This window comes from Argentina anserina, chromosome 6, assembly GCF_933775445.1.
Source record: "Argentina anserina chromosome 6, drPotAnse1.1, whole genome shotgun sequence".
In the NCBI taxonomy this organism is placed as follows: Eukaryota; Viridiplantae; Streptophyta; class Magnoliopsida; order Rosales; family Rosaceae; genus Argentina; species Argentina anserina.
In genome coordinates, this window is record NC_065877.1 from 25,198,042 (window position 1) to 25,330,203 (window position 132,162).

General features: G+C 37.4%; 13 protein-coding genes and 3 pseudogenes across 13 annotated transcripts; 8 read left to right on the forward strand and 8 right to left on the reverse strand.

The window, feature by feature from the left end:
* Nucleotides 1–4,584: 4,584 nt before the first annotated feature.
* LOC126799073 (autophagy-related protein 8C-like) lies at nucleotides 4,585–4,950 on the forward strand (annotated as a pseudogene).
* Nucleotides 4,951–6,647: 1,697 nt separating this feature from the next.
* LOC126797152 (chlorophyll a-b binding protein 40, chloroplastic-like) lies at nucleotides 6,648–7,318 on the forward strand (annotated as a pseudogene).
* Nucleotides 7,319–8,215: 897 nt separating this feature from the next.
* Nucleotides 8,216–9,072, forward strand: LOC126801226 (chlorophyll a-b binding protein of LHCII type 1-like; annotated as a pseudogene).
* A 12,966-nt stretch (nucleotides 9,073–22,038) lies between these two features.
* LOC126800797 (auxin-responsive protein IAA26) lies at nucleotides 22,039–26,325 on the forward strand. The gene is made up of 6 exons (XM_050528212.1): nucleotides 22,039–22,887; nucleotides 23,015–23,586; nucleotides 24,273–24,547; nucleotides 25,308–25,455; nucleotides 25,863–25,927; nucleotides 26,021–26,325. The coding sequence occupies exons 2-6, from the start codon at nucleotides 23,087–23,089 to the stop codon at nucleotides 26,047–26,049; spliced, it is 1,017 nt and encodes a 338-aa protein (XP_050384169.1). The 5' UTR covers nucleotides 22,039–22,887; nucleotides 23,015–23,086; the 3' UTR covers nucleotides 26,050–26,325.
* Nucleotides 26,326–28,187: 1,862 nt separating this feature from the next.
* LOC126797153 (ABC transporter G family member 24-like) lies at nucleotides 28,188–35,062 on the reverse strand. The gene is given in 13 exon segments (XM_050523825.1): nucleotides 28,188–28,344; nucleotides 28,427–28,560; nucleotides 28,658–28,947; nucleotides 30,575–30,831; nucleotides 31,327–31,555; nucleotides 31,558–32,185; nucleotides 32,462–32,535; nucleotides 32,644–32,678; nucleotides 32,841–32,987; nucleotides 33,645–33,708; nucleotides 33,913–34,185; nucleotides 34,420–34,496; nucleotides 34,845–35,062. Coding segments are annotated over 13 exon segments (2,583 nt in total).
* Nucleotides 35,063–50,473: 15,411 nt separating this feature from the next.
* Nucleotides 50,474–55,327, reverse strand: LOC126800785 (hexokinase-1-like). The gene is made up of 9 exons (XM_050528199.1): nucleotides 54,974–55,327; nucleotides 54,291–54,441; nucleotides 54,031–54,213; nucleotides 52,769–52,843; nucleotides 52,468–52,623; nucleotides 52,208–52,306; nucleotides 51,982–52,112; nucleotides 51,732–51,813; nucleotides 50,474–51,201 (listed from the first exon to the last, which is right to left on the reverse strand). Exons 1-9 carry the CDS (start codon nucleotides 55,240–55,242, stop codon nucleotides 50,854–50,856), a joined length of 1,494 nt encoding a protein of 497 aa, XP_050384156.1. The 5' UTR covers nucleotides 55,243–55,327; the 3' UTR covers nucleotides 50,474–50,853.
* Nucleotides 55,328–58,799: 3,472 nt separating this feature from the next.
* LOC126800781 (nuclear poly(A) polymerase 4-like) lies at nucleotides 58,800–63,726 on the reverse strand. The gene is given in 12 exon segments (XM_050528193.1): nucleotides 58,800–59,541; nucleotides 59,868–60,443; nucleotides 60,564–60,728; nucleotides 60,824–61,153; nucleotides 61,246–61,308; nucleotides 61,392–61,505; nucleotides 62,133–62,294; nucleotides 62,391–62,421; nucleotides 62,423–62,451; nucleotides 62,529–62,636; nucleotides 63,288–63,365; nucleotides 63,442–63,726. Coding segments are annotated over 12 exon segments (1,944 nt in total). The 5' UTR covers nucleotides 63,550–63,726; the 3' UTR covers nucleotides 58,800–59,361.
* A 3,842-nt stretch (nucleotides 63,727–67,568) lies between these two features.
* On the forward strand, nucleotides 67,569–69,991 carry LOC126797154 (uncharacterized). The gene is made up of 4 exons (XM_050523826.1): nucleotides 67,569–67,602; nucleotides 67,792–67,921; nucleotides 69,181–69,286; nucleotides 69,686–69,991. The coding sequence occupies exons 1-4, from the start codon at nucleotides 67,569–67,571 to the stop codon at nucleotides 69,989–69,991; spliced, it is 576 nt and encodes a 191-aa protein (XP_050379783.1).
* Nucleotides 69,992–77,782: 7,791 nt separating this feature from the next.
* On the forward strand, nucleotides 77,783–80,659 carry LOC126800789 (protein IQ-domain 26-like). Its single transcript, XM_050528204.1, has 3 exons — nucleotides 77,783–79,192; nucleotides 79,531–79,737; nucleotides 79,822–80,659. Exons 1-3 carry the CDS (start codon nucleotides 78,761–78,763, stop codon nucleotides 80,404–80,406), a joined length of 1,224 nt encoding a protein of 407 aa, XP_050384161.1. The 5' UTR covers nucleotides 77,783–78,760; the 3' UTR covers nucleotides 80,407–80,659.
* Nucleotides 80,660–89,707: 9,048 nt separating this feature from the next.
* On the forward strand, nucleotides 89,708–91,069 carry LOC126800799 (uncharacterized). Its single transcript, XM_050528214.1, has 3 exons — nucleotides 89,708–90,408; nucleotides 90,598–90,672; nucleotides 90,824–91,069. Exons 1-3 carry the CDS (start codon nucleotides 89,737–89,739, stop codon nucleotides 90,911–90,913), a joined length of 837 nt encoding a protein of 278 aa, XP_050384171.1. The 5' UTR covers nucleotides 89,708–89,736; the 3' UTR covers nucleotides 90,914–91,069.
* Nucleotides 91,070–99,693: 8,624 nt separating this feature from the next.
* Nucleotides 99,694–101,342, reverse strand: LOC126800802 (protein OXIDATIVE STRESS 3-like). Its single transcript, XM_050528218.1, has 2 exons — nucleotides 100,844–101,342; nucleotides 99,694–100,606 (listed from the first exon to the last, which is right to left on the reverse strand). The coding sequence occupies exons 1-2, from the start codon at nucleotides 101,236–101,238 to the stop codon at nucleotides 100,312–100,314; spliced, it is 690 nt and encodes a 229-aa protein (XP_050384175.1). The 5' UTR covers nucleotides 101,239–101,342; the 3' UTR covers nucleotides 99,694–100,311.
* Nucleotides 101,343–104,567: 3,225 nt separating this feature from the next.
* Nucleotides 104,568–107,085, reverse strand: LOC126800805 (profilin-like). The gene is made up of 3 exons (XM_050528222.1): nucleotides 106,857–107,085; nucleotides 106,458–106,595; nucleotides 104,568–104,954 (listed from the first exon to the last, which is right to left on the reverse strand). The coding sequence occupies exons 1-3, from the start codon at nucleotides 106,977–106,979 to the stop codon at nucleotides 104,820–104,822; spliced, it is 396 nt and encodes a 131-aa protein (XP_050384179.1). The 5' UTR covers nucleotides 106,980–107,085; the 3' UTR covers nucleotides 104,568–104,819.
* A 3,791-nt stretch (nucleotides 107,086–110,876) lies between these two features.
* On the reverse strand, nucleotides 110,877–112,229 carry LOC126800800 (acid phosphatase 1-like). Its single transcript, XM_050528216.1, has 3 exons — nucleotides 111,768–112,229; nucleotides 111,246–111,455; nucleotides 110,877–111,165 (listed from the first exon to the last, which is right to left on the reverse strand). Exons 1-3 carry the CDS (start codon nucleotides 112,163–112,165, stop codon nucleotides 110,988–110,990), a joined length of 786 nt encoding a protein of 261 aa, XP_050384173.1. The 5' UTR covers nucleotides 112,166–112,229; the 3' UTR covers nucleotides 110,877–110,987.
* Nucleotides 112,230–116,935: 4,706 nt separating this feature from the next.
* On the forward strand, nucleotides 116,936–119,930 carry LOC126800793 (30S ribosomal protein S9, mitochondrial). Its single transcript, XM_050528209.1, has 4 exons — nucleotides 116,936–117,433; nucleotides 117,827–118,267; nucleotides 119,366–119,446; nucleotides 119,552–119,930. The coding sequence occupies exons 1-4, from the start codon at nucleotides 116,977–116,979 to the stop codon at nucleotides 119,641–119,643; spliced, it is 1,071 nt and encodes a 356-aa protein (XP_050384166.1). The 5' UTR covers nucleotides 116,936–116,976; the 3' UTR covers nucleotides 119,644–119,930.
* Nucleotides 119,931–120,021: 91 nt separating this feature from the next.
* Nucleotides 120,022–122,366, reverse strand: LOC126800779 (pentatricopeptide repeat-containing protein At1g51965, mitochondrial). Its single transcript, XM_050528190.1, has 2 exons — nucleotides 121,568–122,366; nucleotides 120,022–121,494 (listed from the first exon to the last, which is right to left on the reverse strand). The coding sequence occupies exons 1-2, from the start codon at nucleotides 122,330–122,332 to the stop codon at nucleotides 120,289–120,291; spliced, it is 1,971 nt and encodes a 656-aa protein (XP_050384147.1). The 5' UTR covers nucleotides 122,333–122,366; the 3' UTR covers nucleotides 120,022–120,288.
* Nucleotides 122,367–123,627: 1,261 nt separating this feature from the next.
* Nucleotides 123,628–128,525, reverse strand: LOC126800784 (mitochondrial-processing peptidase subunit alpha-like). The gene is made up of 13 exons (XM_050528198.1): nucleotides 128,399–128,525; nucleotides 127,694–127,924; nucleotides 127,299–127,595; nucleotides 126,767–126,934; nucleotides 126,495–126,662; nucleotides 126,272–126,355; nucleotides 126,030–126,096; nucleotides 125,250–125,347; nucleotides 124,816–124,888; nucleotides 124,663–124,733; nucleotides 124,413–124,462; nucleotides 124,151–124,263; nucleotides 123,628–124,047 (listed from the first exon to the last, which is right to left on the reverse strand). The coding sequence occupies exons 1-13, from the start codon at nucleotides 128,435–128,437 to the stop codon at nucleotides 123,995–123,997; spliced, it is 1,512 nt and encodes a 503-aa protein (XP_050384155.1). The 5' UTR covers nucleotides 128,438–128,525; the 3' UTR covers nucleotides 123,628–123,994.
* Nucleotides 128,526–132,162: the final 3,637 nt, after the last annotated feature.

Genomic DNA, 132,162 nt, shown 5'->3' on the forward strand with positions numbered 1-132,162 from the left:
GTGAGTCATGCTCTGACCATAAGTCAAGGTGATCCAACTACTTATCAAGAAGCTATAGAAAGCGAAGAAAGGGAAGGTTGGATTGGTGCTATGGCAGAAGAGATGGAATCTCTGCATAAGAATTCCGTGTGGGAGCTGGTTCCTAAACCCAAAGAAAGAAAACTTGTTGGCTGCAAGTGGGTGTTTAGGAAGAAAGAAGGAATACATGATGATAATGCCATAAAGTACAAAGCACGTCTGGTGGCAAAAGGGTATTCGCAGAAAGAGGGAGTGGACTATGACGAGATTTTCTCTCCGGTGGTCAAACATACTTCAATACGGTTGTTGTTGTCTATAGCAGCTCAGTATGATATGGAGATTGAGCAGATGAATGTTAAAACTGCGTTTCTTCATGGGGACCTCGAAGAAGACATTTACATGTCGCAGCCGGAGGGTTTTGTCGAAACAGGGAAAGAGAATCTGGTTTGTCGACTAAAGAAGTCTCTATATGGACTCAAGCAATCGCCAAGGCAGTGGTACAAGCGTTTCGACACATACATGCTGAAGATAGGCTACACAAGGTGTCAATATGACTGCTGCGTTTACTACCATGTATTCGAAGATGGGGAGGTAATTCTACTACTTCTGTATGTAGATGACATGCTGATTGCATGCAAAGATATGTTGAAAATTCAGAAACTTAAGGAAAAGTTGGGGGCTGAATTCGACATGAAGGATCTAGGAGCTGCACAGAAGATCCTTGGAATTGAAATAAGAAGGGATAGAAACACAAGTGAAATATGGCTATCACAAGAGAAGTACATTATGAAGGTACTTGAACGGTTCAACATGGATGAAGCTAAGGTTGTTTCTACCCCATTAGCTGCACACTTTCGGCTGAGTGCAGAGCATAAGCCATCAAATCAAAAGGAGATTGATGCGATGAAGAATGTTCCATATGCTAATGCAGTAGGGTGTCTCATGTATGCAATGATATGCACAAGACCAGATTTAGCTCAAGCATTGAGTGTTGTCTCTAAGTATATGTCAAATCCGGGAAAGCGTCATTGGGAAGTAGTGAAGTGGATTCTGAGGTACTTAAAGAGAACTAGGCAGTTTGGAATCAAGTTTGAAAGAAAACAAGAAGAAGCTTGTGTGGCTGGTTTTGTTGACTCTGATTTTGCAGGAGACTTAGATAGAAGAAGGTCTACAACAGGTTATGTTTTCACTTGTGGTGGAGGGCCTGTGAGCTGGAAAGCAAATCTTCAAGAGGTTACAGCTCTATCTACTACTGAGGCAGAGTATATGGCGTTGACAGAAGCTTCTAAGGAAGCTATTTGGTTGAATGGACTGGCAGGACAGTTTGGTATTCACCAGGAAGGTGTGGTAGTGAAGTGTGACAGCCAAAGTGCCATACATTTGGCGAAGAATCAAGTGTTTCATGCAAGGACAAAGCACATTGATGTTCGCTATCACCGGATCAGAGATTGGATAGAAGCTGGATATATTATTGTGGAGAAAGTTCACACAAATGACAATGCAGCAGATTGTCTAACCAAACCAGTTTCTGTGGAGAAGTTCAAGCACTGCTTGAACTTGCTTAGTGTCACAACATGCTGAGTTGTGGTGGAGCACCTCCTCACTTGAGGTGTGATGAGGCAAGAGGAGTATTGCCAAGGTGAATGATCTTGGAGGTTTGTTCAGGGTTACTTCAAGAGATACAAGACATCCTGAAGGTTGCAACAATCATTTGGTATCAACTCACCAAGGTGGAGATTGTTGTGTTTTTTTGGCTCGTTGATGCATGTTGGAGTTAGGATTCAGTAATCAAATCCAGGTTTAGAAAGGAAATAAGTTAGCACAGCTTTTCTATATGTTTTAAGAGAGTATATCTTCCAATATTCTATTAGGATTTGTGTTAGGTTTAGTAATCCTAGTCCATATTGTATTAAGCAGCCCCTATTGATATAAATAGGGCTGCAGGAAGGTTTTTAGAGACAGAGACAGAAATCCTAAAGAGAGAGCTAAGGGTGATAGAGAGATAGGAGCTAGACAGGGAGGGGTTAAGGTCTGCAATAAGTACTTGTACCTAAATTCTTCAGTACTAGTAAATCTCTCAAGAGAGATCACAGTGGAGGTAGGCTTCAGCTGAACCACTATAACTTTGGTGTGTTTCTGTTTACTCTTCTTTGCTTATATCGCAAATAACTATCAAGATCTAAAGGCGCTTATAACAACACATTTCACAATAATCTAGTCGTTTATTCTGTAATTATCTCTCATATGATAAAGGGATTCTCAACAATCCTGGGAAATGAATTCCGTTCTTTGTGATAAGCAATCAATCATCCAGACTGGCTTCGTGGTACAGAATATGCTAAGGGCTCTTTGCATTTTGATATAGTGAATTGTCTGCCCAAGTCCCCACAACACTTGGATCGTGTCTATGTGTTTGGTCCATGAATAGTTCGCTTAGCTCTTTTACTTGATTCACCTACCCATTAATTTCTTCCTCACTCCATTAGCTAGACGAGAAATTAAACCATCGTCTTGCGGGAAAAATATTGTACAAACTGTAACCGCAATGTTACCTTTAGTTACCATGTTTCTTTTGGTCAATATAATTACTATGTTCAACAAGAAAAAATTCCTCAAGTTGAGCCTGATCGCATAAGGTGGCTTTTGGTTTGTTCAATCATTAAACCATATTCATATATTGCTCGATAAATGATGCTAACATGATCGGTGAACAAACAAAATACCACAGTATAAATTGAACAAAAGCCAGTGCCATACTAAACCGATCACACATCCCCTGGAACAAAAGAACAAAACAGAGCTTCACATGGTTTTGTCATCGAGATGTTGGGGATTTGATTTCTTCTGTATCTGCTTCCCTGTAGAAAACCAAAATTCAAATGAATACAAAAACCAAATTCCTTAGAGTTCAACACTAGTTCTTAGTCCACATTCTCCTCTAGCTTGGCAAGGCAAGCAGCTCTTTATTTTTTGTGGAACTTGATTCTTCTTTCAGTGACATTACTTGTAGCTTTAGGTCTGCAAAAGTCGCGGTCTTCTATTTATACGGAAATAGTATTTTACTTTATTTTTTAACTTTAGTACATATGACTATATGAGTGATACGACCTAGCTAGAAAAACATTCCTTTTATGATTGAATAGCAGCTAACATCTCATTTTGGAAAATAGTATTTTCATTAGTACAACCTCCTTTCAACGAGGAATCCCTTTTTAAAATAATAATAATAAAATAATAATAATAATAATAATAGCTCATTTACAAATTTTTCGATTATATTTTCATATCTCTAGCATTCAACTTTTAGAGTCTAATGTATAATCAATTATGTAAAATTTCAGCCAAAATGGTGATCATTAATGTATCAAACTTGGTGAAAGCAATGATCGCACCAAATCTGTCAAACTTGAACCGTTCATGTTTATAAGTTTAATTTCCAATTTTGAATGTCTTAAACACTTCCATTTTGACTGAAATTTTACATATGTGATCTCACATTAGACTTTAAAAGTTGAACGGTGGAGATGTGAAAATGTAATCGAAAAGTTAGTGAATGAACTATGTTTAAAAAAAAGATCCCTCACTAGAAGAGCCATGTTCATTAATATATGACTGTATATCGATATATTTTAAATTTACTACTCTATATCTAATATGATCACTCCGTCTTTTTTCTCTCAATTCGGATAGTATTAATTAAGTATTGTCTTCCACTAATTAGTTTTTCAGTCAAAATCATCACTTGATTAACCCCATGCCTTTCGATAATCTTGAGGGGCTCATAGAGATTTAGTTAAGGTATTAAAAACGCACCGGATGAACGTCATAAGGCTCAAAATGTGCGAGCCGTTGGCCAAAAGCCTGAGTCTAGATGCCTAGACTCAGAGGCGCCCATGTTGTTGTTGTTGTTAAGGCGTTACACACATAGAAGCAGTACTGCATGTTAGAATTTTCCATAATTTAGGCAGTAATTTCTTAATATCATAAGCAGTATTTACTCTGAGATTCGTATCCAATAATATGTGATAAGAAGATGACAACCTATATGGGTAGTTGAGTCATCCCTATTTTGAGTGTAATAAAATAAGTATGTAAAAAATAATTATATGCAAGCCTTATGCCTCGCTCTCTCGAAAACTCATGGCTACGCGTTAACCTTTTAAAACCTTGGATTTAGTCTCAATCAAATCACATCATTTTAAGGTTCCTTGTGATTCTAGCTAGTATAAAACAGATACGAAAAGAAAATCCTAGTCGAATTAGGATAGAATCTGTGCGGGAGAGCTACTCCGTTGCTTCCGCCTATCAAAAGGAATCTCTGAATTCCTGATCGATGAGCATGGTTGTTGACAAGGTTTGCAAATCTTTGATTTCGTGCGGGAGTGGGAAACGAACCCTAGCGAAGAGAGGCTTCCTTTACGTACCCTAATACTGTACATGTAACTTGAATACTATATAAACACCCAACTCTCTTCTTGTTTGTTACAATTTTTCCCCAAAATCCCAATCGTTTTCTCTCTCACTTTTCGTGTCAATTTGGAGGCAGAGCGTTGTGAAGGTTTAGCCATGGGCAAGTAAGCATATTTGTTTAAGAAAGAACATGCGCTTGATGTGAGGCAGGCAGAAGCTTTGCGAATCAAGAAGAAGTATCCGGATAGAGTACCTGTGATTGTGGAGAAGGCCATGAAGAGTGACATGCCTGAAATTGACAAGCATAAATTCCTTTGTCCTGCTGATTTTACTCTTGGACAATTTGTGTATGTTGTTCGCCAGAATATCAAATTCAGTGCAGACAAGGCTATATTCATATTTGTCAACAACGTTTTACCTCCCTCTGCTGCCTTGATGTCTGCAATCTATGAACGAAACAAGGATGATGATGGATTCCTTTACATGACCTACAGTGGAGAATGCGCTTTTGGATCTCTTTGAGAAGAAAGAGCGAATGTGAATGGAACTTTAAAAAACAATTTAAAAATTTATGGTATTTGAGACTGCTGAGATTGATCTCGTTGGTGTAGTATTTTATTTTTATGACATCTCCAAGGGATTTCAGAGCATGGTTGTTGCTTTTGTTGCCAATATCAATATATCATTAGCTTGTAGAGTTGTAGTTCGTCTGAGATTTTGAGAAGCTAATCTTGGGTACATTTGGGCTTGCATGCAAAAGCTAACCAGTATTGGGCCCATTAACAAAAAAAGTATTGGGCCCAAACATGAACAACGTGTAATGCACGTAACGGCCAATATGAGTTTAATACACGTACTAAAACTCAATTAGTTTTGTCAAATACTAACTTCGGATCTCGAATATAGAAAGACCGGAAATTTACAATGCAATAAGTTTTTTTTTGCTTGATCATGTACCATATCGGTATACCATATACGTAAGGGGGATATGAATGATTAATTAGCATTATCCACATCAAAACCTAGACTACGAGATATTGTTGACAAATGGGAACTTCACATATATGAAATTCCAGATTCATGGATCCTGCATGATGATTTTTTTAGTCTCAAATTATGATGCAAAACATAAATTTAACTTGAAATTAATGTCAGTTGATGCAAGATAAGAATAAGGTAAATTAAATCAGGAAAATATAAAGGCAAGTAAGCTGCGAACAATCAAGAAGAATGATTTGAAGATAAGTAATTCGCACTTTCTAAGGCAACTAGTTGTTGGAATATTTAAGAAGATGATCTCTTTGATTTTTCGGGTTGCTCGTACGAAATTGCAGATTTTAATTTGTGAATCAGATTTCAATAGATTTTGGTCAGAATGTCCGTTTGAGACGCATAATACCTTTCTAGAATGAGAACGACGAGATCTATAAGACTCACTTTAGTGAGCCCTATCAAATTTAAGCCAAATAAAGACGTTTCACTGTTTAGATTCGGTTTTTAGTATTTTAGGCTAGTTTTATACACTATTATTTAGGTTTCTTTGTTCCTTTTTCAATTTGGATTCTTTAGGTTTCAATATTAGATTTTGATTTTGATTTTGTTTAGGTTATTGATGCATGTATATGCATCATCTTTCTTTGTATTGACATAAATTTTATATCAATAAACCTTTGAGTTTTCTCAATTATTTTGGTGAATTCCATAACTTCTCACATATTCGAAAAATTCTAATTTTGTAAATTCAAGGTTGCCGTTGGTGGATTCCAATGGATTAGTTCTGCTACATCATCAGTGAATCACTTGACAAGATGAGAGTAGATACGTGCATCAATCACACCAAGTATAGATCTTGTTAGACGTCTGCACTGCATAATCTAAATTTATGTTAATTAAGAACGGTGAATTTCTGGTGAAGTTCGTTTGTTTGTATTTCCTTGTATTTATTCATATTGTTGCAATATTATCCTACAAAATCTGAAGTTAGCAACTTATCAAGCATTCAAGCATATCAAGCCAGTCCAAGCTAATTTCGATTTTCTTTCTATTGTCTTCCAACACAACAAGTGGAGGACACCAACATACAAATCTTCGAGTTTCATTTCATCAATGAGAAACGAGATGAAGATATCAGAAAGATAAGGACTGCCCGCTACAGATCAATCCGTACTGTATATACTCGGCCTTCCCGATTTGTCCAAGAAACTAGCCTTTTCATTTCTTCTTCATTAATGGCTTCTTCAACAATGGCCCTCTCCTCCCGTTCTCTAGCTGGCCAAGCTGTCAAGCTCTACTCCTCTTCATCTAACCTAATTGGTGAAGGCCGAATCACAATGCGCAAAACCGCATCCAAGTCCAAGACTGTCTCTTCCGGTAGCATGTGGTACGGACCTGACCGTGTCAAGTACTTGGGCCCGTTCTCTGGTGAGGCACTGTCTTACCTAACCGGAGAATTCCCCGGTGACTACGGTTGGGAGTAGGGCACCGCTGGCCTCTCAGCCGATCCCGAGACTTTTGCCAAGAACCGTGAGCTTCAAGTCATCCACTCAAGATGGGCCGTGCTCAGTGCCCTATAGGCTATGTCTTCCCGAAACTCCTATCTCGTAATGGAGTCAAGTTTGGAGAAGCCGTCTGGTTCAAGGCCGGAGCGCAGATATTCAGTGAGGGCGGACTTGATTTCTTGGGAAACCCAAGCTTAGTCCATGAACAGAGCATTTTAGCAATTTGGGCAACACACGTTATCTTGATGGGCAATTTGGGCATCTCGGTGAGGTGGTCGACCCATTGTACCCAGGTGGCAGTTTCGATCCATTATCCATTAGGCCTTGCAGAAGATCCAGAAGCTTTTGCTGAGGTTAAGCTAGTCCTAGTAACTGGAAAATTAAAGGAGTAACAATTTGGAGGGGTAAAACCACATGCAGGAATATTGAGCTACTCCGATCAATCAAGCTGTAAAAATCTGTCAAAAATGGAAACCCTCACAAAACTATCACGAAAAAAATGTTTAAATTTTGAATCAAGTTATCATTTATTATTTACAAACCTAATTAGAATGGATCTGATTAAGTGAAGTTGAAGGTTTAGACGTTTAGCTAGCCGTGGGTTGGGCGACCGATTGATTCTATACATAGATGTATTACTGTAGTTAAACAACAACGTCCAATCTTCCATGAACTAACGTATAAGTTATAACCATACAAGTAGGCTTAAACAAGAATTTAGCTTCATCATCTGGGGCTTCTGGGCATGTGATAGCTTTCTCGTTAGGTTCCATCAAATTAAGAGGAGTTCTGTTTTTCAATGTGGTACAATATATTTACATTTAGTTAAGTAATCTTCGATCTCATCCACTATCAAATAGATAGATTGCATTGGCCACTCATGAGTCATGATCATGAGATAGATATCCAAAAATCCAATATCCACCGAGTGATGGCAGACCAGCTCACATAACTGAACAATCATAACGCGAGGGATACCTAACTAACGGTCGGCAAATTCTGTTGGCTACATATGCTTTCAGAAACAATCCAAAAATCAATTTCACTCCATGGTGTATATCAACTTATCAAGCCAACTGGAAACTTGGACCAATATAGATATGCTTCATATCATGAAAATCTCCAGATTTCACATCACCGATAAGAAAAGAGATGAAGATAGCAGCAGTAAGATAAGGACTACGTACCTCAATCTTGCACCAAACCTATAAATACCCTCCAACGTTTCTACTCAAACATAAACAATCAGTACTCAGCCATCTCAAACTTACATATCCTTTTCTTTTCAAATGGCTTCATCAACTACGATGGCTCTCTCCTCCCCTTCTCTAGCTGGCCAAGCCGTGAAAATCAATCCCTCATCGTCTAACCTAATTGGTGAAGGCCGAGTCACTATGCGCAAAACCGCATCTAAGTCGAAGTCTGTCTCATCTGGCAGCATGTGGTACGGACCCGACCGTGTCAAGTACTTAGGCCCATTCTCTGGTGAGGCCGAGAGGCACCATCTTACCTCACCGGAGAATTCCCTGGTGACTATGGTTGGGACACCGCTGGCCTCTCAGCCGATCCCGAGACTTTTGCCAAGAACCGTGAGCTTGAAGACATCCACTCAAGATGGGCCGTGCTCGGTGCCCTAGGTTGTGTCTTCCCGGAACTCCTATCTCGTAATGGAGTCAAGTTCGGAGAAGCTGTTTGGTTCAAGGCCGGAGCTCAGATATTCAGTGAGAGAGTGGATTAGATTACTTGGGAAACCCAAGCTTAGTTCATACTCAGAGCATTTTGGCAATTTGGGCAACACAAGTTATCTTGATGGGTGCAGTGGAAGGCTACAGAAGTGCCGGAGAACCTCTCGGTGAGGTGGTAGACCCGCCTATACCCAGGTGGCAGTTTCGATCCATTAGGTCTTGCAGAAGACCCAGAGGCGTTTGCTGGGCTTAAGGTGAAGGAGCTCAAGAATGGGAGATTAGCCATGTTTTCTATGTTCGGGTTCTTCGTACAAGCCATTGTTACCGGAAAGGGACCGATAGAAAATTTGGCCGACCACTTAGCCGACCCTGTAAACAACAATGCATGGTCGTTCGCCACCAATTTCTTTCCCGGAAAGTGAAATTTGATATTAGGATTATTTTACAATATATGGCGAGCAATCGTTTTGTAATCTGGGATTTCTGCTGATGTACATTTATTGATGAAACTCGTACGGAAATGTATACGTCAAAAATATGGAAAGTTTCTTCTGGGAGGAACAATCTGAATGTGAGTTATGCGACTATTTCATCTTATAAATTTAGGAACTCAATTTTCTTGCCACTTAATTAAGTGCAAAGCATCACGTACGCAGTGCAAGCATGAACCAAACTTCAGTCTCTCTTTGACGTTTGATTTCAACCACTAATTACTTCTCTCATCTGTTTTGTTGTTGCATTCTATATAGAAAGACGGCAGCCAGGACTAGATTAATTTGGAGGCAAGTAATCAAGAAATTAGACCCAATTAAGTAATCATGCATTTGATCGAGAAGATGAAGACACCAAATCCATCAACCAAATAGTTGCCATGCATGGTCAGTAGATGTATACTTCTGTTCAAACCAATTAATTAAGTTCATTACTTAATTTTATATATCTTTTAAAAATATGAACTTATGAACCAGCTTCTTCGAATTGTTCCACGTACTTTATCATGCATATACATATGAATTGTTGTCTTGTACGTTGTGTTTGAAGCATCTATGCTAGCAAGGGTGTACGTGCGCACGATTATGAATTGCTATAACTCTTCTCGAGGTTTGAGCCCTAGCCTGCTTCTCTTTAAAACACATACGATCCGTCTTTGCTTGGGTTACACTTAAATGACTGAAATTAATTAATCAACCAGCCTTGATTATCACATAAGTCAGTTTTGCCAAATTTAGAGCTACGGTTGTGCAAGTTACCAATCAACATGTCTATAGAAAATATCATAATCTCTGTCGACCACGATGCTGTCAAACGACAACATAATGCATTCTTTGGCGCCTAATTAGAAGTTTAAGTCAAGTAAAATGCCGCATCCTAAGACTCTAAGGAAGTGAAAACTTAAGGAACTGGCCAAACGTTGACGTAAGTGACGAGCTCACGGCGGACCCTGAAACTAACCATAGTGCTTCCAATTCCAACCAAGTGAAGTAGTGAACCAGGATATATTGATATTGTTAAAGGAAAAACACTATTAATGTGCTTTTGTTAAAGCAAACAAAGGAATGAGTTAATGACGTTTATTATCCACTGATGTAACCGATCAATCACCATTATATAGCCTTAATTACCATTGTAATTACCATTTACTTCTATTGTAATCTTGACCCCTATATAAAGGGGATTATCAATGAGATGAATATATCATTCTATTTTCCCTATAACACGTTATCAACACGGTTGCTTTGGATTTAAGTTTTAGCCAAAGAAAATAACATGAAAACCTATAAACCATAGTTTCTGCCGAAAAGAATTTTTGTAGAAGAAGGCAAAAAAGCACTCATATTTCTATTATGGGCACCCACCTCATTCTTTGTTCTCACCGTTAGCACCCTTCCATCGCCGCTAGCCTCCATCTAGTTTTTGCAGATCGATGAACTCGACCTGACCTGGTCCACTGGTTGCCCCGAATCCGACCCAAGAACATAAAGAAATATGTTTACCTCTTTCTAGTATAATTGACAAAGTAATTTAAATTATTACACTCATTGAATCATATTTTCTATTCACTTAATTTAAATGGAAATTATGATTAAGTGTGACCTAATCATTTAATTTACTATTTGACTATTTACTATTATATGTGGTGAATTAGTAAATTAGTATTCGTTATATGATTAAATGTGACCTAATCATATAATTCTAATTGTTTTGTATGTAACGTATCACTTACACTACGATGATTAATGCAAGAAATGCGATGATTCAATCAAACGTGAAAAGCAAACACAGTTACAGGCAGTTATTTGGCAAATTTACAAATCCGACGACGCTTTACTCATATATGCGGTTACAGACCTTGACCCGACGACTCCTAAACCGGATCCGTCGACCCGACCCGACCCATGAAAAAGAGGTTTTTACCTCTGGTTGTTAAAAAAAGTACATCTTATGGTAAACAGTCAAAGGTAATTATTTTATTACTTTTACCGCTTAGTGAATCATATTTACTACTCACTGTTACTGATATCAATTTAAAAACTACTGTGTAAATGGTAAATGTGCAATCCACTTTACTTTTTATATATTATTTATTATCTTTATTGAATAAGGTAAATTAAAATCAAATGCAATTTCATTACATATGATTAAAGTGCCTAATCATGTAAATATTATTGTTGTTTTTTCATGTAATTTATTTATAACCATGTGACGAGCAACATGGAATCATGACATCAAGAATCGCTTAAATATGAAGTTTATTTGGCAAACTGACAAGTAAGATTTAAATTACTATTGTCGGTTTTATTGCATTTCATTCATATAAATGAAATTATATATGTTATGTGAGTAAAGTAGTTTCTGAATATCGTGACATGTTATAGGCTATGCAGATTTAAATTTATTTTTGATTGCTTAACATGTAATTGCATCGTAATGTTATGATTTACGCATTATATTTATACATGGTCTTTGACACGAGTACAATAATTGCCTTAGCCTTGTGTATTATGTAACCATGTTACATGCTATGCTTAATATTAAAATTTAAATACTTAGCATGTCATTAAATCGTGATGCTATGATTTAAATTTTTAAGCATTATATATTTATACATGGTCATTGACATGTATCATGAATACGATAATTGCCTAAGTTTTGTAAATTACTTAACCATGTTAAATGATATGCTCTATTTGTTGCATATGCTATGTTTATATAATTTTTATAATTATGTTATTTAGCATATGATATGAGCATTGTCATGATAACGACATTTCATGATATTTTTATAATTTAAAAACAAAGAGATGACAAACATATTTTTGTGATAAAATATTTTCATGAAACATCGAAAAATATGACTATTTCAATTCTTGGTCTTGCAATCCGATTTGTATTTCTTGGAAATTCATTAAATTGTATATCTTTACTATGATAAAGCAACTTCATAAAGCTCCAAAGTGGCCATAATGTATTTTGGTATGTTTAATTTTCGTGTAAGTCTTTTTGAATTTTAGCCTGCGAAACTAATAAGTCTCGTACTCTATTTATAGTCGGTTAAACCAACACAACATATCTTAGACTCTAAAGAATTTGAGTACCGACCTTCCCTACAAGCCAACCAAGGCTCAACCATGATCGAATTATAAAAACATGTTTTCATGAACATAACTTGAAAGCATATTTACAATCTTGAACGACAAAAATGTCTCTCAAGACAAAAAAAAAAATTTAAAACGAACTATGGATAATAATGAAGAAATAACCCTAAAGCAAAGGGAAAATATTATGAACATGTAGGTTCATACAAACCGATCAATGGCAATCGATAACAATGTACCGTTTGAAAAATACATAGGGGATATGATATGAGCAATGAAATGCCCTCTTATAAAAAGAGTATAGAATAATGAGAGTACGACAATTTGAAAAGGGATATTCAATATCAAACTACGAGGAGAAAGCTCCTCAATTTTCAGAGCGACACAAATCTATATCAATTCAAAATGTTTCAGACTTCGATTATAGTCTGCCACCTTTTTTCCAAGATATAATTGTAATGGCTATTATATATGCCTAAAATTTCGGTATTGAAGTACCTTTGGATTGGACAAGACCTTGATGCAATCGTTGACATACAACCAAGGTTATGAATTTTTCTCAATGAATTGAGAATATTCGAATATTAATCGAGATATAAGCGGTTCGATTTTAGGGTTCGATTTTTAATATTTGATTTTGCGAAGTACTGCATAAAGTAAAGTAACTTCACAAAATATTAGTATGACATGAATAACTGAATGTAAAGAAATGCATCATGTGATCCCTACATTAGTATTACTGAAGAATAATCGTACTATATCCGTGGATATAAATAATAATATTAATAATGATCGCTAATATATAATCCTTCGGGATTCAAAATGTACATGCATTATGAGATAAAGATATCGTTTTACGATTCTATTAAATTACTCTAAAGAATTTGGGTTTATATTACATTTTCATGTCTTACCTATATACTTCATTGGCACTTTATGTAACAAGGGTCAACAAGAGACAATCAAACCCTCATACGTTTTAAATATTTATGTCAACGACTTTCTATGTGAAAAGAATAAGTGAGATTACGACTGACAGTCTTTGCATTATCTCTAATGATTGCGGATGTAACCGCGTATTGCATAAGTTTATATGTCCATTTAGAAAGTATATATGAAATTGCTAACTTGAATCTCACAACATCAAAAGAAAATAAATATCGGGATCTTGACATATTTGGGCTTTGACATATATGTGTATATGTATATTTAAAGAATCATATACTCATATTTTGGATAAATAGAAGTAAAACAAATGAAACAAAAAATTGTAAAAATCTTAGAAATATAATTTATTGAGGAATTGAATAAATTATTTCATCCCCATATTTCATAGCCCTCTGAGGCTGAATCGTGAAATGTTTGATGCACACATATATGCACTAACATCATATTATGCTTCTTATATTCATTGTGATTACGTATGTAAAATTAATCATTCAAATCTTATCAATTTCTTAAAGAAATTTGAATTGAGATCATCTTATGCAAAGGACATGTATTGTCACTATGTTCAAGAATTGAATCCAACAAAAAATTATGTGGATTAATTCAACCAACTTGCGGACACTTTCAATAATTTATGATGTTGGTTGATGTGTCGACACGCTGGTCACGTGTCATCACACCATTCACTACTAAAACTAATGTTACTTATGCTAGTTACAAACCCACTTGGTCTCACGGAACATGTCTAAAGTACTAGTCTTGATATTGCTAAATGGTAATGCGCACTAATCTTTCCGTTTAGGGTAATGTAATTTTTTGCACAAACAACTAATCACTCACTAATCACTAGTTCTTGGTTATCACCTTAATCATTGTAAAATGAATTACAATCGATAACATCGAATGATCGAAATACTTGAGCTCGTCAGGATTGACACGGATCTAGAATCCTTGAGCTCAACTAGATTAACCTACGTGCCAAATTGCGACGCCACATCGCATAATGGTGAAGCCAACTAATGTGAATAAATGTTCTTACTGGAGATGAGCATCTAGATAGTCCGCTATATTGCAACTTTAACAAGCGATCTCCTTTTCTGCTAGATATGTGGAATATCACTTTGATGAGACAGTCTTCCCGTCGTTAGGGGAAGATAAGAACAATGAATGTTCAAGTGGAACGACATGAATTGTCGTGGTTTGTCCCCACTATGTCTCATATTGATCCTCACTATTGCACAAGGTGATGAGATCATAGATATTAGCTGCAAATAGGCTTGCAAGGTTCAATGTCCTAAGAAGAGGACATGACACCACCTAAAAGGAATTGGGCATTGCGTTGCCACCATAAATGGTGGCATGTTGACACCATAAAGTGGCATAAATGGTGTCATAGGTCGTGGCCCTCAAAGGAAGAGGGGGAGACCACCTTATGTTCGATATATACTTGATTAAAGGAAGAAAGCGAGTTTGGCACAATTTGATCAATTTATCCATAATCTCAAATTCGCCTCATGAGAATTCCTGGATTGTGGTTATCACTGGGGGATGCCTCAGATGTTAGAACAAATTCTTGAATATATAGAGATCTCTACCAAATACAAACCACATGAGGATGTATGATATTGAGTCTTCATATCGAACCATACTTCGTTGGGAAATATCAACGTAGTAATTTTGGCCCAATAGAAAGAAGCAATCTAGCATGAACTAAAGTTCACTAACAAAGAGATATGTATTTAGGCAGGTGAAGCCGACACCGCAAGTGTAAACCCTATCATATATCTTTATTAGGACGTGTATGAGAATTAAGAGTATAGACTCACCTTATGGTGCAAGGTCTCTCAGGAACACACTGGAATCGACTACGAGGAGATACTCTTTTGTAATGGACCACAAAGAGATATTCTCGTAATGAATGTAATTGCACTCCACTACCTTATCAGTTTGGTAGTTTCCGAAAAATTGACAAATGCAGCTTATAGTAAAATATGGTATCTCTATGGGGATCAAAATTAAGAGATATACATGAAAGTCATATAACAAACTTTGTCCACCCAAGAAATGGTTCTGGATCACGTAGCGTTACAAAAGGAATTGAAACGTTCACGAAGTAAAATACTCGATCATGAATAGGGATCAGATGTGTTATGTCATTGCGTATTCAATATGGATTTACAGAGTGTTTTGATGAACTAAAAAGATTTCGTCATTACAAATCCTAAGTCAAGAATGAAAAAGATCATTGGCAAGACATAGTCTCAAAATGGATCTTGAAAACTATAATATTGATGATTAAACCATCAATCGGCTTTTAAGTACTCTAAAGGTTAAAAGTGAGGCGTCCATAGCTCCCATGATCAGTCGAAGTCTTTAAAGATAGATATGTTTTTGTCTAATTGAAAGACGACGAATAAGTGTTGGGAAATGAGATTCCCTATACAAATGTAAGGACGCATTATTGCACTTAACACAATATACTTGACTCGATCTCTCATTCGTTATATAGCTTAGCGCCCACGCAACAACAATACCTAAATGTTTAGATTTATAGTCCCTATAAAGAAAAGAGAAAACGAGATGATGAGAATGAATACTATCTACGTCGTTGCATTTTTGGCGTAAAGAAATACGTACCAAATAAAACACATAATTAAATATGCAAAAGTTATCAAAACTCCCATGATTAATGTAAAGATCAGGAGGATGTGCAGACATCAGGAGGAGTCTAGCATATATATTTTAATCTCAAATATCATAGGTGCGTTGTGCTCTTTTCCCTTCGACCAAGGTTTTATTTTCTCCCATTCGGTTTTGTTACTTGGCAATGTTTCTAATGAGGCAACACCTTATCACCATTATATCTTTAAACTCAGCACAATGTGGAGTTTTGAAGGAAAAACACAATTAATGTGCTTTCATTAAAGCAAATAAAGGAATGAGTTAATGACGTTTATTGTCCACTGATGTAACAGATCAATCACCATTATGTAGCCTTAATTACCATTGTAATTACAATTTACTTCTATTGTAATCTTGACCCCTTTATAAATGAGATTATCAATGAGATGAATATATCATTTTATTTTCCCTACAATATATATATATGTATATATATATGCATGTAAAAGATTATATATATATATATACGCATGTAAAATATTTTGCGCATTGGAATTTCTGTGCATATATGCGTACGCACGCATACGTGCATGATGTGAATCACTAATGCAATATCCTTCCTAATGAATAGAAATCATGATATACTTAGCCAGTTAGCTGAAGAGTCGTCAACAATGGTTCTGAAGTATATATATTTGTAGTTCACTAGTCGTAAGTAGTCTCCTCCGATAGGATCTCCTCCTTTAATTTCATTGGGTCTTTTTTTTTGTCCAAAGACAGTAGCTAATTGTGTTGATTAAAGCCATTTAGATCCGATAGTAGACTGTTAATTAGAAGAATTCATGGAGATGGACACACAGCCTACTCACTGTTACCAACTTACATTGTCAAAAAAAATGAAAAACTTTCTCCAAGGAATTGATTCCCAACACGGACTATCTTGTTATTATATCCTACTTAGAAATTACTCAAATTAGAGTTTAGAACCGGAGATGAACCTCCTCTTTTCTGTTTTCTTTGGATAGAGACATTTGAACCTCTTTTTGACTTGAAGTATGGAACGCAAATAATTACCTATATGAATCCCGATATTTGAGCTAATGTATAGTTGAATGCAAGATAAGTCCTACCGTAGATAGATCACACTTGTCAAAGTAGTCGTGAGTGGGATGATTATAAAGTGAAAGAAAACAACAAGATATCCAAGTGATGGAAGCAATCGGTGAAATGAAGAAAACAGAAAAGAGAATGAACAGGGGGGGGGGGTTGTATGATGCTCACTTGCTCACTGTTGAAAATTCGGCTCAAGACAATTAGACAAAGTTAAGTTTTGATGAGATATATAATGTACTGATCGGCATGTAGGGTTTGCTGCAAACAAAGTTGATAATGGATATATCAATAGCTAGTGTCATCTGGTGTCATGGCTGGTGGTAGTTGCTTAAATGGTGGTATGTAGATATATTTTGATGTTAAAAACGTGGAGAAAACTTGGTTTGAAATCTGAGGCGGCAAAGCAGCCCCTTGCAGCAGCACCCACCCAAGCCAACCACTTCTAACAAATGCATAAAAGATAGTGATCTATGAGCAATGGCATCATAATTCATTAGAAGTTATGTACGTAGTTATATATAATTAGCTAGCTAGTTAAATAACTTTAGACGGTGATATCACATATATTGGATTGATTGTTCGTGTAGAATTCTCATAAGCCAAATTAGTAACTACGTACATATCTACTTCTGTATGAGGACAGATCGAGGATGTCTATCACATTGCACTTCGCTTTGTTAAAATTATCGAGATAGATAATTGAAGAAATGAGTGATGATTAAGTACAATTTTTTTTATATCTTTTATCGAATTCACATTAATAGGAGTCAAGTGTAACAAGAATAATACTAGATAGCATGAAAATTTTTGCGTATTAATTAGGAGGACTATATATCTAGCGCTTCCAAGTTGAGATTTGTGCCTTAAGGCCTAAGCTTGATCGAGAGGTTTAGGTTTCATGGCTCAAGCTCGACGTTAGTGCTTGAGGTATAAAGGAAGTGGGATCTACATTAGGGTTAATTAGATTATTAGAGACCAATCTATGTTAATATTAATATTGTACGTACTGGCATGGATATCAGATAGTAGTACTGGAGAAAAGTGCTTGAAGCTCAGGGAAATGGTTTCAATAATGCAGACACTTCTTCATTAATTTGTATCAGTTTCTCCTCAAAGCCGACCGGCTTAGGCTAAACGTCTTGTTTTGCATCAGCACTTAATTAGCTCGATCGCCAGGGTAGGATCAAAACATAGTCTCCGACTCTCCGGGGAGGAGGCTGAAGCTCACACTTTTAATTTCTCTATTTTCTTTCATTACTGAACTAGCTAATGCACCAATTAAAATTCATAGTTATCTCTAATTGTTCTGATGTCTACCATTCAATATATATAAAGGTGATATAAGAAAAGAACAGATTTGAAATATATATATATATATATATATATATCATGGGTATCTTACCTTATTGGTAAATTCAAAAAAATTAAACCAATGGTCGAATGATATATGTAAACACAACAATCTTGAAATTCTCTCATATGATATTCGATTCAAAAGTCGAAATAGTGTTTGTATTCTGAAACTCTAATAGTAACTATATATATAATAAAAGTTTTTCTCAAGGAAATTTTGAAATTAAAATGTCATCAATTTAAAATGATAAAAAATCAATGGAATGACTAAATTAGACATGATTTTAAATAGAAGATAATATTAAGGAAATGAAAAATAATTAAAAGAGTAAAATAGACTTGTTGACAGAGAATTTGAGTATAGATTCAAAAAATATTTAAGTGTGGGTTTAACTTCAAATTAGGCTCAAATGTCGGCTCTATGACTAATTATCTCCTATAAATATATATATATATATATATATATATATATATGCAACATTGGTAGAAATTATCAAGCTCAAAAGCTCAGTCCCGATCATGCCGTTCACTATTTGACCCTACTTCCACTTCCATCATTAACAGTACTCTTCAATTATAATTGCTACCTTCCAAGAGTTGAAGAGTACAATGTACATCCTAGTATAAACCAGGAGAAAAGGCAAGTGAAAATATTGAACATTGACAAGAGCACCATGCAAGTGAAAGTATTCAGCCGTGAAATTCTACTAAGATGAAATTTTGATCATCCTAAGTCGTGTATTCTAGTGGTGAACAAATAACAAATCGATTGTCAATGCAGTCATGCAAACACATACATAACAAATCAGTAAACCAATTTACCAACGAATAATAACCATAAACATGTTACGTTGTTCTAATTTTACCCAAGGGAAACAGTAAATTTGACCTTTATTTACCAGTACGACTACTCTGGTGCGCTCCTAGTCTGATTTCCATCCAATAATCCCTTCATCATCATCAGTACACGATCACTTCGAATATCTAACACCCTGACTGACTTTCACCCCTGCCATCACGAGGTACGGCGACTGCACCCCACGCGCTGCCACCGGGAATGTGTCTTACAGAACCCGATGAAGATCACGAAATCATTACACCATTTATACGACTCCCCGTACGTTATGGCGTTAAACGTCGAACATGTTGGGTTGGTCGGAGGCCAAGCGTGTCACGTGCGCACCCACGCGGCGAGTGGTCGGAAGGTCCCCACCACAGAGAAAGCTGGGAGCAATTAGATGCTTGACGTGGTAGGTTCTGGCCTACGAGACCCTACTTTTTGTTCTACTTTTGTGTGTATGCGTTTTCCGAGTATCCAACCACACCAGCCGACCGTAACGGGTCAACTCGCCGATTTATTACTTGTCTTTTTTTTTTATAAGGGTGTCTTTGTCTCCTTGTGTTTTTCCTTAATTCTGATTTTTTTGACAATTAAATGCGAAAATATGAATAAGTAAAATCTTGGTGAAGTTATTAGCAACAAAGTGAGATGAGCAACCATGTTGTGTTGCTCGGATGTCAACTCAATTAGCCTCCAAATAGGACGGCCGGTGCTTCAATGTTGATAAATAATTGCATTATATTGATACAAATTTCATAGAGAGAGTTGATGCCGGTTCAAAGATTCAAATTTTTTTTTTTGGAATCGAAAAACGTAAAGAGAAAACGAAAAAAAAAAATCTATGGACGTGATGGTAAGGCCAAGAACTAAAATATCAATAATATTTCCGATATTATCGTGATATTTTCATTTTTTTAACTATAGAAACTTTCCCCACATACCAAGTAAACATCGTGTGATATTTAGAAATTTCATCAAATATCGCGAATTTATTGAAATTCTCACGATATTCTCGATATTTTATCAACAAATTGCCTTAAACTCATCTCAAATGTTGAAAATTGAGATAAAATATTGGCGCTCGGAGGGATGTATCAAATCATCCAACCATTCCCACTTGGATGGATTTTGTGTTATATTTATACATAATTATATATAAGTGCTTTGTAATAATTTCAAAATATTTTAATTATTTTGATCGAAATTTTTACTAAAATCGATATTTTTCGATATTTCTTTCAAAATATCTATTTTTCATAAGGTCGATATTTCCAATTTCTCCGATATTTTAGTCCTTGGTGAGACACATGAATACATAATAGTGATGATATGTAAGAATAAATTCACAAAAATATTGGGACAATGGTGAGACACGGGTTACATTGTTAGAAACCATTTTCTCTAACAAGCTTGCGAGCGTTGTCCCTTACAATTTTCTTTTTGAAATCTCATACTAATAACAACTAATCTATGAGATCAAGTTAAGTGTAACTATGTAATAACTCCGGTAAATGGTTGAAGAATAAGTACACAAGAAACCAATATGTTTTGTCAAATGAACAATGACCTTTTGCATATATTTTTGTTTAATCAATTTCAAAAGTCCAAGAGGCTTTTCAAGTTGGTCAGTTTTGGAATGCATGCAATTTCACCAACCCATTTCATGTATTGTAGCTATTTTAATTTGTTAAAAATAACAAGACATGAAATTTGTCCATGCATACATCAAACTTTTGACTTCAATTCACGGAGTAATTGGTCATGTGGTCTTGACCAAAAATTGGGGGCTCTTTATTTTCACGTGCTTTACAAATTTTATATCTTCATGGCAAAACCGAATCGACTAATGTAGTAATATGGTTATAAATATCAATGCATGATGCAATTTCATATTTGTATCTTGTCTAAAATGTCGGCAAAAAAACAAAATGCTCTAGAATATTTGATCACCATCAAACTATTATGAGAACAGTAGCTTGTGATCTACTCATCGACATGTGATAGGGTCTGCCTACAATCACGTTGTCATGTCAAAATGAAGGAACAAAAGGATTTAAGCTTTTTTTCTGGTGAAAGAAGTTAAGATTTTCGTAACATGGCATAAATACAAACCAACTTGCCCAACAAGGAAGACTAAGAATAGTTCATTTTTGTGAATTAAGAACTCCAATCGGACATCATATTTCATGTATATCTGCACTACAATTTGATTGGATAGTTAAGTAGTTTATTCACTTTATTGTGGCTTGTAAATGAATATCACAATTTTTTTTAGTCCTCAAATATAATTTGTGTTGGGAGTCTTATTTCTCATGAGTAAGAAATAAGAATAAATTAAAATTTAATTCCAATTAACGTATGCTGGATTCAAAATTAGGTATGAGGGCTTTTTAAATCATATGCATTCTAAAATATAAAGGAAAATCATAGATCAAAATTATTTCTCTCAACAACATTTTTGAATCAGATGTAAGACAAGAGTCACAAGGCCATGAAGATTTGATCAAATTGAGAAATGATCATAAACTGCATTATGGGGACAAAACACCGGTCTTTGAGCGATCCACACGATTATTTGCCGAGTTTTATCAAACCCTTTCTCCCACGTACGGCCGGAGTATAAAAATGCCGTAGCATACAAAAGCAGCTCTCCTTTATACTTCAGGAGTCAGAGTACCATACACTCTTCTTTACAGCTCTGAACCTTTGCAAGGGTTTTTACCAGTTCAAATCACAAAGCAATGATCACAATCCAACGGCCATGATGAAGGATCCACACACTTGTTGTGGTGTTCTTTTACCACAGAAGAGCATCACTCTCACCCATTTTGGGGAAGTGTGGATGGTAACAATAGAGAGGTGTAGAGCAGAGACAAGATCATGGGATCTGCATGGTTTTATTGCACAGGCTGCCCTGCAAATATGGATCATGCAAATCCTTTCTCAGCTTTTTTCTCTCTTCTCTTGGGAGCATAATTTACAGAAAGAAATTTAAAAGAAAAAAAGATAAAACAGACACACCCAAAAGCATCCCATCCATCAATTTCTTGGCCTGCTAAAAAGCAAACCCAGAAGTAATTAACAATCTCCCTTTGCTTATCCATATTAACACTTGTTTTATGAGCGGCTTTGACACTAAACAAGGGTAGGATGATGTTTGGGGCTGTGTGCTTGGTAGACACATCAAGTGGGAGGGAGAGTATCTTTAGGGAAAAAGAGAAGAAGAGGTCAGCAACTGCACGCTTTGCTTCTTGAGCTGAACAACCTCAGAAGGCCTAGCCTTGGCTAAAGCTATAGCTTAGCTACCTCCACCCTTTCCTTTGTAATAAGAGGGACTCTGGTTGCGTGTGTACTCGTCCATTTCTGTTTCCTGTTTTGGGGTCGGAATCTCTCTCTTTTCTCTCTCTCTCTCTGGTTATTTCTCTTGTGCCGAAAATCACTCTCAACTCTCAAAAACTGTTTCACATCCAAGTCTCAAAAGAGAGAAAGCACAACAGAGAACCCACTCAGAAAGATAAAAGCTTTGGCCTAGAGATATCAATCCCACACCTATTATAGCTTCACATATCCCTTTTGCTTTTGGGTCGGTGCTCTATTTGTTTTCTTCTTCCTTCATCATCTCTGTGGGGTTTTACATTGGCTTCTCTTGTTGTTATAACTATTTCAGTCTTTGAGGTTTTCCTTCAATCAACATTTCTGTCTGAATTTTCTTCTGTGCCTCATAATATTAAGGTCTGAGTTTTGTCTTCCAAGTTTGGCTGCAAAGGTCTGAGCTTTGGTACTTGAAAGATTTCTACAAGGAGGTAAATGATTTGACTTTTTCTGTTTTTCCTTGTTCATGTTTGGTAGTACTTCACGAGTTTGTTGTGTTTGTGTTTTGTTCTTTGTGTCTCCACCTCTAATATCTTCTATATACCTTTCATTTCACAGTGAAGTTTCTCCATATCTATTTTCTGGTGTGGAAAGTGGAGGGGGAAAACAAGATTTTGAATATTTATCATCATGGAAAAGACGGAGGGAGGTCCTCAACTTCTGGATTTGATTCCAAACGAAAGAGAGTGGCTTGTGAACAAAGGTGAGAGCCATGGCTCTTCAGAAGAGAAGAAGTTGGAGCTAAGGCTTGGCCCTCCAGGTCAAGACTGGTCTAATCTGACAGACAACACCTCCAGAGGCCAGAAAGAAAGAGATGAGTCTCTTCTTTCTCTTGGCTACTTCTGCAACAACAGCAACAGCAGCAATGGGAACCAAACCCACCATTTTGCTTGCTCAGAGAGAAAGACTGTTCTTTCCTCTCCATGGTCTTCTTCTTCTTCTCCCTCAGGGTACCCCCAGAACCAGACAAAAGGTCCTTCCTTTCTTCAGTTCTCCCAAAGCTCTCAGAGCCTGCCTGTCACCCAGAAGGCCTCACAGCCCTGTTGCACTAAAGCGGTGGACTTGCAGAGCGCAGAGAAGAAGAAAGCTTCTGCAAATTCAGCTGTGACCAACACCACTTCCCAGAAAAGGTGGGTGGTCTCAGCTTTTCTTTTCCATCTTTCTTGTGTTGTGTTTTTGAGCTTTTCAGAAACAGGATATTCACTCACAAGGTTCACATTGTTAGAGAAGCTATAGACCGTGTGGTCCATGCATCTTTGCTGCACGTCTTTATGTTCCTGTATAAAAAATCTGTTGGCTCTGATATAATTTCACCATCTTTATTTTTTTTTAATTTTACTGCAATGATGCATGTTTGGCCAATCATGCTATGTGTTCTTGCATTTTCGTGCAAGATTTGCTTTAAATTTTGTAGCTCACCTAATCTTCTGGGAATAAGCGAATAAGCTCTACTAATTTCAAGCTTGGTGTCAAATCAGTTCCATTAACATATACTGTAGACTGTAGTACACAGATTTTTCTCACTTTTGGTTATAAATTAATTTGTTTCCCGTATGTCCTAACTATGAGTATATCATTCATTCTTCCATTTGCATGCACACATTATTGGCTTTTCTGTTGGTGTTCATACAGATCTGATTGCAAGTAAAATTTCTCCTTTTTTTTTAGTCCTTCAGTGTACACATGGAAACATAAATTAGTCTGTGCATGCTTATTTTGAATTTTTTATCCACAGGAGCATCTTAATACTACATTGGTATATCTTAAATTGTGCTTGAACTAATTTTTTTTGTCTGGTCTTCCATAATCTCAACAGAACTGCTCCTGCTCCAGTTGTGGGTTGGCCTCCAATTAGATCTTTTCGGAAGAATCTTGCAAGCACCAGCTCTTCAAAACCAGTCCCTGAGTCGCAAAATGTAGCTCCCAGCAAGGTTCCTAATGTTAAAACAGTCGAAACCAGCAGAAAAGGCATGTTTGTGAAAATCAATATGGATGGAGTCCCCATTGGGCGAAAAGTAGACCTCAGCGCTTATACCAGCTATGAAAAGCTCTCCTCTGCTGTTGATGAACTCTTCCGTGGCCTGCTTGCAGGTAATAATCATAGTTCAGTAGTTACTATAGTGATTTACCTATTAGTAGCTCCTTTTCCTAGAAAGAGAATTATATGAGTGTTCATATATATACAACAGTTCACGTTCCAACTATTAATATGTTCAGTGCTTAGGGCCGGATCAATCAGTTTTACCTACGTATCTGTGCATGTATGGCATATTTGTTATTTCAAGTCTAGTTCGTCATTACACATCTGGTTTTCAAAGCATATATGGATGATATGGTCACCCATGGTCTCAGTATTCACATTTTACCAAACAAAAGTTTAATCACATCTATGAAGACTTTACCAAACAAGTGTTGTTCAGATCAAAGATTTCTTATATATTTTCTTCTGTTTTCAGAGGTAGTTGATTTATTATTTGTCTTTGGTATTATGTGTTGACTATCAAATTGATCAGCAGCTTTTCCATATTGTGCACTCATCTTTTCACCAAAGTTATTTGTATGCATAAAGTTACTTCTAATTGCATCAGTCCTCCAGTCTGATCAGATGATTCTCACATTATTTTTGGCCTATAAAATAGATTCTTTGTACTCAAAAGATGTCTTTATATAATCTTGTTGCGTAACAAACCTATTTTTAGCCATAACTTATTTTTTAACTGTAACTATCCTCCAATTTGTTTAGATGGGTTTATTAGATCTTTTTGGCCTTTAATTTTTCCTGAAGTTGAACTCTTAATACTTTAAAGGTGTAATTATTTAATCTTGTTTTGTCGTTTGCTCTTGTGTTTAGCTCAAAGAGATTCTAGTGCTGGTGGAATTAAGAACACCCTCGAAGAAGAGAAAGAAATTACAGGTTTATTGGATGGAAGTGGAGAATATACTTTGGTATATGAGGATAATGAAGGTGATCGGATGCTTGTTGGGGATGTCCCATGGCAGTAAGCATCTATCTTATCACTCTGGATCTGATGCAAAAAAGTTTAGATTAATGTTCTTCCTGATATTATATTCGATTAAACACTTGATCTGATATGTATTTATTGAGCCTATAACACCAAATCCTCAATTTAGAAAATCAACCAAGCATTAGATTCCTAATCTCTTGAAAATCAATATGCTTTCTTACGTACTTTTATTCTTAAAGATCATAGTACAATATCTGTTGTATAGTTATAAATGTAAGGATTGATTCCCCACAACTAGATGAAATGGCATCATAGCATGTCGTTTTCACCTGTACAATTTGTATGATTGCCCCTTTGTCATTGTGTCTTGCAGTTTAGCCAAATGCTTTTTGCATAAACAATCAGTATTCATAATTTGTATCCTTATCTATGATCTGCAGCATGTTTGTGTCTACTGTGAAGAGGTTGCGTGTGCTCAAGAGCTCTGAACTTTCTGCCCTTAGTAGTGAGTTTAATATTTACCATTTAGCTTTTATGTACACTAGTCTTAATTTATTGTTTATGTATTAACAGTAGTTTAATGGTGTTTTGTTTGTAGTTCACACGGGTAAAGATCTGAAGAACTGAGGAGCTCTACTCTGGAGAACTGAAGTCTGTACTTAATTTTAATAGACCTAAGTTTTGGTACTATAATTTCATAATTTCTCAGTGAAGAAAGGGAAAGAGAGACGGGAGAAAGTAGTAGCAGCAACCAGCTAATGTGTATGAGTGGTTTGATTTTGCTGAAAATATTGTATTAATTCCTCTTGGCTCTAGTAGGAAGAAAGTAAAACAGACAGTGTTGTGTTGTGATGGTACATTATTCTAACTTTTAGTCATGTGTAAGAAATCACTTTAGCCCCATTGGTTTTAGTTGTGTGTCATTTTGATTTTGGTTCCCCACAAAAGAAAACTGTCTTGATTGATTGGGCACCCTCGTGAACTCTCTCATCAGTTAGATTGTGACCACTGGAGAGTTGCCTATTTGCAGAAGATAAGAGAAAGAAAAGAAAACATGATCCGATTTGATTTGGCCACATTTATTTCCTTGTGAGTTGTGATTGAGACCATTGCACAATTCCAACAGTGAATGGACACAAAGGGAATCTACCTTCCCATTCCCATTACCGAGAGGGATAGTTCTGTAGGGAAACAAAACATTTGACTATGGTAAGTAACCATCTCTACCTAATTCTTTAACTATCTGCAGACAAAAATGTCCATCTCTGGCTAGGAGACAAAGGATGATTTTGTTTGTTAGTTATGACTTATGACCTTTTAAGTTCTCCTCCCTGATATTTGACTGCAAACACTGTTTAATAACACCATGGAGATTAAGCTGTTATAAATAATGCTACCATAGCATATGTCTAACAACGTATGATTGATTTTATTGTTAGGGACAGTACGTGCGTTTTATACTAGTCAACTATGTTGCAAAAGATAAAAACATAACCCAAAATATCTAAAAGTTACAGAATGTGGGCAATATTTTGATGTTCGCAACCAACATTCGTCTCTCAATTGGTTGCGACATCATGAATCCACCGTTCTGCTGTAGGTTTCATGTGTTTTGTAAGGGTCACTAATCAAATTTAAGGGTGAGAGTCTTTTGGTAACAACCGGTGATACTAACTCATCTTAGGTGCATGGCTAAAGTAGAGAGAACATTTCCACATGTGAGATGTGCGCGAACCCGTGAAAACAGATCTACAGACTTTCCGAACAAATTGATCATGTAGCTTAGGAAAAGCAGGTATTGATACTTGGCATGATCATATCTAGGTTGGGGTATACACACAAACACATCTTTAGTGCAATCACATATGTCATTTTGATATGATAACTACCAAGTAAAGCTCCTACCCATATAATGATGGGCTGTAAAGCTTCTAACCAAGTAATCTTTCATTGTGTTCCTTTTGGCTTGGGACCTTAGTTAGGCAGAAAGTAGATATAGACCACTTGGTTACAATAGGATAGACTCAAAAACCAGGGACAGTCCCTAAAACTATTCTTTGGGTCCCTAAGTGCATCATTCTTCTACTTTCAATTCATGATTCTCATATATGAAGAATTGAACCACCAGATTTGTTACACTTGGTGATGAGCAAGAAAGTGACTCTCCCTCAATATATACATTAAATCACAATCGACATGAGGGAAATGAAGCACTGTCTGGCCGGAGAGAATGGAGAGGAATATTACAGGAGGCTTGGGGAAACTCTGAAGGGTCTTTGTCTGTGATTGAGGGCTGCCTAACTTTCGGACGAAAAACAAGACTGGTCTTTATTCCAAATATGAGTCTTATGGTGGCGAGGATAATGTTCTTTCAAGTTACATTACACCAGTCTTTTTCTGGACCAATGTTGCATCACACAAATCTAAACTTTGTTGGTTTAAGTTCATGCATATTTGATATGAACAATATGCTCTAATTTCCAAATGTGTTAGTCCATTCTCCATTTCCGACCATCTTAATGAGTTTCGTCAATGATAAAATACCAAACTAAGAGAGGCTACTGTCAATTTCTGTTTTCTCTTCCTCTTAATTTTTGGCAGATCATCTTGTAATTTTTGTTTTTCAATATGCAACCAGTTTACTACTACATAGTGCTAACCTCTATGTTGTTCCTTAGGGAACTTGAGGGCAATATGAACCTTTTAAGAACTCTCAGAAGAGTGTTCAGAACTTGGTCTTCTGCTGATTGCTGACCTCTGAATTCTCACTTCTTCTGAAAGATCAGCATACAAACGAATGCGATCACACGACTAACTAGACCAGTTATGATCAAGACAAATATACATATATTCCAATCATGAAGATCGTAGCCGCTTTTCAAAAGTGTCCCGCAACGAGTTATTAGCCATACCCCAGAGTACCTGTAACATTTTGGGGATCAGAAAAACTCACCAAAAATAGTTCAATAAGTTGCAAGCACTTGTTCAGAAAGTTATGAACTACCTTTCAGAATTTGCAATCACAAATGCCTCTAAAGCCCACTTAGGGTAACAAAAATTGGCCAAAATCTTTAGAATTTTACTATCCTGAGGCTGTGTTGCTGTAAGAGTCATGACAACAGGAAGGAGGACTGATAACTGCAAGAATAGCAGCTTCTTCGTTAAAAAAAGCCAATGGAATCTGAAAATGAATGTTCAGATCACATTATTTAAATGCTGCAGTCTTATTACTTACCAGTTGGGCTGCACCTTGGTCAAAGAAGATTGCTAATGCATAGGCTATACCAGTTACACAGTACACAAGAAAGAGTAGAACAATGTAATTATCCGCTAAGCTTGATCTTGGGTTGGTGAAGAAGTAGTAAATGGATAGATACACCAACGGTTTGATCACTGTATTAAAATGATCGACTGTATCTTTGGCGAGAAAATAAGCCAGGCTGCTCATTCCAGATGCAGCTTCTCTCCAATAGTGTATTTTATCCAGAGAAAACGATCTCAAAGCCGCAATTTTGCACAGTAGAGCTGCAAATCAGGAACAAAACTCATGGAATCATAATTTGCATCAGCTATCACATTGGTTGTGGAGTGTTTGAGTTTAGAGTTTCGGTTTGGTGAACTAGGGGTAGTGAGGTTTTGGTTTGTTAAGATTGGTGAGTTAGGCCGAGTGGGTGGCCTTAGTAAATTAGGAAATTGTGTTTTTGGTTATTTTGGGAAGGTTGAGGTAGGAGAGGAAGAACCTAGCTCCTTAGTTCATAAGAGGGTTGTTGGGTTATTTTCCTTACTAACTGAATTTTTTTGTCACTTAGGTGTTTGAGGTGAGACGAGTTTTCATACTCGGTGAACTAGAAGTCGGAGCAAGCTTAAAGGTGAGTAAACCTCACGTGTGTGTCTAGTTACCTTTGACGGTAACTAGACGTGTGAACTTACATTTCGTATTTTTACTTGTTGTGTGATTGAAATATAAATGTGTATATATTTGGTGATTTATGTATGTATATCTAAATGGTATTATGATATGCATATATTTATCACTAAGTATATAACGCTATTATGTTTGTGAAATATATTGTATATTTTTAGTTGGTTTATATTAATTGTGGAGGATGAGACCAAGAGGGAATAAAATATACCTCTCGGTAAATTGTAGGTTTGTGGAGGATAATTGTATAGTTGAAGTGTTGTGTGCTTGTTTGACCGGAAGGAAAGAAAATGTATATGCCGGTATTATTGATAATGTTATCTGTTTTGTGGCAATAAGGGAATAAAATGTACCTTCCGGCATTATTGAATTATATTGTTGTTATGTTGTTACCGGAAGGGAAAAAAATGTACATTCCGGTATGATTATTGCGTGTGTGACTTTGTGGGTTGTAGTCATGTCTTTGTGGCGGCCTTTTGAGACAAAAGACTTGTGTGTGTTGTTCTGCTTTAGTGGTGACCAATTTAGCGAAAGAAAATGAATACATATGATTTAGCCTTAGGCGGCCCAAGTGGCAAAATGTATTTTAATGTTCTATCTTAGTGGAGACTTTAGTGGCGTAGGCATATGTCAGAACCACTCATTGACCTGTTGTGGGGATGATCATCTAGAGCTGTAGTATTACTGTGTCAATCTTCTGGGTGCGATTGAGGGTCGCATTAACTCAGAATGTTCTGCATGTGTTGCGATGTGATTGAGTTGTGATTATGCTTGTGTTGTGATATGTGGCGTTTGTTGTGGCATTGGTTGCGAGTTTGATGTTGTTAGTGTTGTGATGATAATGTTGTTTTTTATATATTTATGAGTTTAGAAACATGTTAAATTATCTTTGAATATTTCTTTTAGTTTACTCATACCAGCTTATAACTGGTGCAGAGAGTAGTACTGCAGATACTGCGAGACAGTAGAGGTGGTGGCCGGTTTTCTGTAACGTGACAGCAAAACGTTGTTTTGCTTATGTTCATTGTAGTCTGTTTTGGTGAGGACTTGTGAGAGTGATTACTGTACAACTTACATTCGTGTAATTACAGTTTGTAATCCAAGTATTTTGTTAAACTTGATAATAATATTTAGCTGTTATAACGTAATTTCATTGATTGAAATTATACTAAAATGTTAGTAAGCATAAATTCAAAATTTTATTATTCTGAATTTAAGAAACTTACATACCCCCTTCAAGAGCTTCCCGTCGAAGTGCTTTAAGAAGTAGCTGAGAAGAGAACCTTGATGTGGGTTCAGCCAAAAGCAAAAGTGAAGGTTCCATAACCATTTCCATGCCAACATTCACACGTTTCCTCTGTCCACCAGAAATTCCGCGCTTCTCAACAGTTCCAACCAAGGAATTGCGTACTGTCTGAAGGCGCAAGGACACGATAACCCTTTCAGTCACTAGAAAGTCATCTGGTTTTGACAAGTCTGCTGACAATCTTCAACATCAGAAGATCGTCATTACAAAGTAGCACTACTACTCGAAGAAGTGACTACAAGTACATTGGCTTTCTAACCATCTATTTGTTCAGGCCATGAACATAAGTAAAACTAATTTTAACCAAAAAAATTAAAATAGTAAAAATTTTGTGATATTGAGCACTTCCTGCTTCTAGGTTATATTAGCCATGTTTTAGTAAATTATAGACTTGCATTCTAGATCATAATTAAGGTTAAGGACCAGCATAATATTTCAGTAAAATTACACATTTTGATTGGTTGTCTGCGCTTCATGCGTTTGCAAACTGCTTTATTGTGTAACCTTGTGGTGACTAGCTAGTGAGCACGCAGGTTGTTATTGGAAAGCCTGATCAGCACAAGCTTCACTATAAAGCAGTGCACAAATATATGAACCGCAGATAAGCTGCAACCCCAAATTTTTCGAATGTAGTAACTATACAAACATGTGAATAAATGAACCAAATGCTGCATACCTGCACTTTGCACTGAACCACAAATTCTCTTCCACTGTCAAGTTTCCATGCACAACATCATCTTGCGGCACAAAACCTATGATTATTTTATAAGAATGGATTGCCTCATTCCTTTCATTTATATGAATTATACCAGTCACCTTGCATCCAATTGCTTTTCCTGCTATAGCAGAAATAAATGTTGTTTTTCCAGCTCCTGACGGACCCATGACTGCAGTAATGTGGCCAGCTTTATTTTACCAGTTATATGTCTATGTTTATTTTTCTGTTTTACAGTAAGTGCAAGGTCTTTAAAAGAAACCTCAATTAGAGGCCTTTTCCTTGTCTTAATTTTATTGTCCATTACAACCTCCCCAGGTAAGGTAAGGTCCTTGCCGTCTTGCTGCAGAGCCTTTTCTTTCTCAAGTTGAGTATAAGCATACTTGAATATCTGGCTATGAGTACGTGTTAGTTTTCCTCTTGACACATTTCCTACAACAGTATCCTCAGGTCCAAATATAAAACCTTCGAAGCTATCTGGATTGTCTTCTGTGTCACTCATCTGGATGAGCTCATTAGATTCCTCTTGCTTTTCTTTTGATGACATAGGTGAGGATTTAGAAGCAGAGAATGCACTTGGATGCAGAGGTGCACCTGGGATGTCAATTTTCCGAGAAAACTTGGGTGATAAATGAGCCGACAATCCACTTGCAAAATCCTTAGCAGCTTCTGTTGCAGATTTCCATCTTTTGCTTGACATTGCCATGTTCCTTGCATTTTTTGCTTCCACTTCCCGGGATTTGGCCAATGTCCTACCCCTAATGGCAAGAACTTGGTAGGAAAAGTTGTAAACAATAAGCAGAAGAGTACATAGAGCTGCCTGCATAAGAAAGTTGATAGGATAAAATTCATTCTGTATTTTCGTTCTTGATTGTATCAACTGCGCACCCGTCATACGTATGTTTCCTGAAGTAGCTAGACTAGTTAAGTTATCTGCCAATTAATGTAGTTGGGATGCCAAAAGAAAGTAAAGGAGAATTTAAGATATAGGAATGTCTGTTAGGATGAGCATTGTGAGCCTCACTTGAATCAATCATGCAGGACTATGTCTGCTGATATCAAGGGTTTTGTTTCTGAAGTAACACAGAGAACTTACAATAAGCATCATTCCGTATGCATAGCTGGTTTTATTTGGAGTGCTTTGATTACATGAAGTCAGCTTAAAGCAGCCTGCAGCATAGTTAACAGGTTCATTTGATCAATGAAGCTACACTACACTGACTGCAGTAAGCCGCCTGATACAATGTTATAAGGAAGCTGAAACAAAAGAAAACTTACTTTTCTCAGAGGTAGAACCCATCTTGCAGTAGTGCCTGCAATTGCATCCAATAATAACGTAATACATAACCAGAAGATTGGTTAAACAAAACAACACAGAACTTGATCATAATCCTTGTCATTTTTGTCCAATCAGACTTATAACATGAAACAACTAACTCAGAATCAAAGCGAGTTTGATAACCTGAACATCTTACCCACTAGTACATGGAAAGTTTTTGACAGTTGTTGGACAGTATGATCCAACTGGGCAGAATACTTCACTACTAGTACCAAGATCAGCACATATGTTTGCTCCTCCACATGTATGGTTAGGTTTCCCAGGAGGTAGTTGGTACTTGTAACTGCAATATGTTGGAGATGAGAGATCTCACATCTAAGAAGTGACAAAGAAAATAAAGCTTATAAGTGGGTGGATAATAACCAATTGGACCGAGGCCTTTTGTGATTAAAACCCAACACCTGTGAGGTGGCTAAGTTGGGACAATATCGGTACAGTTGGTCCACGGGCCACGTTTGTCGCTGTTTAACATGGTATCAGAGCGAGTCCCTGTCCAGTCGCGCCTCCAATCTTTCGTGGGCCCGAGTTGAGTGCCACTTTGTCATGCCATCGGAGGATTTCCGATTGGATGACCACTAAGTGTCGTTGGTTACTGGACCTTAGTTTCTTTCATCACAGTATGTGAGATGTTAATCTGTCACGTGCAGGCCTAAAAATTAGGTTGCACGTGAGGAGGCGTGTTTGAGAGGAGAGATCCTACATCTAAGAAGTGACAAAGAAAATAAAGCTTATAAGTGGGTGAATAATAACCAATTGGACCGAGGCCTTTTGTGATTAAAATCCAACACCTGTGAGATGACTAAGTTAGGACAATATCAGTACAGTTGGTCCACGGGCCACGCTTGTCGCTGTTTAACACAATATATAGCCCACTAATTAATGTATATCTCTTAGACATTAGTTTATTGAAGTGATCACTAAAGCTGAAATCTGAACTTACGGTTCACAAACACCAGTTGTTTTGTCCAGTGTTGCCAGGGGACAATAAGAACCCGATGGACAAGCTTCAAGAACAGAATTTCATTTGGGAGAAATTAAGGGGAAATCCATCAAGGAAACACAGTCACCTTTTAGAGAGAGGGAGATGATGGTAATAATCAAAACTGCAATTATTTTTTCCATTCCTAGAAGCTAAATTCAACTCTTAAGAAAAAAAAAGAATACAGAGAAAAAAAGAAGAAGAAGCAGTGTGAACTTCAGCTACTTACGTATCATGCAAGTAAGACCGTGCGGACAGAAGAATCCATCACAACAAGGCTGGCAGTTGTGAGTTCTTGCAAGAATGCTGTTTGGATTTTGAAGATCAACATCCTGAGTCTGGCTACTGCTACAAGCCCATCCAGGCTCACACCCCGAAATCCATGAGGTAAAGTTACAATTTTTGTTAGGCTTCAAGTAATTTTCGCTCTCAGATTTTTCAAATATACTTCTAAAGTACAGTTTCATCTCTGCTGCTGTACACAAACGCCGTGTGACATCTCCTGTCAAACCGTAAAACCACCAGGATGGAGATGTTAGAAATCACAAAAAGCTCCGATTCACAACTAGATTTCTAGGTAGTCCACATAAGTCCTGGCAGAATGACTGTTACCACAGATAAATTGGTCTAAGACCACAAAATGAAGCATGATATATCTATCTGATTTGCAAGGATCAAAACCATTTGCTTACAATCTTAACTTTTGCCATCCAAAGTGAATCAATACTATTTGTACCTTTAGTCTTTCGAATGCATGAAATTATGAATTCTAGATTAGACGAAAAGTTAAATGCGCGGTTCCAATCAGCTTCCCTGAAACAACAAAATGGGGATCAATTCTGTCAAAATCAAACTAAATTAATAGCTAGTGACTCACTGACTCTAAGAATACAAAATCATTAAAGAGTCTAGTAGAGTACACTATCAAATAATAAGTACTATTGACAAGTGCCTGTAGTGATGTAAGCATGCCAGTGGAACATAGGAACCATTAAACTTTATATATTCAAGGTACAAATTGAACATAATTGAGCTATTCGATCAGTCACACTCTCATTGGGGCATTATATACATCATTTAGCATTCTATTACTTGTTATACTTTTTTTTTGTTATACTTTCTTTCATGTCAAACAGAGAAGTGAACTATCAAAAAACTTACGGGTCTTTCACACAGAAGCTGGAATGGTTGCTAAGATCCTGACTGAGAATTGCTGTGGCATTGGAGATGCGGTCGTAAACAATATGTGTGATGAGTGGAAGAACAGTAGAGTTGTCAAATTGGTTAAAGTCATACCAGTAAGATAAATGTGCAGGAGGCTTTGAAAGCACTGCATGAGGCCAACGTGAAGGGTTGACGTTAAAGGCCGCATACACCATATTTAGGGTTTGATTACATATGAATAAAGCTTCCGCTTTGTTAGAAGAGAGGGAAGTTCAATGCCAAGGAAATCAAGGGATATACAAAGTTTCATTAGGTCGATACAAATCAATAAAAGGCAACTTGATACGTATACCAAAAATAAAAAAAGGTACCAACTACCAACTTCGAAAACCCTTAACTTCGATACAATCTTCTGTTAAGTTCCTAAAGCAACAAGCAAGAAGAGGCGGATTTGGGGCTCCAGAATATAGATCATCATGCCATTCGTCATGAATAAACAAGATAGATCGAAGATGGATCGAATATCCAAGCTTCCGGAACCCCTTAAAGAGAAAATCCTCTTGATCATGTCAACTAAAGAAGCAACCCGTATGAGCTTCTCATCCAAGCATTGGCAGGACTTGTGGAACTCTAGGTGGAACTCGCTACCCGTTACTCGTTTGAATATTTTGGAGGACTCAACTTTTAGGAATGATTACTTTAGGCGCAGACTCCCTGATTGTAACGATCCTGATAATCGTTACCATGAAAAATCATTGATGCAGAAAGAAAAGGAAATGAAAGCTAAAAGAACTAAAGAAAATACTAAAACTCAATATTCATCAATCTCTTACAACCTATTATCTTACCTCTTATATAATAGGAGGATAACCCTAAAACCCGTTTACAATATCACTTGGATCCATCAGCCCATTACATAGCAAAATAGGAGGCCCAAACCGCTAAGTAGCTTGTCAAACATCTAGAATCATAACATTTCCACCCGCTCAAAGAACATGCTTGTCCTCAAGTCTAGAATTTTCATCCAGATATTGTCCAAAAGTCAACAAATGACATTGTACCTTGGCTTGAAATGGAACATACCAGTGAGCTTAGCATTTTCTGTTGAGGGCAGTTCATAGATGTACCTATCAACTTCATTCTCAAGCTGGAATATCAATGAAGCAATCGTAATTGATGATCAAAATTTGATAACAGCACGTTGCTGATAATCAAAATGATGGTAAATGAAAGGGTTTTCCATGCAAAAATATAAGCTTGGGTGGCTACTTCATCAGTTGAGTCATTACCCCTAATGTTAATAGGCAGAGCTTCAAGTGGCTTCTCCATTGTTCCCGCAACAGTGGAATAGTACTTGGTAGTCTGAAACTTCCATAGAACAATGCCACTGGTAATTACCCCTTTAAGCTCAGCCTTGAGCTTGTCAAACACAAAAGCACACTTGAACAAACGCCTTGTTACCTCCTCAAAGTACCCATGAAGAATGCTTGATCTTAACAAAAACCATACATCTTCCCATGTCATGATTAGATTATAAGGTACCCTTTGTGTCCCCGGTGGCACAATAAGAATAAAGGCCTTTCTCTGGAAATCAAGGGCATAATTAATATGGTTTGGCAAAATTGCTCTAACACCAAATTGAAGGCTCAACCCCATGATCAATCTTGCACCATCGGCCAAATCACTTTCTTTATTAGTCTTCCAATCTCTCTGCTCCGAATAGAAATCATTGTTTACTTGAATGATGTCAAAGATGTTCAAATAGTACATTTTCCTTGTCTCCTCCAAATTTCCCACTGATGCACTAGAGCTGACGGCAACTACCTTCAGAGCTTGATCTGGTTTCTCACACCAAAGTGGCATTTCCCTGATAAGTTTGATTACTTTCATATGGTAAGAGAGTTTGTCACTCACAGCCGTCACAAGAGTCAAATTTGAGTACAAGATGTTATCAAACAATTGACAGCCACTTTTTATATCATAAGACTTGACACATGCTGCTAGCAAGTTGATATATGCAACCTCATTTGCTTCATAGTCCCAAGATTGTATTCTTGGTAGATATAACTTATTGAGCCAACTAGCATGACCCAAAAGCTCAACCAAACACCCATAGTGATAATCATTAGGCAGCACTCCAACCCATTTCCTCATGAGATCAGAATTGTCCATTGCTTCATGAACCAACCCACAATGACAGCAAGCTGAAAGAATACCATTAAACATATTTTCATCATATAATACACCCATTCTCTGCATTTCACAAAACGTTTCAACATCATCTCTACGCCCCTTCATTGCAAACACAACAAAGTCTGCCCTCCATGGAACTGCATTTCTAACCCGCACCTTTGTAACCATCGCATCCTAAACACATTCCATATCATCTGGTTCTCAAAGCCTTCCGAAACAAATCCCACTTCATTCATCAAGGCATGTAAAATATTCCAGTCTCCCATTTGATGGTCAATATTATATGCCAAGCTTTCTATTATACTTGCAGCATTTATCTTCAACGCAATATGGATGTATGTATGCAAGAAAGATAAGAATGACATTCCAACACCTTGTATCTTTACATGTTCCTCAGGGGAGTAAATGTTTTTACCATGTAATGCAACAACAATAATGTCCAACATACTAACATTTGAACTCACATGTGTAAGCTAGCACTTCTTATAAGCATTTCAGCAAACACATTCATGTAATCATCAAATAGCTTACCCTTCATTACCATTATACCATATGAATCATCCAAAAGTAAGTTCCCAGCGTAATCGATGAAAGCACCATAACTTCCAACATAGAACATTGCTCCAGTTTGTGCATCAGCAGAACACATCACCGTCTCAATGTCCAGCTTTAGGCCTTCCTTAACAATAGAATGTAGCTCTTTTGCATTGCCTTCACTTGCGAGTTGGACAAGAAATTGTGATTTCCATTTTTCCCATATTTTTTGTAGTGCTAACTTAGAGTTCACTGGCATCTTCCCAAAGCTGTCTCCAACATAAACATTTTTCTCACCACAATTATCATTCAATAAGTTGTTGCCAACATCCATGGAAGTGGGAACCGTTGAACGAAGAACTGAACACCCAACATATAGTCTAGTACCAGTATTAATGACTTGGACATTATGTGATTGACCATCATATTCCCACATTACATTATTCATCCCTTCAGTACCTTGAAACTCAGACTCCCTATTTTCAATGCCAGCATTCATGCTCTTATCCCCAACATTCAATTTGTCAGTCATACCAACATCAATATCATCCTCACAAGTGTTTCCAAATATCACAACAACATACATATTATCATTCAAATAAAAACTCACATCAAGAGACACTTTTGAAATCATAAATAACTTATAATCAGTACCCATTTCACTAGTGAATCCAACAATATCTTCATGGTAAGAAGAGTTCAGCCCAGGACAAACTAAAGTTCTTACCAACTTTTCATTATAAGACAATACAACTAAAGAGGAAGCTTCAGTGGTAGCCGAAATGAGCTTCGGGGTTGACAATTGCTGAGGAGAGTCAGTCCGTAGTGAATTCTCAAATTGGTTTCCCACGGAGTCCCACGAATTCTTTAGCAACTGTAACTCCTCCTTGAATTCTGATATTAAGCTATCCATCCATTTCTTAAAAGATTTTTTCATATCACACAGCTTAGCATTTGTGTGCCCTTTGCGGGAACCTTGTGGTAGTGCCGGTGGCTTCTCACTCCCCTCGAGCTTGACCATAATCTCTGGTTGTTCCATATCTGAGCTATGGAGCTGCAAATTAGTCTTATAATCCAGGGCAATTTCACTGAGCAGTTTCTGAAATTAGGGCTTACGCATCAGGAGAGTATTGCATTTCTGGTACTTGCCAGTCTCGCGGTTTATGACCCTTCCGATCACGCATCTTTGTGGCTTCCTCACTCCCCCAGTGGTCGGAATCGATTTGCTAGAGGGTGCTTGCTTGATGGGCGACGGTGAGTGAATGGGTATTGGGGAATGACGACGTGGAGTGTCTACTAGAGGAGACCGCCTGGCGGTTGGTTGGAACTGCAGTGTGTGAGTCGGTGGAGGAGTCGCAAACGAGCTCTCAGTTCTTGGAGGGTAAATCGAAGGAGCAACCACGTACGAGATATTGGTCTTCGAAGGATGAATTTAGGGGTGTTAATTGAAAACCGAAAACCGAAAAAAAAACGAACCATAACCGAAAAAACCCGAAGAAAAAAAAACCGCACCAAATCGCAAAAAAACCGCACCAAACCGAAAGATTTGGTGTGGTTTTGGTTTGGGATGTTTGGAAACCGAAACCGAACCGAAAAACCGAATATATATATTATAAAGAAATTATATTATTTATAGATATATTTAATATATATAATTAAATATGTTATCGATCGAGACCCAAACTTTATCAAAATTCGGTGAATTTTTTACCATATCTGTATTTATATATGCTGATCACATCCGACGGTCGAAATTTAATAATTTGAATTTTAGATATTGGAATCACAACATGTCTACTAATGTGGTATAACTTGTTTAGTGGTCTTTTTGCAAATGTATGCAGTTGTGAAGCAACTATATCTTATAAATAGAATTTTGTAAATCTGTCCCCATGATGAGTTACGTATAGTGAAATATGGTTATGGTAAAAAAATCACATATTTTCGATAACGTTTGTGTCCCGATCGAGGCGGTCAACCCTTTTTACGCTTATTATCCCCTATGGGTAGCCTTATCCCTGGAACGTAAAATTTTTGAAAATTTTACACGAGCTGCTACATCACCTATATGTGAGAGTGTGTGCATGAAAAAATCCACCAACACCAAAACTAGTCAAGAAGGAGGGGGTAAGAACAAATTCACTTAATTAGATGAAATTAAGTTAATGTTGACCACATCGATCGAGATCCAAATATTATCAATATTAGATGAATTTTTTTACCATATCCTTATTTAAATATGCTGATCACATCTGACGGTCAAAATTTAATATTTTGAATTTTAGACATTGGAACCACAACATGCCTACTAATGTGGTATAACTAGTTTAGTGGCTTTTTGCAAATGTATGCATTTGTGAAGCAACTATATATAATAAATAGAATTTTGCAAATATGTCCGCATGATGCGTTACGTATTGTGAAATATGGTTATGGTAAAAAAATCACATATTTTCGATAACGTTTGTGTCCCGATCGAGGCGGTCAACCCTTTTTACGCTTATTATCCCTTATGGGCCTATGGGTAGCCCTATTCCTGGAAGGTAAAATTTTTGAAAATTTTACACGAGCTGCTACATCACATATATGTGAGAGTGTGTGCGTGAAAGAATCCACCAAAACTAGTCAAGAAGGAGGGGGTAAGAACGAATTCACACTTAATTAGATGAAATTAAGTTAATGTTGACCACATCGATCGAGACCCAAATTTTATCAAAATTAGATGAATTTTTTACCATATCCTTATTTAAATATGCTGATCACATCTGACGGTCAAAATTTAATATTTTGAATTTTAGACATTGGAACCACAACATGCCTACTAATGTGGTATAACTTGTTTAGTGGCTTTTTGCAATTGTATGCATTTGTGAAGCAACTATATCTTGTAAATAGAATTTTTCAAATCTGTTCGCATGTTCTTTTTATTTCGTTAAGAATCAAGTAGATAGACAAGGAAATAAACTCCGATTTTCTTTACAAAATAACCGAAAGAAAAACCGATATAAACCAGAGAAAAACCAAACCGAACTAAACCGAACACAATTGGTTTTTGAAAAAAAAAGTGAAAAACCAAACCGAACCAAACCAAATAAATAGAACGGTTCGGTGTTCGGTATCACCTATAAACCGCACCATTCACACCGATTAACACCCCTAGATGAATTGGTGGTGGAGATGAGGGTTCATTATAGGGGTTTTGTGAAATCGGGTGAGAATGAGGTGAGTTGTAATTAGGAATTGATGGAAAAGTGGTGGTCAGTGGCTGCTGATGAGAAATGGGTTGCGAGTAAGGTGATGGGTGGAGCCAATGTACCTGAGGGGGAGAAATGTATGGAAATTGATGAGGCAACATATGGCCATTGATGAGCGTTGCAGAGTGGTGATGTTGCGGTGGTGGGTAAGGGTTTGGGTGTGTGAAATGTTGCGGTGGTGGGTAGGAGTTTGGTTGGGCGAGATTTATCTGCATATGAACTTGGGTATAGTAGTTAACCGGAAGCTGATAAGCAGAGCCACAGTAATGGCTACCAGTGAAACCACCGCCATAATCCATTGGACTCATTGGAGACAGGCCCAGATGTGGGCTCTGATACCACTTGTAACAATCCTGATAATCGTTACCATGAAAAGCCATTGATGCAGAAGAGAAAGGAAATAAAAGCTAAAAGAACTAAAGAAAATATTAAAACTCAATATTCATCAATTCCTTACAACCTATCATCTTACCCTTATATAGTAGGAGGATAACCCTAAAACCCGTTTACAATATCACTTGGATCCATCAGCCCATTACATAGCAAAATAGGAGGCCCAAACCGCTAAGTAACTTGTCTAGAATCATAACACTGATCATGAAGGTAAAAAAAGATTCGTTCAGTTTTCGCTCGAAGATTCCGTCGTCGTCGAGAAGATGACACACTCTGATGTCGACCGGTGGCTAAAGATGGCCACTCAAGATTATGTGACAGAGTTAAGGCTCTCTGTGGAACCAACGTATTCACAGGGGTGTATGATTAGGTACCAATTTCCTCCTGCTTCTTTTGATGTTGGATCCTTGGTTGTATTGAGCTTAACAAATTGTATGTTGGATCAAGCCTTGATACAAAAGGACACAACTTTCTTTCGCCCAAAATCGCTCAGATTGTGGTACGTTTGTTTGCATGGGGTACTCGAGGAGCTTCTTTTTAGATGCCCTTTGCTGGAGAATTTGGATTTGAAAGGCTGTGAAAAGTTACCACATCTTGAGCTTTGTGATGTTCCACATCTGAGGAATGTTGTAGTCATGCATATAAAAAAATTTCACCTACACACCCTCAAGATTCAAGCACCCAATCTCGAATCTCTTGTTTATATCATGACAGAGAGAATGTTGGTACTGGGACAGAAGACCATTGAAGTATGTTGTAGAAATCTAAAGAAGTTGGAGATAAATCACGAAGGCTCGTTTATTAGATACAAATACATCGAGGAGGTTGTTCGCAGATTCCTAATTCTTGAAGACTTGATCATGGTTGCTAGACGTTTAGAACTGGATTACAGTGATGAGATCAACACTAGAAATCATCTCAAAATATCAAGTCACTCGCTCACTAAATTAAAGTTAGTTGGAGATCTAGACACTTATTATGATGCAGACGGCATCATCATAGATGCTCCAAATCTTGTTTCTTATGAACACCACAGTTGAAATATTCCAACCTTGAGTTCGATCAAATCTGCCAAACTAGAGAAACATATTGTCTGCCTGTCTGGATCATATATGGACACTGTACGGTTTTGCTACTTGCGAACATATTTTGGCAAATTTCCACCACATATAGCACGATCTTCGTCAGTGTTAAAAATTTGTTCTCCAGCAAAAGTAGTAAGTCTTCAACATACAGGCTTTTCTATTTCAAATGTTCATCAAGTGCGTCAAGAAATAACTATGTTTAATTTCTCATCACCGAACTATATTGATTTGTTCATTGGAGGAGGATATACGTATTTCACAAGAGAATCTAAACAAAGCAATTCTTCCACGGCCAAAAGTCAAGGAACTGGCTCTCGATCTGGTAAGTACTGTTACTTATCTTACAGATTATGCAACAATTGTTGAGGGCTTACTATGGAGTTGCCAACCAATGCAAATACGAGTGCAGTTGTCACCTGGCTATGACTCTGTCAACAACTTTATAAAGGTAAAATTTCTATATTGCGTATATTAGTAATACATGTGTTTTTACTTATTTATATAGGAACATACGGCTCTTTATATGTACTAAAGTGCAGAATTGAGCTGATTACCCGTACATGTTTTTGTTGTGATTTTTTCAGTTCGTGCACGAAAGATTAATGGATGGAGAAGCCGAGAAGGAAAGGCACGCTGCTGTCGAAAAACTCACATGAAATGTTGGCGGCATTTCTTAAAGTCAGTTACGCTCGAGAGTTTTATCATCAAAGGACGGGAAAAGACAGTTATAAAATGAATTTTCTACCATGGACTTGATTGATCTTGAGGAAGCTTCAGAGGCAACCTTTGCACTACAATGGTTTGAATAAGATGCAGGCACCGCGACATGCAGTTTGACTGCCGTGATAATTTGAGCTAGACAATGTGAACAACTGGAATGATCAGAGTTTGATTTTTTTGAGAACTGAACTTTTTGGAAATTTCATAGACTTAGTGATTAATATTTTGTTCACCCCTCATAAATAGTGATTGATTTAACAGATATTTAAACTATCTTTTATATTTAAAAGTTAGAAGAATAGATTTCCAAACTTAAACGGCATAAATAGTCTTCATTGGCAGATTTTGTCTTCCTATGTTTCAAGTGATGTAAATCGAAGGGTACTAATAGGTGGTTGTTGGTAATGTATGCAGCTAGCCCCAGCATGTATGTGTAGAACAAGAATCTGAAAACAAACGAGAATGCAGACACATGTACAAATAAAATGTGATTTATTGAATATCAAGCGCGGGGTTACAATCTTTGTGAACTCCTCTGATTCTATCTCCGTATATGACTTGGCTCAAGGGTGACATGCACTTGATCTTGAGAATTTGAGTTTGATTTGGATTTCGATTTGATGAAGAACGAGCGATTTAGCTGCTTGATGATTCTTCATGGACTTGAGTTTGGATTTGGATTTGATGAAGAACGAGCGATTTGGCCGCTTGATGATTCTTCGTGGACTTGAGTTTGAATTTGGATTTGATGAAGAACGAGCGATTTGGTGGCTTGACGATTCTTCCTGGACTTGAGTTTGGATTTGGATTTGATAAAGAACGAGCGATTTGGTGGCTTGACGATTCTTCGTAGATTTGATGATCTTCGTGGACTTGATGATCTTCGTGGACTTGAGAGACTTCGGGATTTGTCGAGAGTGATATTGTTAAAGTGATTTTCTCTCTTCTTCTCCAAGCTTCAAAAAATCTCCCCCTCTCTTTATGTTGAAAGGGGTATTTATAGTGTCAAAGTTTCTATTTTTTAGAATATTTTAATGACACTAAAAATAATAAATTCTTTAATTGTATAATTAAATCAATATTATTTTCTTATTAATTTTAAATTAGTTATCCTCATAACTAAATTAATCAGAAAATAATTGACTTAATTATAACTGTTAAGGAATTTATTAATTTAATCAAATGTCTGATTAACATTTCGAATCGTCATTGACATTCAATTTTCGGAATCACGAGTTTTGATTACGATCATCCGTTTATGTGCTGACACGAGTTTTATTCAGATCCGCACTAACTTTGTTGACTTTTAGCCACGTGTGCAATTTTGTCGGGCTCTTGGTCGATTTAATTTTTTAACGAAAATAATTTATCTCATTAAATTTCATGTGTCTACAGTATGATTTAAATAAAAGAGAACTTCCATGCTTTTACTGCTTTGATCACAAGTATGTATTCCGAAGAAAGGAAGCATCGATCTCAATACTTTTTATTTATTTTGGATCACATGAATATGAAATTACATGAGGGAAAAATGGTGATTAATTACCAGGCTGAAACATTATAGCATTTGCTATAAGCTGCCTTGGTCCTGCCTTTATAAAATCAACTCAGCTCCTACTTTCTGCAAAGCCACAAACTAAAATTCTCCCCAAAAACACCACCACATTCCTATATAATTCAGCATTCTAATATTTTCTTTCATGTCAAACAGAGAAATAACTCTATACCAAAAAAAAAAGAGTACGGAAGGGTGGTTAACACAATTACACAGAAGCTGAGAATTATTGTGGCATTGAAGGCAAGGCCATAGACAATCTGTTTGATGAGTGGAAGAACAGTAGGTTTGTCAATTCTGTAAAATTCGTCTTCTCCCTGCACACAGTGAAGCCAGTCAAAACAGCCAGGAAGTGAGACAATTAAAGGCCTTGAGCACAGTGAATGAGGCCTTTGTGAAGGGTTGATGTCACAGGCCTAGTGTCATCAATCTAGGGTTTGATTACGTACGTTTCAAGCTTGCGCTTTGTTAGGGGCCTAGGGTCACAAATCTCCCATTAGGTCAATTCAAATTAATTAAAGGCAAGTTTGCATATTAACCACAAAAGATAGGGTAGCAACCCTAGCTTCGAAATCGTAACTTTAGCATATAAATAGAGAGTTCTAGTTAGAATTTAGGGCTCCACTAAATACAGTTCACCAGCGTCTTTCGAATTGATCGACAGTCGATTTTCATTCATCAACAAGATGTTATATCCATGTGCCTAGCTAGGTTATAAAGATAGATATCGAAGATATGGATCGAATATCCGAGCTGCTGGAAACCCACAAGGAGATAATCCTCTTTGCCATGCCAACTACAGATGCAATCCGTTTGAGCCTCTCGTCGAAGCATTGGCACGGCGTATGGAACTCTGCTTGGAACTCGCTGCCATTTATTCATATTAATTTAGAGGACTCAACTTTCACGGATGATTTCTTCAGAAGTAGACTCCGTGAACATGAAGATCAAAAGAGAATCGTTCAGCTCTGGCTCGAAGATCCCGTCGTCGTCAACAAGATGACACTCTGATTGTCACAATCCCGAAATTTCAAGTGTTAACTCAAAATCGAAGCCATGAAAAACTCTAAAATAATCTCAATAAATCAAAATCATTTTATAGTCACAGCATATCATTACTGAGATCACAGTACATCTCAGTCGAATTGATTATTATAATTCCAATTTATAATTCAAGCATTATATCAAATGGAAATGTAAAATCCTCTCAATCCTCACCACAAAATAAAATCAAGAAACTTCGAAATCTTCATAGTAGTTCTCTAATTCTGCTAATCCACACTTGCAGAACCCAGTAAGCTTTGCAGCTCGTATGAGTAAGACAACAGTATAACACACATAGTAATACAAGAGAAAAATACTGAAAACATTTAATTATAAATGTACTCATGAGTCACAGAACGGCCCATCTGGTTGTCCAATAATATCTGAAAATATAAGTGCTCATGAGAAATCGGGCAACCCATATGTTTACCCAAATACATTTATAATACGGGTACTCATGAGACCCAGGTACTCATCTGTTACCCCTCATACAGTACGCCGTCAGACATTAGGCAACTTATCTGTCACCCAATATCTAAAAATATGGGTACTCATAAGTAGGTAACCCATCTGTTACCCCTCATGCAGTACACCGGAAGACAGACTAGAGCTCTAACTGAATCGTAACTGTCGCCCGACCAAGGCTAAGTTTCGACATGCCAACACGTCCGAAGACAGAAAAACATTTTAACATAACTCAGGTTAAAACCACGTACAATACATTCCTCACATGTTATTGCACAAAAAGACAAGCGATTCATGCTTAAATAAAATAAATATCAGTGCTATAAATAAACTCATTTGAAATATATGTATGACAATATATAATATAGCAACTCATATATATGTAACGATTTTACCATTTCTACACATACACAACCCACTATATTATATACATATCATAGTTTAATCCTTTAAAATAAAGTGTAATTATGAATCACTGCCAAGGGTAGACTCGTCATAGTGAGATTTACTAACCTTATTTTCCTGGACGTAATTTTCCACAATACCGAAATCAAATCCTTTACTTGTTTTGTCGATCACCTAGATTGGATAAAATGTGGTTAAAAACGTTACGTAAAACCTCAAATGCCGAATCAGTACTATTGTTTTACTATTCAGCAATTTCCGGTTTTTATGTAATTACTATTCATGTAAATACTATTCATGTATTACTGTTCATGTACATACTGTTTACGTATTCATGTACACTAATGTACTATTCCATCATAAATATTGTTCTAGTAAATACTAATCACCGATTTACTTTTCAGAAAATTACTTTTACGATTACTATACATAAATTACTTTTACAATTACTGTACGTAAATTACTTTTACATTTTTACGGTACATAATTATTTTTAACATTTACCGTACAGAAATCACTTTTACAAAAATTTACTGTTCACGCGCCACTTCCAAAACCAGCGCGTAGCTCGCCCGCCGCCGCCCAAAACCCTTCATTTTCTTCCCCTCCACCCTTCCACGGCCTAAGGCCGTCTCTAGCCCATCTCACTCTCCCTCACGCGCCGCCAAGGGCGGCGGTATGTACCTCCCCTCCTCCTCCTCTGAAACTCCTAAAATCAACACAAAATCTACACACAATATGTACAACAATAGAATAAATGCATTTTCACACCTAGATTGGACCTAGGACCGCCGGGAAGTCGCCGAAGGAGCTCGAGATGCCGACAGGGTCAATTTTCGGGGAGGATGTGATGCGGCTTGATTCGAGTCTCAAATCAATCGCAGAAGGCACCGGGGGTGAGGGGTGGTGGAGAGGGACTATCGTCGAGTGCTTGCGTCGCCGGAGACGGAGCTTGGACGACGGCATAACGCAGGAGCTTCCAGTCGTCGATCGAGCTTCGTTGCGGCGAGCGGAGGCGTGACGCGTCCGAGGGTGGCAGCTGGAGACCGTGCGGTGCCTCAGGGACCGGCGGTGAGAGCCACGGAGGCCTGGGTTGTGAGATCGCCGGAGGCGATTTGAGAGAGAGAAGGTCGGGTGAGAGAGAGGGGGAGGATGGGTTTTTGTTTTAGGAAACCCTAATTCCCTAAAAATTCATTTTATACTTTTTCCAAAATCGAAAACTAACTTCCGTCGCTAATAACTTTCACATACGACGTCCGATTAGAACGCGTGATGTGTCCACGAAATTGTATCGACGAGCTCTACAACTTTCGTGAAGGAAGTTTTCGGAAACGAGCAACGGTGTAAAAGTCGACTCCCGCGTCGCGAAAACGTAACGTTTTTCCAATTTAGTTTTCCGAAGACGGTTCTGTTTTCGATTTGACATCGTCGTGAAGCGAAAGAAAATGTGATTTATTAAATTCTCCAAGTTTATTAAATTCTAAGAATTCATCCAAATTGAACCCGAAAAATCGGGTTATTACACTGATGTTGACCGGTGCCTAAAGATGGTCACTCAAGATTATGTGACAGAGTTAAAGCTCTCTATGGAACTAAGGTACCGATCGATTAAGTACCGATTTCTTCCTGCCCCTTTTGATGCTGGCTCCTTGTTTGTGCTGACCTTGAAACATTGTATGTTGGATCAAGCCTTAATCCAAAAGAATACAATCTTCCGTCGCCTGAAATCGCTCAAATTGTGGTATGTTTATTTGCATGGGCTATTCGGAGAGCTCCTTTCTAGATGCCCTTTACTGGAGAATTTGGATTTGAATAGCTGTGAAAAGATAACACATCTAGAGCTTTGTGATATTCCATATCTCAGGAATTTTGTCGTCGTGCATACAGTACACACTTGCAAGATTCAAGCACCCAATCTTGAATCTCTTGTTTATCGTGACCATAATTGAATGGCACAAGTTGAACCTTGAAGGAGTATGCTGCAGAAATCTGAAGAAGTTGGAGATAAATCATGAAGGCTCTTCGATCAGCAACAAATACATAGAGGAAGTTATCTGCAACTTTCCTTTTCTTGAAGACTTAAACTTGGTTGCTAGCATTTTTGAATCGGAATACGACGATGAGATCAAAACTTCAAGTGTCAAGATATCAAGTCGCTCCCTCACAAAATTATCAATTGGTGGAGAAATTGATGATGATGCAAACAACATCATCATCGATGCTCCAAATCTTGTTTCTTTTGAACACTACGGTGATTATATTCCACCCCCGGTTTTGATCAAATCTGCCAAGCTAAAGATACATAGGCTCAGTCTCTGTCTCACTGATTCATCAATAATAATTTCTGAATGCGCTCTCTACTTGCGAGAACATCTTGGCAAAGTTCAACCACATGTAGCAAAATCCTCGGAGTTGATAATATATTCTCCTGACGACGTAGTAAGTTAATTTTCTCTTTGTATCAAGTGCGTCCAGAATTGACTGTATTTTATTTCTTACCTCACTATGTTTCTTCTGTGCAAAAGAGAATTAAATCAAGAAAGCTGCGAAAGAAAAGACTTCCTCCGCGGCCAGAAATCAGAAAACTGTATCTGATAAATCTTCCAAAGTCTCGTATAGATAGTGAAGCTTTCATCGACGGCTTACTATGGAGCTGTAAACCAATGCAAATACGGGTGGAGTTGTCACCTTACCGTTAAATGTGTGTTTTTTGGGTATAAAGGACATTAAAAAGGGTACGGGTGCTATCATTCACCTACTAGAAAGTATTATGTCACTATGGATGTTACTTTATTTGAGGACATGAGCTATTTTACCTCTTCTGATACTGTTCTTCAGGGGAGAATTCATATTTTGAAGAACTGTATCATTGAGAGGGGAAGACAAGTAAGCCAGTATATATGGTGACAGGTTCAATTGAGATTACCAATGTGTCAGCTACACATGCACCACTAGATGATTCCAGTGTAGTCACTCTAGAGATTCATGTACAAGAAGATGACAACACAACGGTCCCTCATGTCTCCCGTACTATTGTTTATACATCTGACAAATACTCTCATGGTACGGAAGATCACTCATCTGAGGTTAGTCATTCTATTTGGGCTAATACTAGTGAGCCTAATAGTAGACAATATTTCTTGCTAAATAGGTCTACTCGGGGTCAGCCAACAAAAAAATATGAACCTACCCTTAAGGCTAAAGCTAAGTATCATGTAACTTTTCATATGCCTCTATTAATAAAGTACGTACTAAACAAGTAAACATCGTGCAGTATGACTGCATAGGATGAGATTCATGAGATGGCTCTTTCAATATCGGTGCAAGATACATGTTTTCATGTATTCATCCATAAATGGATGTTTTTTGTTGCATATTTCAGTTCGTATACAACATGCTAGTGGATGGAGAAGAGGAACCACCCTGCTGTCAAGAATTTCTCATCAAATGTTGGCGGCATTTCTTAAAGTCCGTTACGCTTGAGAGTTTTATTATAACCAAAGATGGGAAGAAACATTGTTATAATAACGAAAATTCCACCATGGATTTGACTGATTTCGAGGAAGCATGGGATGAAACCTTTACACTACAATGGTTTGATCACTTGGAAGCAGCTGCAGGCATTGGTACATGAACTTTGAATGCATGGATAGTTTGAGATGGACATTGTCAGGAGTGTACAAGTATAATGTGGTTTAAATCGATTTTTGGAATTTGCTAGAATTTTTGACAATTATTTGGTTCGCCTTTAACTCATAATCAAGTAGCGATAGAACTAAATTTCCTAACTCGAAGGATGCTAAGATATCATATATGACCTTCATTTATCATGGCAGATTTTGCTCTACAATTTGTGATTGATCATCACAAATTACATCTTTATCATGGCAGATTTTGCTCTACAATCTGTGATTGCTCATCACAAATTACATATTTAATAAATATAAGGGCACATTTCATATTTAATAATGTCTTGCATCACGAGAATGTATGATCTAATTAAAGAACTTTGCTACACTGCTTTGATCACAAGGATGTAGTATTCCGGAAAAAGGAAGCATCTCGATACTTGTATTATTTTGGACATGAAAATGGAATTACATAAGGGAAAATGGTAATTTGCAGGCCGAAGCAGTATAGCATTGGCCGCTTACAGGTCCTGCTTTTATACAATCAACTCAACTCTCTTACTTTCTGCAAAGCCACTAAATAAAACTCACCACAAACACAAGATTCCTGGGGTGAAAGTGGGCAGAGCAGAAAGGTGCAGGAATAAGATGAAAAAATGCGAGTTTTTAGTCGGAACATAAAGAGTAGAGTGCCAAAAAGTTAAAACGCTCGGGTTTCCTGAGAAAATCTCAGGACTCATCATCTTCAAGGTACTGTGAGTGAGAAGCGGCAATAAGGGCAGCTCCAATTCCAGAACCATCATTAGAGTGTTCAATAACTATAGATGCACCGGCTTCCTCTCCAAGCAATTCTCTTAAGGTATTCTCCATGCACTTACTATATTCAGTGTAGTGCTCAAACAATCCACCATCTAATGCTATAACTGTCTTCTGTTTTTCCCCATCCCTGAAGACATCTCTTCCCAGCTTTTTCAGAACCCCCAAGATTCCAGCAGCAGCAAGGCGAGCCCCACGTGTGGCAACAATATTGCACAGCTCAACAATAAGTTTCCTCACTTTAAGAGAAGTATTTGATATCTGAAATAGAATAAAAGATATTTCAAAAACTTTAAATCTACAGACTGAATAAAGTAGTTTGGCGACAACATTTCTGAGTGATCAATGCAGTAAAAAAAGAGTATTGGCAGCAAAATTCAACCTCAGCAGAACACCAAAAATTAATAAAAGATCGCTACAACTTCACTAGATAGAACATACTTTATCATCAAGACATACAGATGATGCAAGTTACATCATGGTGAAAAGGTGAAGTCAATTTAATAAGGTGTAACTCGAGACAGCCTAAAAAAGATATACCTTTAATATCAGTTAACTCCATACAAATGATGCAAAGTACTAATTATGGTTTAAAAAATCAATATAATAAGGTTTGACTTGACACCAATTGAATTTCGATAATGTGAGAAGTTAGATATACTTCCAATATAAATTCACTGGATATTACACATTTAACGATGAAGACAAATGATGCAAAGTATAAATCATGGTTATGTGAATTTATTTCACAACAATTGAAACTCTCTACAGCCTAAGGGGTTAGATTATACCTCCAATACATTCTTCAATATGTCCCGTACAACTTTAAGATCGTATGAAGTGTCATGATGCATTGCGGACATGTCAGGTGTCCTGTGTGATTCACATTTCACAAATTATGTACTGCAAAAAAATAAAAGGACCGGAGGCATAAAATCTAATAATATAAAGGAAGTTTAATGACTTAGATCTGAAGAGAAACAATATGCAGACAAAAGCAACATATACAGCAAAGACTACATAATAAGCTCAAGAGATAACCTCAAAATGAATGGAACTTTTAATTTTGGCGGAACAGTATCACCAAATATGGAAGCCTCTTCAGCGATCCTATGAAGAGCTCGGCGAACGATTTCTCCCAAATACATTCCAGAAATTATCTTCTCAAAAATCTGAGGACTCGAGAAATTAATATACATGCAGTGTCAAGTATTTTCAGAAGGTAGAAGTTGAAGCAAAATTTCAGAAGTCCAAAAAGAACAATCACCTGTTCGCCCGGATTTAAACTTTCAGTGTCCAATGAATGATCATAATCCGTTAATGGAAGATGTGCAGACCTGAAGTTGCCCCACTCCATGTTGATAACCTAAGGTCCATATACATTCATTACTCTACAAAGCTAACTTACTACATATACCTGTACTACCATAATGGTAAAATAGAAAATAAAAAAATAATAGATAATAATAATTATAATACAGAAATATCAGATTGTAAGTAGTCAAAGTGTGTGACGGAACTGCTAACCATGTCTCCAGATTTAGGTAGAAGGCCATGCCATTTTGGTATGGCATGTGCACGTTCAACATATGCTGCATTTGTCCCAGTACCTAATATCACAGCTGCAACAACATCATTATTGTTGTATATACCTCCGGCCAATGTTCCAACCGTGTCATTAACCTGGTGGAAGAAAGTATTCACTATCACCCAACTTTGATGTAAAAAATTAATATGAAAAAGCCCAAGACATAAAACTATTGAATAGGATCAACGTGAAGGTCCTTAATTTTTGGTTTAGTGCCCTTAAATCATCAAAAAAGCTTACCAGAGCGGACACGCGCATATCAAGGCCTTCTTTTTCAATTGCTTTACTCAATTCAGCCACAACATCTCTGCCAACCTAATCATCAAGCGATTAAAGTTAATAAGGATGAAGTAAAGGCAAACAAAGAGGTCTTGTGATTTTAGACCACGTTTTTAGATGATGAACATGGAGAGAAACTTCACTAACTAAGAGTGTCAAGAACAAAACGAGAACTTCACAATTTCTAGTATTTGAGGATGATGAGGCCAGTATATTACAGGAATTCACCAAATTGAATAACCCTACAAGCTCACTTAACTATGTACCACGACTTTTAGCACATAAGAGGATGCCGGCTATCAGGGTGGCATGAGCCCAAAATATAATATGTTGACGATGAACCTCAGACGGAAAAACACCACAGGAACTTTTGATATATCAGACCGATACTGTAGTATGTCTTTTTTATGCCAAAAAGCTATGCAACTCTCAAGTATGCACCAAAAAGAAAACGTCCCCTTTTGGAATTCTAAAGGGCACACTCAAGTAAAAGGATGTGCTTTGAGTCCTATCAAAGCTGCTAAAAGCAATTAATAGATGAAACTACTGTTAAGCAACAATTTCTGAAAACAATACATGGAAAGGAAATATTAAGAAGGATTCTCTCTAGTCTTCCTTCACATACATAAACAATTAGGGAGAAGTATACACAATATCAGAAGAAAAGACCACGTTGTGTTCTTTAAAGTTATGAAAGCAGATCTAATTGCATGAGCAGGAGTATCAGACATCTGTACAGATTTATTTCTTCAGCGTACAAAGGAGATGAAAGACCTAGAAAGGAAAGACAAAGATGAACTCCCACTGTGGGTGTATGGTCCGTGCTCTACCACTAGTGATTTGAGAGGCTCCACTGTAATTTATCAGATTCTGGCCAGCATACTTCATTTTAATCAATTCCATTTCTGATGAACCAAATACAACCGAAGACACAATATGACCAGAAAACTTATGACACAAATTTAAGAGCATCACAAGGACTGACTTATTAGGTACTTCATGCATCCTTTATTTGTAATATAAATTCTATAGTAAAAACAAACTTGATTTTTCAGTCACATATGACAACTAATCACAAAGGAAATGGACCTGACACAATCATATCGTATGACTATGCACTCAGTGCTCTTCTTTTGGATCTTTCCATGAAAGAGTTTACTTCTTTTAATAAGGGAAACAGATATTACAGAATATAAAAGGAGCGAAAGTAATGAGGACTGTACTGTATCATCTATAGAGAAGCCTTTCGTCCACTTAATTAGAGTCCCAGAATTAATTGACGTTTGCTGCACAGGGAATGAGAAGGTAAAACCTAGTTCTCTCTGCCTGCCAGGAGGGAGTTGATATTCTGGACCTTCTTTACCGACAAATTTAGCAAGTTCTGCTGCAATGAATTCAAACAGTGCCTGAAATCACAATCAGCTCTTAGACTTCCCTTATGTAAACCATGAATTACAGTGGTATTAATTACTTCACAACTTACTTCTGAAGTTCCAGTCATCAGACCTTCTGGAATTGACACCTCTGTGAATTCCTGATTAACAAGTCCACGACCCTTTCCCCCCAATTGAACCCGCAGCACACGGAAGTTTGTTCCTCCGAGGTCCAATGCATAAAACAACCCTTTCTCATTCCTGAAATATGCATAAAGAAACGATAGGCATTGAGCGTCGGCGTATCTCAAGGACAACTATTTAACCAAAGTCAAAGTTAAACAAAGCTAAAACGTAAAGCATATAGCGTCAATCACAATTTGGCTGCAGAAAAGTTCAACAAATGGGCACATATGATGCATCTGTCGATTGTCAACAGACAACGGCAAAAATAGGGTTTGCCTATACATTTGCTCCGGCACACTTTCTACAGCAAGATCTCTCGGAAACATCAACATGAGAAAACAAACAAATCCACACATTTTTGGCATTGGTATGATAGCTCAACCCATCTAATCACAAAGAACGAAACCTCATATAAATAAAGACCACCAAAACAGAGTAACAAATCACAAACAATCGGATCAAGAACTGATCTTCCAATCCAAACAGATCAATCCCAAACATAAAACACATCCCGCATCGGAGATCATCACTAATCCGATCGAGCTCATATTCACATTGCAAATCCAAAAGCACTAATTCATTCGAGAGATGCATCAATATATATTACCCAGTGGGGAGATTATCGACGTAGCTGATGATCATCTTGAGCTTGCTGCCACCCTCGGAGGCGAGACCGGCGTGCATCTCGACGGTCATGGCGTCGGCGACCTGTTTCAGCTTTGAAATGGGGGTCCCACACTTCTCCTCCAGCTCCTTGACGATGGCGGTTGCTTTGGACCACTCGCCGCAGCCCCGCATGCGCTGACGCACAAGCACAGCCGCCGCCACCGTCACCACGGCGGCGCCGCACACGATCATTACCGCCTTCTTCCCCATGATACGATGAATCGGTTTGGTTTTGGTTGGGAGTTGTTGTTCGGGGAGAACGAGGAAGGAAGAAAATGATGAGAATGAAAGTCGAGGTTTGTTTGGTTGGGAATTATAAGTGGGAAATTCAGCAAGTTTTAAGTAACCGTTTGAGTAGGACCTTCCATATTTGGAATTTTCACTCAAAATTTCTTTCTTTTTTTTTTTTCTTTTCCTTTTGGCTTTTAGTTACCCCATAGGCTTTTACTCGGCCCAATCTGCGAGAACTCCCGTCAAAACCTGCTTTTGTAGATAGAGGGTCGGGCTTAGTTTAGAAGTTTGAAACCTGGTCCGATCCGCCAAAAGCCCGCAAGGCTCAGTCTGTAAAAATCCGCCAAAAAATAAAATATTATACATGCATATATTATATTATACATATATCAATTATATGTCTTTTTTGGTAATAATTATACATAAAATATCATATATGTTAATAATACTAGATTTAAAATTTTATATATCTTTATATTATAATTGTATACTAAATTTAAAATAAAATTGTAGCATTATGAAGCAATTGTATGAAGTATATGAAGTAAACTTCTTGAAATTAATCGACACCAGCTGATGTTATCGGTACTAATATTTAGGGACTTAGTTAAAACTTCATCTAATTAGGACATCGTCTGACCGTCAGAATTTCTGGTAAACCGAAAACACCACTAATATGCCTTAAGGGATGACTCATTACCAAGAAGGCGTTCGCATCTATGAAATCATCTAATTTTTGTCACCGATCATGCGCGGTCGAACTGAGGAAACACATTTGGCAAAGCCCCGGTCAATAAGGTTTTAATATGTCAAAATGCCTTCTTTTTTTGTTAACCGTAGGTACGGACAGTCAAACTATGTCCAAAATGAACGAAATTTTTACAGGGTCCCTAAAATATATATATATGTATATATATATATATCGATTACATATGCTGGTGTCGATCGACTGTATTTAGAACCGGAGTTGTCGATCGTCAAGGTGTCCACTAATGTATTATAACTTTTTTTATACTAGGTTTAAACTAAAACTATCGCATTATAAAGTGACTATATGAAGGAAAATTTTCGGGATTAATCGACACCAGCTGATGAGATCGGTACTTATATTTAGTGACCCCATAAAAATTTCATCTAATTCGGGCTTTGTTTGACCGTCAGAATTTCCGGTAAACCGAAAACACCACTAATATGCTCTGAGGGATGACCCATTACAAAGATGCAAACGCCGAAAGTTGTTTCCATTTTTGAAATCACCTAATTTTTCTACCTATCGTGCGTGGTCGCACTGAGAAAACCCATTTAGCAAAGCCCCGATCAATGGGGTTTCAATATGTCAAAACGCCTCTTTTTTTGTTCAAACCATGTCCAAAACGGATAAAAATTTTACAGGGTCCCTAAATATATATACCGATCACATCTGCTGATGTCAATCGACCATATTTTAAACTGGAGTTGTCGATCGCCTAAGTGTCCACTAATGTATCATAACTTTTATATTAGGTTTAGAATAAAACTATCGCATTATGAATGAACTATATGAAGGAAACTTCTCGGGATCAATCGACACCATCCGATGTGATCAGTATATATATTTAGTGACCATTTTAAAATTTCATTCAATTCGGACCTCGTTTAACCGTCGGAATTTCCGGTAAACCAAAAACACAACTAATATGTCATAAGAGATGACCCATTACCAAGATGTGAATACCAAAAGTTGTTTACATATTTGAAATCACCTAATTTTTGTCACCAATCGTGCATGGTTGCAACGAGGAAACCCCGGTCAATGGGATTTTATTATGTCAAAACGACTTTTTTTTTATTAACTGTAGGTACAAACGGTCAAACCATGTCCAAAACAGATGAAATTTTTACGAGTTCCCAAAATATATATATCGATCACATATGTTGGTGTCGATCGACCATATTTCGAATTGGAGTTGTTGATCACCGAAGTGTCCACTAATGTATCATAACCTTTATATTATGTTTATTATAAAACTATCGCATTATGAATGGACTATATGAAGAAAACTTTTCGGTATCAATCGACACCATCCGATGTGATCAGTATATATATTTAGTGACCATTTTAAAATTTCATTCAATTCGGACCTCGTTTGACCGTCGGAATTTTCGGAAAACCAAAAACACCACTAATATGTCATAAGAAATGACTCATTACCAAGATGCGAATACCAAAAGTTGTTTACATATTTGAAATCACCTAATTTTTGTCACCAATCGTGCATGGTTGCAACGAGGAAACCCATTTGGCGAAACCCCGGTCAATGGGGTTTTATTATGTTAAAATGCCTTTTTTGGATGATCGTAGGTATGGACAGTCAAACCATGTTCAAAACGGACGAAATTTTTACGAGGTCTCTAAATATATATATCAATCACATTTACTGGTATCGATCGACAATATTTCAAAACTAGAATTTATTAGTAACTTTTTTTTAAGAATGTTTTCTAATAATTCTGTTATTGTTCCAAAAAAAATAAGAGTATTGTGTTTTTTTTTCTAATACTAGTCTGCAAGGCCGGACTCGGCCCGCAAAACTCCTTACCTGCATAGTTTTACATATTGGTGAAAGAAAATGATTAATCGACCAGAGTTTTTACTTTGTAGAGTGGATTACAATGTGTGTAAGATGAAACTTGGGGCAGAGCTTTACAATGTGTTTACATGTCTCTTCGAAGATGCAAATAACATAAACAAGAGATAGCCAAAGCTAAATACATCATATGGTACAAAATCATACAAAATGAACCGCTCATAAAACCATGTTAAAGAGAAGAAAGTGAAAACAATCTGTACTTGTAAGTTAACATAACAATTGTTATCTTATAAACTCACATCTTTATTTTGATCCTAATGCTAGTGAAAATCTGAACTCAGGACCTCCATTCAGTCCATTGTATTCGCTAGACCGCTAAGGCATAACATTTCACATGTGCAGTAATAACGTTGTCCTCTTCCCATGATAATTGGTAGAAAGGAACGGATACATTGGAATTTTGTGTGTAACTTGATTTGTAACTTCTCACTGTTACTTCCCAAAGCATTCTCATCTTCCTGAATCCTTAGATTTGACCCCTTCCAAGTAAGACAGTAATTTCTACACGTATTTTGGTACTAATCAAGGCTCAAATAAACCAGTGTAACACAATTACCAACATTTTGGGGTTCGAATCTCATAAAAAGGTTTGGCATTTGATGGCAGTCATGGCACTAAAGCGAACTTGCACCTCCACCTCCCGAGTCCCTTGCCAACACATCTAATACCATTGGAGCTCCTATCGCCACCGAAAATATCATAAATTGGTGCATCAGATGGTTACAAGGAATAGGTTCTTAACACTTGTATAGCAACACCTGAAATGATTTACTTTTCTAATAGCAACGAGATGATGATAAATTCGAACCATTACTAAAGCTGTAAAAAGGTAATTTGAGCGCAACCAAGTAATGAGAGAGAGATGAAAGAGACTGGAAATATTTAATATTACCATAACAAAGCAGATAATGTACAAAGATGTCATGAGGATATATATATACACCCTCAGCAGTACCCACATTCACACCCTCATACAGAACCTAACCAGCCTACAACATTAAGAGCATTACAGAGCCACACTCACTAGGGTAAACAAGACACTGGGGATTCTTTGTTTTTTCTTTTTTCTTTTTTTTTTCCTTTTTTTTTTCCTTCTGGATCTGGGATTGTCAAGTTAAAACCACCAGATGATGAAAAGTATATTAAAAAAAAAACCTATATCTGTTTGCAGAAGTTGATGAGTTCTGAATCAGTTGTTTAGAGAGAATCCAGAAGCTCGGAACTTAAGCATATCAGAATGATTCCAAAGCCGTAGAAACATTATACAAGAAGCCACCATCCTCAGTTTGAAGTACTTGATTTGAATGCGAAAGTTTGGATGGACGAGCATGCCTGAAAAAGAATGAAATGAAAGCCAGCAATAGAAAGAACACTTACCCAAGCAGCTGGCTTTCTTCCTTTCTCATTTAAGTCCCACATAATTTCACAGCCAAATTAATATAAGACTAACTTGCTCAGCCAATTGAGGTCAAACCCAACCTGCCATAAATTGCACCAAAAAGAGAAGCATAAAAATAATCAATACATTAAAGTATAAAAAGTGGTATATATAAGAGTTGTAGATGACATGCCTCATCACTGCTTTCTGCACACCTTCCGATCTGACTCCCTCGCTAGGATGAAGTACCATCCCAAATGCAGCATTTAACTTCAAATTAAAAAAGGAGGAAAAGAACAAAGAAAGAAAGAAAGAAAGAAATTAGGTAGAATGGTCACTGCAAAGTCTAATAATGTCAAAGAAAGTAAGAGCAGATTGTATCCACAAATGCCCAACGTTTTAAAGCATGCAGCACAAGTGAGGACTCAAACACAGATCCAGTCAGGACGTGCATTATTGTTTATAAATACCTCAGATGTTGCTACTTCTATGCATTGGCGCATTTGGTCATATAAGTTCTGAGTTCATGAGTGAAAAATCTGAATAACAAAAATAATGCAATAAAAGGCAAGTAAATGAAGGAGCTTATTAAAAACCTCTAATCCTTCTTGCGATCCATTTTGCAAACAATTGCCGTTATCACCAGACATCTTTTCATTCGATTCAACTACCTCCAAACTAAGGGATTTGTCCAAAGTCTCTGGAGAAGCACTTCCCTCTTTGTGAGTGATAATTTCAGGGGATACTGAATCATGGGTCTGAGGGCTAATAGATCGCCGTTTCGGTGGTGATCCCCCACCAAGATCATTCTTCCTCTTCAGGGCTCTCTCACCAGAGCCCGTCGGACTAACGTTATTATCATGCTGCAGGGACACAATTCTAGACGGTTTAGCTCGCTTACAACCATCAGGAAACACATAGGATGGTAGTTGCCTTCTATGAACGTGAGAAACGTATATTTTCATCCCTCGTTTCCGAAAATTGTACATCTCAATTGAGTGTCTGAACTCATCAACAGACCCTCGTATATCAAACCGCTGACCCTGAACCTCTTCACCCTGCTTCCTCTGCAAACCCATATAGAAAGCACTATGTGCATGCTGCTTGGTTGTATCAACATACTCATGAGGATATGGGTGGCATTGTAACATCTCCATAGTATCCCGTTCAATCTGTAAGTGTAAACAAACACCAGAGCTTCTCAAATGCATTGTACTATACGAGAAAGTCCTTATTTCAGCAGAAAAAAAGACAAAAAAACAGACAAAAAAAACCTACTATGTTTGTATTACCAATAGAGTCAATTGCCTCAACCGAGATTCCACCCAGCCTTTCCAAGCACGAAGATCATCCACATCAACTGCAACAATGTCGACCTGGAGATAGTTCTTATAGCTTTCAAAGAACAAATATGGTTCAAACAGAGCAGGCCACCTATATTTATTCAGCTCTATTTCCTGGTTTTAGCACACCAAAAAAAAAAGCTCATTCATCAGTTACAAAGTACAGTCACATATATAAGAAAGGAGGGGAAAACAGAACAAGTACACACCCCACAAATCTTGTTCCCATGCTGAAACTGTTCCATCATGACACGGAGGGTACTTTTAGAAACATTGTAGCTAGAGTTCATACAAGGGTATGCAGGAGTTATAATTGGCATATGATGAGTCCGGTCGCGAGGATTTTTCCGTGGATCCCAAACACTAAAACCAAGTTCATCCTTCTCAATGGCACATAACATGACAGGATTTGGCCATCGCCATTGTGTATAGACTCTAAAAAATCGAGATACCAGCATGCTGGGAACTGCATTAGGATAAAGTTGACAAACTCGGGCAACAAGAAGGGCCCAATTCACACCGCCAAGAAATCCAGTAACCTAAACATAAATCAGTTTTACACATCAGATATAGGCCTTGATGTGAAATACTAGAATAGGCCAAAACATTTCTGAAGTGACAAGCTACTCACATTGGAATACACACCACGCCTTTTCGCCCAAAACTTCAAGCATCGAAGAGTTGTACAGAAATGCTACAACAAATATAAGCCTTAGCTTAGATAAAAATAGCAGGCAATTGAAAAAAAAAACTAGAGATGCACAGAAATTGGTCCACCTCCACATTTGGAACAAGCTTAAGAATTTGATCAGCAACCCTGCAGCCATTAAGACTTCGAACAGTAGGTTCGTCGACATCGTACAACAGAGATACGTCAGAAATGTCCAGGTCCTGTATATTACCCAAAGCAATTAAGCGAAATGGTAGATATAGACAAACTAAAAAAAGAAAATAAGAGCAAGACACTGCATAAAAACATACAAACTAAGAGGCCCTGCTCTCTTAATACTTCATTTTTATACAGACTGTAACAAGACCCCCTCAAGTAATCCATAACTTGCAAAACAGAAGAAGTAGCAAACTTTAATGTAGAAGAACAATTTTGAAGTGCATAAGGGAGATGAAATGAAGGCAAATTAATTTAACAGATAGGATTTAGCCTTGTTAACTAACTCTTATGATCAGGACAAAAACTAATTTTATCAGCCCTCCATATATATATATATGTGTACCTTTTTTGTACTTTGGAAGAAATTAAATTTGAACCCTTCCTCTCTCTCTCTCTTTTTTTTTCTTTCAATTTCGTTCTTCCTCCTTTGTTGTTTTCTTCTCCCTTCTCTTCATTTTTACCATAGACATTCATTAGCAATCCCTGGTCATATTTAGAAAGAGATAATCCAAGACTGGACAGCAATCAAGTCCCCAGCCCAATCCGCAAACCAATAATACATTTTTTATTATTTACTTTTTTTTAATCATTTTTGATGTTAAAGTCAAAGGGAAGAGCTCAGCACTTACTTCAGGTACAACAAGCAAAGAAACGCTTGCGTAAAGGAGATCGATTGATATTCCATCAAACTTAAACCTCATTACAGGAACATGAGCATCTGGAACTGGTTGCAGTTCAGTCACTTCTTCCATTTCAGCAAGTATGTCATGCAATACAAAGAAGAAGTCTTCCTGAAAATAACAAAGTTTATTAAACAGATATATACTGAATACTGAATAATTGCAAGATAATAACAATAAATACATGCGACTGCAATCAGTATTTACCTCACGGTTGACATAAGATGGCCCAACACAATGTGTCGATGTCAGCCCCAGGACCATGTACCTATCAAAAAGGACAACTCAAGTGCATGCCTTTGTAAAAGAGAAAACCATAACGCAAACAAGAGAAAGCATACTTACCCCGAGCCTATAGGAACCAAATGTAAAAATAAGAGCATTTGCTTTCTCAACCATCTGATCTGTGTATCCTCTCAACTGAGTAAGTTGCTTCACCCAGTCCTTAACAATCTACAATCAGAAGACAGAAAAGAAAATACTATCACAAATCAGAAAAGCAGATGTACGATTCAGACTCTTCAATTTTGCAGTAGTCAGTAGATATCTTGGTTACCAAAAACATGAATGCAACAAAGAGTCCTAAAATAATGAGCAAGCCATCACTGTACCACAGGCCAAGCTCAAAAGTGCACCGAAACAAGATCTCAGAGACACCTTCAGATAATCACACCCCATTCACATATGCAAAACCAAACAGTTGCATATCCTATTCTACCATACATTCAAGCGTCAAAAGTTAGCTTTAGTACTTCCTAGTCTAAAAGCTACCACAAAAACAGAAATTTAAACTAGACATCTCAATATTGCACATTTGCAAAACAAATAAATTGAGAGAAAGTCTAATTAATCAAATAATTAACATGAGGCCTTATTGATTAAGTCAAAACTAAAAAAAAAGTTAGCCTAAAGTCTTCATGCAAAAATAGGGAGAATCATAATTGCATCACCTACATTATCTTCTAAATACAAGCATAGAACAAATAATCATGAATATAACCTCCTCATCAAGCTCATTCCAATCCAAACCAATAACTCATACCGACCCGACGACACACAATTCAACTACAGCTCCAATTCCAGCCCAATCAATTACACACTAACCTGCTCGATTCGCCGAAGAACCTCCTCTCTCTTGGCAGCTTCCTCTTCACTCTCATACAGCCCGGCTTCAACCAACATCTGCACAAAAACCAAATTCACTATTACACAAACAGAAATCAAACTCTCCCAATTCAAAATCTCAACGGCCACAAACCTTCTCCAACTCCAGAGTCCTCTGAGTATCGGCCTCGGTGGGCCCGGCCGTCGATAACGGCCTCGTCACCCCGAACTGCTTTGCACTCAATCCCTCCGAGCTCACCATCACAGCATCACAAACCGAAGATCGCAGGAGAAATTCGATTCAAAACAAACAGGGATTGAATGAACCCTAGAATTCTATATAAGGGAGAAGATTGGAGAACCACCGAGTCAGTTGAGGAATGGGAAATTCGAAACCCTAAAGCGCGTCGGAGAGAGAGAGTGTGTGTGATTTTAGGTGGCGGTGGGTAGGATTTTTAGGTATGGTCCGGTTTTTTTTTTTTAAATTTTCTTTGGTGGTTATCTTGATTTTTTTATTTTTTATTTTTCTTTTTTTGGGGTAACGGTGTTAGGTGTTAGGTCTTAACGGTGTTCGTTTTGTATGCGTACTGGAAGCTATAACGGATTCCTTGAGCTTGTGACACGTGGCGACGCAGGGAATACTTAATTACCCCGAGAGCTCGATTATTTGATCTTTGGAATTTACTGAGATTGGTGATGGTGGAGAACCTTGGCCGTAGCACAGACCCTGAGATACAACATCATTCTTCTAGAATTTGTTGAACGACAAGAATAAGTTGATCTCATACTGAAAAGGATAATTAGTTTAAAGAAAAATTTGGGTTTGTTTCATGGTCTACACCTAGCTCTCGTAGGTTAAAGATTTCAAGATTAGAAGTTGAGTCTGATTCTTTAGTGCTTATCAATCTTCTTCAATATGATAATGCGAATCCTCTTGGGACCTTGATAATGAATTACAGAAGCCTGATGTGTATCTTTGATTTTATTGATGTGAAGCATGTCCACAGAGAGAGGAATATGGTAGCTGACATCCTTGCTAAACATAATACCTCTAATGATAGAGGAATATGTATCTTACATGACCCTCCGACGCTGATTTCTAATGTTATGTTGAATGACATTATTGGTCTTTCTAGAACTATAGATTATGACTTGTAGCTCTGACTAGTTTTTTTTCCTTTTTTTATTTAGGCTAATGGTCTCATTTGTACCCAAAAAAGAAAAGGATAATTAGTACTAACTTATAGATTCATAGAGCAAAATAGATATAGGTTTGGGTCTAATTAGTAGGAATGTCTAAGTATCGATTTGGTATGTATATGAATAAAAAATCCCAGAAAAAAATTAGCTAGAAATGTCTTCAAATACTCTTTCACTAGCATTAGCTTTGTGCGTGAAAAAATAACTGTTTTTTAGAAAATTAAATGTAGAGTGCAATTATTATATAGAGAAGTTAGATTTGTAAAATAACTTATTTATCCATTTCTTTTTCAAAATTATTTATTATTTATTAATTTAGTTTTTATAACTATATCCTTTATATATTAAAAGCTGAATTTAATTAACTTATAATCTAAGATTATTAACGTATTTTCACAATTTGGCTTTTACGACTATATCCTTCGTACATAAAAAAACTGAATTTAATTATGGGCCAATTACATATAAGGCAAATCCATGACTCTTATTTTTTAAATAAGGACATCCAAACATTTTTACCCATATAAGGGCATCTCCAACAGTGAGAGTTATTTTAGTAGCTAAATATGATTTAAAATGTACTATAGCTAGTTTGTTAATGAGTTATGCTCCAACAGATACCTAGACTCAAATTGAGCTATAAATTGAACGTTAGAAAATTTAATAAAAAATTATTTTCTCTCTCAACCATAGCTAAATTTAGCTACACCTTTTAGCTAAAGCTAAAGTTAGGTACATTTTAGCTAGGAGAGAAAAGTTAGCACAAATCTAGCCAAATTTCAAAATATTTTTGAAATTGCTAGTCTCTTGGAGATGCCATAAGGTCAGTTTACCATAAAAACAAAATTACAAATTGCCACTAGATTTCAAAAAACACTAAAACCACCACTCTCTCATTTTCGGCGAAGTCTCCGACCCATCTCAGGTGAGTTTCGTCATCTCTAGTCAAACTCTGATGAGTTCTGATTAGCTCCGGCAAGGTCCCGGCCAACTCCGACGAGGTCTCCAACGATTATCGTGTGAATCTGACATACTCCGATGATGTTAGAAAAGATATTGTCACAAGCACCAAAAGATATTGTCGCCGATAGTAAAAGATACTACGATGAGATTTCTGGCAACCTTCGATGAGGTCTCAAAAGCTACTACCGAGCCACACAAAAGATACTGTCACAAGGTCCCAAAAGCTACTACCGAGTTACACAAACGATACTGTCACAAGCACCAAAAGATACTATCACCGGCAGTAAAAGATACTACCATGAAATTTTCGGCAACCTTCGATGAGGTCCTAAAAGCTACTACCGAGTCACACAAAAGATACTACTGCGCCAAACTAAAGCTACTATGAATGTCTACCAAAGCTACTATCAATGAAAAAAAAAATACTGCCAAGCAAAGAAAAAGTCATTATCATTGTTCTCAAAAGCTAGTACCCACGTCAAAGAAAGATTATATCGAACAAAACTGTAGCTACTATTACCATCATCACTATCATTGTCAAGCAAAAGCTACTATGAACAATGAACAAAGCTACTGACACAAGCAATGCAAGCAACTATCAACAGCTACAAAAACTATTGCTATGAAATTTTCGGCGACTTCCAGGGAGATCACAAAAGCTACTACCAAACATAATAAAACATATTATCATTGTAATTAAAAAATACTATCAACAACAAATAGTGCTACTGCCAAGTAAAATAAAAACCACATGGTACTACCAAGCATAACAAAAGCTATTGTTACTTGCAATAAAAAGTACTACCAGGCACAACAAAACAACTGCCTGTAGGCAATAAAAACTACTATCAATAATAAACGAATTTAGTATCAATGATAAACAAAGGTACTACCGTACAAAACAAAAGCTACTATTACTGTTATCAAATATTACTATCAACAACAAATAAAACTACAAAACAAAAACTAATATCATTGCCATCAAAAGCTACTATTACAGTCAAACAAAGCTACTACACCCTCAATGACCCTGACCTTCACCTTTATCCACCTCAACTCTCATTTCCTTATATATTTTTTTGTCTTCACCGATCTTCAGATTTGCACATCGAATCAGAGAGATCAAAGCCATTAATCTCTTCGTCTTCTTCCCCTAAACATAGTTAAGAATCCACACCCGACCCGAGCACGTCAGATCATGCACCAAATTCGACGTCAACCACTCCCGCCGATGGACATTGAAGCAAAATAAAGCCGGAGCTACATTTCCAATCAAAATGAAGCAACAAATTAATCATATGCTTTAAATAACAAACAACCTGCATCAAATTCAATTCACTTCTACAATTCCAATCAAACGAAACTACCTTTCCGATGAAAACGTGCCGGATCTACAATCGATGAAAACTTGAAGTCTCCGGTGAAGTAATTGATGATGGAATCGTCCTCACAAGAAACCTCAATGAAACTAAGGTGTTTAGGTTGGACTTCGAAGTTGTGGAGCAAATCAGAATCTTTCATATCCGAGATTAGATCAGAGAGTGTCCTTGCATTGGCTTTATCCGGTCGTTCCCCTCTGATCTATCCTCCGTCCTCGCCAGCACTCCAACGCAATGAAGGAGATATGCTGAGGTGTGGCGGAGGCGAGGCTAAGAGGAAGGAATGGACGACGGTGAAGCGGATGAGATTTGGTCAGGCGCGGCGGAGACGAGGTCCTGATATTAAGAGAAAATGAATCGATATCAATGGTGTATGAGAGAGAAGAGAGAGGAACAAACTTATTTTGCCGAGGGTAATTTGGACACACTAGATAATTATGTTGATGTAATGTTGTCCTTATTTGTGTAAAAAGATTAGCATGTCATTATATGGGAGAGAGTAGTGTAAAATGTCTTTTAGTCGTATTTCTATTTAATTAACTTATTATAGGGTTATTAACGTATTTTCACATGACTTTTGGTTGACAAAGTGTGTTTAAGATCCATAAGCTACTATATCCGACTTTTGAGCAATAGATTATCTTGTTGAAAACTTTCAACATCTCCAACATTGCGTTGTCGTTGCTTTCTTCTCAAACCTGTATCCATTGAATAATTGGGAATTCAATTTTGCTTTGCAATGGCTATTCTTGTCCTCTTTTTTGGGTGTTTTGGTTGGTCGAAGCCACCAGAAAAGTCAAGAGTCTCTTATTCACCCTATTGACTTACATCATGACTTTGATCAGTCTGATGGTAAAAGATGTCATCTTTTTTTCGTTTAGTTTTCATTTTTTTATTGATATAGTTGTATACAACATCTCATGCATAATTGTATGTTGCCAATATACATCTACTTACAACAGGCTTGGTTTTGAAATCAACAACAAATAAACGATCGATTCATCGCACCGTAAAAATATGGTCATTTTCGTTGCTAAGGAAATCGGTGGATAGATATGAAGGAGGGGACTTTGAAGCTGGAGGATACAATTGGTAAAGGAAAAATTTCAAAAATAGTACATAAAGTTTAGTCCACTATTAAGATTTGTACACCAAATTTCAAAACATAAATTTTCATCATTAACTTTCTAGTCTGTCTTAAGATTAGTACACAACGTGAATTGAACTGTTAACTCTATATGAATATTCAACTGTCAAAGGGTAGTTTAGTACTTCTTCCCTTCTCAGTCACCATTCACTGTACGATTTCTCTAACCTTACCAGCACCACACCTTGCCCCCATCTTTTTCCATACAAAGACCCAATCGGCCAATCTCATCTCCTCCACTTTGCATATTCACACAATCACACCCACCATACTATAATTCTAGTTGAATCTCACTAAAACCCTACCCAACCCATCTCAACAACCGATCACTGGTTGTCGATGGTCTATGAGCCAAAATCCACGAAGTATAAGGATCTCAACCAGGTTCGGAACTTGAGTTTGATGTAACCGATTCTAAAAGCATGGGTTACGAGAAACTTGAGATTGAGATTCTCTTGTAGCAACATAGCCACCGCTAGTAAATCTACCTGCGCAAAAGGGAGAAGCTTGATTAAGCAAGCGGTCTCGGTCTCGGTCTCCGCCGCAACAACCTCCGTTGGAGAAGCCCTTGCTTATGGTGGTGTTGTGGTGATCGAGTACGGGTGTAGTTTTTTCATGTCATTGCATTGCTTTCCTTAGAGAGTAAAGTGGGTGTACACCGTGTGGTAGAGATTGGTGGTGACGTTGGGAGCGGATGCCTCTAGAGTGGTGTTGGTCATGAGGAAAAGAGATTGTGATGAAAGGTGAAATCGATGACTCTACTTTTGTGACTGATGACTTTATTTCTATGACCATTTTACCCTAAAAAATACAGCTATCCTCACACACAGCTAACGATGTTAGTAACGTCATGCATGTATATTTGGTTAGTCATATAAATTGATGTACAAAATATATGTTTTTGGACTTGAAAGATAGAAGTTAAGAGTGACCCAAACTTCACGTACATTTATTAAAAAAATTCGATTGGTAAATGGATTGCACTACTGCAATAAATTAAAATTATATAATACTCAATGGAACTCGATTATTTAGCATCATGTGTATCTTTCTCATCTTCAACACATGCATCCTCTCCCTACTTCTGTTTTTGTTTTAACTTTTAAACTGTAATGTAGTATTCCTTTTACTCATCGAAAAAAAAACATATGCATCCATTATTTGGCTAAAAATGACATGTTTGATTGCCAATGAATTCGATCAGGAAACTAGTGCTCTACCCTAACAGAAACAAGGAGAGGAAAGTGGAAGGGCACATCTCTCTCTATTTAGAATTGGCTGAAGAAAAACCAATTAAGCATGGCCAGATTGTAGTGTTTGAATTTAAGTTGTTTTTGCTTAATATTATATTAATAAAGCCATAAGAGAAGTAAAAAAAGTCAAATAGTTAAAATTTTGAATTACCTAATTTGTCCAGAGTTTATAAATCACCACTATATGTAGGTATATTCTCATGAGAGATAAAAGTATAACTTGACAAAAAATAAACCCAAAAATAAAGTTTTTTTTACGGTTGCTGACTTGCTCACCCACAATCTCCATAATTGAAGAGAACTGCCCCAGACAATGATCTCAACACCTTTGACAAATATTAGGCTGGTAAGAAAAAGGGCAATTTCAACTACTATATCATATAAACATACTAAACTACTTATCAACACCCGTTGGATTGTTTTTAACCTAGCTAATTTGTACATGCCCAAAAAAAGGAGAAGAAGTATATCTTTTATAGGACGATTGTTGGTGGTCCGGCTGGTTTCGATCATTTTATTTCTCTTGAAGAATTCACTGATGCCTTCAACGGTTATGTAATTGACGACACTTGTGAATTTGGCGCTGAGGTCTTTGTTTCTGAACAAGCAAGAACAGGGAAAGGAGATTGTCAAATCTCTATGATTGAAGATGTGGCTATGTTCAAGCATACTTGGATGATTTCCAACTTTTCACAGTTGGGGGATAAATGTTGTGCCTCAAAACCGATCGTTTCTGCAAACCACAAATATTGTGCATGGTAAATATATCTGGAATTGATAATTGTTCGACTTGATATTGTGTGTGTGTGTATGAGAGAGAGAGAGAGAGAGAGAGAGATTCTTTTAGGCTAGGGTTAAAGTTTTAACCTATGATATATGTTACATCTATACTTGGTCTTTTTTCTTTTAAAGTTTAAACCTATGGCCTAAATCTATATATGTTCTATTTGTTGGTAATTTTTAGGGAAACAGCTCTATATCCCAGTGTTTACAGTACGATTCCTACATCAAATCAATGGCAATCATCATTTGAAGAAAGGTATATATCATTGTTGGCTTATATCAATTACGTTTATTGTTAGCGTGAGTCAATGTACACCAACCGGATCTCACCAACCAAATCTCTAGCCGTAGTAATTGACAAACAATCTTTGGTTTCATACCTGATAATTGGTAGTCTAGAATCCTATAAATACCTTGTAATTATTCAGATCAATATACAAGCATTCAGTATATTCTACTTGGTATCAGAGCCAATTTTTTCCTCTATTTTTCTGGGTTTATTTTTTGATCGGGAGTCGAGTTACTGCTGCTGCAACAAGCCAGCCAGCCACCGTTGGTGTCTTCTTCTTCGTTTGCCTTGGCGTCTTCTCCTCTGTCTGCCTTCTCCTCCGTCTGCCTTGGCGTCCTTTCCCGTCCGGTGTCTTCTGACGGTTGTCTACCAGCACGGCATACCTCGGCGTCGTCTTCTCCGTCCGGCGTAGGTGCTTTGCTAGACGTGACGGCCCGACCTTTCCCGTCCGACGTCACGCTTCCCATCTCCGTCACCGCTGCCCTCTGACAGACTCCACTTCCGACGTCGCGCTCCCCGTCGCCTCTATCCTCCGACTTCGCGCTCCCTTACGACGTCACCCCTTGTCCAAGAGCTACACTCTGGCGTCATCCTCTGCCTGGCGTCACGCTCATGGTGTCGTCGACCTCGTGATGCATGTGTAGCTGACACATCCGAACCTGTCACCATATCTCTTGGCTGACTTATCTCCCCCTCTCCATGAAATCTCCCCCTGAAGAGCAGTATCAGAAGACGTGAAATAGCTCATGTCCTCAAAGAAAGTAACATCCATAGTGACATAATACTTTCTGGTAGGTGGATGATAGCACCTATACCCTTTCTGATATCCTCTGTATCCAACAAACACACATTTAACTGCTCGGGCATCCAACTTAGACCTCTGATGTTTTGGAAGATGGACAAAAGCAACACAACCGAAAACACGGGCGGAAAAATTATGAAAAGAGGGTAAGGAAACATGGGATGCAAACACCTCATATGAAATTTTGTCTTCAAGGACACGAGATTGAAGACGATTAATGAGGTGAGCAGAAGTTATGACAACATCACCCCAAAAGTATTTAGGCATATGGGCACTAAAGAGAATACACCGAGTCATATCAAGTAAATGACGTTTTTTCTTTCAGAAACGCCATTTTGCTCAGGTGTGTAAGGACACGTTGTTTGATGAACAATTCTGTGTGCGTTAAAGAACTCCTGAAAGACACGATTCACATATTCCCCCCCCATTATCAGAACGAAGAATTTTAATTGTGGCATTATATTGTGTTTGGATAGTGGTATAGAAGGCTTGAAAAGCTGGAAAAACCTCATTTTTGGTTTTCAGAAGAAAAATCCATGAAAGACGTGTGCAATCATCAATAAATGACACATAATACCGCATTCTCGACACAGTAGACTCTTTGGAGGGTCCCCAAACATCAGAATGAATTAATTCAAAAGGAATAATACTTTTATTAGAAGTACTATAGGAATAAGTAGACCGATGACTTTTGCCCAAAACACATGTTTCACAACGAAAAACTGACTCATCCACACCTTAGGCCCCAAAGGCCTAATTATCGTTCTAAGGCAAAAACAACTATTCAACTGGTCCAGGAACCAGATATTTATGGTGTGGTTGGACATGATCATCATACATCAGGAGGAGCAACACCAACAACATCAATAGCTGGTCGTGGTAAGATTGGTATGGCTTTACATATTTCTCACTTTGTTGGTTTTGATACATGGATTATTGATTCTGGTGTGTCCGATCATATGACTTATGACAAATCTTATTTTACTATATTATCTCCTCCACCAGTACCATATGTTACTAATGATAATGGTGAGGCATTCTCCGTATTAAGGAAATGGTCAGTTCGTATTACTCCCACAATAGAGCTTCACAATGTGTTATATGTACCTACTTTATCTCATCATTTGATATCTGTTCCACAATTGAACACTGAAGCTAAGTGCTCTGTGACATTTTTTTCCATGTATGTGATATTTCAGGATCTTCTCACCGGGGAGTTAATTGGTCGGGGGTGCACCACCAGATGATTCTGGTATAGTCACTCCAGAGATTCAGGTACCGCAAGCTGACAGCACAACTGCCCCTCCTGCCTCCCCTACTGTTGTTTATACCCCTGACCAACGTTCCCCTTGTACAGAAGATCACTCATCTGAGGTTAGTCATTCTATTGAGGCTAATACTAGTGAAGCTAATAGTAGACAATATGTCTTGCCAAATAGGTCTACTCGGGGTCAGCCAACAAAAAAATATGAACCTACCCTTCAGGCTAAAGCTAAGTATCATGTGGCAAATTTTATGTCTACCAAAAGATTGTCTAAGTCATATGAATCATTTGTGAATCAAATTTCTGCTGTATCAATACCTAACAAAGTGCATGATGCATTGGGAGATCCAAAATGGAGGAAAGCGATGGAGGAAGAGATGAAAGCATTACAGAAGAACAATACTTGGGAGCTTGTATCTCCACCACATGGCAAGAAGGCAGTGGGATGTCGTTAGGTGTTTACAGTGAAGCATAATCCAGATGGGTCAGTGAGCCGGTATAAAGCACGCCTAGTAGCAAAAGGGTTCACCCAAACATATGACATAGACTATGATTAGACATTTGCACCTGTTGCAAAGATGAACATTATTCGGGTATTGCTCTCTTTTGCTGCTACCTTAAACTGGTCACTTAGACAGTTTGATGTAAAGAATGCATTCCTTCATGGAGAACTTACAGAGGAAGTGTATATGGATCTTCCTCCTAGATATGTGGCAGCTTCTCCAGATAACTTTGTATGCAGATTGAAACAGTCTTTGTATGGTCTTAAACAGTCTCCTCGTGCTTGGTTTGGAAGATTTTCACAATTCATGAGGAAAATTGGCTACATGCAGAGTAATTCAGACCACACATTATTTCTCAGACACCAACAAGGGAAGGTAACAACCCTAATTATATATGTTGACGATATAGTAGTTACTGATAATGATACTATTGAGGTGGATAGATTACAGAAGCAGCTAGCCACAGAGTTTGAGATAAAGGACCTAGGTACACTTAAGTACTTCTTGGGCATTGAGGTAGCCTGAGGAAGTGATGCTATCTATCTGTGTCAGAGGAAGTACATCTTTGATCTACTAATAGAGACATGTATGTTGGATTGCACTCTAATTGATACTCCTATTGAGCAGAACCATCGGTTAGCAGAGTATCCAGATCAGGTGCCTACTGACAAAACTCGTTATCAGAGCCTAGTTGGACGCCTGATTTATTTGTCACATACCAGACCAGATCTTGCGTATGCAGTAAGTGTAGTGAGTCAGTTCATGCATAATCCCAGTGTGGATCACATGGATGCTGTTGTGAGGATTTTGAGGTACTTGAAGTCAGCTCTAGGGAGAGGAGTAATGTTTTCTAATCACAACAATATCATTGAGGTTTGTGGTTTCACAGATGCAGACTGTGCTGTAAATATTACAGATCGGAGGTCCACATCAGGGTACTTTACCTTTGTTGGGGGTAATCTTGTTACTTGGAAGAGTAAGAAACAAAAGGTGATAGCTCGATCTAGTGCTAAAGCAGAATACATAGGTATTGCTTAGGGAGTGTGCAAGTTGTTATGGCTTAGAAATTTGCTACAAGATTTGGATGTTAAGCCTAAGTGTGCTATGCAGCTGTACTGTGACAACAAGGCAGCTGTTGATATTTCACAGAATAATGTACAACATGATCGTACAAAGCATGTGGAGGTTGATCGTCACTTTATAAATGAGAAGCTAGATGCTAAGATAATTAGTTTTCCTTTTGTTCATTCGGAAGAGCAACTTACAGATATACTACAAAATGAGTGTCTAAGAAGGCATTTTATGACTAACTTAGCAAGTTGGGCATGGTCGATGCGTATGCACCAACTTGAAGGGGAGTGTTAGCGTGAGTCAATGTACACCAACCGGATCTCGCCAACCAAATTTCTAGCCGTAGTAATTGACAAACAATCTTTAGTTTCATACATGATTATTGGTAGTCTAAAATCCTATAAATACCTTGTAATTATTCAGATCAATATATAAGCATTCAGTCTATTCTACTTTTATTTCCTTCCAAATGGTAATATTATTCACCAGTTTTATAATTATTAGCCTCGATCATACCCGTGCGATTACGTTCTTTCACTCTGAGTTGTGTATTGTCTTTATTTTTTGGAGTTATGTATTGTTCTTATATGATCATAGCAGAGATATGCATACTTCTCAACGTAACTTTTGTTTTATCTATACCTGTTTTAGCGGGAAAATCCTAGTTCGGAGCGCATTCATCGACTTCGGGTAGGATGTTCGATAAATCCATCGCACTGGACTTGTTCAATAACTCAGAGAAAGGGTTTTTAGTGGATGATAGTTGCATCGTGGAAATTGAAGTGACCATCTATGCAGTAGAATTCTTAGTTGATTAGCCGAGCTGTCTATGCTCGTCGTAACATCAGATAAGATACGAGCTAGTTTTCTTAAAGCTGTTGGCATTATTACATGTCGGTTTTACTAGTTGAACAGATTATGTGGTCTGCTTGTTAGGACTCAGGAGTTTGGTGAGTAGTTTTCATTTCACTTTCTGCAACCAATGTTCAAATAAAGAACTGAATACGGTTTAATTTAGTAGTTGCACTTGTGGTTACAGATCGATTCCCTTTTTTTTTCCTTTTCACTTTGTTTTTAATTGAGTCTTTTGCGCATGTAAATCGTACTTGGTGGGTGACCCTTTCTGCCCATATATTTGGGTCTGTTGCTGGGAACTATATATATATTAGCATCAGTTTCCAAATATAAAGAAGAAATTCAGTGAAGTGAAACTGAAAGACATCTTTATTTCTAGCTAACAATTTTAGTCAAAATCTGTTTGGTAAATCTAACATAACAAGAACCTCACTAGCCATTGGTTTTGCTTGAAGTCAGTCAAGGTCTCATGCATGTTTAAATCCCTCAGTCAATCTTAAGATAACAAGAAATGTTAATAACTGATGAGACGAGTCAGACAAACTATGTTTTCAAGCCATCAAAGCCGGCTATCTTGTAACATGAAGATGACTTTCCGACCACAACAACGCCGCTACGCCGGTCAAAACAAAACCTTATATGAAATCCAGCTTCTACTTGGTTCTAAGAAGTAAGAACTCGATGTCTCGATCTGCAGTATATATATTATGCAAAGAAAGTTGAATATACAGTAGTTTCTGGCTTTCTGCAACGGCTGAACCACACCACGCAGCTGCTCATTGATGCCTCTGTATATAAATTTATTATCCATCATTCTTGTCCGAATAACAAATTTCAAACCTTTCCCTCCAAAAACGCAGACAAAATAAGTAGGAGAAGGCGAGAAGCAATATATACGAGTCACATTGAAATGGAACATTGACTCAATAATAAGTATTGACCAGCTAACTATCATGTCCCCTTCTCTGAAAACCATTAACTCTGAGTGCCTTTCTGACTGGAATACTGATGGCGATGAAGGTATAGTGATATACTGATACTGGTCCCAAATATGGGAGGAAGCTCTGCAAGCAGCCGAATTCCCCAGAAGATTAATGGCGAAGTTCATAACAGGGGTTGCCAGACTAACCTACCATCTTCAATTTTGAAGGGATCTATTTAATAATACGCGAGCTAACTTACCATCTTAAAGGAACGTTGTTACTCATCATGTTTGTCTGTTGCATTTGTAAAATTTCCCTCTGAATTTGAATCTAATGTTGCAAGATATCGCATAATTCAAAATACACAATTGATCGGGTAGGAATACAAAGGTGTAAATGTACGTTGGATCCTTAGGGGCGTGAATTGTGGATGGTTAGGGAAAAAAGAAATATGTAAATGATGCAATTTCAATTATTGTTAACAATATTAGTTGCATTACGTTTTCAATCATATCATGTATATACATAGGTAACGCCTAATATTAAACTATAGATATTACTTTTTGAAACCTAAATGTCTCAAAGAGGTGATGAGCAAATCAATACTTGCATATTCTGATCGTAAGAAAGTTTTTTTTTATTCAGTTTGATCCGGTAGGATAAACAATTATCGTTCGGAGATTGGGCGAGCAAAACCGTTAGCAACAATGAATTTTTTTTAATAGTGACCGTTCAACTAACAAATATGCACGTTTAATTGTTGTTAATTGAGTATAATGTGGCATAATACATGGTATTCAAAATTGGTGATAAATACGAATCAGATTAATACTCCCTGCACCCCACTTCAGATTATTCAAAACTTCTTGCAACTCTTACAAGTTACAATACCCAACATATCGATCTTCAAATTTGTACGTTATAAACATTAATAGCTTTGGCACATTATACGGGAATATGGGATCAAATTTAGCCTCTTACAATACCCACCAAATCACGTCGATCTTCAAATTTGAACGTTAGAATTGATCTTAATCAACATTAATATATTGGCACATTACAAGGGATCAAATTTAGCCTCTAAATTATTAGAATTTAGTGATTAAATTTGATTATGTCATTCCACTTGATCATCTCAATCGCCAACCATACTGATCCGTACAAACAGTTCTGAATACAGAGATTTCAAGTAGGTACGGGAACGTTATTCAAATTAGTATCATATACACTATTTCTTAGCCAGACATTGTACAACAATATAGGATCCCTACTACTTCAGGTTCTTCATCCCCACCATCATGTGACAAGAGAAATAGAAAAAGAAACATTGACACCCACCAAGACCAAGACCAAGACCAAGATTCAAATTTTGTGTTGAAGCTACAAAGTCAATGCCCACATTGCCATATCCATCACCCAAATTCTAGCTCCCCCAACCTAAACCCTCTCTGCTATTTCCCAAATGACCAAATGTCAGTAAAAAAAACAATTCAAAAACAAAAAAAACAATTCAAAAACAAAAAAAACCCAACAACAATGGACTTTCAAATCCCAACATTGCCCCGCAAATGACCCTTCTCTCTCTCTCTCTCCTCTTAATTAGCACTGTATGCATCTCCCAAAAGGATTCAGATCTGCTTGATCAGCGCCTCTGCTCATTTTTGGAGTAGACCCATTTGCAGAAAGAATGGCAGTCTGAGTGAGAGATAGAGAAATCAGAAATCCTATCACACTGTGGAGTAGCGAGGAAGATACGCAGAGAAAAAGATATCTTCTTCCAGTCTTCGTTCTCATCATCCCAAACAGGGAAAGCGAAGTCTCAGCCTTTTTTGGGCTCACTTTTTTTTCTGGTGGACAAAGCGGAAGCTATATATAGAAGCCCTTGTTGAGTACTGGGTTATAGGCTTTATTGGCTTTGCTCAGACTTTCTCAGTGTTCAGCTTAGACTGCGCTGTGTACTGGAAGAAGTAGAAGATTACAGATATATATATATATATATATATATATATATATATCGAGAGAGAGAGTAATGAGAGAAGATTTTGGCTTTAATAAGAGAAGAAAGTTGTGTTCTTGTTGCAGAGCGTAGTAAAGAGAGAGGCTTTTCTATTTTTGTGTTTGCGAGATTGAACGAGAGGAGTTGTGAGTTTTAAAAATTTAGGCTTCACGGGATTGTCAGTGGGTATCTTTCATATTTAGTACACGTAGCTCCAGAAAAGCTCAGTTTTTTTTAGGGAGAGAAGGAAGCGGTGGTGGTGTTTATAGTGCTTTTTGCTTCAGTTTGAGTCAGTGGACAAGGTGGGTTTGTGTGTGTAGAACTCTCATAGGTGCCTTGTTAGAATTTAAGATTGAAGAAGAAGGTGTGGTGCTGGTGAGAGGTGAGTCTGGTCTCTGGTTTGTTTCTATGCTTTGTTTATATGTTTGTTACTGCAATTTTTCATGTAAGATCTTTTGTCTTGTAATCCTTGTTTTGGTTACTTGGGGGTCAGTTTCTGAAGGTTTGTTTTTGAAATTTTTTATAATGATTTTGAACCTCTGCATCTTTCTGTGTCACTTTTTGTCATGTAATGCAGTTCTTCACGAGGTGCTGTCAGGTGTATTTGCAAAGGAAAGGAAAGAAAATAAGAGGGCTTTGGTCATTTTATCCATACTTACATTTTTAAGGTTTTGATGCCCCCTTTGTTTTTGTTAATCTTTTGCTCCACGCTTCTTTGCTTGCAACCTGTCTGAGATCTTGCAGAGCCTTTCTGCTCTGTTCTAGCTCCGCCTTGGCTTTCGGCACTTTTGGATTCTTTCAGTTTTAAATTTCTCAAAACTTGGCTATCCTTGTTATGAAAATGGGGATATAGCTTCATTCACATTCTCTTTCTTTCTCAAGTTTCTCTCTTTATTTTGACCCCCTCCCGCATTTGGTGGTTTCTTAGTGTTTGTTTCTACATAAACTCTTCCTGGGTCTATTTGACTTACCGCTTACTTCAACTTTTGCCTCCTCTTTTGTTTCTCTCTCCAGTCCCTAGCTGTGCATTGTAGAGAGAGAAAGCATGGGGAGAGCTGCAAGATGGTTGAAGGGTCTGTTGGGGATGAAGAAAGAGAAGGACCCTCTTGAGCTTCCGAGTAGTACGACCAATACTACTCGGCCTGGTGATCGTAAAGAGAAGAGGAGGTGGAGTTTCGGCAAGTCATTTAAGGATGCAAGTCCAATTAGTCATGTCCCGGCTAATCTCCCCCCGAATGTTTCCCCTGCTGAATCGGCCTGGCTCAGATCCTATCTCGCAGAGACAGACAAGGAACAGAACAAGCACGCAATTGCGGTGGCTGCTGCCACTGCCGCCGCTGCTGACGCTGCTGTGGCTGCTGCACAGGCTGCCGTGGCGGTTGTGAGGCTGACGAGCAAGGGCTCTGGGGGACAGTTGTTTGGAAAGAGAGAGAGATGGGCGGCAATGAAGATTCAGACTGTTTTCCGAGGCTATTTGGTAAGTTGATTTTTGCAGAATGCTTATATTGATGTCTGATATATCAATTTGCTGATTGGTATGTTTGTTTTGGTTCAGAGAATGTTTTGTGCATGGAAGTAGTTTTCTTAGTTCTTTCTTTTATGTTTGCTCTTGAATAGAAGTGAAGTTGTTTCCAAATCCTAATGAAACAGTACAAACTACTTGGTCATCTTTCTCAAACCTTACTTTTATATCTCTGTTGTGAAGAGCTATTTAGATTGTTACCAAATTCTATGGAACTGTACAATTATATGTTATGCCTCTGTGCTCTTTGGTGTTGAGTAATTCATTGTCTTTTGATTTGGTTTTTTCCACAGGCCAGGAAGGCGCACCGAGCTCTCAGAGGATTGGTTAAGTTGCAGGCTCTTGTTAGAGGCTTTCTTGTCAGGAAACGAGCTGCTGCTACTCTTCATGGTATGCAAGCTCTTTTTAGAGCACAGACAAATGTCCGATACCAGCGAGCACGTCGTTCTTTCAATAAAGAGAACAGGTTTCTCCCCGAGAGCAGGCCTAGGAAGTCCATTGTAAGTTCCACATTCCATTAACATTCACATTTTTCAATTTGTTTCACAGTACTGCCCTGACTGTTTTGCTTAAATCATTTTCAGGAGAGATTTGATGAAGCAAGAAGTGGGTTTTATAGCAAAAGGCTTTCGGCATCTTACGAACCTTTTCTTAATAGCTTTGATGAAAGCCCAAAGATTGTTGAAATTGACACCTTCAGAACCAGATCCAGGTCCCGTCGATTCAACACCATCTTATCTGAATGTGGCGAAGAGGTACCTTACACATCTTCACCACTGCCATGTCCAATTTCAACTCGCATTTCTGTACCCGAAGGCCATCATCTTCAGGATTATGAATGCTATTTCAATCCTGATGAATGCAAGTTCGCTACGGCCCATAGTACCCCGCGCTTAGCCAGCTCTTTTCGGTCTAATGCACCCAGTACACCTGCCAAGAGCGTTTGTGGAGACAGCTTTTTTCAGCCTTACTCAAACTGCCCAAACTATATGTCAAGCACCAAGTCATTCAAGGCCAAATCAAGGTCCCACAGTGCTCCTAAGCAAAGGCCTGAAACCCTTCCTAGGAAGAAGCTCTCCCTTGATGAAATAATGGCAGCAAGAAACAGTATGAGCGGCATTCGAATGCATCGACCCTACAACCAAGTCCAAGAAGAAGTCTTTCATTAATGAGGAAGGAGGTGCGATGTGAAATAGGGTAGAGTACTCCTCTTCCTTAGATCAAAACGGGAATCGCTTGCATAGCAGATGGTAAAGAAACAGAGTTGGAGAGCATAAGAGCTTCTCCAAGCCTCATTTCCAGACTTTAGTAATTTATATCAAATAGGGTAGAACACAGAGTGCTTTGTAAATTCTTCGTTTTCTTGACAGTTTATTTCGAATTTTGTTTTATGAGCAATGAATTAATGAAATGAGAGGAGCTTCAATACCCCTTTCTTGGTAAAGTTTAAACAGTTAAGCCATCACAGTTACAAAAGAAAGGAAGTACCAACATGATTAGAAAAGGGGTTCAAATGCACAATTTTCAAGTTCTGTTTGGATAGTAGTAAAGGACAACAAATCTGAAACTGTTGGTAGATTCATCTTGGGAAAGCAGAGATAAGAATAATAGGGAGGTGTGGTTCAGAACATTATTGGAGCAGGAGCCATTTTGTGCAAGAATTTGAAATCCCATTTGAATCCGTACTTTCCCACCAAAGAGCTATAATAACTAGCTTCCATGAACCTTCTATCCCCTTTCTGATTCAAGAAACTTGGCACTGATTTAGGGCAGTGTTTGATTAGAAACACTAAAATTATGTTCCCTTGATAATGTAGGAAAATTAGTTAAATGCATACACTGGAAATAGCAGTGAAGGACAGTGTGGTCTGTGGTGGATTCAAAACTTGAAATCCCCAATTGAGCTATAATACGAATTGACGAGTCTCATAGCCAAGCCTATTATTATGTAGGAACTTCCTTTATAAGGACAACATAGACAACAACAGATCAATCAAAGCTTACCACATGCTGTCTGAATAGTACTAAAGAAAGGGTAGTGTACCCTAAACGTTATTATTTGCTGATACAATATGGTGAAAAGGTTATACAAGCCATTGATGTTGAGAGGAGGGTACAACATTAATATTTTACAAATCACAATACACTACTACAACTAGCATCCCCCATTTATTTACTACAATAAAGGGAAGTTGGGAATGATTTAATATGTGAATTTTCTTATTCTTGAAAAGTTTACATAATTCAGTAAGTTCTGCAAAAAAGTTGTGTATTGATATATCAAGTTCGATACCGTTATAATGTATTGTCACATTAATGCATCGCGAAATGTATATGATAATATCTCAATTTACTCACACCGTAGTGCGTGGTGGTTATTCACGCTTCATGACTATAATGATGTTGATTTTATCTACTTAACTTATCTCAAAGAATATTGCTAAAAATTCATCTCATCCATTGTATCTAAAACTTAATGGAAAGTTGGAAACATATATGTTGTAAGATCGCTCGTCCATCTAGCAAGCCGTTGTTCAATCCGCCTAGGCAGTGGCAGGTACGTACTGGGGTACTACATCCTCATCAAATTGTTTGGATAGTTAATATTCAATTTTTATCTGTAAATTCTTAACACGAAAATGGAGGGCATAGTAATTCTAATTGGGCATGGTCGGACCTAAATCATAGTTGCACGCACTTAAACAGCACCCGTAAAAGGATATAATCATGAAAGCAGGCTACGGGGGCCTCCCTCCTATATACTCACAGTCGTCTCATAGACCTGCTTGGAGTTTAAAATTTTCTTATCAGAAGCAATGATTAGAGCTTTGATCTGATTGATGGGGCTCCCCATCGGAACTAGTGACTTCTCAATCTTTCCTTGCTTGCATCACCCTTCTCCTATTCTCATCTCTCTCTCTCTCTCTCTCTCTCTCTCTCTCAACATAGACATCATGATGGAGGGCAGTTTGGGAAATTGAGCCTGTCTTTTGACTGAATCTAAATCCTTATCGTTTCTTGGCTGATGGAGGAGTGGAGTATGTTCGTTTCGTGCAGCGTGCTGGTGAGGTGGTCTGACGCTTCTGTCCTCGGCAATGATCATCGTTCCCACGTTTGTCCTTGTGCTGCCTCTCACTGACGTCGGACATTGAGACCAATTAGGTCGTTATGGTGTGTGCGGTGATGAAATTTTCCGGCAGATGATGAGTAGAGGAAGAGAAAAAGAGGATGGCGTCTATGGATTCAAATGGAGCATAATTAAAGCGTAACCCGCTCGGTTGAGAATTTGAAAAATGGAGAGGAGGGATTCGTGCTGGTATTTTGAAATGGGAAAGTGTCCGAGCTGAGTAGGAAAGGGAATTGAATGATTATGAATCATGATCAAACATGCATGTTTGGTTTTGATTGCCAAATGGAATCACATCTATGACAATTGACAAGATGCAAGCGTGTTTGATTCTAAAAAGTAATCACCTTATATTTTGATGTTAAATTAGAGAATGTTACATGCATAATTAGGATCGATCATGCCTAATGTATTCACCTTTCTTATTTAATTAGATTACGAGATTTTTAACATTTCTAATTAGTACTTGTTTTAGACATTTTTGGCCAGGGGCGTCTCATGACCAAATGAGGCATATGGCAAAAACTAAGATGGGCTATAAAAATAAATGACTTCTTTTGATTTCACATTTTGTTCAAAGCAATACGTATTATATGTTACATATATAAAGGATGAAATTAATAACATATAAGAAGCTTGATATAAAAGACATGTTGAAATAATTATATGAGAATAACAGAATAGCCACAAAATTTGAAACTCAAGGCCTTAATAGCTTGTACGAAAATGAATTTTGAACTGAGATATTGCCGTTTGGATTGAAAACTTAGAGCAACGTTTCATTTTCAAATTGGTGAAAGCTTGAGGAAACTATTGAGCTATTAATTCTAGACTGAGAAACTAAAAGTTTCTGGATAGAATGTGACTTATTATTCTCATCTATTTATGATTATTTTGTTAAGTGTCCTAACATTTTTTAAGTAAGTAAGTAAGTATATATATATATATAAATATATATATATATATAAAAGATGCATGAAGAGACATTCCAATTAATTATGTGGCCAAAGTCTTGTGCCTTGTTTACCTTGCTCTTAGGCCGGCCTTGTTTTTGGCATTACCGTGATCAATGTACTAGAGTGCAGTATGGAACTCGCAAGACAATTGTTTGCAAACATATGGAAACAACCCCATTACCCATGTATGAAATTTGATTTGCGAGTTCATCAACATGTATTAGAGTCCCGAGTGCTGATCATTTAGTCAACATTTGAGCACCAGGTGACAGTCAACTGTCGTCTAATCTAATTGTTTGACTAATGTTTAATCAGATCGGACGTCAGTTGAGCGCCACATGGTGTTCAACTACTGACCAGTGGAACATGGCTATTAGAGTCCCATATCTATATCTGGAACTCGCAAGTCAAACATACATCAAGTCAAAGGACTAGACGTGGCATGGGATTTGAAATGTACTTCAGTATAGCGATTCTCATTGCAATACATGTAACTAGTTCATCCTTCTAGGGTTCACCAAACTGAAAAGTTTTCAGTTTTTCGTAAGCAGTAAAATATAAAGTCGAAGGATTATCCTTTTGGACTGTTTTCACCATGCATGCAGGGGCCTTGTACGTATTTGTTTATTCCAACTTTGCATGTAATTATCGAACAAGAAGACAATGTTAACATGACTCTTTAACTCTTTATCATGCAAAGGAACTTGGATTTTATCCTTTTTCATATAATTGACAAGCAAAGCTTGCCAAATACTAGTTCATGCACCTGATGCACGTAGTAAAGGTTCGCGAAGCGCATATTTTAGTGTGTCAAAAGCTAAAGTGTATAGAAATGCTGCAAATTTGTGGCATCTCACGATAGATTTTGCATGTTCTTCTTTTGAGAGAGAGAGAGAGAGAGAGAGAGAGAGAGAGAGAGAGATTCTTTCCTCATTGCCCAAAACAAACAAACAAAAGCGATTCCAATCTCGCAAAAGTTTGCTTAGTCTCATGCATGATAGATTGGCAAGGCTTATACTTTTGCATGAGAAACTTTACGTAAAAAGTAATGTTGGCCAATGAAATAGAGATATTCAGGGTGCACCAATCTTTTTCCTAGTATATAGCAAATGCGATTGCGATAGGTAACTGTGAATGATAAGTACATAAATATGAAGGCTGATATATGTAGTTTTGAGTCGTTTTAATATCATCTTTAACAATATATGTCGTTGAGATGCATTTATCCCTCACAATCACCTCTATGCAGCTCTAAATATCAACTCTTTTAACTCATGAATGGTGAAAGAAAACCGTTTGACGAGTACAAAGGGACCATCCGAACGAGTTCTCACATCAGAGCCTATGGAGCTAAAATTCTGCATTAATCAGAGAAAACCCTTATTTATTTTCAAGGCCTTTATGCAGCGATGGCTAATAGAATAATTCTCTATAGAACCTAAACAAAGTTTCAAAGGTAAATGACAAGAAAAGCCACAACTATTTGAAAACGGAAGAAAGAGACGTTGAGAAATGCAAAAAAGGGTTATTAAAAAGGAATTGGCCCTAATGAGCCAGTTATGTCTCATCTGATTCAAACACTGAAACCAACTGTATAGTTTATACGATTGTTTTCAAAAAAGCTCCTTCTTCAAGAGAAGGAAAGGTCAAATTGCTCGAATATGCTTTGGTTGAGCGGCTATGGCTTTCGTCATCTCATCTCATTGTGCTTCTGGATACTTAAACAAAGATTTCCAGACCATTAAGAAAATCCTTCTATTTGTTTCTTGTTCTAATCAATTCATAAACCTCATTAGTTAACTCGAACCAGAGTAGGGTTTTAGTTCTACTTTCTATAGCTTAAAAACTAGCAAGTGGAGAAGTCCTCGTTCTTGTCCTACCCCCGTGAATGGTGCTGGAGAAGATGAACTTATTGTTTTTGGTTTATCCTCATGTGCTAACCACTATTAGGAAAGGAAGTGCAGGATTAATCATCGTGGCACTATTCAATTGTCCTGCTGTCGGTACGTTAGGGTCTTTGCTTTCGTCTTGGATATGGTTCTGGGTTCTCGATCACTGCCTTAACAACTTCACCCAACAAGGCAACAAGACCCCTATTGATTTACATCTTGAACAAGAGTACTTTGGTTCCGTATATAATAGCATCTCCAAAAACTTTGGTATTTTGAGGAAAATGAGAAATTTTAAAAAATATTGGATTTTTTCCACTCCAACAGATTATGCATCATATTCTCTAAAATTGAGAAATAAATTGATTAGAGAGGATGAGAAATTCTTCAAATTTTCAGCAATTTATAAAATTTTGTATAAGCAAGAGCATTAAATGATACACTTTCTTCAATAACTTAACTTTTAATAACAACTAATCAAAACAATAAAAATTTTGAATCATTTATTTCAAACTAGCAAATTAAATAGAAAAAATAATTTATGGTTATAAAAATAGAATTATATAATATTTTATTCACTTGTAATAAATGCATAAATATGCAAAATGGAGAAACTATTGGAGTTTAAGCATAATTGTTTTTAGAGATTTTAGCATTTACTTCTCAATTTTAGAGAAAATTTGACAAAAAGGGTGGAAATTTCATGAATTGTGAAAGGTAAGATGCATGCATTTTCAATTTCCTTCCAAACTCTTATGGGCTTATGGCTGATTAAATACCAAAGCTTTTGACCTATTAATTTCACTTCTTGAACTAGAGCACTTTGGTTTCATAAGGTTGGAATTTTATGAAAAGTGAAGGGTATTATACATTATCAGTTTCTTTTCAAACTTTTATGGTGAACATATACCAAACTATTGAGGAGATTTTCAACCTCATGAGTTATTAGTTATTAGTCCAACCAATTTTCCTGATTACGAAAAATGTCCTAAGCTTGAATGAAACAGCATTACAGCAGATCTGTGAGTATGAGAGTCAACTTGTAATAAACTAAACTACAAACTAAACGTCAAATTTTACCTAAATAAAACTGTAAGAGTACATAGAACAGTACGTGGATGAATAAAGATAAAAAGGAAAATAAAGAAATTTCTGCAAACTGACTATATTTTGACGACGAAAGAGCTTCCTACCAGCTAGAGTTGAAAAAAACGGGTGAACTAGGAGGCTATTATATATCCAACTGAATTGTTCACTTCAGATGCGAATTTTTTGGTCTACAAATGACTAAGTGCATGAAATACTTCAAGATCACGCATCGATTAATTTCCAAACTCTTCACCTCACATTGGCACTAGTTGGATACGAACAAATTTCAGAATTTAAAGTATAGTAATGTAGGGCAACAAAAACTTTTTAAAAGGGCGCCAGTAAGAAATTGCCACCACTATTTTGAATGGAATTTACCGTTAGTTTCACACACAAGGCTCTTCGATCGATTTGTTTTCTCTTTGGGATTTAATTGGTTGAACATATTGATGATAATGTATACTGTTAGTTTTTACCATTATGAAATATGAGAGATTTGTATCAGTACAGTAAAAAAGGAAAATATTTGAATAGGCCCAAACAATGTTAAACGGCCTGATCAAAAGCCTGTCCAAAATTGGGCGAACAAGATCCATCTAACACAGCACCAACTCCAGCATTGATTAGGCCCTCGATACTACTTCGAGTCATCGAACATTGAAGGTTTTTTTTTTATCTCTTCTTTTTCAATTTAAGAACAGAAATTTGATGAATACATCACCTTTGTCTGTTTACCATATAGTTAATTTTCATCAAACAATTTAGTTGCATTTTGCACTTAACAAGAACTAAAAATTCTTGCCTAGGTACAATTAATTCCCTACCTAGGCATTGCCAGTTTGCCACACAACCCCAATTGTGTACTAGTCCGCCTATCAATGACTAGCCAGTCTAATTGACTAACTAGTGGTGGCTTAAGTTCGATTTTTTTTTTTTGGAAGAATCGAATTGTTTTTCAGTCTTTATGAACTTATTGTCTCATTGTCACATACTCACATTATTGTGAAACATTTTATCTATATTTTGAATATGTTTAAACATTATGATACCTTCCTTTCAAAAAAATAAAAACTATGATACCTTTTAAATTTCTTTTTATATAATTATATGCCATAAGGTAAAAAACAAGTTCCCAGCTTCTTGACCGACTAACGCTTAACGTTTCTTCACTTAGACAACGTAGCTCTTTCAAACAGTAAATGAACATTCATTTTTTTATCCCGAAAACATTGAATTGTTGCCAATTGAAAATTACTCAATTCAACAATTTAAAATACTTGAACAAGTAATACGTAATACTTTCTATATAATAAACTGTAGATCGAGTTTATGCTTGCATAATTGCAGTTATATGTGGATAACCGTCATAACACACAATTTTGTTATTGGCCACACAAGAGATAGGAGAAAATCCACATTTGTCAAATTTCTTTATCACCATACCAAAATTGAGAAAAATCAATCCACCTATATAGGGTTTAGGGGCAATGCTCATGTTGGCAGAAATAATTTTTGACCAGGCACCTATATGGCTACATAAAAACACCCATTTGATCATTCACCTCAGATTATCCACGTGTTTGGTGGCATTGCCTTCTCATTCCAACGGTCTCAAATTTCAAAATCTCATTCATATAATAGAGATCAAATCCTCCAACAGTCATCTCTACGCTCTTGTTTTTCCACAGTTCACAATCACTCACACTTCTTTCCCTCTCAATTTTGCAACACACCCAAGTTCAACAGATATCAAACTCAAAGGAAATGGAGCGCTCTGTTCTGGCTCTTTCGTCTGCATCGCCAACTAAGCCCCCTGTGACTCCAAAGCCATCTCCATCAGGTACCTCTCTTGCTTCCCCTCTCTGTTTCTTATCATTTTTCCAATTTCAAGAAGACTCGTTTGATTTCTCATAAAGAATTGAATTGGGTTTTGGTTGATTACTAAGAGAGAGTTGGAATCTGGTGATAATAACAGAGTGAAATATCAAGAATCAATCACGCAATAGTTTAGAAATCTGTTTTGTTTCTTCATATTTGTCTTGGATTTTGAATAAAAAAACTGTTCTTTTGGGTTACGCAGATGAAAACGAACACTACTATCAACAATTGGGGAGTCCCAATTTGTCTAATCCCAAGAAATCGATGAAAAAACACTACATGTCCCCAACTATATCCGCAGCCTGTAAGGCAGTTTCTTCAAGAAAGAACATCTTAGGTGAAAGAAATGAGGCTTCTGAACCTGTTTTGCCCAGTACCCATGTTGAAAAGGCCACACCTTCAACCCCTCCAGTTTCCAAGTCTCTTTGTGTTGAAAGCTTTGTTGTTTCTGATGATTTGTCTTCAAGGCCTTATGACCCAGTTACGAATTACACCTCTCCGAGGCCTCAGTTCCTTCGATACAACCCGAATAGGCGCCGGGACTTGATTCTTGGTCTTGGGAATAGCAATGTAGATGGAAATGATGGTTTGGGTGACCTGAGTCTTAGTAGAAGTGGTTCTTTTGATTCTCAGAAGGCAAGTGATGAGGAAGTTAATACTTCTAGTTTTTCTGATAAGCTAGAAGATGGTGAACATGTTGGGAAGATTAATGAAAAAAATGAGGGGAGGGATGAAGGAATTGAAGGAAGTAATGGGGAGATTGAGGATAGGGGTGAGGAGATTGAGGAAAGTGATGAGGACGATGAGGAAGATGAGGAATTTGAGGAGGAGGAGGAGAAGGGTTGTAGTTTGAAAGGGGTGTTGAAAAGTTTGCTGGTCTTTGTGGTTCTGGTACTCTTTATGTCACGCATGGCTTCTATGAACCAGGAGACTCTCTATGAGAGTGCTGAGGAGGCATACTTGAGGGGTGAGAACCATACATTTGAAACCGATTGGAAGAAGCTTGAGGGTGGAAGTAATATCTGGGATAATAGAGAACGGCAATCGAGTCTAGTAGAAGGAATTAAAGGAGCTATTGATATAGGAATCGAGGAAGGAAATGGGGTTGAACTTGTAGAACATGAAGTTCTGGGTCAAGAACAACAGATACGAATGGATTTTGTGGAAGAACACTGGAGGGTAGATGAGGAGGTTGAGGAGGAAACAAAGGTTGAAGGCGACCAGAATTTGGGAACTGCAGAACATGCTGCTGAGTCAAGAGAATTGATAGCATCACAAGCTGAAGAAAATGAAACTGTAGATCTGACTCAAGGAGAGGAGAAAATGGGAGTTGATGACTTGAGTGAAGTGGTAGTGCTACAAGTTGGAGATTCTGAAGAAGTTTCTGATCAGATTGTTGAGAACTCTGAGTTGCAGGATGGTGCAACTCCATTGACGTCCGATCAGGATCTGAACTCTGATGCTTCATATGCTTTAGAAGTAGAAGGCGAGCTTGCTGTAGGGCCAATTGACATAATGGTCAAGAGTGAAATGGACAGAATAGAGTATTCTAGTAAAACGATGGGTGACTTTCTTATATCAGATACCATGGATGATGGTAAGACAGGCCGTGATGGTGAAATTCTTGATTCAGGAACTGAATACAAATGGGGGGAGGAACTACTCAACTACATGAAATCCAAAACATTTCATACAGCTATCATTGGGTTCTCATTACTTTCAGTTGCTGCAGCCTCTCTGGCTTTGTTGTATCACTCTAGGCAAAAGAAGGCCATCAACAAGGATTCTTTAGTGATAGCAAACACTGGTTCTATGAAGAATCTGATAATAGAGCAGAAGAAAATGATCGAGAAGGAGTCCACAACATCAGAGAAATACAACTCAGCATTTGCCAACAGGGAAGAGGACGATAGCATTGAGCAAGGTGTTTACTCTTCTTTCAGAAGAATGTCTCTGTCTTCCAATTCGAATCTTTCGTCCAGCAAAGGTTCTGAAGGGTGCCATAACAAGGCACCAAGAGTTGAATTGCTGGGTGAGTTTGTGATTGGAGATATCAGTAGCCCTCTTAGAAGCTGTGGATTGAAAAACCAGATGAAAGAAGGTGAACAAAGCAACTATGAGTTAAGGACCCAGGCTCATTCAGTTTCAATTCAACAGCAGCCGTCTGTGTCAGAATTTTCTTTCATAGGTTCCTTTTCACATAAAAGCTATACTTCTGAGAAAAAAATAAAGGTGAGTCACTGTTTGCAGAAATCAGAAATTTGTTTCAATTTTGATTAACTAGGATAGATTTGTATGTTTGGCTTCAAGTACCGTTCAATTTCTTGCAGCCGAATATGACTTCAATGTGTGGAGTAGTTTAGTCTAATTCTATTTCCAGGTTCCTCAAATTTTAACCATATTTTAATACTTGAAATGCAGCCAACCGAGTCAGAGATTTCTTCCATGGATACTTCACATGGAAGCTATACTTCTGAGAAGATTGTAAAGATCAAGGTGAGCAATTTTTGGCTTGTAGTAGAAGCTGGTTTCAGTTTTCATTATCACATGAGAAATCCTTTTGTTTTCTTTTGGCCCTTTGATCCAGTCCCAATATATTGTTGTGTGCACAAACAATGCTAATCTTTCCTTAATAATGTCTTTGTAGGAGGGTGGCAAAAATGGAGAAGTCAAAGTCATTGCAACCCCAGTGAGACGCTCAAGTAGAATTCACAGCAAAACAGTAATGTCCCCATGAGTCCTGAGGCCATGCATCTAGAATTATAACTTGCCCCTAAACAAATGGCTGCTAATTTGTTCTTTAGTTCAGGATTCTTCCTCTGAAGAGTGTCTGGAGAATTGGCGGTCTCTGATGTGTACCAAATGGTTGTGTAGAGAAACTGATATGTTTCAGTTTGTAGTAGCCACTGGTGGGATTCCATATTGTATCTTGCTATCTGTAGTTCTGTACTGAGATTCTTCTGAAATTTGGTTTTAAGTAGTCTAATTGGATCTTCAAAGTTGGGCGTTTTACTTTGGAGTGCTCAACTAATCACAGTACTTGTGTTCCAATGTACAGCTCTTAAAACTTGTGCTCCTTTTCTTTTTCTTACTCTGCATTCCTCTTGTTAGTTCTGTTCTCACGTTGTTCTCAAATATCATCCTCTTCTCCAATCTATTTCATCAGGCTCTCATATTTCCTTTTAGCAACCTCTCTTTCATACTTGTCCAATTTGTTTTGCTCTTTTTATTACTCTGCATTTCTCTGACCCTATCTATCTCATCAGGTTCTCATGTTTTCTTTTCCTGATTGGTTTAGTTATGTGTTTCCTAGTTTCTCAAGTTATGAAGAAACATTTATTTAGATCATATGATTAACTTGTTTTTATTTTGCATTATAACTGATCCTCATGAGAACTATTGACTTACACAAATTTATTTCTCTGTTCTCAATCAGTGTTTCCATCTCCTTACTTTTTCATTACTTTGCTGATGTGATGACACATCCTTCATCTATTGTTCATGCCACAATTCTTCTTGGCTGTGTTTCTTAGCTTTGGCATGATTACTCTTCCGAATCTGACCTGCTATATACCACATGTCTGCGATGCCTATTTTAACACCAGACCTCATGTAATTGAACTCGGACCTTAATACTTGAACTGAAACCCTGCTGTTAAAGACTTCTATACGAGTCTGAATCTTAGACCATATTGGTTGCTGTACTGAATTTTTTAACCTTCAGAATACTGAGAGCAGAGAATTTATCTCTTTTTGTAAAATAGCCATAAAAGCTCTAATTTTAAAGGGAATTTCATTTTGCGATATCAAATAAATAAATAAAAATCAAAGCAGAGTATACAGACCCTCACATACAAACTTACAAACGTAGTTTCCAAAACTCCAGTAAATAAAGGGAAACACTCAAGCATATATACAGTAAACTGCAGAAAGATGCATGCAAGATTGAAGATAAAAACGACCACCTAGAGCGCTATTTCAGGCATGAATGTGAACTTTTATTACTTTCCTTATTATATGAAAAGGTAACACGCTACAGTGCTTGTCATTTGAAGTTAACAAAAAAAAAACAAATCTGTTTATCCTAACTTAATTTGATATCTGATTGAAGGAGAACAATTTTTTGGAGACAGACTGAGGACCCTTTGAGTCCTTTGACAAGACAATAGCCTGGTACTCGGCTGTGGGATTATGAACATCTCTGAGGACCTTGACTCTAATAACAAGTTGATAGAGGATTCCTGATTCAATCTGGTAGGATCCCTTGATCACATTCAGAAAGATCAAGTTCTTATTATTCTGTCTACTATAATCATTTACTGCAAACTTGGCTATCTCTATGACATGAGGGTCTCTAATGTTCTTCAAGGGTGTCCAAGCACCGACTGCTGTAGAGTCACCACTAATGTCTATAGCAGCTGTGAGAAGAGGAAAGAGGAGAGCAAGGATTGCAACAAGGTAATGAGGACTCATGATAATAAGTGTTTGTTCTTTTAGTACTTGGTCGTACTGTGAGTGTTGATGCAAAAGAGATCAGCTAGGGCGTGGCTTATATAGCAGTGGAGGACCTTTAGAATTAAGCAAGAAAATAAATTTTATATATAGTGATGATTCATTCACAATTAGGGAATAAATTTGGTGAATGTGTGGTCAGGTATTGTTTTTCTAGTTTGAATTGTGTGGCCAAGTTACCTCTTGCTTTTATGGCAGTGGTGGTTTTCACGAATTGTGGTGGATAATTTTTTTTTTTGTATCAGGAAAGAAATTAAAACTCATTTTTATTTTTTATAAAATAAAAAAGAAGAATTATGAAAATGAATCCAACTTCTTATGGAAAGAGATTAATTTGAGGATTTTTTTTTCAAAACATTCTCTTTTCTGTTATTACATTTTGCAGGACAGTCAACTGTCATTGCTTCAATAATGATGATTGTTATTTTTTTTGGAATCAAGACGACAACTCTTTATTAAAAAATATGGAACTTAAACACTACAAAGCAGCTTGAAGAAAAATAGGAGCAGAAAATAAAATTCAGCTTGTTCGAGGGAACAAGCATACGCTGCTAAGGTATGAGCAACATTATTGCCTTTCCTACGAACATGAAGCAACTTCCAGTTAGGAAATGTGCTTAACATATACCACACATCCTCATAAAGATGACCTAGGGTAGATAAATTAGGAATGCACACCCCATCTAGTTGACGGAAAACCTCCTGTGCATCAGACTCGATAAGCACCGGTGTAAAACCTTGAGTGCAAAGAAACTCAACTGCCATTTTACACGCCAAAATCTTAGCATGCTCAGCCGATAGTAGTGCCACAAGAGAACTAGCACCACCTGCCACCATTAGACCATCTGAATCACGCACAACAAATGACATACCTCCCTTGCCAGTAGCATGATGATAGGCTTCATCAACATTCATTTTGAAAACCCCCAACGGAGGTACCTTCCAACGAACACGATCTTTAGGAATACAGGAAACCATAGGCTAAGAAGCATGACGCCTATACTCCTGAAGGTGAGTGCACAACTCTAGGTGAACACATCAATAGCCTCTTTGTTTTTTTGATTCCACACCCTCTCGTTTCTCTCTTTCCAGATATGCCACAGAGTAAACAACCATTCCCCACAGTAAAAAGAGATAACTTCGAAGCGCATTGTACCAGCCAAGATAGAGCATTCAAGTGAACGTACAGTACCCCATCGAGCACATATAGATTGCAAAATAGAATGAAAACCGAACACTCTTCTAGTAAATAAACAATCTCGGCATAGGTGCAAAGTAGACTCACCATGAATACCACACAAGATGCATATAGTGGACTCAACATCAACATGTTGTGCGGCCAAACTGCCAAGGGAAGGTGATATATCAATACAAACTCTCCACACATGTACCTTTGCCTTGTTTGGAATCTTAGTCTTCCAAAAGAGACTTCCAGAACATATCCCCAACCATATGATTGACAGGAGAGTAGCTAGGAGAATGTATAACGATGTACCTGTATAAAGACTTCACCGAAAACCTACCATCCTTTGCCAATTTCCAACAAAGTCTATCCGGAACCACTCTAAGGCTGAGAGGAAGCTTCAAAATTAAAGAAGCATCATTTGGAAGGAACAAGCTTTTAACTTGACCTCATTCCACTGCCCCACACCCTCCATTAATTCACTAAGCAGTACCACCTCATTAGTAGAGAGAACACTAGAAGTTGGATGATATAGCTCATGCCCAAGTAACCAATTATCAGAAAAAATGTTTACCATCGTTCCATCACCAACTGCCAGTAAACATTTGACTTCAGCTGTTCCTTCGTAGAGAAAATACTTCTCCAAGAGAATGAAGGAGAGGAATGTTCTGGTGCCTCCCAAAAAGAGCAACTCGGAAAATACTGAGCCTTATAAATATGAGCAATCAGAGACCTTGGCTCCGTATTAAAATCTATCAAGCTTCGAAAACCCAAGCCACCAGTTTCCTTGGGATTACAGAGAACATTCCATCGTTTCCAATGTATCTTATGCTTCTCCAAAGTACTTCCCCACCAAAAACGCGCACACATCTATTCCAGATCTTCACAAAATTTTTTTTTGTCAATCTAAACACACTCATGGCATAGCTAGGGAGAGCTTGAGCTACAGTACGAATCAAAACAGAGTGTTAATCAATTCATCTTTCATTGATGAATAAGTGTCTTTATACATATCATGCATTCAGGTTAATACTAGAGATTTTTAATCTTGATTATTGACACTAATTAATTAATCAATTTGGTTTTAATTTCAAGTACATATTAGACTACACGTTTCCACAAACGCGGATATATTTATTGTATATTTTCTTGACACTAAATTTCATCGTATCAAATAAATGATGACTATTTAAGTGCATGGACATTATACTATGCATTTAATCTGATTTTCAATGCAAACGCTAATTTTGAGTTGTGTGTCTGATTTAAGGATAATGCCCAACATCTCTCACTTACAAAGAGAAGACATAAAATAGGATTGAGTGTTTAGCAATGTTTAGTAGTTGAGTTATAAACTCTATTCACCACGGAATTATTTTGTTTTGAATATGGTATTCAGAGGCTAGTTTTTAATATGAACTGAATGTTAATCTCATAATTTAATTAGAATACAGATGCTTAGTTCAACCAGAGTTATTAGGAAATGTATTCGTTGGTTAGTATCCTATAATTCATTGTGCTCCTATGATGATATTCATGTTGTGCAATTGGAAAAGAATTGTTAGCAGCTTACTTGAAATTTCTTCTAGACTGGGGAGGTGCTTCCTTACTTTTCTGTTTTTTATTGGGCCTGGTGTTTTTCACCCTGTTCTTTTCTGAAGAACAATGTCACAAAGTTGAAACTGGGGTATTAAGCTACTTGTAGTCCCCATATATGGCTATGTGTTGCTGATGATCTAGAGTGGTATTGATGGGTAGGGGCTACCAAATGGTATTTATTTGTTAAGTCCCTATGCATAATGTGGTTTGTGGTTATAATAACATGTCCTCTTCAGAAAAAGTGTGTTCTCTGGTACCACAATTGCTACTGATTGTGTGGCAAGCATTTGGATATTTTTTGTACTTTGATATTTGTTGTTCCGTGCTTTGTTTTTCTTTACTGTCACTTTGCTTTCATTGTCCGGAAATGCATATACTTCACTTGATACAGCTGAATTGGGATACCTAAATGTACTTTCTTTGGATACATGCAAGTCTTGTTATTCTCCATTCTGGAAGAGGATATATTGTTGGAAGATGGATTGCTGGAACTGGAAGCATACACAGGCAAGTCTTGTTGTTTTCCATTCTACTCTTGCAAAATATATGTTGTAACTCATTTCTTGTAATTTAGATTCAGAATTTTCCATGCATAAAAAGATTCTGATATAAACAGAATTATATTCTTCTCCTTAAACTCCAAAAAAGAGAAGCAATTAAAGATGTTATGATTTGAATGTATGAGGATTCTTTTTCTTGTAATGAGAAACACTTAAGGGCCGTACGTATTAACTTTTGAATGTTTCATGCATTACTGTGCTTTTCTTTTGGCTTCTAGTTGTATAAAACAAAGCTTTAGGTTCTCTTTTTTTAAGCTTGCAGTCACTTAATTTAATGAAGAATCTGGAAGCATGAGTGACATTCTTTTGAAGCTATATGCTATCACAGTAAGCAAATACTATCAAGTACCATATCTTGAATCCAGATCTTTAGTTTACCCTTTTTGCTTGTATACTATTTATTGCTGTCAAGTACTTCTAATATGTGAATGTTGGGCTGTGTCATAAAAGTTTCATGTTGTTTTCAATGCTCAAAAGTGGAATGAATCACTGGTGATCCATTTTATAAGGTAAATGCTTTATTTGAATTGTGAAGTATATGAAATAGAGTTCTCAACTTTCTGTTCAAGTTTTTGCTAGCAAATAGGCTCCCCTTCCATTCAATGTGTGTTTGTAGGGATTCTACTTATCTTTTGGATATGTCATTGCACTTGCAATCTTCATCTTTACATTACCTTCTTATTTCTATGTCAGAAGATTTGTGAATGCTTACTCTACAAATGACTGGATGTTTGGGATTGCTTTCAGTACTAAGTATGCACAATGAGTAATTAATTAGACAAAGTTTTACTCTTCCATTTTGATTTCTGTTTATATATGATAGAGTTATCTGTGCAAGGATTACAGGTCCAAAATGTATTGGAAAGCCCTACAAGACAACATATCGTACCAGATGTTTCATCAGTAAGTAATCCGCCTCTTTATTTTCTCTCCCTGTGACTCAAACTTACTTGGCTTCTGATGATTAGGTAGTTCTTAGTTCTTACCTCTATGTTATGCTTCACTTCTTAAAGAACCACTTTCACTCATTTTTAATTTATTAATATCTTACTATATGAGATTACGGCTATCCTTCAAGATTCCCTCTAGCTAGTTGCTTCATTACAATGTCATTCTAGTGCTTATATTTTTGGACTCCCATGCTTTAATGCCATTCAGGAAAGTGAAATTGGAGTATATGATCACATACAGTGTAAGATTTTACTTAGTGTGCATGCATGTTCTGTGCACTATTTTTTGTTTATAACCATGACATGACTGAGACTAAAAGGGACGAACTCGTCCAAACCGTTGGATTTCATCTAACGGCGGAAAACTAAAACCTCCTTAAAACCAAATTCACAGCCGATCACTTACCTCACTCTGATCAGCTCTGCTATGAATGCGCTATCAGCAGAGACTTGTTTTTATGGAATAACCCTGATTCTCATCTCAACAACCACCGGAACTTGAGCTGACTTGGGCTGGGTGGTTTCTGCTTTCATTTTGATCAAGCATCTTATAATTGTCTTGAATCTACGACAACTTCATCTCTAACATATGTCCGTTATATTAGAATAAAAAACTAACATACTGTATGTCCAAATTTGCTTTTGTGGGAATAGCCCAGAATCCCAGAACACAAAAAGAGGAATTTGAGCTTCTTAGTTATGGTTCCCCATATATGATGGATCTGAGGAGGAAGAGAATACAAAAAAATAAGTTACAAGAGAATAGAGAAATCAATCGAAATTTCAGAGGAGTAAAATATGATAGATCTAGGGAGGAAATATGTAGGAAGGAGGAAGGAGGTAGGATGAGAGAGAGAGAGAGAGAGAGAGAGAGAGAGAGAGAGAGAGAGAGCGGTAAGTGATCCGCTGTGAATTTGGTTTTAAGGAGGTTTTAGTTTTCCGCCGTTAGATGACATCCAACGGTTTGGACGAGTTCGTCCCTTTCTGTCCCGTAATTTATGTCCGCGTGACTGTGCATGAACATGACTCACTATAAAAGGAAAATTCACTAACGGTTATTGAACTCTTGTGACATGGTCAATTTGATCCCTGGTCTTTAAAATTGATTAAAATGATCCATCAACTCATGTTTTGTTATCAACTAGATCCATCCAACCAAATTTCGTTATTATTTCGTTAATTTTATGACGCGGATCATATGTGGGCCACCACTAAAAGGGATAAATGAGACATGTTACTGAAAATGAATGCTTAAACTTGTTTCCACTAAATATATCTCATAATCGGGTCCTCATTTTCTCAATCCTAAACTCATTTTCCTAAGTCTAAATTTGGCGGGAAATTAATTTCGATCAAGACTAAGGGTTACAAACATCATTTGCCCATTTTATAGGGGCCCATGCATTATCCACGTCATGAAATTAACGAAACAATGACGGAATTTGGTTGAATGAATCTAGTTGATAGCAAAGCAGAAGTTGATGGATCATTTTGATTAATTTTAAAGGTCAGAGATTAAACTGACAATGTCACAAGAATTTATGGACAATTGGTGAATTGTTCTCTTATGTAAATGGCACAAAGTTTCAGCTTGTAGACTAAATAATGAGTCACCTGTTTGAATTTAGGTGGTTAAGGAGCTGAGCATGTCTGAGCAATACAAGGTGAGAAAGAAAAAGTATACAGGAGAGAAGCCAAATTATGAGACTAATATGTACTTGATGAGCTATATTATCATAGTAATGGTAGTATTAAGCCTGGAAGATAGACCTGCCTAATTTTAGTACCAAGGTATGCATTTTAGTTCAAAATTATTGTTCATGTTGTTTGTTAAACTTACTTGGACTTCATGTTGTTATAGAGATTTGTTCTGTGATCATTGCAACTTGATGCATTTGCTTTTTGCAGTAATGCTCAGAGGCAGAGCTGGTGATAGTGATCAAGCCCGAGAAGAATGTGCCTTTCCATGTCATGGTGTTCAAACAAGGTTGCCCAATGTCTTATAGTAGCAAATGTGGTGTTTTGTGCATATATATATATATATATATATATATATATATAACTGAACAATTATATGCATGCATTCACTCTACTTACTGTCCAACTAGATTGTAGATATGTTTTTTTTTTGGTTTAGATATGTTTTAGGCCTTTATGCTTAGTTAATGGTTATGGTTATCTAAAGCCAGTTACTTATGGACAAAGTGTATTTGGGTTGAAATGTAATGACTATTTCGTGGATGCTTGAAATGAAATCTAGTTATGTGCATGTCTATTGCAAATTCAATTATGTTGATCAACACATGAATTTAAGATTGTGCTCTCTAAACACTTGGTCAACATATCCGATCTACAAATATGTTGTCTTGGTATCACTCAGACAACATATATGTGCCACTAGATTCTAATTCTAACAACATAAATTTAGATCTAAGTGCTAATAATATACTACTCAGACAACATTTATCTACTGACGAATAGTTTTTTAAATTATAGATTCCCAATATAATTTCATTTAGACAACATAAACTCTATTGAAAATCCAGTATAAAATGTCTTTCACACAACATTATCATGTTATTTGTGTATAAATAAGACAACATTAATATGTGGTTTGTTTGAATCTCATACAACATATAGCCTAGTTTTGTCTCAGTCTTGGATGAATTCGGTATAACTCAAACGACATTTGACCACAAAGTACTCTACACATAGATTCTCATCAGTCAACTGTTTACAAATGTTGTTTGAAGGCTTTTTTGGCCTAGTGTACGTATATCAGTGTATGAATGTTATTAGCTTCTGACATATTTTCAGGAAAGCAAATTTTGTTGTTGATGCTCTAGCTGATCTTGGACATTCCTGGTCGGCTTGATGGTTTGAGGGAGTTCTAGAGTGCTTTTTTCGATGTTGTAAACTCGGGTTGCTCTACAGGTTTCAAGTTATAATTTTATTTTCATCTTAAAAAAATACATATATTAGTGTATGAATATTATAAATTTGGAGAGCGAGATTAACTTTTGAATAGTTTTGATATTAGTTTTTCTACAAGTTATAGGCACCGAACTATATATACGTACGTAAGGATAAGTGAGGCTATAATTAAGATTAAAATGAATGTAAAACAAGATATCTCTGTATCCCGATCGAACTATTGAATTGGTGTTAGCGCAATATGTTTTATACAGTAGTGGGTTAGTACACGGTACAAGTTTAGCTATTTATACATAAACTCAACCATGATATGTGTAAGCACACGACCTGTACGGAAAGACCCTCATCGTATTAAATGTATATGTAGTGTATACGTACGTTAAATTTTCTTCGTAACTCAGCGAGGAAGTACATTATTGTTAATAAAACCTAAAGAGGTGCCTCTTCTACTTGTAAAAGATGCAGATGAGGAAGGACCTCTCGAAGACTTCTTGACCTTAGATATGGTGGGCTTGGGAATAAGACTGTAAGATCTTTGGTTACCTAAGCCACCACCGTAGCTCTTGCATGATTTTAGTGCTTTTGATCTCTGATATGGAGTCTCTTTCTTTGCAAGATCTTCAATGCTATTCACTTTTGATAAAGATGTGAAAGACTGACTCTTGCCTTGAAAATACATGGAAAGCCCTCTCCTGCAAATGCATATTCGATCTGGTTAGCCTTTGTTATATAACAAGAAATTAAGTCCCCGGAAAACTAAACGAAGGCTCTGTCTAGCTTTCCAGAAACTATATAATAATTATTCAGATGGTTTTGTTTTTCCAGTTAATTGATCGAGTATAAACCTTTAATCATGCAAAGTACGAATAATGTGAAATATGCCTTACTTATCCAAAGCAAGAAATGAGTTTGTATCTTCTTATTCTTACTTGATGGGTAACTGTGCCGTGAGATCTGACAAGTCGTACAGAGATCCCCCAGAACGCAAGGATGAAGAACATGAAGACGATGCAGACGAAGATGCATCATCCACCACGTCTGATGAATACGTCGATCGATTCGATGTCGACGAAGTGGTGTCGGACAAATCATCATGATCATGGTCATCATCTCCTTCCATGATCGCCCAACTCTCTTTTCTTTTAGCGTAGTTATTATTTTGTCTGATCGAGCATGCACCCTGCAAAGCCATTTGTTTTCCACTACCTTCACCCATGGACGTATGGCACCTATTAAATCTTGGGAAAAATATGAAGAAGAAGAAGAAGAAGAAGCATATGGTTATTATTGCTTCAAAAAGTTCATATTCAATATTGAGCAACATGTTCCATATATATACAGCTAAAAATATATCCAACACGTTGGAAGGAGTTCATGGATTAGCTTGGTTGGTTGTTTTCCCATACAAACGATAGAGTTTAGAGACAGCTGATGACATGGAAAATTTAATGAATTTTATCTCATTCTAATTAAAATGAAATAGAAGATATTGGCTTGTGTTTCAGATTCTTAAATTAAGAAAACCACTATTTAACCTAGACGGCATGCAAGTTTCATGCACCACTGGTCTCCCAAGTATATATTTTTGCTTATACAAATTGTTTATCTGTTTGGTTCTTTTATCATTCATGGCCTTATCCTAAGATTCTTCATTATCTTCTCACATGGTTTGAATTTATTGACCTTCTTCATATTATTGTACGAAGAAGAAGAAGAGAGGATAAGCTCTATATCCTCTAAGCCACCCACGTAATCGAGTCACCCATACAATGAATACCACCATATCATGAATCTTCAATATATTGATACAGGACATGGGCAGGCATAAAGAAATAATAAATCGTGGAGTGGGTCAATTAGAAAATGTGTTTCTAGATGTACCAACATAGGGACGCAGCTTGGATAGGTATGGGCATACACCAACATGCCTTGGGGCTTCGGCTACTTCCTTATCAAGAATCCATATATTGAATATTTGAAGGAGTTCTATTCCATGTTTTGTGTTTTAAATACAAAGAAACCTCTTTTGAAACGTAAGGAGATACGAGGATTCTGAAATATTTTCTCTGGGAAAGTTTCCTTCTCTATTTATTGAATCAGCTTTCTGTGGCAATATATAGAAATTAACTGATCCTCGAGATCTTTGGTAGTAGCAAGTTAAATAGATTCCTCAGAGTTTAGATATTTTTTTGACATTTATATTTTTGGCATTTTGACTTTAATTCTCAAAGGCGATAAGGCTCTCATTGATTCACAAAATTGAAGTTATCGGGGAAACTTCACCATTCAAGTCAATTGACGGAATATTGTCAAAAAAGTCAATTGACAGAAATAACGCAAATAAGATGAGTTCTAATTAAAGGAAATAAAGTTTCAATTAGAATTAGGTCGTAAAAGTTGTAATTATATATATATATATATAATGAGGTTTTCAGGTGCGGAGGTCCGTATCTTAAGCTAAAGTACGGATTTTCATTTTTATCAACTTTTCGATCGAGTTTTCACATCTCCACCGTCCAATCCTTACGTAATAACGTATAGATCACATCCGTAACATTTCAGCCAATTTGTTAATCGTTATGGTATCTAACTAAGTTAAACCAATGAACGGATTAAATCTGCCGAATTTGAACCGTTCATGTGTATAATAGAAAAAACGCAGTTTTTAATGACCTAACGATTATCAAATTTGCTGAAAATTGGCAGAGGTGATCTATACGTTATTACCTAAGGACAAGACGGTGGAGATGTAAAAACTCGATCGGAAAGTTGGCAAAAAATGAAAATCTGTACATTAAGATAAAATACGGACCTCCGCACCTGAAAAACTCCGATATATATATATATATATATATATCTATCAAAGTGTAGAATATTATAAAATTTATGTACATTTGAGCTAGAGTTGTTAAGTAGTTGATGTATGTTGTTCATTGTGAAAACATTTTTCTCAGGTAATATGTTCAATTCTTGGTATTTTATTATTGTTAACCAAATGGTGAAGGTCAACTGGCATTGGTATGGTTGTTTTAGACACAATCTTGCGGGATGTCTGTCTTGATATTCAATTGTCACTAAGAAAACGTTATGTTTGGATTGAGTCTTATTTGTTCATGATGAGATATGTAACGCTAGAAATTTCTTTGATCAGACTCACTGCACTCCCTTATCCTAAATACGTATATCTTACAAGATAATTGTTACGAGGATAATAGATTGATTGGTGATGATGCATGTCGATCCTTCGACCTGTGGTCTTCACATTAAAGCAAAGACGACCGGCCAATAAAGGACCAACGATGACAGATTGATTTAGTTCAAGTGAAATTGCTTAATTAGACCACATTAGGCGATTTCTACTAGAGCACGTACCTCACAGCTACCTTAGTGGAAAGTGACCAATTTGAGGGCAGCAATGACAATTTGAGGGCAGCAATGCAAATTTGAGTCGATAAACAGATGGAACTCGTTGGGCAAGCCAACCTTCCCATGTCAATTTTGGAGAATAGTCCTTGCAGCAATGACATACCAGCAACTATCTACCCTTATCCGCACTCGCACACTTAACCTTCAACAACCCGGCCATCAGTGTCATCTTTTTTGGGATGTTGATGTTTAATGTCGACAACGAAGACCAACTATAAGTGTTTTCTCACACGCTTTCTATATAGACAAGTAAGGTAGTGCATTTGGATTGGGTCCAAACAAAACCGATTAGATCCGACTCAAATAAAGCTTGTGAGGTTTGGTTTTTAAAAAATAAATATTTTTTATTTAGGACTCGAACCGATTAAGAAAATTTGAATATGTGTCGAATTCTATTCTAAAAAAATTATAGGAACCGATTACCGTTAGATTTATACTAAAACGATATGAATCATTGGATTATTAGAGTATTTTTTGTTGATGGGTTATTTAGAATCAAACTTGTCATTCCACTTTTACAAATCTCCTAATGTGTTTGCTTTCTGCGAGAGGATTTAATTGAAAGAACTAAGAATTTTATTAGGGATTGTAATTTGTTTTGACTTTAAAATTGAATGTTTGTTTAATTTTTTAAGACGTTATATATTATATTATGGGATAGTTTGTAATTTGGTTAATTTCTCTTGCTTATTGATATATATCGCATCAAACGCTTGAATGTATTACTAAGAGTATAGAGTTACCGAGAACCGAACCAATTCATTTCGGATCTGCTCGGATCCTATCTTAAAAAATCCAAAACTCGAACCGAATATTTAACATGGGTTGGGTCTCAAATTCATCTAAAAATAATTAATTAAGACCCGAACACAGCCTATAGCCTATAGACAAGTGAGGAAAGTTGCCTAAATTATCATCATCAATTTTCCAAAATTTTCGTGTACAATCAATAATGTGCCGAGCAGAACTTGCTTCCTTGGACGTAAGCCAAAATTCACGAGGCTGAGCATGAGCACATGAACCTGGAAGTATTTCCTTAGTCCAACTCACCTACGATGACTCCCAAAAATGAACTCGGGTTTGTCGTTGAATGCTATTTTTATCATCCAACAACATTTGAGAGTAACGTACACCACGGCTGTTGTATCTTGATTAGTGCCATTATTTGCATGAGGAAGAAACCGGGTTTGCAATTTTAATTGTATAGTAGGTTTCCATCCGATAAGCTAATGAAAGATCATTTCTCTTTATCATATAGTGTAATCCAATGATATTTAGATCTAAAGCAAGCAAACAGCTGGGTAAATAAAAATACATAAACCATGTAAACCAAGGGTATCGAATCCTAAACACCATAACTCTTTTCACTGTTTCCACACGGTAATTTTAAGCAACACCACCAATGCAAGAAGCCACACCATGAACCCCAAGAAAAAATAGAAATGAAAATATGAACACCATACGGGGAGAGATGCGATCCTACAGACCCTGATCAATCAGGTAATCTCCCAAGCTCTCCACAATCATATTACATTGTCCTGGTGTCAAAGGCTCTTCATATATACCAAAAACCAAAGCCTGGCAAGTTTTCTTCACAGTTACACCTCCGGAGCCCTGCAGAATATTCAATACAAATTAAATTTGACTGCACTCAGCTGAATGATGCAATTAACCCCCTTGCATGGGACATTAGAGGAGAAAATTACAGACAGTATGGTGCAATTTAAGTTGGGGAGTTGTACATAGCTCCATTCCTAAAATAATGGACCTCATAATTCATGAGGGACATCCAGTTAGTTGGGAGGGCTTTCTGATCAACTGTATTCAATTTACATGAATTGCTTGTGTACTCTCAACGGGACTCATAACTCAGTAGAATTTTAAAAAATTCTAAAAGTTAAGAAGAGAAATGTCTTCTAGGATGGTCCACGTTAGAAACATTGAAGGTCTATTATTCAATCTTGACGACACACTATCATCTAAAGCCATTTAATATGCAGCAAATTAGATGGTGCAATAACATGAAGAAACTTCATCAGAAGATTCTAAAGTCCTATAGTCAGCAGCAAATTAGAAGGTGCAACAACATGAAGAAACTTCAACAGATGATATTGGTAATTCAAACTTTGAAATATCAAAATGGGTGAACCGACCAGGACCAGTAGTTAATTACATGCATGTGTATGAGCAGTCCACACGAGAATCCTGAGTTTTCAGATGGTCAGCAATTCCTTTACAGACGTGAGCAGTTCCTTTAGTCTTCATTGCATACTTTATACCAATTCATGTGACCCTTCTTACTGAGAAATGGATAATGACTTGAGAAGACCTTTTCTAGATGAAATTATTGAATGAAAGTTTCCATTATTTAAGTTGTGCCTTCCACTATTGTTCTTAAAAAAAAAAGAAATAAAAAAGGAGTTAGGACTGCAACCAAGTCAAGTTACTAGTAAACTAAGCTTGGGCTCATCACAAAATAGTCTATGGAACCCAAGCTTTAAACAGCTTATGTACTTGGGTGATTTGGAAATGTTATTTCATATGTCATAACTTCCACGATGATAAATAACATGTACATACTGTATAGATAAAAATATGAAACAGCAGAATTAACCCAAGAACCATCAAACTGTAGCTCAGGGTCATTAAATAAGCTCTAATTGTGGCTTTAACTCTGGTTGGTGGAGCTCGAGAAGCCTTCTTCTCTGGCCTTAATTCATATGACAATCCATATGAAAAATACTACTACTGCTACACACACATGCATGTATATATTTCTCCCCATGTCTTCCAATGATGTCGTGTGAAACATTCGTAGTTACATCCTATATATACGATCTTAATATGCGATACATGAGATGTGTTCTCATAATTGAAGATATTTAGACATGTTTCACATTCCTCTTCATCGGAATTTTTTTCTTTTCTAGTCTTGGGGTTCAGTATGGACTGACAATCCGGATCAACAATCTTAGGAGATCTTCTTAAAAGTTAAGACTCTATTTAGACTTCCGAGAAAACCAACAGACCAATCACAACAAAAAGGTATAACAATATTATCATTCATTCATACATTTACAAAGCATCATAAGCAGGAAAGGAGCAAAATAAACTAACCTTCTTGCCACGAATAACAGCTCCACCCTCGCCTTGAATAACCATGTACTTAGTGCCGGCAAGGTGCAGACCAGTCGGGGCAAGAGTCCCCGGCTCATTGAAATCTTTCATGATCGCCGTAATCTCTTCAGCCTTAAACTACACACAGCATAACATAATCAACCTCACACTCAATCACTCATTACAACGATGCTACATTCCTTCTTTCCTTATATAAAATCATACACGCTTCAATATTAAATACCACATATTCTTCATGCATTACTAACATTGCCCCAGAATCACAGTAATTAACAATTTCAACACGCAGACAACAGATCCATATCAATTCTATCAAACAGATACGAAAGGCACAGATGTAATTTAACCAACGAGGAAAAGGAAATGGAAATTGAGAACCTTGGGGAAGTTGGAGCTCTGAGCCCAGACGCTGCCGTCGTGACCGACGATGGCAGCGGAAGCGAGATGGTTGCCTTCGATGTTGCACATCAGGTGGTCGTCGACGTAAGTCTGCCACGACATTTTGGCGATTGAATCCGGACCGTCGAGTTTGTCAAGCTTTGGTTATGAAGATACACTGTCGGAGCCTCTCTCCCTCCGTATTTCCTGGTCGGAAGGAGAATGGTGTGTCTGTATTTATAATCAGCTAATTTTTGGTAGTGGAAAGCTCGTCTTTCAGTGTGGGCCCATCGGACCGTACATAACACGTAAGGGTGTGGCGTCGGTGAACATGACTGCGGACTGCCCGTCACGTCCACCAACTCTACCTACAGCGGTTTCCTAATTCCTATATACCCTTTAATGAGTTTCATCCCAACATAACGCATTCATGTGTAAGAATACATGCGTACTTTTTTGGTGAAAGATTTTCATGTTTCAATTAATAATTCATAATTGTGTGGTTTGAGTTTAGAAATGGTAAAACGTATGCAGAGTTATATGAACATGTTTTGACTTTTGAATCACAAACAATACGTACAAACTAGGGGCGGTCCTGGTGCTGCCACCATCGGAATGACCCTTTTTCTTTGTGTAATTCCGGTGAAGAACTCGTAGTGAATAAATTAAAATAGTATGATTCTTAACATAACTAATGCTCTGATTCAGATGGTTTGAGACCCTTTTAAATGCTTAAAAATAAATTGGAGGTGATAGGTTCGACTTTTCTTTTTGCTGTTTTATTTTAATTTTATTATTTGTAATAATTTCCTTATTTGAGTGTTGTGTCTATTTGTATTTTCTTTTACCCTTCCATTCTCTTGGGTTGGTGTTTAGTGAAACTCATCCCGATCCAACAAATGATAACTTATTAAAAAAACATATTTTATATACCTTTTATATGTTTGTAAACATAAAAAACTGAAAATGATAGTAGGCTTAATACTGAACCAGTTTTTTAAAATTTATTTCATGAGATTAGAAACGTAATATTCAATTAGTAAACAAGATTTTTGTACTTCTAATGAAATTATTTTCATAAATTAATTTTATTATTTTTAAACATCTTTTTTATATGAATATGAAGGGCCAATTTTTCTTTTCTCACCCGACCCTTGAAAACTTTGGATCGGCCTTGGTACAAACAACAAAGCATTTTATTAAATTGCTTGTTTAGGAGTCGATCAGAGCATATTTGCATTGAGCCCTAGCCCCTAGGTTTTCTAATACGAACGCGGGGCTTTGGCAAGGGCGGGGATTGTGATGCAGTGATAAGATCGGTATGTGGCGGCCCTAGAGTTTTTCTGGTGTTGATCATGTTTTGACGACCCAGGCATGGAAAATGCTTGATACACCAAAATTTTATACAAAATATGGATACCAAATGACGTGGCACTTGCCAATTCATCAATCTTTATATTATGAGACTAGAGAGTAATGATATGGAAAATGTACAAGTTTTTATGAGGAGTGCTAGGAAGTAAATTTGCCGACCACCTTTTTTTACCACCATTATGTCCACCCACTTAGATAAAAGTTATGTGTCCTAAATTAACTATGGTATAATCATAATTATCTATATAAATGAATAACACATGGTAAAAATAAATCAATAATTAATTTAAAAAATTTAAGAATTAACTATAGTATAACTATAATAAGTAAAAAAGACACGTGTCTTTCATTTAGGTGGGTGGGCATGAGGGTGGTCAAAAAATGTAGTCGGTATATTTGCTTCCGGAGTACTAGGGTCTAGGGCGCCATAATATGGGGAAACAAATTTGTCATAGTTAAATAAGAAGACACGTGTCGTGAATTTAGGAAGGTATGCATAGGTGAGCAAAGTTTGGATGGTCGGAAAATTTGCTTCCATGATATGGCGCCAAATCTGGTGTTGCAATCTTACGTGGTATGCAACGTCACATTGTCACATCAACAATTAAAATTATATAAAAATATCATTTTAAATGAAAAAACAATCATATTCTTGTTAATCTAACAGTTCTAATTATTATAATTTTTTTATCATTTATTTTTTTCATCATAATAATATTTCTAAAATATAATTTAAAAAATTAAAATTTACGAAAATATGTTTGAAATCGAAATATATATATATATACAAAATATATTTTCAAAAAAATTATATATATATATATATATACGTGTCTGGAAGCCATATGAAACGGTTCTAAAACTCTTCTACTCAGTTATTAAACTGAATCAATAACAACCATTTTCTTTTTGTGTCAAAAGGATCTTCATTTTTAAGAAGGCGAGAATTAAGAAGTAGATGTCATTCAAATTACCAACGAAAATCAAACTACAACTAAAGCCAAAGAACAGACCAATAAAAAGAGAAGCCAAGCTCCAGAAGCCAAAGAAGTTACCAAGATTCTTTTCTTCTTCTCATTCTGCCGTTTCTTTTTACAATTTATTCTTTTAAGATTGATCTGAAAGATTGATTCAATCAATCAAATAATAATGACTCCCACCAATGAAAAATAGTTGTTCAGTGGTCTTGCTAAACCAACCATATGTAATTTCAAATAATCAATGTCCCTTTGATGAGGACGACCGGAGGGCATTGCAATATGTTTGGATTTTTATATTATAAATAAATGTTTTAAATTTTTCCTAATTTATTTTTTTAATTAAAGAATTAGTAAAGAAAATCCGTGTTAGCAATTCTTTCCAAATATAGCTGATGGTGTTGGCACAGCCACATCATTTGGTATATTGATTTTGGTATAAACTTTTGGTGTCTCTAGCACTACTCCCCAGGCATTGAAAGAAGTGGAATTATAGACCTCCACCACGAAGATTTTTTTTCTATTTACTTTATCTCATAGAATATTATTACCAGAAGCAAAAGTGTAAATCTATAAATTATACTTATGTGACATGCCCGCAAATCTCTACATGGTTATCGATCTAGATCACTATTTTTTTGCTCGAATGATTTCTCATCTAAACATGGTGGCGGATACCATAAGCTAAACAATACTCCAAACGCGCTTATGCAGACAACTCTGGAGCACAACCTCGTGCGCCTTGTCTATACACCTCAACACACCTGCATACACTAGCTAGTCTCAAATTCACGGTACAACTCTCATCAATCTTTAAAAGTCTTTAAAAGTATTGTGTGAGGAGGTTTAGACGTGCTTGTACCACAATTGTGTGTCAGGCAAGTAGCGGATCTATATCCATTAGTTTGTAGGAGAGGAGTCTATTTACTCGCATAGGGGTGTGCACGATTGCGAGTTTTTGTTCTAAATTCCTTTCTTTTTTCTTTTTACTTTGATTGTAAGTGCGGATACCAGCTCTAAGAATGGGATTCTCGTTAAAAAAAAAAAGGTGTTTTACACTTAGAACATGTTCCACTGCGTAACGATCATCAGCAGTGAAGTTAGCATATATTTTGCATTCTAGAAAGCTTTAGTGGACTCCTAAGAAAGATTTGATTTCTTTTATCCCTACGACTGCGAGTTTATTTCCGTTCTTAGCTGGGTCACGGAGTTTTTCGGTTCTTAGGTCATATATAGCATGGTTGCATGCGCATGGCAGAAATTCTCGTTATGGCTGGCGCTGCGCATTAGTGGGTTTGGGCAGCCGCCGGCAGGTATTTGCAATTTGTGGTAGTTATTTGAAGGAGGATGTGTATAATCGTATCCCAATTAATCCGCCTCTTCAGCACTTATTTTTGGCCGTGTGTGTGTCCTTGTGTGCTTGCCGCTTCCACTTGTTCGTTTTGTAGTGATTGCTGGCTCGAAATCAACTTGAGCTTCTCAGATGTATACAGTGAGTTGTTATGTGTAATTTACTCATTCGAAGATAAAATATGAACATTGTAAATACAAAACGTGGAAGAAGCATGCAGACATGGAGAAGAAATTATTTCTTCTGCCACAAGCCCACATCATGTGATTTTTGCATAGCCAAATAAAAGTATTAAAATGCACCGACTGAGACAAAATGTTAGAAACGAATAATTGATTAGTATCATCACATCATAGCTTGGTCATTTTATTTGAACGTTCGATAAGCTTGATAAAATGTTCAACCTAGTGAAAGAAGAATAACTATTGTTCAATTAATGTAATACATTGGATCGGGCAACTTGAAGGTCCGATAATCCACATTAGTGCCTAAGAGATCGCTCCATTGATCACCAATGTTCCCAATTATCCTATATTCACTCTCTTCAAGTTTCCTTCTCTCCGATGATTTATACACAACCGATGTGTTACCGGAATAAGATGTATTCCTGCACGCAATGAAAAGGGTTAAACTTAAAGCTTAATTTGTAAAAAAGAGAAAATAAAGCCAAAGATTTACAATGCTTACTTTAGAATAAGCTTCTCCCAATTAAGGTATCCAACAAATTTGAGATTGATTTCTGTGATACGTCTTTGAGATTCTCCTCTTCCAGTTATGAATGCGACCTTAATTCCGAGAGCCATTAACTTACTGTACAGTCTTAGACTCTCAGGCAAAGCTGGGGCTGTGCCTTCTAAGACCCAGGCGTTGAATGCAGTTGAATTGTATAGCTCCGCCCTGAAATTTCAAAGATTCAATTCATACCAAGGCCAGCTGACCCTACGAAGACATATATCTATTGCAGCGAAAGTCTTATAGAAATCAATTGATCTGATGAAGCAACTGCCAGTGCATTATGAGGTAAATATTCTATTATGTCTCAATCTCAATGACTGGTCATCCCAAAATCATATCAACTACTTTGACTATATCAAAATTATGTGTAATTGTGTAAACTAATTAGCAAATGAAATGTGACTTCAGAGTTCAGACAATTAACTTCCTAATTGCCTCTGTTAAGAAGGGACTATGATGAAGAAAAGGACTTACCCGAATCCATGGCGAGCATAATAAGGCAGGTTGGAGAGAGCAGTCTCATCTATGTCGAAGACCCACAAGTTCTTGCCGTCCTTTGTAAGGTTCAGGCTCTTAGCGTAGAGCAGAGCTTCATTAGTAACAGCTTTCGAGTCCTGTCTGTACTGGTGGCCGAGCATGTAGTTTCCTACATAGCGTTCACAGACAGCCGGAACAGTCGTCCAGCCGAGGATGTTGTGGGCTTCGACGCCGAGTCTCCAGCTCATGCATGAAATGCCGGGGACGTGCCTGCCGTGAGAACCGGTTTGTGGCCGGAGGACATGAATCTGGTGGGATATTGATCTATCTGAAGCTTGGATTGTTGCTACTATGGTGGTTAGGAAGAAGAAGAATAGAAACGGCACCAGTTCCATGATGTACCTCTTTTGCTTTGGTCTTGGTAAGAGAGGAAACTGGTGCTGATCAATATTGCCGGCCAATGTGTGCATGTTATATAGGGCTCGTTTATCTGAAAAGGACTAGGGATTCAGAGTATTTACAAGGCTGCCCCATGACGGGTGGCTGGCTAGTCATAAACTCAAGAAATGAAGGAAATGAGTGACCCAACTGCTTATAAGGAATTGAGAGTTATATATATTCAGCATTATAACATCCGATGATTATGATTTGTTCGTGCGTATTAGTTAAACAGATGGGAGTTTTGGAATTGAGACCCGCCGGTAATTGTCAAATTTAGAGGAATGTTGTAGCATATTAACATGTTCCATATGCAATTTATACTTAAAATGATTTGACATATCGGGTTCGTACTCATTTACAAGTCATCCATTCTGAGTGTTTGATGGTCTCCGTAGAGTGGTTGACTCTCCAACCGCATGATGCTGCATCCACAAAATTTCGAACTCAAAACCTTGTTTAAACCATCCCGTTAACATCTTCCATATGTAATTTGAATCAATAACATTTCTATTAAAGAATCAAAAGCTAGTGATTTTCTTTTGACCAAGCGTGGGTAAGGATAAACAAGTATTACAAGCCAAAAGTTAAAAAAATAAAATAAAATGAAGCCTTGTCATATCTTGCAAAAAGGTAATAGCGGATTGTATATAATAACCATCTTCACACGAGCATGCGGCCATTTAAATGAATGATTTCACATGACATATTGAACATATGGCATATATGGTGGTGGAGGTTGTCCTCTCTCGGGGAGACTCCTTCAATGTATATGGCGGTTCCAGGTTTCTTAAATATGTTAGTTTTGCAAACATGTTTGGTTTTGGATTTTGGAGCTTATTCTTAGGGTTTTAGACTTTTAGCTTAAAAATTGTTAGGAAGCTAGGTTTTTGAGATTTGGTAGTTTTTCATATTTCGATTGTAATGTAGATTCCGAGAGTGAAATGTATTCATGTATTCTCATACTCAAGATCATTATAGGCTTTGCGTCTTTTGTTATAAGAGAAATAATTTAAATTTTTCATATTTTGATTGTAACGTAGCATCTGAGGGTGAAATGTGTTTATGTTTTCTCCTACTCATGATCAACATAGGCTTTGCGTCTTTTGTTAACAGATAAATAAATTTTTTTGAGTAAAAAAGAGAAATAATTTAAATGAATAGAGTTTGAGTTAGGAAAAAAAAAAAAATATATATATATATATATATATATATATATAATTGAATGGAAGTTATTAGCATGCATGCACATGGAGGACAGGAGGAGTGGTCTAATAACGGTTAGTTGCAGATTGCAATAAGCATGCACGAGTTGCAGTTGTAGTGATGAGTACTATGTATAGCTAAATGTTGAGTTGTATGTATATATGGGTGAACTTTGTTGAATTTCATAATTTGGCATATAAATGCTTTTCTGCTACTTCAAACTTTGTAAGAAAAAAGTTGAACAGATTCATTGAGCATTCTGGATTGCATATTATCTGAATTTTATATGGTCGGCCACTCCTTTTAACATGTTACTGTCATGCAGAATTTTTTTGATACGAAATAAAATATATTAAATAAAGAAGCATCTAGGGCACCTACATTATACAATGTCAAATACAAAGGCATTAATAGCTGCACTTGACACACAATCAAACCAACTAGCTAGCCCCGTGATTAAAACTATGGCCAAGATTGGCAACAACATCAGCTACAAAGTTTGATTCCCTAAAAATTTGTTTGAAAGATATTGAGTTAAAGCATGAAGCTAGTGATCAGATATCTTTCACTATGCTAAGAAGTCTCCATGGAACACTCGAAACTCCATTCCCACATAAATAACAAGCTTAGAGTTGCCTTTCACCTCTAGATTGTGAAGTCCTTTCTCATTCACTATGATCAAACTGTCCCTAAGTGTCAAAGCTTCAGCAACCAGGACCGTGGTTCTTCCAACATTTTTTGTTGCTGCTACAAGGAGCCTTGCATTGCAATCACGAAGAACAAAGCCACTGACAACAGCATGTACCGAGCCATCAAAATTAATCTTAATGGTGTTTGCAGGGGGAGGGTTCCACCTAATGGTGTTGTTGCTTTTTTAGCATCCCCTCCTACTACTTCCACCATCAAGACTTGCACAGTTCTTCAGCTGTTGCTGCCACCACATTTAATGTAGTATTTATTTTATCATTAAAAATGACATCATTTCTTGCCTTCCAGATTTGCCAACATAAAATGAGAGCTTTGGCAAACAGAGCTTCATCATATGGTTTATCCAAAAATAATTTCTTGAAAACATGTAAATAGCCACTTGGCCAATCAATGTTAGTATCAAAATCAGATAAATTCCAAACTTCCTGAGTCAAGGTGCAACTACCAAAGAGGTGGTATGCAGTCTCATTGTTCAAATCACACATAGGACATGAATTATCATCAATATAACTAAAACGAGACAATATGTCCCTGGTTTTCAGTCTTTTCTGAAGAAGGAGCCAAGCAAAGAATTTAACCTTTGGCTGTAAATTTAGTTTCCACATCCTATTAATTAAAGCAATCTGCTCATGCTTGCTTTTTTCATTAATTTGGAGCCAAGTGACAGATTTAATAGAGAATTTACATGTAGAGGAAGGACCCCAAACATATATGTCCTCTTGATCACAATGTGGGATTGGAATCCCTATAATTTGCTTAACCAAAGTAGGGTCGAAAAAGATAGCCAATTTATCTGTATTCCAGCTCTTGTTAATGAAAAACTGCTCCGCATTATTATCCCAATTGATGAGGTGTAGTTTATCACTACTCACCAAATTAGCTAATGGAAAATCAAAAGTCCAATTAAAAGTCCAGACATTTATAGTTTTAACGTTTCTAAGTATCCATCTCATACCTTTCATGATCAGCTCTCTAGCGTCGAGCACTCCTTTCCATGCCAAAGAGTTAGTTTGCTTCTTCTTGGCCTGCAAAAAAAAAGAACATTTCCTTAATTACTTCTTTTCCATAATTTACACCCACCAATTGTCCTTATCCTGTAACATCTTCCAAGCTAGCTTTGCAATTGCTGCATTGTTGAAATAAGCCGTTGGTCTTATTCCCAACCCTCCGAGATACTTAGGTCTATAGACTTGGTCCCAACTAATAGGCAAGCATTTCATATCATTTCCCCATAAAAAGGTTCAAGTTTGCTTGTCAATTTTGTCACTTACTTTCTTTGAGCATTTAAACACGACATAGTATGATTCGACATACTTACAAGGTTGGATTTAATGAGGGTCAGTCTCCCAGCCTTAAAGAGAGTTCCTCACTTCTATCCTGCAAGCTTATTTGTTATTTTCATCAAAAGCTCCGTAGTATTAACCCGGTCTTTTCAGAACACAACATTAGGAATGCCAAGATACTTTTCCAATGGTTGTTTTATGTTGAATGCTAAGTATGCTGACAATATCATTTCCAAGGCTATTAGCTACATTTGAGGAAAATACAATGAAGATTTATGGAAATTAATCTTTTGACCTGAAGCAGTTGAGAAAGCTTGTAAAACCTTTGCAATGTTGTCAGCTCCTCTTCTAGATGCTTTAGCAAAAATTAAATAGTCATCTGCAAACATTAAGTTCGCAATCCTGAAATCACAAGGAGAAGATAATAATCCTACATGGGATTTGCAATTAGTAGCAAGACAATTCAAATTACGGATAAAAGGCTTCATTGCTAGGATAAACAAATAAGGAGAGAGATGATCACCCTGTCTAATAATCCTACATGCAGAATTTACCCTATGTATGTTATACAGTAGATTTCAATTTCAAGGATTGGCCTATATAAGCGTTCTCATTTTGTTTGCCAATGAATATAAAGTCAACGATATATCGATGCAGACAAATTAACGAGTTTGATCTATGAAAATTTTCTGATATGGGTGAGCAATCAATGAAATTGTTGACTGAATCGTGTCCATAATCTACCTTTTCTAGTATTTTCATCAAAGAAGATACAAATTTAAGTCTCCAATATTGAAAGAACACTTCTAGAATAAATCTAAAAGCCGTCATTGATAGGAGTTTGCAAAAGATTTGGAGGAGCCCAGGTGATGAGGCTTCCTTGGAACAATTGAAAACATACTTGAGCTTGTTACTCAAGTCATCATAATAAAAATTACTCATCTTCTTATAAAATAGTGTATCTTTAAGGCCTACACATACAATACAAAGCATGCTTCATTTAAAAGGCCTAGAGGTCTAGAACTATGTTATACGTACAAGAGATTTTGTCAGAACGCTTCCTCATGGCCACCAAATTTTTTTTTTTAATGGAATTGCATCGAGTAAAATCACAGACAGAAGACAACTTACATCATTATGCTCGTGGACACAAACACCGGAAGCCATATGACCAGAAGGCAGGAGAATTCGCACATAAAAAACCTACAACTAATAACATGAAAACCAAGGTTGCATAACTCCTTCCAGCCTCTAGTCGCCAAAATAAGAATAAAGACTTGACATTTTACTAAGTATTCCACACTTGCACTCTTACTAACTCCATTACCCATGTTCGTCAAACTCGGTTAAAATCATTTCAATACTAATCTTTGTTGGGCTAGCCCAAGACGCAATGGACTCTCCATCCTTCTCTCTTATGGTTGAAAACATGTTGGGTTAGCCCAAAAACCCACCTACACCTTCCTCCGTCGCATCGCCGCTGTGCTGGGTTTGGAGTTTACAGTCCCCATCTTCACTCTTAAACAAAATCAAACACACCCCATTTCTTCTTCTCGTCTTCACCACCCACCATGCTCTCTCGTCTCCTCCCCAAACCCTCACATTTCTCTCTCCTAACCCGAATCTCCTCAAAATTCCACCCATGTCCCCAGCCCCAAAACCCCACCACTCTCCCCAGATTCTTCTCCTCCGGCGGCGGCGACGACCAGTCCCCCTCCGACGTCTGGAAGCTCTCTAAAGACACCCACGAGAGCTACGATCCATTGTTCGGCGAAAGCTCCGGTAACGTCGTCGAGACGGCCGACGCCGGTTCGTGGAAGGGCGGCGATGAGTGGGACACGGCGGAGGGGTTCAAGCCGTGGAGCTTGGGAGGTGAGGAAGAGAAGAACGACGATTTGTTTAAAGTCGGCGATGGGTTTGAAGGTGATAAAGGTGTGAAGATTGAGGAGGAGGAAGATGAGGAGAAGAAGAAGGAGGAGGAGAAGAGGCTTGAGATTAAGGAGGAGGAGCTCACTGCTGTAATTAAAGGTATCTCCTTTTTTAGTGTTCTTGGAGTTTTGAACTATTTTGTTTCTAGTTTTGTAAAGAATGGAGAAATGTATAGATAGATGTATAGAAAGACTAGTTTATGTACTGTACTACTGGATTTGATATGGGCATTGAGAAAATTGTGTGTTTTTGGTTGTCAATGCATTGTTGAGGAGACTTGATTGATGCTGGGTCAGTAGTTTGTATGCTCAGTAAGCAATTTCTATTGTATATGCTCTTTTATATGATCTTTTTGATTTCGTGGAAGTACGAGATTTCGGGAAATGGGTTAGGATCAGCTACCTCTTTTGCATGAGGTTGTATGTGCTAGCTGGAGTTTCGTGGAATGTGTAATTCACATCCCTAATTTGATACTAATCTAATGTTTTGCAGGTCCAAACCGTGCATTTGGTGACCTTATTGCCGCATCTGGAATCACAGATGACATGCTTGACAGTTTGATTGCATTGAAGGATTTTCAAGGGATAAAGGGATTGCCGCCACTACCTGATATACAAGACATCCGCTATCATAAAAGTACAAGTAAATCTGCAAGAGCTGATATAGAGCGCCAGAAGCAGGAGGAAGTTGCCAAAGCAAGAGTGAGACAAGTGGATGACAAGGGAAGAGCTTATGGAACTGGAAGAAGGAAATGCAGTATAGCGCGTGTCTGGATTCAACCTGGTCATGGTAATTTTGTCATCAATGATAAACAGTTTGACGTCTATTTTCCGATGCTCGATCATCGTGCTGCTATCCTTCGACCTTTTTCTGAGACAAAAACCTTGGGCCTTTGGGACATCGATTGCACCGTTCAAGGCGGTGGTCTCTCAGGTACTTCTGCATCCTATGCATATAAATGCGACTTATATTGCCTTGTTTGAGATCTATAAATCTATTTCAAGTGGTGTTTTCATATGGTATCTTTGAACTTGCTGCTTATATTTATATGCTGATATAAATCAATGTATGTTGTCACAAATACGGTTTCAACAATTAATTTTGACCAGCATTTGATAAAGAAAAATCCTGGTTGTTCTCTCTTGGTAACTGGATGATATGTATTTGAGTTGTGCAGCCTCTCATATTAATGTCACGATAAGATTATCATTATTGAAGATAAACTAACTATTAGCAGTACTTTTTATTTCCAAACAAGATTTATGAAATAAATGTTTTGAAGAGATACTTGAGTTTAGTCCAAATGGTGAGGTTGTGGTGGGAAGTGAGTTAGGCTTGGACCATGTTAGGGGTTTGACCCCCTCCATCATAGCCCAATTTAAAATTTTATAATGTATATAATTTTTATTTGGCAGAAAATCATGCCAACTTTCTGTCCTTCCTCTTAACATTTCCGTTCGGAAATGTCAACTGGTATCTAGGTGTGTTTGTAGCAGTCCAAGAATAATGCCCGGAAGTTTATATTTGCACGTATATGAAATTTAGTACCCTGATCTATTTGCATGGTGAATATCACTGTTGAAGTTAGAGAGACCAACCACATCTGGGTAGCAGGAGGATCCTGCTCACCTCGTAGAAGGAGAGTTTTTGTCTGCGCAAAGTCCATGTTACTGACTCAATGTATTGATGATTTTAACTTATCATATAATAAAGTGTCTTTTAGGGTCAAGTATCTTTTGAGAATGGTTGCAGCATTTTGCATGAAATTTTAAACAAAAAGAAACAGACGAATTATAGTGGAATAATTACAAACTTACAAACATATTAATTCATATATAGTCTGTTGAACTATTTTAGTTGTCTGTTTGCCTATTTTTTGATACACGAGTTGGATACAATGATATTGCAACCTGTTGAGCAGTGTTCCTCTTCACTCTGATTTTTTTTTTTCTGATAGAAATCAAACTTTTTTCTGTTGAAAGGGAAAATAAAATAATAAAGCGCTTATTCTGTAAACCTTGTTTCTTCCAGGTCAAGTTGGAGCAATACGATTAGGAGTTAGCAGGGCCTTGCAAAATTGGGAACCAGATTTGCGTCCTACACTCAAAGCTTGTATGATTTCTTCCCTTCCTTTATCTGTATTTTATTATTTTTATTTTCTCTTCCATATGTTAATAGAAATCCCTTCTTGCTTAACCAGTTCAATTGTCTTTGCAGCTGGTTTCTTAACTAGGGATCCACGTGTTGTGGAAAGGAAAAAACCAGGAAAAGCAGGAGCAAGAAAGAGCTTCCAATGGGTCAAGCGTTGATCAGTTGTGAGTTTGATTCTGTGCAACCAGTTTTGTTTGGAACTTCAATTCACCGCAATAACTTGTTGAATTCAGTCATATGGCCTTACATGGCATTGATAGTGGGTGTAGCTTGTAATAGACCAGCAGTCTTAGAAGAATTGTGAAAAAATTAGCATTGGTCAGTTTGAGTTATTCAATCTTGAAGGAGATCTATGTTGGTTTTTTATTTATTGTACAATACAAGCTCCTATGTACCATTTCTTACACTAGTTCTCTACTGGTTCATTTGAGGAACTTTGATCCAAGATGCTGATATCTCTTTCCATTACCCTCATTGTGTATGAGCCTACATTTTGTGACAGTTTTTGTGTGTTGGCTCAAGGACTGCATCCCAGCTTTACATATGGGGGGTATGACCATTGGGAAAGAAGTTTTACTGAAGCAGAATTTATCTCTCTTTCCTTATAGCTGCAATGACTATTGGTCTCTTATTAAACCAGAGGCCATCAATTACACATATTGTTACAACTGTATAAGCAAGTTTCTCAAGAACCCAGTAGCGCCACATGTAGGCAGCATCTGAAAAATGGCCCTAAAGAATCAAAGAATGCAAAATTGGGTACAGCCGTAGCCTTTTCTAGCTGGACATCAAACACAATTTCATCACCTTATGGGGCTCACGACCCAACCTGTGATTGGACTCTGCCTGCGAACTCTGAATTTCTTATGAGAACCGCTTTGCAGTCGTTCAAGCACTGCATATGTAATCCAATCCGGCGTCAAACCTTGCTGCTTAAGTTTTGCATACAAATCCACCGCCTCTGCGGTTCTCCCACACCTCTCAAGACAATCAAGCAGGATGTTGTATGTGACAATGTTGGGACAACAGCCTTGAGAAAGCATGTCATCGAACAACCTGCACGCCATTTCAACCCTATCAGTCTTGCCAAAGCACTCGATTAGAGTGCTGTAGGTGACAACATCAGGGCTGAATCCTTTCTCCTGCATCTCCTTGAACCTCATGTGGGCTTCATCCACGTCACCATTCTTCCCGAGGCAATTGATCAATGAATTGTAAGACACAATATCGGGTTTACAGTCACTATTCTCAAGCTGTTCGAATATCGTCATCGCCTCATCAACTTTCCCAGCCCTACCAAAGCCGGAAATCAGAATATTGTAGGTAAATATATCTGGTTCGGGGCCATTGACTTTCATCTTTTCATACACCTCGTGAAGATGTGATACTTGCTTCGACTTCCCAAGCGCCGCCAGTACTGTGTTATACATCATAGTGTCAGTGGCTACCCCTTTCTCATGAATGTTACTCAGCAAATCAATAGCCTCTGCCGTTTTACCCGCACCACACAAACTCTCTAACATCGACATGTAGGCATCTCGATCCCCCTTGTCATGGAACTTCCACATGTTGCAGAACAGCCTGTGGGCTTCATCATCGTGACCCAATTTACTCAATGTCTTAACAAGGTACGCGTATATAGACTTGGTCACATATCTCTTCGACAGCTCCACCAACTCATCTAACCTACACAGCTGCCCTTGCGCAATCAAAAGATTCAAAATCACACTGTAAGTAAACTCATTCGGCCTACAGTCGGCCCCCACCATTCTCCTAAACACAAGTATGGCCTTATCAACCATGTTGCTCCTAGCAAGAGCCTGAATGACGGTATTATAAACAATCAAATTCAAATGGCGGTCTTTGTTCAGCAACTCCTGAAAATACTGAACACATTCTCCGCCTTTACCCAATTTCCCACTCATTCTGATCATGATCGTGTAGGTAAACTCATCTGGCTCGCAATGCTTCTTCTTCATGTCCTCAAACACCTTGTACGCCTGCTCAACCTGCCAAAACACTGCCGCACATTATCAACCACGAGAACTCCGAAATTCAATCACATCATATTATTCGGCAGACCTTTCCGTCTTTCGCCAGCTCATGAAGCAGCATGTTGTAGCTGAAGATGTCAAGCTTGTAGCCGTGCCGCCGCAGCTCCGAGTAGGACCGGAAGGCCCCGGCGGAGTCGTGAGAGCGCAGGTAGGCCTGCACCAGGCACTTGTAGGTGTATGACGTCACGCTGAGGCTCCACTTCTTGACGAGCGCCAAGGCGGCGTCGAGGTCGTCGCTGGTGGAGCCGAAGAGGCCGATGAGGAGATTGACGGTGGAGATGTTGCCGCGGATGCCGGAGCGATGCATGTCGGAGACGACGGAGCGGGCGAGGTCGAAGCGGGCGGGGGCGGCGGACTTGGAGAGGATGAGGAGGAGGCGGTTGCAGGTGAAGGCGTCGTGTTGGAATTTGGGGGAAAGGGAGGGGCAGAATCGGAAGAACTGGAGGGCGAGGTCGGCGTCGTTGAGGGACTTGAGAATCTCGGAGGCCTCGGCGGGGGTGAGGAGGGGGACGGGGAGGGAGGAGAGGTAGTCGGCCAGGTCGAGGAAGGGGTCCGACGTGGCGGAGCGGGATTGGTGGAGGATGATTTGGGTTGCTTTGCAGACGAGGTCGCGGCGGGGGAGGGCGTAGCCGCGGATGTCGGTGGGGAGGGGAGGAGGAGGGGTGACCTCGACGGAGAGGGTGCGGCCGGTTGCGGAGGTGGAGGTTACTTTGGCGGTGTATTTTGTGGCGTAGTGGCGGCGCGTGGGGGTGGCGAGGGTGAGGATGAGTCTGAGGTGGCGGCGGTCTCTCATGGTGGGTGCCCGGGTGGGTTAGAGACTGGTGAAGTGTTGTTATTCGACTTATTTGGACTGCTGAGGAGAAAATGAGGGGGAGAGAAATAAGGGTATAATTGACATTTCAGTATGGGAACAGAGATATTAGCATGAATAATTCTTTGATCTCTAATTCATTCCATGACTGAGTTAATAGCTGTATCAGGTTCTGTAAATGAATCAGAAATTCAAGTGCTATGCTAGTGAGCATAACCTCTGCCGAAATTAAAACCCTAATCCTATGTTTATTAAACTCAATCAAAATTATCCCTCTCATTTAGTACATGTTTAACATATCTTCAACATGATTTGTATAAGGGAAGTTTTACTAAAACAATCGTCAAACTACAATAAACATATAGCAGTGATTCGCCAAAAAGAGAAAAAAATCATCAGGGAGCCGCGCAAACTAGGGTTGTGGCATGAATATAGTCATACCAACACTGCGAACAAAAGCGTAATACAAACCCATCCGTCTTGTCAAGAATGATACCAAAAAGTTTGCGAAGTCAGTATGGATTCTAGAGAACTATCCCAGCTATAGAACTAGCAATCTCTGACACTCGAACCAAACATATCTGATCTGCAAACCAATGCACTAGCACTACCTAGAATTTTTTCTTCATCAATACAATGGGTTCTATTTGCACCTCTAGTATTACTGTGTATACCTCCACAATTTTTTCTACTTTTATTTGATTAGGTCAACTCATTAAAAAGACATTTAAGGACAAATAGATAAATATTAAAAAAAGGAACATTAACCCTGCAATAGTTGCACTTCAGTGCCATCATACGATCTATGAATTAATCTAAATACACAATCCAAAACTTCGCTTGCATCCCTAATTTTGGGTTGGGAAAAAAAATATTATACACCAAAGTTATAGTATGAATCCATTGTAACAAAAAACAGAGGCAAGAACATTATGATTAAGTATTCACTTTACAGCAAATAATAGTATAGAACATGATTAAGTATTCATACATCTCTTCAAAATTCGTAGGGTGTACGAACAAGTTTAGACCTTTACAATATAACGGAAACAATGACATTGTTAGACAGTCAGAAATAGTCAGAGGGTATTTTGGTAAACATTAGGAGGTGTACTTAGGTTTTCAAGTAGTTAAAAAAATAAAAATGAGGTGTATTAAGTAATGAAGGTATACTGAGTAATATTGGAGGTGCAAATAGAACACCCCCATGAACAAACTTACTATTTAAAAAAAAAAAGAAAAACAAACTTACTAGAATGGTCCTTTGGTCCATTGGGCTCACCAAATAAAAGAGATCCCTTTTTTATTTCAATACCTAAAGAAAAATGGTTGATACATTCTAGAGGCTAAACCTCACCTTATGGATTCAATTGTCATACCCATGAGCACAAACTCACAAGTTCCAAACCGCAGAAAGTTTTAGACAAATATTAACATTAGAACAGCAAGAATCTCTCCCAGAGGGAGAACTCAAAATGAAATTGCCAAAATGAATATTGATACAGGCAATCTGGATGAAATCAACTTCCCCCTCAAAATTTTATTTCAACGATGCCAAAAAAGGCCAGCAAAGTTTGGAAGTTATAAATAACCCATTTCATTCAAAAAAATACAAGCGGTAGCAAGCTCCATATGAAGATCCGCTCATTTTGCATGGAAGATTCTGTTCACTGAGTCATAGCTTGGGACATTTACAACTGCCATTTGAAAAAAACAAAGGAAGAAGAAAAGGATCAATTATCACATTATTCAATCAAAACCTAAAAATATCAAGACCAGACGAGCCTATTTGAAATTTACCATTCCCATATGATGCCATTGTTAGAGGTGAAGATATAATCTGTTGGGCAGCTGTAGTAATATCGTTCAACGTCACTCCTTCTACTGTCTTTAAGAAATCATCCACAGGTTTCCTGCCATAGTATACCATGTAATTTTAGTACCCATGAGTACATCTGTGCACGAGATGCCAACATTTTGTACTAAACATTGAAAGTGCCTATAGCCCAGTAAGGCCACATTGTATGAGGAAAGACAAAATTCCGTCAAAAACATTGCTTACCTCTCTCCATATGTCAAGACTTGCCTTCCTATATCCTCAGATGCAATCACCTGCGATAAAAAATTAAAAACAAGGGGAAAACCAATGAAACCCTCAAAGAAAACATCATACATAGATCTATAATCAACTGGACTAGTGGCAGAAACCAAACAAAAGAGAACATGAAGACAAGATATCAAGCATAATAACTTTAACAAGAAATAAGCCTCTGAATGGGTGTGTGGTGAGGTGGTTTGAGATAGAAGCATACTCTAGATTCAAGATTCATCAAAACTGCAGCCTTTGTGGACTCTTTTGCACGTCTAAGCTCTTCATCCTTAACTGCAATCAAGAACAGAAAAAAAAAACAGTGAACAGAGTTGTATAAGAGATCTTCCACAGGCATGAATGAAATTAATCTAACCTTGTCCAGGTGTGGCAATTGCAAGCAATTCTTTGGCTGCTATATTAACTGCCTGCGCTGCAAAATCAGAGCCCTACATCCAAAATAAGAAAGATGTCATAATCATTTTCAGATAATAGTTTATATAATTAAACATCTTCACCAAGCCATCTGAAAATTCTATGCGTACTATTGCATGCCACACATTTTTATTTCCCCATTAGACTATTCCCATCAATCTAAGCCAAATAAAAGTTATATATGACATTCCAAGATCTTAACTTCTTAATAACAGTGGCACAATTTCTATAGTTTCAACCTTCAAAAAACTCATGATTCTCAATAGATCACATTATAGACATATCTCCTGTTACTTCCCACATGCACAGAGACTACCCTAGCAGTACAACAGAATGCAAGGCAAAATATTGAGCACCAAGGGCGAAGAGACTTACAGTGCTGGCATAAATTCCAAACAATCCAGAATCATTAAAGAGGCTGTTGAATGCAGTAAAATTTTGAATCTCCTGATGACTATTCAAGACACGGAGATCTGTGGCCAAATAAAAATAATTATCAGTAATAGATAAATGTAACTAAAACTTGATCAAAATAAACAAGATTAATCATGCATGCAGAGTCATACATGTGTATGCTTTTTCAAAGATCCTTATAACAAGGATACCTTTTGATTGTAACCAAAAGGGGGCCAACTCACAGCTTGGGCCAATCATCCAGACCATCCATGTTCTAAATCTAAAATTAATTCTAACTCATCAACAATCAGCAGATCTGGAAATGATTTGAAAACTGAATTATAATTATGACCCTTCCTGTGTTAGACTGTTAGTAGCAGACACTATTCTTCTAATCAGGTGATTCTAGTTAGATGAGTAGATGGTTGTCTGAGTGGTTAGTCACTTTTGTAAGTTGATCATATAATGGGAATCTAGAAAATGGATACAGAACTTCAAACTCTTGGATTGCATCTGTGGGTCCACATGCTATCCCTTTTGGTTCCAGAACCAAAAAAAAAACAGAGAAGGTATGATGTGACTTAAAATAATGAAGTATTATGTGGCATTAAAATATTTACAATATTACATGTATACATAGTTGTTCTTGATGAATCAAGCACAACTCACAGTTTGAGGGTTAACAACATTGCACAACTACTATTCAACAAAAGCAACACTGCTACTTAATAACAAATTAGAAAGTTAATATAGACTTACATAGCCTTGAGTGCATCCCCTTTCCAGGTCCCCCAGCAGAGAAAGAGCCACCTCCTCCCATAAGCAACTGCGAAATAAGGAAAACTGATCACTACGTAAGTTACAAATGTATGTAAAAATTTAAATGAAGATGATTGTACATCCTTCTCTACAGAGTTAAATGATTGCGATGGCACAAAACTCCAGAAAGCAGTGATGAAATGTATGATATATGTACAATATTCCAAAAAAAAATGTGGCACCTGAAGAACAGTCAAAATGATAGCTTGCTTCTCTTGACGCCAACCACCAGGAACTTCAAAAGCAAGTGCAATATGTGACTCATCCTGTCTCATGAGTAAAGCGGATGAGTATCAGCAAAAATGAACAATGCGCGAGAGATTTTTTTTTTTGCTCTGGTTAACTAAACTATGAGAAGCTTAATAGAAATGGAAAGCCATCTCCTAAATGAACAGAAATGCTTACATTTGTATCACCTTGAGTGCGGTACTCCCCTCCAACATATTGTGATTTTGGCTCCCCAATGAGGGGCACACTTGGTAGGTCAGAGAGAAGTGGTTCTGCAATAGATAATAGCTCCTCATGGTCAACCCCAGATGCTGCAAGAACTAGCCGAGGAGCAGTATAATTCTCCTGAATTTTCGACATCATTCATATCAGTCACACCGCTCACACACAACAATTATTCAAAAAGTGAAGAAGAAAGAGATCTATGATATATATTAAAATTATCTTACAGCAACGAATTCCTCAAGGATTTCACCATTCAATCTCTTTATTGCTTCTTCAGAAGCCAAAAGAGGATTTTTCAACGCTCCAGAAAAGGCAGCCGAATGAATTCTCTCCAACAGTAAGCCTTGAGGATTCTTAGAAAGGTCTGCAATTTCTGCCTGCACCTTCTTCAGCTGAATAAACACAAATTATGCTCATTAGAAAGATGTAGCACGGATGAAAAATTACATGAACTGACTATAAATTGGCAAGTCCAGAGAGCAAACCTACAAATGTGTTTTTAAATGCATTTGTGAGCATGGGGAAAGACTTTCAAACAAATTTGAATCTATAAACTAACTTCATTTATGATAAATTTGACTAAACTCATAATTTTACAATATAGAGCATAAATATTGCTTATGTGTCAAATTATTACTGTTTTTATTTTCAGAAGTGAGAAACAAGAATTTTTTGAATACATTAGCACCATACGAAACAGTATTTATCCACACAATCCTAAAAATGGTGTATATTTGTTGCTCAGAATTATCTGACCTCCTCTTTGACCTCCCATTCCAAGAAGGCAGGATTTCTCGCAGCGTCAACAAGCAATTCTACCATCTGAGGTACATAGGATTTAAGACCATCAAAAGTGTACCCCATTTGTTCCCTAGAGGCACTGGCTCCAATATGACCACCAATTGCTTCCACTTCCCTAACAATGCGCAAGTGACTCCGGTTGGTTGTACTTTTAAAGGCCAGCCTTTCCAACAAGTGTGAAGCCCCACTTGTCATTGGTGTCTCATAAATGGACCCACAATCAACATACAATCCAATGGAGGCTGCGGGACTCTGATTCACAAAAGAACATATATAGAATGATTACAACTCAACCTCAACAAGAGTACCTAAATAAATTTGTAGAGCCACAACAGACCACTCTCACATACCGGCGATGTTTCCGAAGCTATTCTAACACCATTGGAGAGCTTGGTGATCTTAGTCTTGCTTGGTTCCACGTAATCAGGTAGTGGAGGAGGCACGTTCACACCTGGTAATGGGGTTTCCAGACGAGGAAGGGCGCTGGATCTTTCCCCAGTCAGCCAGCTGAAGATTCCCCCTACGGCTGGCTTTGTAGCAGCAGCCGTTACTGATGCGTACCTGGTGCTTCCCACATGGCCCTACTCGGAAAATAAACAGTAACCATCAACACAGTGAACACTTATTATATTCAACAGATTACTATGATACCTCCAGCAACAACAAAACTTGACATTGAATCAAACATAGATTTGGTATTATCACATTCCTCATATCTTAATACACAATCATAAATTGGCTATCTTTATTCCCACAACAGCCGAATCTTCCAGCAACCAAACACAGAGTTGAAAAACCAAATCGTTTACATAAAATCAATCCTAGCTACACCTGAAACTATCAATAAATCGAGCTATTACTACAAAATCCGCAGTAACTAATAGATTCATACACAGTAAAATATACACGATGCATCAATTGGAAATCGGGAAGAGGTCAAAATCAGATCTTGCGGCGACAAATTAAATTTCTATAATCATTGAATCTGTTCTATGAGAGAGAGAGAGAGAGAGAGAGAGAAGAGAAGGTGAGAGATAGATTTGGAGGAGTCTGACCTTAAGGGACCGCACGCGCGAAGCTGCAGCTCTGTACATGGCGACGGACGATTGGAAGCCCTAAGAAAGTCAGTCTCTCTGTGTTTGTTGGCTCAAGCTTTTTTGAGCTTTACGAGAGAGAGCTGCGCAAATTAAGAGAGTTGCGATCAACTAGAGTATGACCGTGTCCTGCCCACGCCAATATTGGGCTTTCATCTTTTGGGCTTTGGGAATATTTGGGCTGTCAACGATGTGAGAGCCCAATATCTAAAAAGCTTCACACCTTCCTTTTTTCCATGGGAGAGAAAACCTCTCAAGTCTCAGCCTCCATCGCTCTCAAGCCGAGTCTCCTGACTCTCCTCCAACGCTGATCTCTACTATCCCTGGCTCTTCTCCCCGACGCTGCACTGCTGCAGAGCTTCACTCCCCGAGAATCCGAGATGTACTCCCCAACGTCGGCAAGTTCTTCTCCTTGACGCCACCGATCTCCATCTTGCTGACTCGCTGCATCGCAACCAGTCAACAGTACCCCTTGTCCCTTTCTAGTCGCAATCTTCTCTGACTCTCTGTAGATTACCAATATTTCTCTACCAAGCTTTTCAAGATTTTGTGATCTAAGCTGAGCTCTGTGTTGTTGCCTTATTCTGGTGGCGTCCTCGGTATTTACTTTCTCCGCCCTTCCTTCGGGAGGTAGTGGAGTTTCAGATCCTATGTTTTCTCAACGCAAACGCACTAAGCATGGGGGTGACTGCAAGTTTGATCATGATGATCTTAGAATGAAGGAGCTGGCCTCAGCCCTTCAAAACCCCATCCCTCCTCTACCGCTGCCTTCTTATGCGAGCACTCTCAAAAATCCTATCGACCGTTTTCACCAAACAAAGAGGAATTTGATTTTTCTGATGCTGATTGTTGCTACTTTGTCGGAAAGCATGAGCAAAATGTCTCATTCTCTGAGAAAGTTCATAACAAGATTGATTATGAGTGGCGTTATGTTGTGATTGTCAAGCTCATGGGAAAACCAAATTCCACCAACTCTTATGACTTCATGCTTCGTGGACTTCGCAGGAAATGGCTGGTAAGAGGAGGCTGGCAACTTATTGATCTCCCTAATGACTTTTATGTTGTTCATAAATGGAAGCCTGATTTCATTCCTCTCTGTGATTCTATTGGTAAAATGGTATTGTGGGTTCAATTTTTTGGTTTGCCTGTTCAATTCTTTTAATGACTTTACTCTTGAAAAATTTGGTAAAACACTCGGTGATGTTAAGATGGATATACTGACTTTTAGGCCAGTCCAGGGGAAAATTTGCAAGAGTTTGTATTGATGTTGATTTAAGCAAGCCATTAAGGCCTTTTGTTGAGGTTGAATCCATTGCTTATAATGTGGTATACGAGGGTATATCTCTTATTTGTTTGGAGTTTGGCTGCTTCGGCCATGCTAAAGACAAATGTCCCACTCTGAAAAAAGATTTTGTTCCTGTAACTTCTCCTAATGCTGGTTTTGTTTCTAAGGATTCTGTAATGAATGGTGTGGATCATTCTGAGCCTAATTTGAGTTTTCATCATGAGGCTACTACTCCAATATCTAGGGGTGTTCTAAAAGATGATATGGGACCTTGGATGCTTATGTCTTATAAGAACAAGAAGTCTAATGCGAACTCCAGTAGTAAGAAGATTGGCTATGGTGGTTCTCGATTTGCTGTGTTGTAGAATGACAATTATAATGATGCTGATGCTAATGACTCCAAAATGACGGATTCTGATATTGTTCCTGCTGTAGCACCAACTACTGTGAAATTATGAAATAATTTCTAGGAGAAGAAAAATAAATTACCATAAAGTCCTACTAAGAAAAATCAATTTTCTGAGAGTTTGAAGCCCACCCATTTAGCTAATCGCCTTGCTTCTAAGTCTTCTCCATCAAAAGTCAAGTTGCAGCCTAAAGTTCCTATACAAGATGTTTCACATGTGGGTGAATCTAATGGCACAAAATCTAGAAAATTGCTCTAAAAAGTGAAGATAGGTTCATCATCTAAAACACAAACTCATATCCTTAAGGAATTTCCCTTTGAGGGTGTGAGTTTTGGTGGTTTGGGTAGTGGATTTGATGTTAATTTTGGGCACTCACCTCCTGAGGAGTTTCTTGTTGAAACTGGTAAGGATTCTTCTCTTGTTGGGGACTCTGACTCCTTTATTGAAGATATTTTTGCTGAAAATGACAAAGTCAATTGTGATGATAATTTGTCTTCCCCAGAAGGGGAAGATATGATTAATACTTAATTGGGGTTTCCTCCCTCATTCTTGTTGTTTTCCCAATGATTAAGTTTTTATTTTGGAATGCTAGAGGTGCATGAAGTGAGAACTTTTGATTAGCTATTGATGATCTTGTGAAAATTCATTATATTGATATGTTGGCTATTTGTGAGCCTAGAGTTTCTTTCAACAAAGCTTGGTTTTCTTTAGAAAAAACTGGTTTCACTGATTATAGAGTGGTTCAAGCTAGAGGTTTTTTTGGTGGGCTTTGGCTAGTGTGGAACAAAAACAAAGTGCATATTGATTTTGTTGATGATAATTTTCAGTCTATTACAGTGTTTGTTCAACTCCCTGATAAACCTAAATGGATGCTTACAGTGATTTATGCTAATCCTAATCATACCTCCCGAGCTTCTCTTTGGATTTATTTGGATCAACTTATTGCCACTCATGATGTTCCTTGGATTCTGAAAGGTAATTTTAATGAGCTTGTTTCCTGTGCTGATAAAAGTAGTGGCTCTCTAACTGGTATATTTGGTGGCTTGAGATATTGGATCAATAGAAATGCTATGATGGATATGAGGTTCATTGGTTCTCAGTTTACTTAGAGTAACAATAGAATTAAAGAAAGACTTTACAGAGCTTTTTGCAATGTTTCTTGGAGAGCTATTTTTAGTGAAGCCTTTATTCAACATATTCCTAAGACTAGATCTGATCACTGTCCCATTTTGTTGCAATTGAGGTCTAATAATTTTGTTAACTGTGATGCTTGTCCTTTTCAGTTTCAAGCAATGTGGTTTTCCCATGGAAAATATGCTGAGTTTATTTCTTTAACTTGGAATAGCTTGTCTGGTGATTTCCATTCTAAGATGTGTTCTCTTTCAGCTGCCTTGAGGAAATGGAATAGAGATGTCTTTGGTCATTTGTTTCAAAGAAAAGAAGAAATTGCTTGCTAGAATTGGTGGAATACAAAAGGCTTGTAATAGATTTAGTAACTATTTTCTTGTTAACCTTGAAACTGAGCTTATCCATGAGTATGAGCAAACTTTGAATCAGGGATTGCTGGTTGCAGAGTGGGGACAGAAACACAAAAAAATTTCACCTTACTACTCTCGTTAGACGAAGAAGGAACAAAATTAAGGGTTTATTTGATAGCAATGAAATCTGGACCACTGTTGCTTCTTCCATGAAAAATATTTGTGTTGGTTTTTTCACTGATCTTTTCTCTATGAATTCTCTTGATGATAACAGGTTCAGTATTGGGAACCTTTTTCCTGATCTTGAGCAAGAGGATCAAAATAAACTTGCTAATTTTATTCCTCTATTGGCTGTGAAATACGCTCTCTTCTCTATTGGTCCTCTTAAAGCCTCTGGCTATAATGGGTTTCCTTCAAGCTTTTACCAGCATCATTGGCAGTTGTATGGTGATATTTACTCCATTGTTCGCAATGCTTTCATTTCTGGTTGCATCCCTTCTTGTCTTAATCATACAATTATCTCTTTAATTCCCAAAGTTGATGGCCCTCAACACA

Coding starts and splice junctions, on each gene's coding strand:
- LOC126800797 (XM_050528212.1), top strand. CDS start 23,087: ATGGAAAAGACGGAGGGAGGTCCTCAACTTCTGGATTTGATTCCAAAC. Junction 23,587..24,272: donor AACACCACTTCCCAGAAAAG/GTGGGTGGTCTC, acceptor TAATCTCAACAG/AACTGCTCCTGCTCCAGTTG. Junction 25,928..26,020: donor TGAACTTTCTGCCCTTAGTA/GTGAGTTTAATA, acceptor TTTTGTTTGTAG/TTCACACGGGTAAAGATCTG.
- LOC126800785 (XM_050528199.1), bottom strand. CDS start 55,242: ATGGGGAAGAAGGCGGTAATGATCGTGTGCGGCGCCGCCGTGGTGACG. Junction 54,442..54,973: donor GTCGATAATCTCCCCACTGG/GTAATATATATT, acceptor TGCATATTTCAG/GAATGAGAAAGGGTTGTTTT. Junction 51,814..51,981: donor AAAGTTCCATTCATTTTGAG/GTTATCTCTTGA, acceptor TGAATCACACAG/GACACCTGACATGTCCGCAA.
- LOC126797154 (XM_050523826.1), top strand. CDS start 67,569: ATGGCTATTCTTGTCCTCTTTTTTGGGTGTTTTG. Junction 67,603..67,791: donor CCTCTTTTTTGGGTGTTTTG/GTTGGTCGAAGC, acceptor TACTTACAACAG/GCTTGGTTTTGAAATCAACA. Junction 67,922..69,180: donor GAAGCTGGAGGATACAATTG/GTAAAGGAAAAA, acceptor GAATTCGATCAG/GAAACTAGTGCTCTACCCTA.
- LOC126800789 (XM_050528204.1), top strand. CDS start 78,761: ATGGGGAGAGCTGCAAGATGGTTGAAGGGTCTGTTGGGGATGAAGAAA. Junction 79,193..79,530: donor CTGTTTTCCGAGGCTATTTG/GTAAGTTGATTT, acceptor TTTTTTCCACAG/GCCAGGAAGGCGCACCGAGC. Junction 79,738..79,821: donor GCAGGCCTAGGAAGTCCATT/GTAAGTTCCACA, acceptor AATCATTTTCAG/GAGAGATTTGATGAAGCAAG.
- LOC126800799 (XM_050528214.1), top strand. CDS start 89,737: ATGGGTGACTTTCTTATATCAGATACCATGGATGATGGTAAGACAGGC. Junction 90,409..90,597: donor CTTCTGAGAAAAAAATAAAG/GTGAGTCACTGT, acceptor CTTGAAATGCAG/CCAACCGAGTCAGAGATTTC. Junction 90,673..90,823: donor AGAAGATTGTAAAGATCAAG/GTGAGCAATTTT, acceptor ATGTCTTTGTAG/GAGGGTGGCAAAAATGGAGA.
- LOC126800802 (XM_050528218.1), bottom strand. CDS start 101,238: ATGTTGCTCAATATTGAATATGAACTTTTTGAAGCAATAATAACCATA. Junction 100,607..100,843: donor ACGGCACAGTTACCCATCAA/GTAAGAATAAGA, acceptor ATGCATTTGCAG/GAGAGGGCTTTCCATGTATT.
- LOC126800805 (XM_050528222.1), bottom strand. CDS start 106,979: ATGTCGTGGCAGACTTACGTCGACGACCACCTGATGTGCAACATCGAA. Junction 106,596..106,856: donor AGAGCTCCAACTTCCCCAAG/GTTCTCAATTTC, acceptor TGCTGTGTGTAG/TTTAAGGCTGAAGAGATTAC. Junction 104,955..106,457: donor CTGTTATTCGTGGCAAGAAG/GTTAGTTTATTT, acceptor AATATTCTGCAG/GGCTCCGGAGGTGTAACTGT.
- LOC126800800 (XM_050528216.1), bottom strand. CDS start 112,165: ATGGAACTGGTGCCGTTTCTATTCTTCTTCTTCCTAACCACCATAGTA. Junction 111,456..111,767: donor TATGCTCGCCATGGATTCGG/GTAAGTCCTTTT, acceptor TTGAAATTTCAG/GGCGGAGCTATACAATTCAA. Junction 111,166..111,245: donor TGGGAGAAGCTTATTCTAAA/GTAAGCATTGTA, acceptor CATTGCGTGCAG/GAATACATCTTATTCCGGTA.
- LOC126800793 (XM_050528209.1), top strand. CDS start 116,977: ATGCTCTCTCGTCTCCTCCCCAAACCCTCACATTTCTCTCTCCTAACC. Junction 117,434..117,826: donor GCTCACTGCTGTAATTAAAG/GTATCTCCTTTT, acceptor AATGTTTTGCAG/GTCCAAACCGTGCATTTGGT. Junction 118,268..119,365: donor TCAAGGCGGTGGTCTCTCAG/GTACTTCTGCAT, acceptor TGTTTCTTCCAG/GTCAAGTTGGAGCAATACGA.
- LOC126800779 (XM_050528190.1), bottom strand. CDS start 122,332: ATGAGAGACCGCCGCCACCTCAGACTCATCCTCACCCTCGCCACCCCC. Junction 121,495..121,567: donor AGCTGGCGAAAGACGGAAAG/GTCTGCCGAATA, acceptor GTGTTTTGGCAG/GTTGAGCAGGCGTACAAGGT.
- LOC126800784 (XM_050528198.1), bottom strand. CDS start 128,437: ATGTACAGAGCTGCAGCTTCGCGCGTGCGGTCCCTTAAG. Junction 127,596..127,693: donor TAGCTTCGGAAACATCGCCG/GTATGTGAGAGT, acceptor TTTGTGAATCAG/AGTCCCGCAGCCTCCATTGG. Junction 124,734..124,815: donor AATTGCCACACCTGGACAAG/GTTAGATTAATT, acceptor TCTTGATTGCAG/TTAAGGATGAAGAGCTTAGA.